A 144,179-nucleotide genomic window follows, 5' to 3' on the forward strand; every position below is an offset into this window, starting at 1 on the left:
ATTTGACATATTAGAGACTAAGGGCATCGTTTCTCCTCCAAAAGTGAAGTTTTGATCATTGGCTTCAAACTTCCCATTGCTTAAACTGCTCATGTAGGGAACTTTTCACATTTTCTAAAAACATCATTCTCAATGTAATGATGACCTTAAAAGGATAGAAAGGCTATACGATTTGCAGTTAAGAACGTAGGTTTTGGGCCGGGTGCGGTGGCTCACACCTGTAATCCCAGCACTTTGAGAGGCTGAGGCGGACGGATTACGAGGTCAGGAGATAGAGACCATCCTGGCTAACACGGTGAAACCCCGTCTCTACTAAAAAAATACAAAAAAAAAAATTAGCCAGGCGTGATGGCGGGCGCCTGCTGTCCCAGCTACTCGGGAGGCTGAGGCAGGAGAATGGCGTGAACCCGGGAGGCAGAGCTGGCAGTGAGCCCAGATCGCACCACTGCACTCCAGCCTGGGCAACAGACTCCGTCTCAAAAAAAAAAAAAAATGTAGGTTTTGGAGGCAGACTGTGTTAATGGAATTCTAACTGATAAGAAACTAAATGACAAGAAAGTTTGTAAAATGAGGAAAATAGTACCTCTTATATTTATTTTGCTGATTAAAAGACTATATAGGTAAGGTTCTTAAACCATGTACATTTGGTAACAGTCTTAATGTATATCAGAGACAGGCCTAGAACTGTTAATCCCTGGCAGAACTTGCAATAGACCCTCTTCTTACACAGCAAGAAAACTAGAAAACATCTTAAGAAATTCCTAAAGTATAATAATAATAAAATAAAATAAAATTGCTGCTGAGGACTTACCTACTTTCTATTGAATATATTCTCCAACTTCCTAGAGTTAAAATAGCTACTTGTTTACATCTCTATTCCAGTTATCATTACAACACTATTAAATCGATACATTTCTAACCTAATAGACTAAGCTTCTTTTCTTAATTTTTAAAACAAATTTTATTATGTATATTAAAGATATACAACATAAGGTTATGTGATACATACAGATAGTAAAATGGTTATTACAGTGAGGCAAATTATCCATTATCTCACATAATTGCCCTTTTTTTCTTTTTTTGTGGCAAGAGTAGCTAAAACTTACTCATTTATCAAATCTCAAATCTCAAATCTGTTATTAACTGTAGTCCTCAAGTGTTATTAACTGTAGTCCTCACGTTGTACATTACATCTCTAGACACATTTCTCCTCCATATCTGTTACATCATATCCTCCGAGCTACATATCTCCATTTCCTTCCCTTGGCCCCTGCCTCTGGTAACCACTGTTTCATTCTCTATATCTGTATATAATTTTTAGATGCCACACATAATTGAGATCATGCAATATTTTCCTTCTTGTGTTTGGCTTATTTCACATAGCATAATTTCCTCCAGATTCACCTAGGATGTGAAAAATGGCAGAATCTCTTTTTTTAAGGCTGAATAATATTCCACTGTTTTTTAGATACCACAGTTTATCTATCTGTACATCAACAGACACTTAGGTTGTTTTCATATCTTGGCTATCAAGAATAATCCTGCAGCGAACATGGGAGTGCAGACAGCTTTATGAAGTGGTAATTTTATTTTTTCTGGGTATATACCCAAAAGAGAGATTGCTAAATCATAGGGTACTTTTATTGCTAATTTTTTTAGAAACCTCCATACCATATTCCATAATGGCTGCACAATTCACATTTGCACGAACAGTATGAGTACTCTTTTCTCCACGCTCTTACTAAAATGTGTTACACTTTTTTTTATTATAGCTATCCTAATTGATATGAGGAGGTATCTAAAAGAGTTTTGGATTTGTATTTCCCTGATGATTAATGCCAATGAAATGTGGAATATCTGTTCATATACCAGTTGATTATTTTTACGTCTTCTGTGGAGAAATGTCTATTCAGGGCCTTTGCCCATTTTTTATCTATTTATCTATTTCTGAGTTGTATAAAATCTTCATAAATTTTGAATATTAACCCCTTATCAGATATATGGTTTGCAAATATTTTTCCCGATATGCAGGTTGCTATTTTATTTTGCTGAGTGTTTCCTTTACTGTGCAGAAGCTTTTTAGTTTGAGGTAATCCCATTATTTATTTCTGCTTTTGTAGCCAGAGCATTTGGTGTGATATTAAAAAACCATTGCCAACTCTAATGTCAAGGAGTTTTTCCCCTAAGTTCTCTTCTAGGAGTTTAATGATTTCAGGTCTTAAATTTAGGACTTTCTTACATTTTGAATTTATTTAAGTGTACGGTGTAAGACAAAGGTCCAATTTCATTCTTTCGCATGAGAACGACCAGATTTTCTGGCACCATTTATTGACGAGACTATTTTTTCCCTACTGTGTCCTCTTGGTGCCTTTGTCAAAACTTATTTGGTCTTTTATGTTTAGATTTATTTCTGAGCTCTCTGTAATAGATTATGTTTCTCGAGGGAAATGATCACACTTTCTTCTTACCAAATCTCTTGGTATAGAAAAGATGCTCATAAGGTTTTTTGTGGGTCGCAGCATGGCTGCTTGCCAATGTATTAGCAATCAGCAATGGCCCTGATTTTTCTCGTCATTCTCATGTATGTTTTGAATGCAGAGGAAAGAGTCTCTCCAACTCTTTGCGCCACCACACTTCTGGAAAATGTCTGTGTTCCTCCACTGTCTTGACTCAAAACCACCTTGGTTTTCACCTCGGGTATGGGTAATCAATAAAATGGGATGCTTCTCTTGCCTTTCCTCTTGCCTTTTTTTATTGTGTTCAATAGCACAGTTATTAAAATACTTTTGGAAAAGCTTATCCACCAACAGACAACCTTTTTTTTTTCTTCTTCTGTATTACTTTTTCAGGGATGCTAGGATAGTTTTAGAATCATTTAAGTAGAATGCAGAAAGAATGGAGGCATTGCCCTGGAAAAGGACAAACTGAAAGGAGACTCTTAAAGGTGGAAAAATATATAGAACTAGGCAGGATCTATAGTTTTATGACCATAGAACTATTTATTGATACACTATCATTTGAAATAACATTTGTAAGCAGTATAAAGTCTTCTACTGCTAGTTGTACTGAAATAGCAACTGCTTACGATAATAAGAATACTATGATGTTAAAAATAATTTAATAAATAAATGTTTATAATACATATATTGTGATAAGAAAATATAAGATCTACCCTCTTTTTTATGGGGTGGTGGCAGACAGGGTCTCTCTCTGTCACCCAGGCTGTAATGCAGTGGTGTGATCTCAGCTCACTGCAACCTGCACCTCCTGAGTAGCTGGGATTACAGGTGTGTGCCACCATGCCCTGATAATTTTTATATTTTTAGTAGAGATGGGGTTTTGTGATGTTGGCCAGGCTGGTCTTGAACTCCTGGCCTCAAGTGATCCACCTGCCTCAGCCTCCCAAAGTGCTGGGATTACAGGCTTGAGCCACTGCATCCAGCCAGATCTACCCCCACAACACATTTTTAAGTGTACAATACATTGTCATTGACTTTAGATACCATGTTATACAGCAGATGTCTAGAGCTTATTCATCTTGTTTGACTGAAAATGTATGCCTGTTGATTAGTAATTTTCCACTTCCTCTCCTCCCAGAACCTGGTTACCACAATTTTACTCTGATTCTACAAATATGACTACATGGATACCTCATATAAGTGGTGTCATGTGTTACTTATTTTTCTACGACTGGCTAGATACATCCTTGCTCTTGTGTTTTGAGCGCTATCCTGCATATATTTCAAATGTTATTCTCCAACAGGGCAAAACTGAAAGTTAGCAGGACGTTTTCATTCATCGCCTCTAGTTTAGAGAATCTGGTTTGTTCTCACCGGCAAGTCATTTCCATCATGCAGAGGTCTCTGTTCTGACTGTCTTCATCATACAATGCTCACTTGAGTAGTGTGCACTTTACGTTCAGAGAGTAAATATGTACATATAAATATCTGCTGAAGGAGTCAGTAATGCACTCACAGCAATTAGTTTCATGTGCTCCCTTTGCGCACTCAGTTGGAAAATCGCGTATCTTCCTGCATGAAATACAACCTGCATCCTCACCAGGCACAAATCTGGCTTCAAAATCGAGATTAAGAGAGTAAAACAGGCTCTCTCCCTTTAACAAATAAACAGAATGTAAAATTATTTCATCAACAGTAGCTTTTAAATATTCTGAAGGAGAAGAAGCTTGATTAAAGGCCAAATCAAAGTAGCACTTGCGATTTTCATCACGCGGACTGTGAGCAGAAAACTACAGCTCTAAGATTGCTTTGAAGTGGTGCAGCCATTTGTATGCCTATTAAAGATTTCAAAACTTCAAGTCCTGTACAGGGTCTGGGTAGTCTGGGTAAACCTTTGGCCATTCTGCTCCATACATACAACAATTTACTGTCAATGGAGCATGGCACGTTTTTAAATATTCCTTTCAGTTTCTCTCCATAAACTTCTGCCCATTACTAATACTGAACTCCACAAATAAGATCCTATAATTGTCTACTGGACATATTTGCAAAAACAATAAGAAACGCCTTTTTTTCCTTTGTGTACATCCATTGATCTTTCAGGAATCATTCATGTAATTTGTCCTAATTAGATATATTATCTATCCAACTGATCTGGTGTTCAGATGGATGCACATATCCATGAATCCTGAGTGAATTTAAGAAAAGAATTCTCCGTAAGCAAGATCAAGTGTCTCAAAAACTTTTGCTAAGGTTAACTTTAGTAATGATTTAAAACCTTTAACCACACTTTTGCCTCGGTAAGAGCTCACGAAAGGCTGCCCCAAAGTACTTTGAACTGAAGGAGATTGGGAGGCACCCCAGGAACAAGGTCACTCTGATCTTCCCTGACCTTTCTTTGTGAGCGCTGGTCATAAAGAAATTATCTGGCTTATCTTGCCTGAAATTAGGTCACAAGATCCTCATTATAGAGGGGTCCTTTCCTGTTCCCAGGGGTGAAGAAATTCTACACAAAGGAGTCAAGGAGACTCTGAACACAGAGGCTTTGCTAAGTTTCCCTGCTCAGTCTGTTACCATTGGATCATACCCTTTTGTCCGATCACATTTCAAAATGGCTGTTTGTTCTTCACCAAAACTAAGCAGAAAAATACACAGTTTTCTAAGTAGGAAAAGGGGCTGAAAAACAAATAAAAACGAAAAAATAAAATAAAGCACATGCTTTTCTCTGGGTCTTTGCATCTTCATTTCTGAAGGCTCCTGTGTCAAGTAAAACTTTGATAAACAAATTTGTTATGCTTTTCTCTCATTAAACTGTCTTTCATTCTCGAAGTGTCAGCTGTGACCCTTATGATGGGTGAGGAAAGGTTTTTGTCTCACCTTTCTGCCCCTATACCTCCAAATACTACATTACAAGAGAATGCTCTTCAATGTCAACTTTAATGCTTTTCAGCTATTATGATTCTGGTGATGTGGTATTTAATTAGGAGAAAGAAAATCTTTAATTAAACAACAAAAATAAGGTAATCCTGTTTAACCCTTAAAAACTCGTGAATCTTTTTTTTTTTTTTTTTTTTGAGAGGAATCTTTCTCTGTCACCCAGGCTTGAGTGCAGTGGCGCGATCTCGGCTCACTGCAAGCTCCGCCTCCTGGGTTCACGCCATTCTCCTGCCTCAGCCTCCCGAGTAGCTGGGACTACAGGTGCCTGCCACCATGCCCTGGCTAATTTTTTTGTATTTTTAGTAGAGACAGGGTTTCACCATGTTGGCCAGGCAGGTCTTCAACTCCTGACCTCAAGTGATCCGCCCGGCTCAGCCTCCCAAAGTGCTAGGATTGCAGGTGTGAGCCACCGCGCCTGGCCAAACTCATGAATCTTTAAATGAATCATTAAATCTGCTGCTCTGCACTCCTCGGTGTCTATCAGAATCATACACACATGTGCACAGACAAGCATGCACACACGCATGCACATGCACACACACATGCACACATGCACGCACACACACGGACACACAGGCATGCACACACACATATGCAGACACACAGGCAGACACGCTCACACATGCACACACACACACACACTTGCATGAACACATGCGCAGAGCTTAGAATGGTCTATTATGCATGCAGGATACACATTCTGAACAAAGTAAATACACGTTAACCCAATATAAGTTAGCACCCAGAAATATACACTCTCTCGAATGAAAAATATCTTTAATAAAGGATCTTTAATTAAAAGTTCTTTAATCGTCTCAATCCAGAATCATGTGACCCAAATTTTTCTTGATTAGTCCATTCAGCTCCTGTAAGAATACAACTGTTGCACTCACTAAATATGTTGTTTAAGTAAATATAACTTAGGAATATACAGTATGTCTGATTTTCATATGCAAATCTTTTCCATAGATACAGATTAAGAAAAATAAAGTGTGACACTTTTCAGAAAACATTTTTAATATTGTCAGATTCATTGAGATCTGAGGGTAGGAGTGGTCAGAGAGAAACATCAATTAGTACTAGAAAGAGAAAGTAACTGAAGGTATAGTGTAAATTCTTTCAATGTGTACATGATCCCAGAATCTAAATAATGATTAGGTTTTAAAATACATAGTTGACTATATGAGATCCATTTTTATGGCAACATTTCTGGCCTGTAATTGATATTCTCTCCAAAAAATTTAGTCAAAGAATTAGACAAACTCCATCTGTGATTTGAAAATATTAAATTTTGAATAGAAACACAGAATTTTAAGGTCCAGTTTTAAATTTTGGTTGGCCTTACATCATTTTCCCAAACACAAGCTTTTTGCTTTTTTTGAACTCCTGGGTGATCCTGAAATATGAATATTATTACATGCTCATTTGAAGTTCTGAATAAAATTAATGGAGAAGTGAATATTTATAAAAGTGTATTTAAAATATGCAAAATAATTATAATTTTTTCATAATATTTATAATTAAAATATTTGGATGCAATAATTTCAGCTGCAAGCATAGAATATTTTCCATATTACTGGAAGAGAGGCCTAAGGACTAGACCAGTTGTTTACCTTTTAAAATATATATATATATATATTTTAGGTTTCAAGAACAGGTGATATAATCCACACCCTGTATTAGGTATTCGTGACTCTAATACATTTTATATTTTGATACTGAGAAGAGCTTAATTCAATGTTTAAAACAGCAACAACGACAAGGAAAAACTTACACTTGCTTTGTGTACTGGTCCTTGGTAGTGATTTATAGGAAATTTCACATTTCTGGGACACACTGATGTCATCTAGAGCAACGGTAGCATTTGATGACAAAACAGTAGCTTCCAAAATTAACTATAATTACAGAAAGATAAAACTGTTAAAAACACATCACAAAAGTAATGTCTTACAATCATATTTCTTTGTGTAGAGGAACCCTATTTACATCTGTCCCATTCTCCAATCTAATTTTAGAAAACTGTTCTGACCAGAACATCCTAATTTAAATTGATAAAACCATAACTGCTTTGACAGCGTCTTATGTACCTTAATGCCAAAGGTAACCTTGTTTCAATTAAAGTGGTAACATTCATCACGAGTGAAGGGCTCTCTTCTCATTGGAGCCATTAAGTCATATGCATTTATAATGAGCTCTTTGGGGTAATCAACTGTGTGACTTACAACTCAATTTAATTGAGATATGAATTGATTTGTAATCAGTGTGCTGAAGGCAATGATTTATTTCCATATTAAAATATTTAAATATTATATACATTCATACAAACATAATATATATTATATACATACACAGAAACATACTCACTGTAGTAAAGCACACATCAATAACCACATACAGTGGTTGATAATATTCATATGCTGAAGCACTCAGAGACACCTATTTAATTTTAGTTTATTCTAACGCTGAATAATGACTGATATAATTTGTTTTCTTTCTTGTTAATTACTCATATTATGTTGTTATTCCAAGAAGAAAAAAAGAGAGAGAGAGAGAGAAAGGAGGGAAAGGAAGAAGTAATTTATGCCAGGAATCTTATGAACCTGCATAGTGGACCACCACACCAGGACACAGACAGAAGGTACATTTCTATCCTATCAAGAAGGGTCTCCAATCTCAAGGATCATTAAATTTACTTGTGCCAGGGCTCAGAACATGCTATCTCAAAATACAACACCTTGGAGTCAGAACATGCTGTCCCAAAATATAGCACCTTGGAGTCCCTCTCTGCCTTCCCCTCTCTTTCCTTTGTGAGAGCCAGCCATAAAGGAATTATCCGGCTTACTTCTCCTCAAAATAGGCCATAAGAACCTCATTTAACTGGTGTCCTACCCTATCTATACCTGGATGAAAGAAACACTACACAGAGAGGCCCATAAAGATCTTTGCTGAGTTCTTTCCAAGTTTTTACAATGAGATCATATTCTTTCTGTCCATTTGTATTTCTTCATGATTGTCCATTCATTGTTGAACTTAAGCATAAACATAGAGAGTTTTCCCTGGTCTTCAGGCCTTTGTTTTTGAAGGCCCCTATGTCACATAAAATGTTAATAAATTTGTTATTTTTTTTCTTTTTAACCTCTCTTTTGTTATAGGGGTTCCAGCCATGTCCCTTGTGATGAGTGAGGAAATGGTATTACTTTTCCTCTCCTACACTTCGTATGATACATTCACTACCCTACATCATAAATGCTGTATAAGAAATAAGTATAAGATACTAGGAGACTCAAAGAAGACACTTCATTATTTCTGCCAATAATGACAGTTTGGGAAAAGATTTGGTGGAGAAGTAATAGTAAGCCTCCATGATACCAAATTTTGTTGGGCAAAACATTTGACCTCGAGAAACTGAGGCAGCAATCGCAGCAAAAACACAGAGAAGAGAAAGTGTATGGTGTGTTTAGAAAATGTTGATGGGTGTTAACGGAGTATAAGATTTTAAGAGAACAACAAATTAATCAGATAATAGATGGAGAGGAAAATTCCATGAGTTGGTACAGCTCAATTGGAGAGAAACTAGATAGCATTTGTTAAAAAGAAAAATTGCATAGACTATAAAAATTGAGTTAATTTCTTGGCATTTATCCTAGTGAGACACTCAAAGGTATACACATGAAGGCTTGTGCAGGAATGTTTATTTCAGTGCTGGTTTTGATGACAAATGACAGGAAAGAACTTACATGTGAATGAATCAATCAATAGTGAGAAATACTATACCAGTTAAAAATAATATCTATCGCCATGTGTCATTATGGAAAGAAATTCAACATGTGTTTTGGAGTAAAAAAATTAAGTTACAGAAAAATATTATAGTATAATATTACTTAGGCTGAAAACATACAATGGTTTAGATTTCCAAGTATATGTGGTACATTTATACATATTAAGTAAATAGAAAATGGACTGGAAGTAAAAATAAACTGGTATCTAAAGATACTCAAGATAAAATCTATGGTGGGTGATGAGGGTGGTCAGCAGGGACTGTTGCTTTATTTGCAATTTTTGATATTTAAATGTGATGTGCATAATATTTTTTTAAGATTCTGATTAGAGATGATTTCTGTAGAATCTTAAACTAAGAAATTTAGCCTTCATTCCAGAGGCAGAAAATAACATAGGTTTTGAAGAAGGATCTTGGTAAAATATACACAAGTATTGTACTTTAGAAATATATTGTGTTTAATACCATTAAGTGACTGTGATTTTTTTGGACAGCTTAACTTTTGAAAGAGTTTTTCTATATTCATTATTATAATACATCTTGCATTGATGTCAATTAAAATAGATGTTTAATTCTTCAGACTCATTAGACAAGCATTTGTTGACCATCATATTTGAAGGTCTGTGCTACTCAGAGAAAACTGGAGAAAAAAAAAACAACAGTTTGAGGCACTTCTCTATGCTCCTAAAGAGGTACACGCTCACATTATTTGAATGGAATGGGTGGGCCCTGGGATGAGGTGAAGTAAAATCCTGAGGTAGTCTTTAAAATGTGGTTACATTATTTTACCTGAAGGGACCCACCAGGTTCCTTTAGATATTCATATTAAAATGGAAGGATAAATCCAACTTCAAAAGCCAAATAAAAATAATATTAGGTCATTTATATTTTGCTTGCTGACTTCTACATAGTTAAATTCATAATTATACAATTAGAAATTGTAATTCTACCATTAATTAAAATCATACGAATTTTAAAATACAAGCAATTACTTCCTTCAAAAAATGTCTGTTACACCTGTAAATAATGACCATCTCATGGTTTCAAAATCACCTTGGCTGTTCCTATTTTTTATTGCTGGTTTTAACCAAACTGATATACACATATACATATACATATATATATGTATATATATGTATATATGTGTATATATGTATATATATGTATGTGTATATATGTGTATATATGTATATACATAACCAAACTGATATATATACACATATATGGATATATGATATATATATCCATATATGTGTAAATATACATATATTATATGATATATATATCACATATATGTATATATCATATATTATGATATATATCATATATATACGTATATACGTGTATATATGTATATATGTGTATATATGTGTATATATGTATATATAACCAAACTGATATATATACACATATATGTATATATGATATATATACGTATATACACGTATATATACGTATATACGTGTATATACGTATATATACACACACATACACACATATATATGTGTGTATATATACACACATAGACATATATGTGTGTGTATTTATATACACACATAGACACATATATATGTGTGTGTGTATATATATGTGTGTGTGTGTGTATACATATACATATATATATATGTATATATATAAATATAAAATGTTGTGACCAATTCCCTTTCGGAACTACAGTCAGCATCAATTGGTAATCAATAAGTGAGAAAGAGGTCACTCAGAAGAGCTGTTTCAACCACAGATGGAGGAAGAGTGAAAACCTCATTTGATAAGATTCTCAAGGTAATTGAATAATTTACATTTTAAATTGAATTAGATGACTCACTCTTCTAAAACTATTTTTTGGGATCTTGTTGATTTTTGTTTTATTCAATTACATTATTCCTTCTATGAACAAAATAATTTCTTGCTTTTAGGAACCACAAAAATTCATAAATGTTCATAATCAAGTGATTACATTTTACAAGTGCAAAACTCAGGTGCTTTTCCAGACAAATACGCAATTAACATAGAAATCTTGTTTTCAAAAAAAATAACAGGAGCGAAAAATGAATATGAATCCAAGAGAAAATAGAGATATAGTAAGAAGGAGTAGAGAGTAGTAGGAATATATTAATTTTTGAAGAATTATGATGGTATCAATAATAAGAGCAGCAGCCACCTTTTATTTAGCACTTACTATATGCCAGTCACATTCACTTGTTTTAATCCTGTGAAGATGATGCTATTTTCATCTTATTTTAAGGTGAAAGAAACAGAAGATTAGAGAATAGAAGTAATTGGTTGAATGTCACATGTCAAGTAAGAAAAATATGTAAGCTGAGCCATTAATGATTATACTATCCTGCATCTCTCTAATGAAATAAAGAGATAACTGGGCTTTAGTGGATGCTGCAGAATAGGGCTGTCTGGAGAAACAAGATTTCATGCAGCTCTAGATTAAGCAGGCCAAGGACACAGCAACTTTACGGAGACTCGATCACCTTTTACTTTTGTGTTATGAATCTTACCCTTCACTGAATCGTCAAATAATGTCAGGAAATTGTTATTGATTTATATCATTGACTCCGATAAAGAGAGAACATGGTATCCATCATTGTGTGAAATTTCACAAAAGGTTCATTTCAAAATGAAATCTAAAATATGATACAATTACATTTTAATGGGAAGCTCGAAGAAAGTAGAGCAACTTGAAATCAATGGACTACTCAGAAAAAGTGCCACCTTGATATACTAAAACAGCACAACAGTTGGGGGGAAAAGAAATATTAAAAGAATCTATTTGTGTGAAAAGCTGAACATAGCAAGTGAGCAGGCCAAGTTAAAACAGATTTGAAAAATACTATTAACTCTTTGACCTAAATTTTTCCAATAAACTCTCACAAGAAATAGAGGGAATATTGAAATGTCATTAATTTGCTGTTCTTACAGAGAAAACAGTAAACCTAATTCTTTGCCAGCAGGAAGAGCAAATGCCCTACCTAACTAGGGGTGCTTATTTGCTATGAAACCCAAAGCAATCTGTATTCTGTTATACTGTCTACAATTGACATCAAAAGAACCACACTGAATCAGAATTTCATGGCTAAAAGGGAACACAGAGGTCACGTGATTTGATGTCTTTCTTCTTTCCAATATTTGGACTGGATTACACTGTACTGTATAAATATGTTCAGAGCTTAGTCACGTGGAACTGAAAGCTAGACAATGACTAAGGTCACCCTTAAATGATTCAGGCTACTAATCTTAAATCCTAGCTTATATCCAAGAAGACAAACTTTAAATATTTGAATATTTAAAAAGCTAGATTAACTATTTGTAGGTAAAATATCTTTTTCATTTGTTGTCGATAAAAGAACAAAGTAGAACTGTACCTAGCTAGAATCCTCATGTATATTTTCATATCTTTAAAAATACACTCAGAGAAATCAGGTTAAAGCCAGCATAATATTAGCATCTTTTTTTTTCTGCAGAGGATAAGAAATGGGATGGAGAGAGATACAAGGAAGACAAAAGTTGCATCTTCATAAGCAAACAAACTTTAACATTATAAGCAAACAAAATGTTAACATTAGTTAATCCTGAGCTGTATTTAGGTATTTGTTTCTCTCTGTTTTAACTACTAGTTAGAAATATTTAATAGTAAATATATGCAATACTCATGGATTAAATATTACCATGTATGTATCTGTGCAAGTGTATCTATTTTTATATATTGTGTATGTATAAAATCCAGACTGATTCACAGCAGAACATCAATGCAAGTCCACAGTTCCTTATCTAAAGTCTTTGGGGCCAGATGAGTTTTGAAATGTGAATAGCTCAGAGCTGAGAATGGTAACATAACACCGAGAGTGTTTATTACATGACACCCTCTGGGAGATTGGGGGCAGCACTGTTTAATCAAACCTATCATGAAATCAGCTGCCTAAAGGCCTCACAGTGGTTCAGGGCAGCTTGGGTTTTGCCTCTAAACTCATTTTTTAAAAGCTTATTGCTTTCCAAACTTAATTTTCTAAATTGCTGATTGGATATTATAGGGCTGTCATGGGCTTCTTGAGAGTGAAATGTGAGGGGATTTTTTTTCTTATTTTTCTTTTACTCATCTGTAGTTTCCAAAATAAATGTGTGCTGTAGCCAACTCATAGGCAGATTAAGTGGGGAGGCACAGAGGAAAAGTCTTAGCTTCTCTGGGGTGAATTCAATATGGCCGAGGCCTCGAAAGAACTCAGCATTGAGGCTGATTGGAGAGAAAAAGCAACACAAGGTGCTGAGCCACCAGCAGGGGGATGAAGGGAGAGGGAGGAGCAGGGCTGGGTTAGAAACCCTCACACATCCATTGCAGCCAAATCACAGAATCTAACCAAACAACTGCCCATCTACAAACTAGTTAATATGCCCCCAGATAATAAGGGATAGTCTCCATTTGCACTGCAAAGCAAAACCATTACTATATCCAAAAAGTAGAACATTAAAGAGAAAACAAAAATTGCATTCACTGAAACTCTTCAGTAATGCTGATGGGTCCATGAGAGCTTCCAGCTGTAGACAGAAATGGCATGTGTTTCAACTCATATTTCTAAATTACTTACTGCTAGAAAGGACATTCTATTTTCTTCTCAATATGTCAATTAATGACAAACTCTGAACGATCTTCTTGGTGAGTTTCATTCTAACTAAAAGCAAACCGAATGAAAACAATTTTCTATAGAATATAAATGCAGGAGGCAAAAGATCAAATTGTTCTGATTTCATTGCCCTGCTCCTTGCAATGGAGATTGACACCAAAATGATTCCATGACCAGCCTTTGTGTCAAATGCTTCCCAATTAAGAGCTGCTAGTATTCATGATGTCTTTGTCCATTAAATATGAGAATAGAATAAATTGATCTTTGAGAAGGGACGTTGGGGACCTTCACTGAGTAAAGAAGCCTTTAATGATCAAGCCTAGAGTTCTGATCAAGCGGGAATTCCCTTTATAAAACAGAGAACACTAAGATTTATTGAGTGTCTACTATTTCCAGACAATATCCAAGGAATAACTACAGCAATAAAAACAGCTGAATTCTGTGTTTGTGCCAGATTTGCTTCCATGTGCTTTACAAGTATACACCATATAATCCTCACAATAACTGTATAAAGTAGAGAACAGTAATTGATTACAGTTGATGCTTATGCCCTAGTCTTCCTGCTTTCATGGGGAGGTGGTTCACTGTAGTAACATTGCTGTTACTTACCCCTCACTCCGTGGGAGGAGGAAGATTTACCTGACTGTGAAGTTAGAAGAGTAACCTGGGGGAGCTCGATTCATCCTCTTCTCCCATTCAACACCCACTATTGGGAGCCAGCCTGTCCTCAGGAGGCATGCACACTGATATTATCTCTGGCTAAAGGTAAGAGACTTCGCCTAGAGTATGAGCTCTATATTTCTCCAGCACAGTCAATTGTCCTCTGGGTAATTCTATTTATTCTAAGATCAAGCATTATTTTAAATAAGTGACTCTACATTCTAAAGCCATCTGCTCCAAAATATGTATTCTCTACCTGTTTAACCTCTATATTTATCTCAATTTGTTCAGAAATGAGGATGAGATGACCTTAAATCCCCAACTATTATCCTCACACCCCACTAATGAAAGAGGCATAGAGGGCTTCGGTAACTTCCCTATAATCATACACTTTTTTGTTTTTGTTTTTTTAAGATAGAGTCTCACTCTGTTGCCCAGGCTGCAGTGCAGTGGCACCATGTCGGCTCACTGCAACTTCCACCTCCCAGGTTCAAGTGCTTCTCCTGCCTCAGCCTCCAGAGTAGCTGGGACTACAAGCACGTGCCACCATGCCCGGCTAATTTTTTGTATTTTTTGTAGAGTTGGGGTTTCACCGTGTTACTCAGGATGGTCTCGATCTCCTGATCTTGTGATCCACCCGCCTCAGCCTCCCAAAGCGCTGGGATTACAGGCATGAACCACCAACCCCAACCCTTTAACTTGAACCCAAGTTTCCAGAGCCCACGTTCATGGCTGCCATTTTAGCTATATTATCTTTAATATTCAGACTCCCCTAGAGTATTGCTTTTATCATCACTGGTTTTCACACATTAGGAAATTTGATGCACAAAGACAATATTTACACAGTCACTTAGCAACCAATGAGCAGAGCAGAGACTAAAACTCAGACCACTGACTCCAAAACAGTGTGCTTTCCACCATATTCCACTCCATCCAATCTAGTTTCCAAAATAGCTCTTTTCAAATGTCATCCAGAAGACTTATATACAGGAAGGTAGAAATTAGAACACCCATTTGACAAGATGCAATTGCCTTCTTTTATTATTATATTTTATTAATACATAGTAGTTGTACATATTTATGGGGTAAATGTGATATTTTGATACATGCATATAATGTGTCACTATCAAATAAAGGTAATTAGGATACCATCTCCTCACACACTTCTCATTTCTTTGTGTTGGGAACGCTCCAAATCTTATCCCCTAAATATTTTGAAATACACAATAACTTGTTATAATTGCCCTACTGTGCTATCAAATACTACAGCTTATTTCTTCTATCTAACTAACTACATTTTTTAACCATTAACAAACCTCCCTTCCTAACCTCCTCCTCCCCACCTTTCTCAGCCTCTAGTAACCACCATTCTCCTCTCTACCTCCATGAGATCAACTTTTTAGTTCCCACACATGAGTGAGAACCTGCCATATTTGTCCTTCTGTGCCTGGCTTATTTCACTTTGCATAATGTCCTCCAGTTCCCAAAGGTGGATAACATTCTCAATGTTACCAGGCAGCAGAAAGTGAGGCAATAGGATTAAAATATTACAGCCCACGTCAGACTTTTTTTCACTACATCATATAATCCAATGTCTTCACTTAGAAATGATTTTAAGTTACTCTTCTCTCTGCCATCTTTTTCATTTCTTATCTCCATTTTTGCTACTATTCTACACATGTCTTAAGTGCATAGTCAAAACAACCTCTCTACTCATCACAGATCATGTGTTTGATCTCTGAATGTGTTTGCTTCATTAATGTTGAATAAATTCATGAGCTGCGTGTGTTATTTTGTTATCTGAAAGGATTAGCATTAAATAAGTGTCTTCTGTTGCATTGTATTAATTTCATATGTGCTCACCTGAAAAGGTATGAGCTATGTGTGTTACATTGTTATCTGAAAGGATTAGCATTAAATAAGTGTCTTCTGTTGAGTTGTATTAATTTCGTATGTGCTTACCTGAAAAGGTAGAGTAGATTCTCCCGCTTCTGCAATGAGATCAATTTTTGCGTGGCTCCACTGAGATTCGGAGAATCTGATTATTTTGCCTTGCTTTTGCAAGTTTCCATCTAGAGACGTTCTTGTAAAAACTGAGAGATTTGAATGTTGAGACAAATGATACCAAAACTGCACCTGTTGAAAACATGTTTTCAATGATATAAATATTCCATTGACCTGTCTCTGGTAGTTTTCCCTATAATTTGAAATATTCCTGACCTCAGGTGATCTGCCTGCCTCGGCCTCCCAAAGTGCTGGGATTACAGGCATGAAACACCATCTCTACTAATAATACAAAAAAATTAGCCGGGTGTGGTAGTGCATGCGTGTAATCCCAGCTATTCGGAAGGCTGAGGTAGAAGAATCGCTTGAACCCAGAAGGCGGGGAGGTTGCAGTGAGCTGAGATCACGCCATTGCACTCCAGCCTGGGCAACAGGAGCGAGACTCCATCTCAAAAAACAAAACAAAACAAAACAACAACAACAAACAACAACAACAACAACTATATATATATATTCCAAACAACTTCTGTGTTAAATATAATCTTCTCAATTCTCCTTACCCCCAGATGTGTAACCCAGTCATGGGCAGTACCACTGTTTCCATGGAAGTTTCCAGAATCCTTCTCTCTGGCTTCTTACAAATATGAGAGGTACACGTTGAGACTCAACGTTACAAAATCAAGTATTACTATACAAACTTGATGTTTCAAACAAGAAAAACTTTCCTTAAAAATTATTTTCTTAGGTTAATTTTAAAAACTGTAATTAATACTTTATATCAATTTAGTCTCTGTGGTAGCATTAACAAATAACGGGGAAGCTCACAGGATACTGTTCATCAATAATTGAGCCAAGTAAGACAACATTCTTTGAGGGTAGGGAGGCTTAATCATTTCACTTCCTATTCACCATCAATAATGACACAATCTAAAGGTTTGATGGCTTAACTACATAGTGAAGAGAATAGAGAGGATTATGCCAGGTGCTGATAGCAGTAGCCCTAACATGAAATTGCATACTGTTATTGATTCAACCAATATTTACTGACCACTTTCTAAGTACCTGGAGCTGTGTGAGGCAAAAATTAATTCCCTCAATGTTGTCTGGATGATTCATTCTGTAAAATATGCCCACAAAACCTCCATTAAAACAAATTCAGGTACGCTGCAGTCAAATTTTTTTGCTTCTTCTCATTATCATATAACAGGTCCTAAGGCTGTATGTTTTAAAGAAAAACCCAACATTTAAAGATGAGGTCCCACAAAAGTGGAATACTTCTCTTTAGATTCAGTGACATTTTTTCAGGTTCATTATATTTTAAATTCTTTTTTAAAAATGTTTTCCCATTCATCATTGTGCTTTTATACTGATACATGGACAGATACTAGTGTATATATAGGCAAGCCATGTATTTCACTGTTGGGACCCAATTCCAGTGATGAATGTTGACCAAAAAAAATGTTTTAAATGCTTTTTTAAAAAAAATTGTTCATTTTAAAACACCAAGCATCTATTTGGTACACATTTTTATCAATGTCTACTTAATTGTGACCACCTGATTTTAAAATTCTGATTGTTTATTTCATTTCAGATTTTATTACTGTGCTTACCTTAATTCACACCTTGACAGGTGAGTTAGAAACAAAAATAATGGAAATGTTTAATTAAATTCCATGGAAAGAGAGGATTCATGTTTCTCAACTGCGATTACATTTTAGATCCCTGCTGTAAGTTTCACTGTGTCCCAAGCTTGTAAATATGCAAAACAGAGCTTTAAACCTAGTTGTACAAGAGATGTGCATGTCCCATCAGAATTTTGAGCTGTCAAACTGTCACTCAGTACATCACCAGTGTGAAGTTATTTTAATAGTGTATTAAGTATAAATGCCAACGGGATCCATAGTCAATGGGATAAGAGCTCAGAACTTATATTTAATTTACTTTTTTTATAGAATTTGCATTATGCAGACTTAAATTCTTAAGTTATTAAATACCAAGGAATGTTCCATTATCTTTTGAATTTTTGAGGGTGAAATCACTGAACAAAAGTTATTGATACAGCCCACAAATTTTTTTAATTCATTGTTTTTCCTTTTTACTTTTATTTTAGGTTTGGGGTACATGTGAAGATTTGTTACATAGGCAAACACGTGTCACGGGGACTTGTACAGATTATTTCGTCACCCAGGTACTAAGCATTGTACCCAATAGTTATCTTTTCTGCTCCTCTCCCTCCTCCACCCTCCCCACTAAAGTAGACCCCCGTGTCTGTTGTTTCCTTCTTTGTGTTCATTGTTTTTATTATTTAGCTCCCAACTTGTAAGTGAGAACATGCGGTATTTGGTTTCCTTTTCCTGTGTTAGTTTGCTAAGGATAATGGCCTCCAGCTCCATCCATGTTCCCACAAAAGACATGATCTTGTTCTTTTTTTATGGCTGCATATTCCGCAGTACATATGTACCACTCTTTCTTTATCCAATCTGTCATTGATGTGCATCTAGGTTGATTCCATATCCTTGCTATCGTAAATAGCGCTGCAATGACCATTCACTTACATGTGAATGTATCTTTATGATAGAATGATGTCTTTTTTTTTTCTTCTTTTTTTTAGACAGGGTTTCACTCCAGTTGTTCAGGCTGGAGTGCAGTGGCATGATCACGGCTCACTGCAGCCTCAAACTCCTGAGCTCAGGTAATTCTTCCACCTCAGCCTTCTCAGTAATTGGGACTACAGGCTTGCACCACAACCAGCTAATTTTTTTTTTAATTTTTAGTAGAGATGAGGGTTTCACCATGTTACCCAGACTGGTCTTAAACTCCTGGACTCAAGCACTCCACCCACCTCAGCTGCCCAAAGTACTGGGATTACAGGCATGAGCCACTGCACCTGACCTAGAGTAGAAAAATTTCTAGTACTGTAGGTATATGTACCCAGTAATGGGATTGCTGGGTGGAATAGTAGCTCTGCTTTTAGCTCTTTGCGGAGTTGCCATACTGCTTTCTGCAATGGTTGAACTAATCTACACTCCTATCAACAGTGTATAAGCATACTTTTTCTCCACAACCTTGCCGGCATGTTATTTTTTGACATTTTAATAATGGCCATTCTGACTGGTGTGAGATGATATCTCATTGTGGTTTTGATTTGAATTTCTCTAATGATCAATTTTAAGTTATTGATACAAGCTGTGACTTCACATAAGTAGTACTCAAGTATGGAAACTCTGTGCCTCTCAACCTCGTACATGCCAGTAGCAGAACACTAAACCTTAAACTCCAAATCATGAAACGTGTCATAAATTCCTCACAGAACTTATTATAGTAATTTGTGTTTTCTAAGTATTCAGTTAATTGCATTAAAAAAAGAAGAAAGAAATGAGAAGACTGTCAGTAAATGCTTATAAACATTCAGAAATATATATAGAGAAAGTAACAGAGAGAGAGAGAGAGGAAAGAGAGGAAGAAAGATAATCTATTCTATGTCAAAAAAATGTATAAGGCATTACAGGTCCTTAGGGACCTTTGAGTCTTTTGGAGGAAGAGTGGCAAAAGAAAATGAACATTTAATTATAATGAGCATAACTACAAAATTGTGAAAATGGTGTGGCTGTTAAATTTAAATTAATTAAAATTAAACAAAGTGAAAAATTCATTTTCTCAGTTATGGTTTTGTTCTTGTTGTTGTTGTTGTTGTTCTTGAGACAGAGTTTCACTCTGTTGCCCAGGCTGGAGTGCAGTGGCGTGATCACGGCTCACTGCAGCCTCCACTTCCTGGGTTCAAGTGATTCTCCTGCCTCAGCCTCCAGAGTAGCTGGGACTACAGGCACGTGCCACCACACCCAGCTAATTTTTGTATTTTTAGTAGCGATGGGGTTTTACCATGTTGGCCAGGATGATCTCGATCTCCTGACCTTGTGATCCGCCTGCCTCAGCCTCCCAAAGTGCTGGGATTACAGGCCAGAGCCACTGCGCCCGGCCTCTCAGTTGTTTTAAATGCTCAATAGCTCTATGTAGCTAGTAGCTACTATACTTAACATAGGGAACATTGTCCATCATCCCAGAATGTTGCATGAAACAGGTCTGCAAAGCATGTAAGTGAAAATTACACCAAACATTCAAATTTTATTTACTACTTGATCATTTTTAAAGGAAATGTTCTTGATGCATGCCTGCTTCATTCAAAACAAGTTAAGTAAAATGTTAATAAAAAGGGCTTGCTTTTATTTTTATTGGGTCTCCACTAAGGCAGATTTTATATATAGTATGACTATTCAAGACTTTGAATCACTGCATTCAAGAGAATTTCATGTGGTTAAAAAAGTTTCCAACAAACAGTTCTTTCTGAATATTGAAGATAAAAATGGAAGCTCCAATTATTTCATTTTTAATTGTATCCTTATGATTTTAAATTATTTCTATTTTTAAAAAATATATATGTATACATTAAATCATATATTTTACTACCAAAGGAAAGAACATCTGGTGATTTACACCAGTTACTGCATATGGATGAGTACCTAAGCTGGAGAGGGGGTGATAGTCTTAGTTCCATTGGCTCTCGTGTCTGTACAGTGCCTCTGGGACCTTGGGCTCTCTGATACTTCAGTCTGGGACACCCAAGATCATGATTCAGAGGTTCAAAATGAATTCTTCCTTATTTTTCTGTTTTCTTTCTTTCTTTTTTTTTAATTTTGATCATCTCCTGTTGAAACCCTCCTCTTCAAATTTTCTGCCAATTTTCTCAACTTCCCTATGGACTTTGTTCTAATTCCTTCTCAATCTCAGAGCTCCTTGGTCAGATCTTCATGGCCATTCTCGATTTTACTCCAAACCCTCAGCCACCTCTGCCTTCTCTGCTTCACATCAGACCCTTTATGCCTTCCTCAGTCTGCTTATTGCCACACTTGCTGCACCTTTATAAGATCTAGAATACGAAGATACAGAAAGACAAGAATAGCCAAAAAAGCAAAATAAATAAATGGGAGAAAAGAAAAAAAAAACAAGCTAAGATATCTATAGCTCCTCAAAATTCAGCTGGGAATAAGTATATATTGAAAGAGGGGATCATTCATCACATACATAAACACACAGACACACACACACATCCCTCACCATTACCATAGTGATTTTTATGGCTCCTCCTAGTCAGTTATGCTTTTTCCTGGGCATTCTTTTCCTGAACAAGCTTATGTTGAGGTTTAGAATCTTCAATAAAACAGAATCTGTTTTTCCCGTTTAAATGATTAATCTTTATGTGCTTTGATATACAGATTGGAGAGAGCACCTGCTCGCCCTTTCCTCTGTAGACTGTTGCTTCCTCTAGAATCCATCAGCTATTCTAACATTGATCTTTGGATTAAACACAATGACCAGGGAATAGAGCACAACTGCACCATTGCAGGACATGATCCAAAATTACTTTTTTTCTAAATTGTTCTTTGACTCCAGTTCATTGTCCTACTTTGGGTACATTGTAAGACATGGCCTTTTAAAACTCTTTGAGAGAGATTTGTAGAGTGTTATTATTATACTGGACTCACCCTCTTGTAGTTTGCAGCATTTTACACTGAATTGCTGTCAGTATCCCCCACTAAACAACATTTTGTTAGAGCAAGTGTGTGTTTAGGTTGTTGTCATTATATTCCCTGCATCGAGGACTGTGATCAACACACAGTAGATAAGCAATATATATGTGTTGAATCGTAGGTATAATGTTTACTTTGGTAATATAGCAAGCACTCGGGAGAAGTCTCAGAAGAACTATTTTCAGTTTTGTTTATTTCTCTTTACTTCCTTGAATCTGAACCACATGTGGCCCTCTCTGCATTGGCAGACTCAAATGTGTAGGCTGGCCCTCATAAACTTTACTTTGGGATCCAACCTATCTCTGGTTTCAACTACCTTTGTCCTGACTTTCTCATTCATATTTGTAAAACAATCTATGAATTATCTTTTACTGAAGGAATATTAATGTACTTGCAAAACAAGTTGGAGAATTAAAAACAAAAGAAAGATCAATAGATGAACATACAAACTAACTTTGAAAGCAAAAGCTTCATATTATCCATCTTCCTGTATTTAATTGTGAGGTCCTAAAAGTAAGAGATTATGTTACTTACACAGTAACTCAAATATGAAAACTCAGAAAATATTAGTACCCACATTAATCCCCTTCATACTTTACATTTCCTAGTTAATTGTAAAAAGTAACAGCATTTCAACAGCAGTAAGATACAATAGCTTTGGGCTCCCTCGTGTTCTGTTTGTCCTATCTTGTATTTCAAAGAAAAATGCCAATTTTCCACTAGTGGCTGAAAGGACTTTTGAAGCATAAATTAAAGTCCGCATCTTGAACAATGATTAGCTGCAAGAACAATTGTCCATGCTGATGGCATGTGTTGGCCACATATAAAGTACAAGGTAATCCATGCAAAATGGCCCTAAAATCGTGCTTAGAAATGGCAACTCACGAGAAAGCTCAAGTTGCTTTAAATTCCTTTCAAAAAAAGAAAAAATTCTTAACTGTATTAGTCTGCTAGGATTATGTAGGAAAAAAAACCATATAATTTCAGAAAATGAAGGCTTTAATCATATCAAAGTACCCCACACTGGTTATCTCACTGCTTGACTCTACTACCTTATAATGAAGAACATTGGTTCCATGAAAGCACTATTATTAATACGTTCCAATTCAGAGGATTGGCTAGATTTTCCAGTTACCCAAGAAGGTAAGAATTTGTTTTGTTTGCTTATTCTGTAACTTTTATGTAAGAAAATATCGACCGGGTGCGGTGGCTCATGCCTGTAATCCCAGCACTTTGGGAGGCCAAGGCGGGTGAATCACGAGGTCAGGAGATCGAGACCATCCTGGCTAACATGGTGAAACCCCGACTCTACTAAAAATACAAAAAATTAGCCAGGAGTGGTGGTGGGCACCTGTAGTCCCAGCTACTCAGGAGGCTGAGGCAGGAGATTGCAGTGAGCCCAGATTGCGCCACTGCACTCCAGCCTGGGCGACAGAGTGAGACTCTGTCTCAGGAAAAAAAAAAAAAAAAGAAGAAGAAAGAAAGAAAAAGAAAATATCACATATTGCCACAAACTTATTAAAAAATTCATATTATAGTCTTAGGAAAATCCTGAGAACCTTAGCTATGTGTATCTCAGACCATCAATAACATTCTCCTTTTTTTTTTTTTTTTTTTCCTGAGACGGAGTCTCGCTCTGTCACCCAGGCTGGAGTGCAGTGGCTCAATCTCAGCTCACTGCAAGCTCCGCCTCCCGGGTTCACGCCATTCTCCTGCCTCAGCCTCCCGAGTAGCTGGGACTACAGGTGCCCGCCACCACGCCCAGCTAATTTTTTGTATTTTAGTAGAGACAGGGTTTCACCGTTTTAGCCAGGATGGTCTCGATCTCCTGACCTCGTGATCCGCCCACCTCGGCCTCCCAAAGTGCTGGGATTACAGGCTCCTACTTCCTAAACTGGAAAGCATTACAAAGTAACTCAAATATCCTTCCTGCTAACTCAAAGACTCCTAAAATTCAAGCACATAGAGAAAAGCGTGAAAAACAAATATCTATTCTGGCAGTCTGCAGTGGCGCCTTGAAACAGTCTCAGTTTTTCAAAAACCAAGGCAAACCATTAAGTCAGTATCCATAGCCTTCAGAGATCGAAGCCTTGGTTTTGAGATAAACTACCAAGCACCCAAAATGTCCATGACAGCATTTTCACTGAGACCCCACCTAAATAACACCCCAACCCCAACTAAGTTACCAATTTAAGCAAAAATTAAGTGTCCTCAAGTGGAAACAATGATAAACTGAAACTCAATCCCAGTGACCACAAATCAATGGCTATCGGGAAGCATACAATGATGGGAAAGGTAGATTACATTTTAAAATCATATACATGCATATGATTTCTCAGTGACTCTAGGTGAGTCATAGGAATTTCTAATACACTCTTAATATCTTCACATTTCTGTAAAGCAGGCAGAATTAACACATCATATTCCTTTACATTCAATTTTTTCTATATATCTAACATTTGTGATCTCATCACTTTAATGTATGACCTTGAATTAAATCTAAGTTAGCTTGTACTTTCAAAGAAGAAGTGCTTCTGGAGTTTCCCCTCAAAAAAAAAAAAAACACTCTATATCTATCTTTCTCTTTTTCTGTCTATCTTATAGGATTTAATTAAAATAAAGAGGTGGGAATGAGTAAAAGGCATTTGGATAAAATGGAAATGGAGACCAGGCATTTGCTTTAATTCTTATTCTCACAAAGAAATGGGAAGAAAAAAAAAACAAAAGAAAGGAAAAGAAAGTATCTTTAGGACTTTAAAAGAAAGTATCTATGGACACCACTATTAAGAACTCAGGGCACTCCCACTTAGACTTATACCAAACTGAAAGTATAATTAGGTTTATACCTCAGAATAATATGTCATTTATCACCAGGAATGCCCAAGTAAACTGCTCTAACACTACACTTACAGGCAATGAATTTACTGTGTGGCACTATTGATCTCTTCATTATTTTCTGATAAGTAAAGATGAAAAAATTAGCTGAAATCCTAAGGGCCGAGAGGCATGTTGGAGCTCTCAAAAGGACTGAAAATAAGACAAGCTGAATACAGACCTCTGATTTAGGTGTTACTTTTATGGAAAGCAAAGGAATTATGTTTACTGAATTAACATTATATTTGGTACATATATACCAATGTTTGGTACAAACATTGTTTACCTACTATGTACCAAATATTTTGCCAGGTGCTTTATTTAATCACATTTTAATCCTTGACATTATTCCATATAATCGTGTATGCTTCCAATGTAAACGCTGACATTTAATCCATACAATCATGTATGTTTCTGGTGTAGACACTGAGTCTCAAAAGGAATATACAATTTGTCTGAGCCACAGTTAGAAAGTGGCAAAAGAGACTTGAACCAAGTCTAACTAGTCCATCCTCTCTAATATGCTGCTGAAATAAAATGGGTATTTCACTCCTTAGTTTGTGTTTGCCTGGCACCAGAGGACTCATTTAAAAAACTCAAATTTCAGTAAATATAATCATTTCCATTTGTCTTTCTTTCAACAAACACTTATTTAACTGACTTTATTTTTCTCAATGTACATTGTTGGCCAAAAATTTTGGCAACGCGTATCCACAGCTTTAGATTATTGAAATGACTGTGTGAAAAGAATATAAAATAACAGAAAGCTTTAATAGCCCTCAAAAGAATGGTGCCAGTTATGTGTTACAAATGGTCTTCTAGAAGGACATAGCATTTTGTGTTGAAATAGCGCATGTAAATCTCTTAATTCATTATTAAAGTGCTAGTAAAACATGGCGGGCATTTACTAGCAGAGTAACCCAAGCTCAGCGATTTACAACCACAGAATGGCCACTGGAAATTCAGAACAGTTGATTACCTGACATGGGGTAGAGGCAGTGAGCAATTTTGTAAGAACAGGACTTCCAAGCTTGGCCACCCCGGGGGAGCGCTGTGCCTCCAAATAAATAAACGATCCTGCAAAAACAAAGGGAAAGTCATACGGATGCAAGTTCTCTTACACACTTAGCTGTTCTTTGCTCCACAATCTTATCCTTGCACATGCTAAACTATCAATTAGATAAAGAAAAGTACATTTTTTACATATTTACTATTATGGTTTGTAGATAACAAATAGCATTTATACCGGTATAACATTAAATACCTAAAATAACATTTAATCAATTAAAACAAGCTCTTGATCCAAATCACCTAAACAAACATTTCTGTTGGCTTCATTTATGTCATAGAGTTTGACATCAAATTAAATGAAGCTTCTAAGCTGACAATTAGATATTCAACACGCCCTTATGAAATACCCACAAGAGCTTTATTTTTTAGTTTCTTCACAAAGTACCGAAGGATATGAGCTTATGGAATGAATTTTAGTTTCTCCCGGGTCTTACGTGTTTGACATTGTTGTCTGTGCTAGAGGGGATTAAAGCTTAATTAAAGATCTAATCTGAACATTAACAAAATCACCACTTTTAGATTTTAACTACGACGGATGTGCTCATGGCAAATGTGCAGGGGATAACATCTCTCAGCAGCTTAAAAGATCACAGGTTCAGAGCTGCTGTCTGGGGTAGTTTCATTGAATATTGAAGACTTACAAGGAAGGCTATACCCAACAATGTCAAGGTCTGATACTGCCCTTTGATAATCACAGTGATAGGCAATTTGGAAAACCAACTATTTTCATTGGAAAATACCGTATTCAGAGAGTGATTTTCCTAGATACAAGTCAATGCCGACTGCACACAAAGGAAAGGATTTAGAATTAGAATGTGTTATTTTATAGACTCCATCACATGTTTAACCAAACAACCAAGGATGTGAGTCAGCAGTGTCATCTTTGAGTGGGAAAAATAGAACCCAGTTTATATTGTTTTTAAATCTCAAAACCTACTTGGAAAGATAAAGTTTACTGTCCCCAAATTCCAAATTACAGGTAATGGAAACAGTGCATGCGAGCAAGTTCATTAAATTCTCTATGCTTCACCTAAAAAGGAAAAGAATGGGAAAAGTTGATTTTGAAAAATTCTTCCACCTAAAAGTGCTCAGGTTTAGGTAAAATTCAAATGAATATTTTTAAAAAGATGATCAAAATTCTAAAAACAAATGAACCGATATTCAAAGACCTTACTCCTCCAGTCATTCAAAAGAATATACACAATTTCAAACAAGCTGGTTAATGAAGGTGAGAACATGTACACATTAAGACGCCAAAATCTAAATGAAGCAAAAGGCCTGAATAAATCGTTTAGCCAAAAATGTAACTGAAAAAGTAATGAAAAGAAAATCTAGAGAGAAATGTATGGTCCCACATCTGAGTTAAATTTAATTTTCTTTTCTTTTTTTTTTTTTTCCTGAGACAGGGTCTGGCTCTGTCACCTAGGCTAGAGTGCAGTAGCATGATTGTGGCTCACTGCTGCCTGGAACTCCTGGGTTCAAACAATCCTCCAGCTTCAGCCTCCCACTGGGTGTACAGGAGCACACTACCACATACATTTTAAATTTTTTTGTAGGGGCAGAGTCTCAAACTCCTGGCCTCAAGCAATCCTCCTGCCTTGGGCCTTCAAAGTGCTGGGATTTCAGGCATGAGCCACTGCATCTGGCTCCCTATTTAATTTTTAAAAAACAAATATTTGCAACATTATTCGAGAAACCTCAGATCTTAGAAAAATATGGAGAGCTCCCTGATTCATATTAGGTTGCCAGAATATCTTTAATTTTTAATAAAATTGATGAAAATAGGACAAAATTTAAAACTCTAGAGAGCAATCTCACTTGTGAGCATAGGAACAAATATTCTAATTAAAATGATGTCGAATAAATTTGAAATTGTTATCCAAAAATAGTGTGTCTTGATTAATCTGAGCCTTCCAAGAATGTAGGTTTGGTTTAATTTAGGAGCTCGGTCTCCATATTCAGTTACAACAACAAATGAAAGTGTCAAGTCATAGAATCCTATCTAAATGTTGAAAAGACTATGAAAAACCAGTGAACAATTTCAAGTCACAAATCTTAATAAAATAAAAGGAAATAATTAAATAAAGACTAGTGAACAACCTCAAAATAAATAGCATTCTAAATGGCAAATGATAAAACAATATTAATTAAAATGGGAAATGACATATTTCTGTCACAACTATCAATTAGAGATAATATTAGGCAATATTTATAATCTTAGACTAATATTATCTTAAAGGTCTGGTGAGTGTAGAAGTCAAGGAAATAAAATATCTAGTAGACATTATAGAAAAAGAGAAGTAAATTTCCCATGTTTTATCAATAATATAATTGTAAAAATAGAAAGCTAAAGTATTCCATTTTTTATAATTATAGTATCATTTAGAAAATTTGGTAAGCTAAATGGAAACAGATATATTACACAATTACTTATCTTATCTTAGCAGTAAGTTTCCAGATACATAAACAGCAAGAAATGTCCAACTCCTGATAGCAAAATTAATTTTTTTAATGTAGGAAGAAATTTAACAGAAAAGGGACACGATTTATATGAAGAACATTATAAACTTTGTGAAAGACTGCAAACTCTCTGGTTAGATGAAAAGAGATAACATGTTTCTAGATGAAAGATAATAGAACTAAAACATGAAGTTACTGACCATTGATTTGGAAGCTAAATGCTATCCTATGATAATTTTAACCAAATATTTAGAAAGTTGACAATATTGCATTAAAATTAACATGTGCAGGTAAGGGGTATAGAGAGTCTAAACTCTGACCACAGGCCCAGGGACTTCTAGGAACACGTCCCTTGATTTATCATTCTATCAGCCTGCTCTAAACAATGAGCCAAGTTAGAGAAATGTGGAATTTACCAGTTTTATTCCTGGTCATGGCAAGGAGTTTACTTCTCGTAATCAGAATTGTTTATTGTAAAACTCTTACACACCCACATACCCCAGAGTGGCTATGTGACCAGCACAATATAAAAATTAAAGGACAGAGTGAATAGTCTCCCTGGGTTAAAGTGTTCACATCTGGCTCGACCTCACCTTCTGCAAAACAGGTACCTTGTTAATGCACTGGCCTAGAAGTAACACCTTACATGTCTTAAGAACGTTAGAGGCCAGTCTCTATAACTTTCACAAATGCAAAAGTTATAAACAAACATTACCATATAGAATAAAGAAATGAATAATAAATAAAATTACTCCAGCTAGGTTTGGTTCGGGAGTGCAAGAGGGGTTTAATATTTAAAAAATCAATTTACCTTATAGACAAAAAAGATAATCTGACAATCATATCATAATAGATGCTGAAAAATACTGAAAACTTTTAACATACATTCAATTTCTTAATTTTTTTAAAAAGCACACTCTTGAATAGAAGGGAACATTTTTATCTGATAAAGAATACAATTTTTCAGTAAGCATGGCACTTAAGGTTCAACTATTGACAGCTTTTCCTCTGAGAGAGAAATAAGACAAGTCTAGCAGCTACCACCAGTTCTATTCAACACATTCTAGAAATTCTGTCCAGTACATAAAACAACAAAAGGAAGATAGAACTGTTAATATTTAGAAAAAAGGAAGTAAAATTGCCATTATTTGCAGACAAAATAATTGTGATCCTAGAAAATAAAATATATATGTATAAGTTCCTAGCTATGATAAATAAAATTAGCAAGGCCACTGGATACAAGGTCAATATTTTCTATAAAAATGCATTTCTATATGTCAGCAATAATCAAAATCAGAAGTTCTTTAAAAGTAACACAAAAACCTAGGAAAATACTAGCAAAAGATTTTCAAAATCTCTACCCCGAAAGCTGTAAAATATTACTTAGTAAAATTAAAGAACCCAAATAAATTGAGACATTGGAAACATTTGAAAAAAATATTTTTCAGTGAAATGCAAATAAATATTACATATGAGAAATCATTGTACACCCATTAATTGGAAATTTTTATAGAGAATTATAATGCCTCTTGCTGGTAGGAAAATAGGGAAAAGTAGTCCCATTTTGTCACTAAAAATTGAAGTACTAAAGTTTTAGGGTTAATGAATCTATAAATGTTTATTGAAAATATAAATACATATCTTGCTTTAAAAATATAGAAGTCTCACTCCTAGTTATTATCTATTGCATAAAATCGAAAGTATCCTACAGGAGGAAATGTGTACAAGAATAAATTTGAAACATCGTCATGATATTGATGTCACTGGATAGGGGAATAGCTAGATACATTATGGTATATCCAAATCAAATAAATTTAGCTAAATTAACAAACATGAATCCAGTATCACATACTGGATTTTATCTTCTGTGTTAAACGAGCAAAAGAAAAATATTAGAATAAAAGCATATTTAGCATGGACTGTCAAATATAGGACAATGGGAATGTAAGATAGTGATAGATCACAGGATAGTGATCTCTGAGAGAGGGGAAACAAATGAGTTAAGTCCTGTAATTCCCACAGCTTACTGCCTAGACAGAGTTTCCAGGTGCCTGTGCAGAGGGGAAACACAGGAGTGTGGTAGTCTCCTCAAGTTGAAACAGACAGAGTCGGTGCTTTGGGGAGACCCACATGGGTAGAATTCATAAGACAGAGTGCCAGCTGCCCCTTTCAGGTACTGGAGCTTTGAAAAGACAGCAAGCTCCCGAGATCTGCAGACAGTCCCCCCTAAATTGCCATGTAAGGACCGATCGTGTGCATGGATTGGAGAAAACTACCTGAGTCTGGGGGTAAAAACACCTGAAATGAATAGCTGGAACATTTCCTGAAGGTCACAGAAAGTCAGGAATGGTAGAGTTCTCTCACCAACCAGAGTGCAAACAAAAACAAAAACAAAAACAAAAACAGACATAGGCATTGGATAGAGAACTCAAACCAAATAAACACTTATGTCCAGACAAAAACACGTATGCAAATTTAATGGTGTTTTTACTCATATTTGACAATATTTGGAAACAATCTAAGTGTCCTTCAGCTGGTTAGTGGATAAATGAAGTGTGGCTCATCCACACAATGGACCCAACTATTCAGCAGTGAAAAAGGAAGGAATTGTGGCTGAAGCCAGCGACATGGATGAGTCTCAAGTCCTTTATGCTAATTGAAAGAAGGCAGAATCAAAATGCTACATATGATATGATTCCATTTTCAAGACATTCTGGAACAGGCATACACTAGGGCTAGAAATCAGATCATTGGTGTCAGTGGTGGGAGGTGGGAGAATTATTGAGTACATAATGGCACAGAACAATGTGTTGGGCAGGAATAGAATTGTTTTATATCTTCATTTTTGTGATGGTTACACAATTGTGTATGTATGTCAGAACTCAGTGAACTGTACACTAAAATGGTTGAATTTTACATTTAACCAATACTTTATCATAAAAAATGAAAAAAATAGATAGTATTTGATGACTTGGAGCAACTGCCATAAGCTATCTTTAGTAAGAAGATAGGGACAATAGTTACAAGATAATATATTTCTTAAAAAACAAACAATCACAGAAACACATATAATTTTGAATATGTATGTATCTACTATATATATATCTGTGTGTGACTATATGAACATAGATAAAAGTGGAACATAATTAACATGAGTTGCCTATTTCGATGGAAATTTAACAGAGTAGGAATAGGAAGGTAGAAACGAAGCAAAAAAGGCAGGAAGGAAATTCGAGGCTTAATTACACACATACACACAAAAACTACATAATATCAACATATCCAGCCTGGTCAACACGGTGAAACCTCTGGCTCTACTAAAAATACAAAAACAAAAAACCAGCTGGGCGTGGTGGTGTGCACCTGTAGTCCCAGCTACTTGGGAGGAAAAGGCAGGAGAATTGCTTGAACCTGGGAGGTGGAGTTTGCAGTGAGCATGGATCACACCACTGCACTCCAGCCTGAGCAACCAAGTGAGACTCTGTCTCAGCTAGTTAGATAGATAGATTGATAGATAGATAGATAGATGATAGATAGATAGATAGATAGATAGATAGATAGATAGATAGATAGATAGACAGATAGACAGATTTAAAAGCTGCAATATATATGTTTAAGGCTGTAAGAACAAAATGAACTAGAACTCCACTTTCTTAGATATCGGAACTATTAGGCTGCCTCTGACTCTACCAGAAATTTCCATTTCACTTTCCTTTCCCTTCCTGGTCCTTTTTCATTTTTTTTTAATTCTCCTCCTCACTTGCAATTTAAAACCACTACTGATTCTCTTTAAGGTTTGATCATGGCAATCATGGGTAAAGAGATGTTGACTCCGTGATCCAGATATATATATATATATTTTTTTTTAATTGGCCCTTTCTAAAATGAGAAAGACTGCGTTTTTGTCCCTCACACTCTGGGTGAGACCAGCTGCCCCTAGTTTTATCAGTCATATTGTTATCTTTCACTATTCTTCAACTCACTGGAAAAGAATGGGTCTTTCAACATCTAACACAGGGGCTCTATTAGAATCTTTTTAATGCAAATCATAGTTATGTAGTAATTATAAGATGGCAAAAGACTAAAGGTGAATTACAAACATATTTTCTAATTGTCTTATCTGGTGTTTTTCCTAGTATTCTTATTAGAATGGACAACAAATATCTATTAATGTTTATGGAGCTCTTACTACATGGAAAAACCTTCACAGGTGTTATTTCATTTAATCCTCATGACAACTCCACAGGGAAGCTACTTTTCTTTTCTCTATTTTCTATCTAATAAAACTGAAGCACCCTAATATTTAGACATGGGTGCAGTGTCAACATCGTGTCGGAACCCTGGGCAGCCCGTGCTCTTCCCTAACTGGTTATGGTATGCTCACATCAGACCACCATGACACACTGCCCGCACAGCATCCCTTTGAGAATCACTGCCTTGGCTTAGGCCTTCATCATCTCTCACTGATATTTCTTCAGCACATCCATGTTTTTTTGACTCCAGCCTTTCACCCTCTCCATTCTCCTCATCTCAGACAGAACAGCCTTTTAGAGCAAATTTGATTGGTCACATGCTTTAACATGACTACCTGGGTCACCATCATCCTGCAGACACATTTCCAATTCCTCAGCACTCTCTAGAGTCCCCTTCCTTCCTCTCCTGTTTCATCAGTTCTCTTCTCCCTGTCCAATCACACACGTCTTTCATCCCTAACTACTCCCATCTTTCTGCCCTCTTTGGGGATTCTTCCCTCCAATTAGGACATGATCCCTCCCACCTCTCTTTGGTTCCGTCTTCTCTCAGTAATTCCTTACTTCTGGCTTCCTGACTACTTTTCATTTCCCTTCAGTGCTCAGTTCAGGAGTCATCTCCTTCAACAAGGCATCTCGAATCCATCTGAATCACCTTCCATCCCTCTTAAAGCATCCTTCATAACCGATTGCAATTCCTTGCTTATCTACTTAAGCTACCAGACTGGGACCACCTCAAAGGCAGGGATCGTGGCATCCATCTTTGTGCATCCAGGTATCGTCTATGCTATGTATTTAATAATTGGCTTGAACAGAGAAAAAGAAGTAAAATATTATATGAGTTTAGAGAAAATGTGTTGTTAATACATAGTTCCAACCATTTATAGTCCCCTTTCTAGTTTAAACTTTAAACTTAACTTTGTCTGCTACAAAATGTTAAAGAAATGAGTCATGGCACAAAAGCAAAAATTAAGAACTTACCACACTGTTAAACAATTAACTAGGTTTATGGCTGTAGCCAACAGATGGATGGTTGAATTTTCCCACCCCATCCCCTAGCACCCTCACCCACTACCACCAACCCCAATTTCCAATGGCTGTAATTAAAAATATGATCAATACTTATTTTTGGTATAATTCTTTGGAAGTCTGAAAGAAGAAACAAATAGGATAAAGTTCAATGAGGTTGAAAGATGATCTATAGTACAAGTACAGTTGTGCTATTGTAAGGTTTGCCAGGTGTGGTGGCTCCCTCTTGTAATCCCAGCACTTTTGGGAGGCTGAGGTGAGAGGATTGCTTGAGGCCAGGAGTTTGAGATCAACCTGGGCAACATGGCGAGACACTCTTTACTTAAAACATATACATTTAAAAAGTAAAGTTAACACGATGCTAACGTATATGGGGAATGACATCCGATGATAAATGTGAACAAAACAAAAGAGAAAAGAGAACAAACCCTTTCTGTTTTATCGGAGTTTCACAGACACTTATTGGAATACCACAGGTAGTTATGGTTCCTCAATTTTAAGATATGTAAACACTGGAACGATGGTTAAAAATATATATGTGGAAGAATAAGACTGTTTATTATAAAGAAGACCGAAGACTGATTAAATTGTATTCAAGTATTTGTAAATTTATTTCACAGATAGTGCTAAATCTCTGTTCTCATTTCCCAGAAACAAGATTCGACTATTTTTCTTCCTGTTTTGAAAAAATTGGATTGCTCTAAAAAGAAGGCAAGCCTACTGTACTTGATTCTGGGCAACTTGAGAAAATGATCAGAAAACTTTTCCACCTCTTTATGCCTTTAATCCAACTTATAAAAATTGCAACAACAAACATGTTGGTGATTAAAACAATGCTCCTTTCAGGGAACTCAATTACCCGCCAATTATTAACTTGGTCAGGAGGTTTTAAAGCAAGACAAACCAAAGTTCCATGTATACAGTCTACAGAATAGAAATGAAAATACACAGTATCATCATTCCACAACATGCAAGAAAGAAAACTATTTTTTTAAAGAGGAAAATGTCCTACCATGATTTATGTTTGCTGTGTGATCAGCTGCAGGAAAGTGGTGCTCTCCATTATTCAATCCTTTCATCAGCTTCCAGTGTGAATCTTCTGTGAGAAATGGCTCCCAACCGCAGAAACCCGACTCAAAGTCACAGGCGAGATGCTTTGCTGTTACACGTAGAAGAGAAAACAGGTGAGGAGAAATGAAGAGCATGCAGGCAAACACTGCTCTACGCTAGCTAATCATCTTAGGAGGCCTGCAAAATTATTCTGCTTGGTAGTGAATATTCTCTAATGATCGGAATAGCTTTCCTTTATCTAGTCACACACAATATCTCAGGTGCTGTGTGAGGCATGACCCTTCCACATGCTTCCATCTGTAAGTCTGGTACATTTCATTCTGGTTGGCCATCTCCATTTTATTTAATGATGCAAGGTGGAACTCCAAAGCTTTTCAGGGAGTAACTAATTTGCTTGCCCAGTATAAACCTGCTGAGATGGTAGTTTAAATGAAAAAAATCCACTGGGAAGGGGGAAGTTTAAATTAATTCTGGACACACAAATAACTTGAGGTCAGCATCTCAGTATGCATTTTATTATTCTATCCTAACACTTTCTCAAAAAAAAAAAAATACCTAGCCATTTTGGAATTGCAGGTAAATTAGATATTCGGAACTGAGCTGGTGTTATCTTTTGTCTTTTTTTTTTTTTTAAGGCAGAGTCTCGCTCTGAGGCCCAGGCTGGAGTGCAGTGGTGCAATCTTGGCTCACTGCAAGCTCCACCTCCCGGGTTCACGCCATTCTCCTGCCTCAGCCTCCCGAGTAGCTGGGACTACAGGCGCCCACCACAACGCCCGGCTAATTTTTTATATTTTTAGTAGAGATGGGGTTTCACTGTGTTAGCAAGGATGGTCTCGATCTCCTGACCTCGTGATCCACCCGCCTCAGCCTCCCAAAATGCTGGGATTACAGGCGTGAGCCACCGCACCCGGCCCAACATTTTTTTTTACATGAAAGACATCTGGAGACAATATCACAGTAAAAATTAATGCATCATACAAGATCCTTGGTTTAAATTTCTTTCATTTGACTATTATACCAACGTCCCCTGTGAAGGTACACAATTCATATTAGCATTTAAAATTGTTTTTAAAGTCCTATAATTTAAAAAACCCCTTTTTCATGGAATTTCCTGAGCTATTTTGATTTGAAGATATATCTATCATGCCAACTTTTTTGGAACACAGTGAAGTAGATTCTATATATATATTTTTTTTCCTATATGAGTTATTGAAATTTTATATATAAATACAAATGTGTATTTTATTGTGGTAAAATATACATGACATAAATGTAACATTTTAACAATTTTTAATGTAAGCTTCTATGGTATTAGGTACATTCCCATTGTTGTACAACCATTACCACCATCCATCTCCAGAACTTTTTCATTCCCAAACTGAATCTCCACCCCCATTAAGCAATAATTTCCATATCCCCTCCCCTCAAACCCTGGCAACCACCATTTTACTATCTGTCTCTATGAGTTTGCCTACATTAGGTACTTCATATAACTGGGACCAAACAATACGTGTCCTTTTGTCTCTGGCTTATTTCAAGGTTCATCCATGTTGTAGCGTGTGTCTGAAAATTAGATCTATTTCATGTATAAACTGTTCAGGGATCCAATGTGTATCTTTGGACATGTTTGGCATGTTGTATTTTAATTATTTTGATAGAGATTTTTAAAACATATTGCATATATATGTATTAATTTTTTAAGCTTTATTGATGTATAAGTGACAAACAAAATTGTAACTAAGGTACGCAATGTAATGTTTTGATATACATATACATAGAGAAAGGATTACCACAGTAAAGCTAATTAGCATCATTTCATCATATAGTTACCTTTTGTGTGTGTGATCAGAACATTTCAGATCTACTGTCAGCAAATTTCAAGTATACAATACAGTGTTATTAACTATAGTCACCAGGCTGTACACTAGACTCCCAGAACTTATTTATCTTGTAAGTGAAAATTTGTATCTTTTGACCAACACCTCCCCATTTCGGCCAGGCCTCAGCCCTGGACAACTGCCATTCTACTCTCTGTTTCTACAAATTCAACTTTTTTAGGTTCCATGTATAAGTGAGATCGTGCTGTATTTGTCTTTCTCTGTCTGGGTTATTTCATTTTGCATAATCCCCTCCAGGCTCATCATTGTCACAAATAGCAAGTTTTTTCTTCATTATTGCTGAATAATATTTCATTGTGAACACATATACATTTTATACACACACACACACACACACACATACACACACACACACACACCCCACTTGTTTGATCCGTTCTCAGAGACTTCAGTTGTTTTGGCTGGATATTTTGAATAATGCTGCAATGAACATGAGGGTGCAGATATATTTTAATCTTAACTGCCCTCATTTAATACAGGATTATGTTAATAAACATCAAAAATCTATTGTTTGGATTTAGAGAAATTTTACTCAGAGTTCATCAGTTAAAGTAATATTTTAAGACCATGACAAAGCTTTCTCTTGCATATTTAACCACTACAGCATATGAGCAGACAAGAAAGAATTTCATTGTGCAGCTGGGAAAGTTCTGGATCATGAAAAGTAAAATATTTTATGAATCCTCCAGAAGTTAATCAGCTCTCTGTGAAATAAGAAAGAAAGCTATGTATGGGAAATGAATGGGGAATATTTCATTTAATGAGAATATATTAGATTCTAACAGGATTATATTATAAATATTGTGTTAATATACATTACAAATACACATTATAAATATTTTATTAATATTGATGCTCTTAAGGACTAGCAAAGTAAAGAGAGTTTTTGCTTCTACACTGAGAGAACTCTGACTTGTTTGCCTTTAGTTTTTCTCAATTTTTTTAGATGCCATCTGTTTCTTCCCCTAGCTGTCTTCCTTCCTGAAGCCTCTTTGGTACAGTGGTTCTCAAAGTTTCATATGCAGACAAATCACCTGGGACCTTGTTCCATGTAGCTTTTGGTTCCGTAAGGCTGGGCCAGGGCCTGAGGTTCTGCATTTCCGCTAAGTTCCCAGGTAATGCTGATGCTCTGGTCCATGGAGTCTGCTGTTGCAGCAAAATGCACAGGCCATTTTTATTAACTGATTTTGAGAAGCCACCGGTCTGGAGGCTATGTTATGCCATATATTAAAATAATACCTAAAAGTAAGGGCAACTTGATAATGAGAGAAGACCTGAGTGAGTCTGCCTTTGGGGAAAAGCACACTGGCTGTGGAATACCAACTGACAATCCTCACGAGTTCATATTTACTCATTCTCCAGAATTTGGTAAGTATTCCTGGTGCTATTCAAACTGCCTGCACAAGCTATACCCTCATAGAGATTCATTCTAAAGTGCAATAAAAAAAGATATAAAGGTATTTTTCTTGTGCTTCATGAACATGGAAGAATCGTTTATGAAAAAAACTTGATATTACAAATACAAATTTGTAAAATACAAATGTTTTGGTATGTGTAAAATGTTTCAATACGGTTTTAAATTTCAAAGGAAAGCCTCTTTTATTTTGTAAGAATATACATATGCACGTGTCTATATGCACAAATATATTAAATACTTTAGTGCAGCAAATAGTGTAAATTTATATCAATTCTAATAATCCAAATCTATATAATTTCACAGCATAAATAATTGTATATATATTTACATGAAACACTCATTTTGGTATCAAGATACATGAATACACATATATACTGTATGCTATATGGCTACATTTTTATGACATATTCCCTATATCAAGTCAATCTCAATCATGCAAACATGACAGGTTTTCTTTGGACAAATGAGGTTACACTATTTAAAAACTTAAAAGACTAATAAGTAACACTGTTTTTGTTGAGAAACACAATTACCCATTCCTGCATTCACCCAAAGAAAATAGCAGAATATGGCATCAAGAGCTACTGAACTGGAAAAATGTCATATACATAATCAATGAAACTTCAATAAATGAGAAAATATGTCAAAAATCAAATGCTAAACAATTTTTTAAAGGTGAACATAAAGTATGATTTACTACGGGGAAAATAATGGAGGGGAAAAAGCTAAGCTTCGAAATATACAAGTGCCCAGGTGCAGTGGCTCATGCCTGTAATCCCAGCACTTTGGGAGGCTGAGGCCGGTGGATCACCTGAGATCAGGAGTTCAAGACCAGCCTGGCCAACATGATGAAACCTGTCACTACTAAAAATACAAAAATTATCTGGGTGTGGTGGCACATGTTTGTAATCCCAGCTACTCTGGAGGCCGAGACAGGAGAATCACTTGAACCTGGGAATTGGAGGTTGTAGTGAGCCGAGATCATGCCATTGCACTCCAGCCTGGGTGACAGAGCAAGACTCTGTCTCAAAAAAAAAAAAAATTATATACGTGGAAAGAAAGGAAATATATTTTCCTTCAGTTATTGACATTAAGAATTATAGAAACTGTTAGAAAGAAATATTTCCCCAACAGAAATGAAGCAAATTGTCTGTAAAAAATTTAAATAAAACATAGAAAGAAACTTCACATACATTGGAGTAAATAAATTGCTCTTACATCGCTTGTTTTGAACAAAAGAAGAGAGCAGCCCAAAAGCTCCGTTGAGCTCACACTGGTTAGCCGATTACTTGGTTTAAAGCTGGGAGTCTGAAGTATTAACTGGATAGCTGTTGATGAACATGGCAGAAGGGGATTTTAGCCTTGCTTTCTCATCTCCTCTCTCCTGTGTCCCTCCGCATTGCTCTTAATAAAATCCAAGCTTCCCAAGATAAACCAATTATACAGAGCTTTTCTCTTAAAAGGTGGCATTTATCTTATTACAATATTTTCACCTCTGCTCAACAAAACATCTCACTAAAATAAGACACTGCAGTAAAATAAACGTCAAATTTTTAATATCTTTTAAAAACCACCTGTTTGTGATACAGAAATTGGATTCATATCCTTGGAATTCATGTTTTCTAAAGAGACACAGGGATCTCAGTTGCTAAGTTACCTCATATGAGAATCATCCTGTGGATTGTAAATTAAATTATATTTTTGTTGAACTATGACTATGCTTGAATAGCAATGGGATCTCTTGTCATCACTTCTATCAAAGACTCTTCAGAAAAGGCCTGAAAGAAAGGTGTTGGGGCACTTTGGCCCTCCCAAATGCCAGTCATGGCTGAAGTGATTTCTTTTTTTTTTTTTTTTTTTTTTCAGATGGAGTCTCACACTGTCGCCTGGGCTGGAGTGCAATGGCGTGATCTCAGCTCACGGCAACCTCCACCTCCCATGTTCAGGCAGTTCTCCTACCTCAGCCTCCCAAGTAGCTGTGATTACAGGTGCCCACCACCACGCCTGGCTAATTTTTTGTATTTTTAGTAGAGACGGGGGTTTCACTATGTTGGCCAGGCTGGTCTTGAACTCCTGACCTCGTGATCTGCCTGCCTCGGCCTCCCAGAGTGCTGCGATTACAGGTGTGAGCCATTGCACCCGGTTGGCTGAAGTGTTTTCTAGGCAAGTAAGAGGAGAGCGGCCCTTCCTCCAGGGCAGCCATGATGGCTGAAGTGATTTCTACAATCATGGTAGCTGCCCTGGAGGAAGGGCCACCCTCCTCCTACTCATCCCTCCCAGCTACAGCTTCCAAGATGATTGACTAGAGAGGAAAAAAGCATACACAATAAAAGTTAGCAACCCATACTATATGCCTCCAAGGCAAAGGTACAAAAAGTTTCCTTCTACCACCCATCTTCTCTTTAATCAAAGCACACACATTCACACACCCAGCCAACAATAATCACAACTATTCATTTGTAGAATAAATTGAGAGATGTTGCAGACTTTGCAACAAGCACCAAAACATTAAGTTAAAATAGAGATCCCTGAAGGCATAGTACTAATAGTTTCAGAGCAATAATGCATATTTATCACATTTCATACATACGACTTACCTTTGCCTTGATAGAAACAAAGACTGTTTTAAATCCAACTAACAGTCTTGAATTAGAGCATGTAAACTAGTAAGCCATTCACTCACTTACAGCAAGTTGCTGGGTCTTCATCACTCTCATCGGAGCAGTCCTGCCGAGAGTCACAGACAGATTCTTTGGCGATGCACTGGCCACTAGTGCAAGGGAATTCGTCTGCAGAGCAAAGCTTTCTGGATTGGGTCTGTCCACAGGCATAGACCCAGAGGTGATCAAGGGCAATAAAACTTCTCTGGCTCTAAAGAGTCCCTTCAAAAATAATCTTTAGGAAGAAAAAGATTAATTTATGAGTTTGCAATCTCCTTAATAAGACAAAAAACTAAAGAAGGTTGATAAAGACAAAGTAGTTATTGAGAAAAAGTGTTTAAAGCAACCAAGGCAATATATAACAAAGTTCCTGTTTGATAAGCTCAACCCATGCTCATACGACTGATGTAACAAACCTGCAAGTTGTGCACATGTGCCCTAAAACTTAAAGTATTAAAAAAAAAACTGATGGAAACATTTGCTCCACTAAAGGCTCAGAGAAACCTCCCAGTATCAGGCAAAACACAAGCATCCCACTTAACTATCAAAAATGTCCCTGACTGCAAACTTGTTACTTGGTCATCATCTTTACAGCTCTCTTTCTTTCATTTTCAAGGAAAATAAGAAGTATTGTCATTACTTATAGAACAAGAGCTGTAACTGCATCTGACTTATTTTTTAACTAGTGAAATTAGTATTTGAATACATGAAGAAAAATATCAGGCAAACGGAAACAGACACAATATAGGAATAAAAAATGTAAGGGAATAAACATAAAACTCTATTCAACTTACATAAAAGAGTAACTTCTTTAATGAGAAAAGAAGTGTCAATTAAAGTAAATAAATTTTGTTGTCACCAATTGAATTGCTAGCTTTTCTGGAGATAAGCAATATTAGCAAATGAAACAACCACACATTGCTGGTCAAGTGTAAGATAATGTCAAAGTATTAGCATTCCTTGAGTTTCTACCAAGAGCAATTATTACTTAACACCAAAAGTGCAGAAGTATAAATAGCTGACTGTATCACAGATAACTAATTATTTGCTGTCCAGAACATTAGCCATGAGCTACAGAGGACTATTTCAATTCAAATTAATGAAAATAAAATAAAATTTAGTTCCCTCAGTCATGGTAGCCAAATTTCAATTGTTCAATAGCCTCATGTGTTGAGTGGCTACCATACTGGACATCAGATATAAAGCATTTCCATTAGGCAGAAAGTTCTATTAAACAGCACTAAATGTGGTTAAAATTCCAGCCAGATACTAAGAATTAAAATTGACTTCCTTCAGTTTCATCCAGCTTAAAGTTTCTGAATAGATTTTCTTTTCAAAACACGAGGGATAGGTCAGGTGCAGTGACTCACACCTGTAATCCCAGCACTTTCTGAGGCCAAGGAGGTGGATCACTTGAGGTCAGGAATTTGAGACCAGCCTGGCCAATATGATAAAACCCATCTCTACTAAAAATACAAAAAATTAGCTGGGCATGGTGGCACATGCCTGTAGTCCCAGCTGCTTGGGAGGCTAACGTGAGAGAATTGCTTGAGACCAGGAGGTGGAAGCTGCAGTGAGACAAAATCCCAGCACTGCACTCCAGCCTGGGTGACAGAGCAAGACTCCATTTCAAACAAACAAAATACGAGGGATATATACTTGTTTGTTCATTAATAATTACTTAAGGTCAGATTTTCAGTTTGCAAATATGTCTAATAATTTGGTTTAGAAAATAATATTAAATTTAAATCATATCCAACAATAAGAAAACTTTGTATGCTGCTACATACTTTTCCCATAATGAATATCATACATGTAAAAATTATTAATGTATAGCTGTATATTTTCATAGCAGCAAGAGATCAGAAATGCAGAAATGATATCAATTTGAGGTTCAAAAATTGACGGTTTTAAACTTAGATCTCAAAGGCCTATAATTATTGAACAGCTAATTACATTACATATCCACTTGAGAACCTGGAATAACTCTCAAATTCATTTTCTTTACATTTTACTTTGTTTTATCTTTGAGTTAAAACAAAATTTAATCTTCAGTTTATAAAAAAAAGAAACTTGTTTAGTACCTGAGAAGTTATAAAAACAGATATCAGCCTATGAAAATTAAATAGTGTCAAAATGTTAACTCAATAGGCTGTGATAGGATGTATAAATGGAATATCACTATAAAGAAATGAAATTGGCTTCATAACCCACACATATAATCAGTATCATCATTTTATACTCACACTCCAGCATAAATAAACTTACGCATTCCGTATATCATGTTGGTGCAAAAATAATTGAGGTTTTGGCCATTAAAAGCAATGGCAAAAGCCACAATGGCAAAAGCTGCAATTACATTTGCACCAACCTAATACAACACAAAATATCAATTTAATTTTTTAAGAGACAGCATTCCTATTGAGCCTATGTATGTTTCATATGTTTCTTGGTGTACATAGAGCTTTCCATGTGTTATAAAGATATGAATTATTGCATTCAAAACATTTGCCTATACTCTACTAAGTTTCAATACCAGTTTATTATTTACCTACTTCATAATGCAATTTGTTTCCCTGGGGCAAAGCATGGTGCTGGGGAGCAAGAAAGGAAGGCTGTGGAGAATGAGGAAGTTGTGAACAAGAGTGGATACACTCTATTTCCCCCGCCATGGGAAATTTGGTCTCAGAAGGAAAAGGTACAATTTAAAAAGTAAGCAATCACTCTCCCCAAATATACAAGCACGCATCCCTAACTTAAATGCTAATTTAACTTTAGCAGTGCATGATCAATTTATTGCTGCAAAGCTAAAACTTAAACCATGATAAAAAAATACTTTTTTTTTCTTTCATACCTTAAATGTCTTCAGATCTTCTGGTATTAACACATCTGCTTTCACCCATTGGCTGTGAGTTGATATGTTGTATGTCCAAAATATTTCTTCTTCCTTTGATTTGAAGAGAAAGACATCACTCATTACCCATATTCTAATCTTCACATTTACATACATGCTCTTTTAATTACATTGTAGTAGGTATTACCTTACCTGTGTGATATAAAGTACTAGGAAATCTAAAGTCTTGGTAGTCAAATTGAAAAAGCTGAATATCATTAAAAAATAAGAAAATGAAGCATGTTTATGTAGTAAAGCTGCTTTTTGTAGATAAACAGTATTAGGATGGAACAAAAATTTGGATGAAATCTTTTAAAAAAACAGTACCGTGTTTCAAAAATAAAATTCTAAATAACAGTTAATAAGATCAGCAATTTAAATGTTGATCTCAATAACATTATTACATTTTGTAATATTGCCATGATACTAGAAAAGAAAAAGATTACAGGCAAACAATATAAAGGTTAAAAATGTTGTCAGATGCATTTTCTGCACAATTTCAATTTATACTAAATATTTTTTCCTGTGGAAACATTTGGTCCAAGTTCCAAACAATACAGTTACATTCTGAAAATTATATTCTAAATTTGGTCATTCTATCAAAGGCCTATTTACATCTTTTAGAGAAATCTATGTTATGTACCTGTACAATGATCATTTTTCAGATTGCAAAATCTATGTAAAATTGTTACTACATGCTATGAGTGTAGTAACAAGCCTTTACTGCATTCAAAACATGTATTGAATGTAAGAAGCTCAATAAAAGTCTATGGTGAAACTCCATCTCTACTAAAAATACAAAAATTAGCCAGGCGTGGTGGTGGGTGCCTGTAATCCCAGCTACTCAGGAGGCTGAGGCAGGAGAATAACTTGAACCTGGGAGGCGCAGGTTGCAGTGAGCCAAGATGCCACCACTACATTCCAGCCTGGGCGACAGAGCATGAATCCATCTCAAAAAAACTAAATAAAATAAAAAAGTCTATAAGGTACTCAAAATTTTGTCTACGGCATGTATGGCATTGGTCTTTATGATTTATGTTGATGCTTTTATGCTCTGAAATCTTATTTTTATTTACATTTTATTAGACATTCAAATTCACATTTCTTCCCAAAAATAGACCAAATTGTTCATAATGTTTACATATAGAATGCATGAATTTTTAGGTAACAATATGGTAAAAATGTGAAGATTGACATAATTATGTCTCAGGTTGAGCTCTGAGCCTGGCTCTGTCCCACTTTCTAGCATGAGATAGAAAACGGCCCTGAAAGGCAACATCTTGTTTTAATCCAAATGATAAGTGATATCAATATTTGTGTCCTCACTCAGCCTCACATATTTTATGCATGCCCAAGATTTTCTAAAAATGAATCTACTTTCAACTTAGTCCTGCACCCTCAGATGCCTACTCCAAATTTCCAAGACCTAAATATTTCAGAAGATAGTCTAAATCCATTACAATTTACTTCATTACTTATTCATATCAACTGTGAAGATTTCCACAAGACAATGAAGCACATGGGGTGGACATATTTTCAGCTGATAGCTTTCATGGCGGATCAGGATGAACTGGAGTTTAAAAAAGTTGAGACAAGCAACTAATTTTTCTTCTGCTTATTTCTTACACAACTTCAGTTATTTAGCATCAAAACACTTACACCCTACACAGATGCTTTTAGTGACACCTCTTGGCAAATTGCATTCACCACTTTCCCCCGTTTTCATTTTATGAAAATAATTTAGAGCTATTGTGCTCTTCTTTCACAGTGACTAATTGATTCCCCTCTGCTCCCCCTGAAGATGGGTGCACTTACATTTTTGAAAAGTGAGCAGTGTTCTTTCCAAACTTAAATAGTTTTTCATAAGCCAAGTTCATAGTACACAGTGAATGAGATCTATATTTTTCTATACATTTTCCAGTCTGATGGCACTAGCAATGTTTTGTAAAAAGAATTTATTCTTAGTGAAATCAGGTTTCATTTTATTTCTGTTCTTACTCTTCCACTTTCTAGTTACTTTTCACAGGTGTTAATGTAAAAAAGAAATCTCCAACTCAGCAAAGCTTTGCAAGTGATGTTCTACTTTTATCTTAAAATCAGTAAATAATTTTTTTTAAAATATATCTTTGCTCCGCCGGTCCAGGATCAATAATGCCGATTTACCTTTCAAGAAAAATATTTAACATATTTATTAACACTCTATCTCTTAGAGATGCCAGTCTATGCTTTTCTCTTCCAGTGAAGAAATCAAGGGTACCAAAGTCAATGTTGTTGAGTTTCACTACTTTTGATCGCATCTAGGAATAAGACCATGTAATTTGGTAAAGAATTACAAGTAAATTTGTTTGTAAAGAAAAATTACATGTAAATTTCTTGGTAAATAATTACATGGAAACCCTACACAGAACAAAAGTGGTCTGTTGCTATGAGTATTATTTTATAGATCATGGACGCAGATCTAACCCAAGAATGGTTAGATGGTACAAACTAGAATTGCTACACACTTGAGCTGATTCTAAAGAGTGAACTCTTTATTTAACAACTTGCCTTCACCTGAGTTTTTCACTTCTCAAGTTCTAATGTCCTCTGGAAATAAAGAAAACAACCTTCAGCATTCTTGCTAGATATTTCTTGGCTTACCTCCTCACATTTATAGAGTAATAGATGTTCGCAACATACAACAGCATTCTGTTCATGGAAAGATGTAAATCATCATTTTCATCAAGAGCTAATTTTAAATGATAGGTTTGTTTGGAGTCATTTTAAGTGTGTGATAAAACATTGTCTTGGGACTTAAATGTACTTTGATGCAGATTTTGCATCAGTGAGTAACATATGTATAGAGGATAGCAAATAGTGTCAGAAAAGACAGGACACCTCACAGGATACTAACAAATCAAACATCAGTCAACAATCTCTAAGATGTACATTCATTTGGTTCTGGTTAATACACTAGATCATTTCTCTATGATTAACTTCTTTTCTTATAATATGAGAGACAGAATCTTGATAACTGTGTTACTGATTAATAGAGTTAATGATGTGTGGTATCTAACGTCATTTTTATATGATGTAACACTTGAAGCCAATTTGTTTTCATTCTTTTCTTGTATGGTTCTAAAGCCACCAGAAGAATGGCATGGCTCATTTTCAGTAATTCCAATCTATATACATTCATAATTACATACATACTAAATACACACATTCATAATTACATAATACATATACACATTCATAATTACATACACAGTACATACTCACATTCATAATTAAATACACAATTCCATTCTACATGCATTGAAACTTTTAAAATACATCACTCATTTTCAGAGCAGATTAAAATAATCCTCAGGATTAGACCATATTATAATACAAATTTCCACTTAAATTTAGGCTAAAAATTCATTCAATTTTAATGAAATAATTAATTATCTGTCATCTGAAAAGCATTACCATAGGCCCACATATATAATTTAACCATTTTAACTATAATTTAAACTCATCGAAATTATTCTAGAATTTCTCTACTATGCCTTTATTGAAGAAGGAGTTGGAAATTATAGAATGTTGTAGATTGCATGGAGGCTTGCTGGGATTGGTTCAAACAGCACAGGTGACAGCAACTGAAATATTGAGGCATGAATGGTGGAACATACATGGATACAGTTAAATTTTTTCTCTCTTCCTTTTTGGTAAAATTGATCCCACGTATCTGGACAGTTTGTAATGCTGCAGGAAGGATAGGGAGATGTTGTCCCCTTTTCTTCCTCCCCCTACACCTTACCAAATGGAGTGAAATATATTAAATAGATTGCAGGGCAGTGACTACAAAGTACTATTGCAAAAAACACAAAAACATAACAAGTTCCAGAACGCCAGGAAAATTATATCTCATTCAATTAAAAAAGAATTTATATACATATGTATATTACTTTATATATCTATATGTGTGTATATGGATGTGTGGGGAGATATATATATATATATATATAAAATCACATCCACATATCTACAGATATGTGATATATATATGACATCCATATTTATCTATCTATATATTTATATCTATATTGATGTGTAGAGATATATATCTATAGATATCACACATACATATAGATATAATTATGTGAATCATATAAATCTGGATACATAAAATAATAAATATATTATTTGTTATATATTATATTACATATAATTATACATTATATATTATTTATTATGAATATATTTATTCATCTCCAGTTTCTGGCAGATAGTTCCCAAAAACCTGTTAATTTCCTAATCAGTAGGGATGTTAATAGAATCTTATGGGACTCATCACCAGAAAGATCAAGCTATGATTAGAAGCTTGGAACTTTCAGCCCCACCTCTTTGGGGAAGAAGAGAGGGGCTGGAGATTGAGCTAATAAATGATCATACCTATGTGACAAATCCTCTATACAAATTCCTGAAGTACAGGTTTCAGAGAGCTTCTAGATTGCTGAACGCATTTTGGTTCCTAGAGGGTGCACACCCGGGAATGCATGGAAGAGAAGCACCACTCCTCTTCCCACATACTTTGCCCTATTCATCTCTTCCATATGGTTGTTCATCTACATTTTTAATAATAAATGGGTAACATGAGTAAAGTCTTTTCCTGAATTCTGTGAGCCATCCTAGCAAATTATCAAACCTAAGAAGGGGGGTTATAGCTGGTAGGTAAGAGGCACAATAGGAAGCTTGTGATTGACATCTGAAGTAGGGGTAGTCTTGTGGGCCTGAGACCTCAACCTGTGGAATCTGTACTATCTTCACGTAGCAGTGTCAGAATTGAGGCAAATCAAACGACACTCAGTTGGTGTCCACTAGAGAACTGAATTGCTGTGTTGGAAAAAAAAACATGCATCTGGTGTCAGAAGTGAGATATTGGGAGTGCTGAGTGCGTAAGAGTAGAAAAAGCAGGGTGTTTTCCTATACTATGGAATCAGCTGTCAGTTTGTTTTTATCTGTTATGCTAATTGGAGTACTCACCCAGCTTTACACTTTAGAACTCATTGAGCATATTGGACAAGGAGAGAGAAGAAGAATGGACTCACTCTACCCAGTGTGCCATTGTTCAATATTTAATCAATAATTACCAGTCTTAAAAATTATGTCTACTGCTACCCAAACAAGTAAGTTTTAACCATTATATTTATAGTTCTAATGATATATAGATGTAATGTCCAAAACAGATCACATCAGAGCTTCAATACAGAGCTCACAATACAGAATCTCAGCTATCCCATTTTTATTAGATCTATAGTTTCTTTAATATACTTCCATGAATTTTGAAAACTTTATGAAATAATATTGGGCAAGTTATCACATTAACTTTTGTACATGAGAGTGTCCCCTATCCTAGTTTCTTAATCATTCTTTTTAAAAGTATACCAAATAAAGTCAAGTTAAAGAATAAAAGCCTATGCGCAACTGAGAAATCGAAACACAAGTTGCCAAGAGTTAGAAACTTCATTGATTCAATGAATTTGAAATAAAGGCAACTTTCTTCTTACCTTATTATTATACAGTCTTACTCTCAGGACACTGCTTTCCATTGCATAATAGAATTGAAGATGACAGCTCTTGCCCAGGCAATGACACACAGAGCTATTTAGGTAAGCCCTGCTGTCTAAATGGTTAAGAGTGAAAGCATGCTTAGCGCCTACCCATACATAATAACCTGAAAGATAAAAGAAAAAAGAAGCAATTTAGGAAAACATTAGCTTCTTTCTGTCTGACTAAAACTATCACATTTCTGAAGTTTTCAAAACCAGACTTATAACACAAATATTTTACTTAAAAGGATAGAGTGTTTTCAAATGATTACATCAACTACAAATAACAGGTTTTCATTTTTATATATCATTTCCAATATGTAGAGAAATCTCCTAATTTCTATAATCAAAATTTGATAACACCCTTTTGTAAAAATTCAAGATTCCTGTAAAAGAAACCTACATATACAAATTGCTATACCACCAAATTATTGTCATTTTCTTTTAAACATCACAATTCAATCCTTTTTTAATCAAGAATTTCTCTTCATCCTTCCCAGAATTCTTGCCCCTCTGGATGATTTTTTGATTTACTTTTTGTAGAAAATCCTTTAAAGTTTTAGGAAATACAACTTAAAATGTCTTCTTTCTTACCAAGCCACATAGATGTATGAGATATCTACAGTCCTTTTAAACGTCACCTATGGATTTTGTTTTACATAAAGATATTGTATATAAATTTTTCCCCATCTGATATTTAAAACCAGTTGGAGCTGTTCTTGAACTTAATAACAATGACAACACAGATTTATAAAGAGATTTCTATAATTTTACAACTTCATTTTCAAAAATAAAGTCTGAAATGCTTCTTCATGCTACTGAAACTGCTGCACGTCTCTGACATTTATTTAAAAAGAAGTCTCTAAGGAAACCCAAATACAACAAGAAAGACAAAAACAAGAACATGAGACCAAATTTTAGCCTCACATATTTACAGCTACAGCAAATACTAAGCATAATATGATCCTTAACTGGATAAACGTAATGTAAAAGCTTACACTATTTACATTAATGTCTTTTGCACAGTAAATCATGTCTGACTTTCAACAAAAAATTACAAGGCACCTGCAAGGCAAAAAGCAGTTTGAAAAGAGTAATTCTAAAAAGTAAAGTCTATTAATCTTTTTAAAAATAGTCTGTACACTATTCACAATAGCAAAGACATGGAATCAACCCAAATGCCCATCAATGATAGACTGGATAAAGGAAATGTGGTACATATACACCATGGAATACTATGCATCCATAAAAAGGAATGAGATCATGTCCTTCGCAGGAGCATGGATGGGGCTGGAAGCCATTATCCTGAGCAAACTAATGCTGGAACAGAAAGCCAAGCACCACATGTTCTCACTTATATGTGGGAGCTGAACAACTTGAACACAGACACAGGGAAGGGGAACAACACACACTGGGGCCTGTTGAGGGGTGAGGGGAGGGAGATCATTGGGATAAATAGCTAATGCACGCTGGTCTTAATACCTAGGTAATGGGTTGACAGGTGCAGCCAACCACCACAGCACATGTTTACTTATGTAACAAACCTGCACATCCTGCACTCGTAGCCTGGAACTTAAATAAAATAAATAACCATAATAATAATATTACTGCTACCCCAAAAAAATAAAAAAATAAAAAATAATAATCTGCACAGTAAAATATATAAATATAATGCTAAAGACAGCAAAAACGAATTACATTTATAAATTGTACAAAAAAGACATTAAATTTCATGCAATTCTAATACATTCTATTAAAAACATATTAAGATACACTAGGAAATAAATAAGAAAATATTAGCAAGTAGACACTTAAAACAAAAATAAATTAAGACTTTAAATTAAATGCCCAATAGGCAGAATATAACCTAGACTGGCCATAGTGTCAAAGAGAAAATTCATGTACCAGAAGCCCTGAAATGTAACTCAAAATAGAGTAAATTATATAGAAAATAAAAAGGAGGAGTCAGGTTATGGAGTGTGAACATTAGTTGTGTTTAATAGAAACTCAAGATGAAAAGATTAGAGGGAGTAAGAGAGAATTACTTGAATAAAATAACATAATTTCTGCAAGTGATGATATATGTGCATTCTGAGCATTAAAAATTAAACATATACTCATTCCTGCACTCATCATACTGAAATTTTCAAATAACAAAGATAAAGAAACATTTTTAAAATCTGCATTAAACTAAAAACCATTACATGCACTCAGACTTCTCCGTCACTACAGCATATATCAGGAGCTAAAGAGGGAAAATCACCCTGTACTTAGAAATTAAAAAAAAAAAATTCTAAAATTGTATGACCAGATAAATTATTATTTCAAAGTGAGAACAATTTTAAAACATTTTAAGTTTACAGGTACTATGGGAGCTCATCACCACAGATCTTTTCTAAATAAAAGAAAAATTGATTAAAGAGTCAACCTTTGCAAGGGGATAAGGGAACCAAGAAGGAAAGCATAAAATCTAAAAAACAATGGTGAGTAAGAAAAATAATGAAACATATAAACTTACTAATTACAAGTATCATAACAAGATATTGACTTTAAAACTCTTTAAAATGTTCAACTGTAACTCAGGACCAAAAAATAATTAAATGATAGTTTGGTCTTTCTCATGTTCAAGAAGGCAGAAATACTAGAGCACTTTAGGTTTTGTTAAAGAAATTTCATATAAAGAATATACCCTAAAAATTAAGAATAGTCATAACAATAAGGTATACAAATTAAAGCTTCCAGATCAGTGAAAAAAATAAAAATAAAAATGTAACAATACTCACCCCTCCAAGAAAAGGAAGAAAGAAAAAAAAGCAAAAAGAATAAAAGTAAACAGAAAATACAAATTAATATGTTAGCAAGAGGAAGAAACACATTGACAACAGAGCAGTGTTGAAAGAGAGAAAGAAAGAAAGAAGGAAGGAAGGAAGCATGGATGGAAGGAAGGAAGGAAGGAAGGAAGGAAGGAAGGAAAGAAAGAAAGAAAGAAAGAAAGAAAGAAAGAAAGAAAGAAAGAAAGAAAGAAAGAAAGAAAAAGAAAGAGCTGGCTGACTTGGCCGGGCATGATGGCTCACACCTGTAATCTCAGCACTTCAGGAGGCTAAGGTGGGTGGATCACTTGAGGTCAGGAGTTTGATACCAGCCTGGCCAACATGGTGAATTCCTGTCTCTACTAAAAATTCAAAAATTAGCCAGGCATGGTAGCACGTGCCTGTAGTCCCAGCTACTTGGGAGGCTGAGACAGGAGAATCACTTGAACCCAGGAGGCGGGGGTTGCAGTGAGCCGAGATCTCACCACTGCATTCCAGCCTGGGTGACAGAGTGAGACTCTGTCTCAAAAAAAAAAAAAAAAAGCCTTTTAATACTTTTTGTTCACACGATAATAAATCCTGAAGGAAATAATAAAACTTAAAAAATATTGTTAACCTAGTATAATTCTTGTTTTACACTGTTGGAAACATAATTGTTATTTTCACCTTCATCTCCTATGGCAGAATGTATTTTCAATACAATATACTCAGTATATTCACCAAGGCCTCCTATGTAATGTCTTATAACTAGTCACCATAAAGCAGAATTCTGAAAGTAATACATAAAAGATATTAGTTTTTTTTCTACCTTCATCATCACCTCCTTGATCCTGCTGAGGTGTGGATTCGAATGCAGGGATCTCTCTCGCTTTTGTGCGCATCCAGGAAATTTGGCCAGCAGATGCTTCTGACGTCCACTCACACATGTCAAATTCAAACCCACAGGCCTGACACACTAAACGGGAGAAAAAGATCTTGGTGGACTATTAGACTGCTAGAGTGGCTGCTTAACCAAGTTATGTGTTGTAATCAACCAAAAGGCTTATATACACACATACACATCAGCACACACTCATTTATATCTGGAAGCTGGGATTCAATAAGCCTTAGAGTGTACCAGCAACTCCATTTTGCAAAAATTTCTCAGTTGATCCACATGTACAATATCCTCTCAAATGTGACCCATTGCCATAAAAAAAGGAGATTCCTAGTTTTTGTTGTATGTGTCACCACTTCAGTCACAATATGTTTTAATTTTTTTAAGAGACAGGGTCTTGTTCTGCCACCCAGGCCAAATGCAGTGTTGCAATCATAGCCCACTGTAGCCTCAAACTCCTGGGCTCAAGCAATCTTCCAGCCTCAGCCTCCCAAGTAGCTAGGACCACAGGTGCATGCCACCATGCTCAGGTAATTCTTTTTTTTTTTTTTTTTTTTTTTTTTTTTTTTGGTAGAGATGACATCTTGCTATATTGCCCAGGCTAATTTTGAGCTCTTGGCCTCAAGCAATCCTCTCATCCCGGCCTCCCAAAGTGCTGGGATTACAGGCATGAGCCACCATACCCAGTCAACAATTTTTAAAATGGCTTTATATTTTACCTTACCTACTTTATGGGATTAGATTAGTTAGTTTAAATTATTTACTATTCATAATCACACTGAAATTTTATAGAAGAAACATTGCATATCATTCCACAATGGCTTTAGTTTGTTTCACAAAATGACATCGCCTTAAATTGATGTATTTAGTATAAACCACCACAGCCTCCCAATAACACTCTAGCTAAAACTAGGACATTAATGTCAACAAAGGTTGGCGTGTGCACTTTCCTGTGAGTGGTCTCTGAGTCTCACATATTGCATATATACCAGAAAAGTGAATATCTCAATTTAACACTTACATCTCAACTCTACATCTGTAGCATCAAATCTGCAGAGATCTGTATCTGGATGACATAGCTCCCGCTCAGCATTCAATGCTTCTTGACACAGTAAAATTCCATCTGTTAAATTTAAAGATTGGCAAGAAGTGAAATGCAGGTGCAACTGGAAAGACTCAAGTATTTTGCTTTAATGTTAATATTCATTCTACAAAGCACTCTGTAACCAATTTCTCTTTATGGTATCATCACCCTTTAGGTAACCCTATCTCTCTCTCTCTCTCTCTCTCTCTCTCACACACACACACACACACACACACACCACTCAAATAGAGACAGAGAAAAACAGAACAAAACAACTATGCCAATGTTTCAGAATTTTAATCATATCTCCATAATGACAGGCAAGCCCCAAAGCCAATCCTTCATAGGAGTAAAAAAATTGCCCTAATGTTGGGACTCAGAGTCTACTATTTGAAGGACAGTTGTACATGTGTCCAATACAAGATATGGTGCCCCTTAAACGTGGAAGGTGGATCTTCCCTGGAACTGCTTTCTCTGGAGCCTTCCCAAATTGTGCTTGTTGGTCGGCCATGGTGGCTCACACCTGTAATCCCAGGCATGGGCTGGCCTTTGGGAGGCCAAGGAGGGTGGATCACCTGAGGTCAGGAGTTCAAGATGAGCCTGGCCAACATGGTGAAACCCCGTCTCTATTAAATATACAAAAATTATCTGGGCGTGGTGGCATGCATCCATAATCCCAGCTACTAGGGAGGCTGAGGCAGGAGAATTGCTTGAACCCAGGAGGTGGAGGTTGCAGTGAGCAAAGGTCACGCCACTTCACTCCACGCTGGGTTACAGAGCGAGACTCCATCTCAAAAAAAAAAATTGTGCCTGTGTTTTTGTTTTCTTTTCCCCAAGCCCCCCATTATAAGACTTGAAGGTAGACTAGGAGTCCTTTCTGCCCATACCACTTGCAGACAATTCTCCCTCTGACCTTCCTAAATACCCAAGCTTTGACTCTCATGTCAAATGGCACCCCTCACTGTTCCAGCTTGTTACAATCACCTACAGACACTGTAGGTGAGCCCTGAGGATGCCCTGCCCCTCAACCCCTGAAGATTCTGGCTCTGAGCTCACTGTCATTCTCTGTCATGTAAATATTCACTTTTATTTGCTTCTCAGTTTCTTGATCTCTTCTTATTGATGACTTTGAAGGAGAACTTTGATGAAAAACAACCTTTGCCACCACTCTTCAAAAGAAGTATTACCATTACTAATGATGATAACGTTTCCTTGTCTTCATTTCAAGTGGTCCACTCACCAACCATCATCCCTATCTGTCCAGCTCACTTCTTTTCATATTTCTACTCTAACAATATTTCAGCTGCGCCAGCTTCTACAAGCCCAGGATCCTAAATTATTTTCAGTTATTTCCCTCACCTATCTTGTCTTCATTTCCTTTATTAGAGATGTCAGACAAGCAATCACTCCCTGGCCATGCTCATACTTCTCCATACTCTCATGGCAAAAACTCTAGAAAATAAATCCCTTCACTTACTCTAGCCTGTATCTGTGCAGCTGAATGAGTGAAGAAATCATGCAGATTTCACTTTGTCCACAATCATGCAGACTGAAATGACTTCGTATTCATGACTACTCACTCCATTGGCATCAGGGTGACCCTCATTCTTTCCTTTTCCGCATTCCTAGACAACTATTCAAAGCTTTCTATTCCCTCTTTTAACTTCCAGCTCTTCCTTCCCTATTGTCATTCTCAGCTCACCACCTTGCTTCACATTTCATTGGGAAAATGAGAGAAATCAGAAGAAAACTTACAAGTCGCATCATCAATCTCACTGGCCAGCTGTCCACACGCTTTGCCCCCTGTAGGAGCGGGTCAACTCTCCATGCCCTTCTCTGGATGACGTCTTCCATTTAGACAGAAATTTCATCTCTGCTCGGCTATTTAAGGAATCATGCTGCCAATTTCCTCTCCTCTCATTTACAACGATGTGTTCTCTTTCTCTACAAGATCATTTCCTTCAGGATGGCCAAAACTTCATCCATCTTAGAAAAACATTCTCCTGATCCGACAACCTTCTCCAACTAACTTCTCAAAGTTCTGCCTATTCTCACACTGACTCAAACACCAGTTCTTTCCCCTCCTATTCTCTCTTGAATCTATGTCAATAACAGTTTTTTTAATTCCATTTTATCTATTTTAAAGTGTACAAGTAGGCTGGGCAGAGCGGCTCACAACTGTAATCCCAGCACTTGGGAGGCCGAGGCAGGTGGATCACTTGAGTTCAGGAGTTCGAGACCAGCCTGGCCAACATGGTGAAACCCCATCTCTACTAAAAATACAAAAATTAGCAAGGCATGGTGGCACATGCGTGTAATCCCAGCTAGGAAATCTGAGGCAGGAGAATTGCTTGAACCCAGGAGGCGGAGGTTGCAGTGAGCCGAGATCGCACCACTGCACTTTAGCCTGGGCAACAGAGTGAGAGTCCAACTCAAAAAAAAAAAAAAAAAAAGGCCGGGCACAGTGGCTCATGCCTGTAATCCCAGCATTTTGGGAGGCTGAGGCAGATGGATCACCTGAGGTCAGGAGTTCAAGATCAGCCTGGCCAACATGGCGAAACTCCGTCTCTACTAAAAATACAAAAATTAGCCAGGTGTGGTGTTGCATGCCTGTAGTCCCAGCTACTCAGGAGGCTGAGACAGGAGAATCAATTGAACCCGGGAGGCAGGGTTGCAGTGAACTGAGATCGTGCCACTGCACTCCAGCTTGGGCAACAAGAGCGAAACTCTGCTTCAACAACTACAACAAAAAACTGTAGAAGTCAGTGGCTTTTATTAAATTTGAAATGTTGTGCAATCATCAAACTACCTAATTCCAAGACATTTTCATCACTTGTACCCATCAGTCACTTCACCATTCTCTCTTCTGCCCCCTACCCTGGCAGCCACTACATCTGCTTTCTATCTCTATGGATTTGCCAACTCTGCTATTTCACATAAATGGAATCATGCAGGCTGTAGCCTTTGTGCTTGGTTCGTTTCACTCAGCAAAATGTTTTTGAGGTTCATCCATGTTGTAGCATGGATCAGTATTTTATCCCTTATTTGTTTGTTTGTTTTTTCATCACCTTTACCACTCCCCTGAAACTGCATATATCAAGATTGACCTCTATATTGCTAAATCTCATATTTAATTTTTTTCATCAACATATTTGACATATCAGTAATATTAGACAGAGCTGATCCCTCCCTTTTTCTTGAAATATTTTCTTCACCAGGCTTTTGCATAAAACTCTTTTCTGGTTTTCTGATTGTGTTACCACCTATTTTTTTCTCAGTCTCTCTTGTGGTTTTCCCTCATCTGCTCAACATGAGACTGCCTGGAAGCTCAGTCCCTCCATCTCTTCTCCTCTCTACACACCCACAACCTTGTTAATATCACCTAGTAACATGCTATTAAACCCTTTCCTAAATGCTGGGGACTTATAAAATTATACCTCAGGCCCAAAATTTTTGTGGACTCCAACTCTACACTCCAGCAGTATCCTGATACTGACTTAAGCCTCTTCCCTCGGGTCACAGAAATAGGTCTAAATCTTGAAACCACCTTTGCAAAAGTATGACTGAGACAGCGAAAGAGATCTAATATAATCGACTCCACCTTGCTTCTAACTTCCAAGCTGTCCTTGCTCATTCCTGGGTGGAGACTGGACTAACTTTGGGAGGAACTTAGTTTATAGTTTAAACAAGGATGGTAACAGCCCTTTCCCAAAGCAGACCTCTTTCTTCTCTGGGGACTAGATTGCCTTTGTAGGACTAACATTAGCCACAAGAATAGAAATTATAGTTTAGGAGTCATGCAGCTGGAGGCTACAAGATTCTGACCCTCCCTAAACTGCTTCTAAGATCAGTGCTTGACATATTTCACAGAACCTGCACTTGATGGATCAACTGGCACCATCCAGGTCAATAAATTGGCTCATCTGATCTTGTGGCCTCAACCCAGGAACCGACTGAGCACAAGAAGACAGCTCCGACTTCCTATGATTTCATCTCTGACCAGTCAGCACTCCTGGCTCACTGGCTTCCCCCCACCCACCAAGTTATCCTTAAAAACTCTGATCCCTGAATGCTCAGCGAGACTGATTTGCGTGATAATATAACTCCAGTCTCCCACATAGCCGGCTCTGCATGAATTACTCTTTCTTTATTGCAATTCCCATCTTGATGAATTGGCTCTGCCCAGGCAGCTGGCAAGGTGAACCCCTTGGGTGGTTACCATCTCAATAAACTTCTGATTTTTCTCAACGTAAACTTTCCCTTCCCACAGCCTTTCTTATCCCAGTTAATGAAACTCCATCCTTCTAGTTAAGGCGAGAAATTTGGGGTCTTCCAAGACTCATCTCTTTCTCTCTCTCTCACCAAACATGCAATCCATCAGCAAATTTCTGCATTATCAATAAAACACATCCAGAATCCAACTACATCTTACGACCTCCACTACTACTACCAACTCTGGCTCAGGAAACATCATCTCTTTCCTGATCATCTTAGTAACTTCTTAATTTGTCTTTCTGTCCTTGTCCCTGCTCCACTATAATCTCGAGGGTCAGATCATGTCTCCTCTCCTTAAAGCCCTTCCATGGGTTTTCATCCTACATGAAGTAAACATCAATGCCTTACTATGACCTTCCTCATATAAACCAAAGCCTCTTTCCTCAAGGCCTCTGCATTTATAGCTGGATATATAAATAAAAAAATTAAATCCTAAGCCCCCAACCATCTGAATGGACTCCTCCTCTCATCTACAGACATTCCGAAGTTAACCTGTAAAACTAGTTCAGGCCATGATGGGAAAGTGAAGCCAGACATGCCTCATTATACCCTCCTCCCTTTTGCAATTACTGGTAGAACAAACTAAGTATGATAAGAAACATCTACAGTCTATTATCTCTGAAGCTTGCTATCTGGAGGCTTCATCTACGTGGTAAAACCTTGGTCTCTACGAGCTCTTATTGTAACCTAGACATCACTTTCTATTGATTCCAGGTCTTCAGATAATAACTCAACCAATGGTCAACCAGAAAATCTATGAATCTACCTATGACCTGGAAGCCCCCTCTTCCAGTTGTTCTGCCTTTCTAAACTCAACCAATGTACATCTTGCATTCATTGATTGATATTTTATGTCTCCCCAAATTGTGTAAAACCAACTTGTAGCCCAACTACCTTGGGCACCTGTTCTCAGGATCTCCTGAGGACTGTGTCATGAGCCATTGATCACTCATGTTTGGCTCAGAATAAATCTCTTTTAATATTTTACAGAGCTTGACTCTTTTTGTCAACATATGTAATATTCACATGGCTTATTTCCTCTATTGTTTGGCTATTTTTCTCAGATTATATGTTTTAATGTGACCATACTGACTATTTAAACATCACCATCTCATCCTCATTTCTAGAACTTCTTATCACAGTTTTTTGTTTTACTGTTCTCCATAGCAAATATCACCACTTGACATAAACTATATTTTTTATTTATTTGCTTAGTATCATTTTTCTCCCTGACTAAATTGTAAGCTTGGTGAACGCAATGATTACTATTTGCTTTTTCACTGCTATCACACGACTATCTAAAAAACTTATTGGCATAATAGGTGCTCAATGTATACTTGTTTGATAAATGAATAAATGGCCTAAGAACAACCTGATGAAAAATTTTAAAACATTGTAGACTCAATATACATCATGTTCACTTTTATTTGTGATAAAACTGAAGCAATTGGTTATGGAAATGATTTATGAATGCATCCACAATCTGGTTTCTCATAATGGGAGTTTACAAATGATGAATATGCAAATCCTCTTGAATGTAAGATGCACTGAAAACAAAGCTGCATATGCAATTAAGGGAATGTTGGCAATAAATGAAGCTAAGATTGCACAATAACGATTACCATGAAACAATTAAAACTGTAATTTTTGTAGATTCATATAATAGCTACAAATCTTCTGTCCCTAGAGCTACATAACTAAATATTGGCCATAGTTCAGTTAAATGTTGCATATTATCTCTAATTCATCACTATTTACACAAGACAAAAAAAAAACCCAGAAGCACTGTAAACAAAAATAGCAAAACAGTTGAGTACAAATTGCATGGAATTAAAAATGTAGCTTTTGTCAAATGTATTACATTTCTTTCACCAGTGTCTACCACTTTAACTACCTTTGGCCTGAAAACTGGAATTTACAACCATAAAACCAGTGGTATATGAGTAAGTATTTTGGCCTGGTATGCATAAATTGTCAATTAATAAATCTGGACAGCTATTTTTATTTTAGTGCATTCAATCCCAGAGCTCAAAGCTATTTAAAAATGTCAGTTATTTATACTCATATTAATTCTCCCTTCTTCCCTCTCTCCTCTCACTCTTTCTTTCTTTCATTCTTTCTTTTTTTTTTTGAGACAGAGTCTCACTCTGTTGCCCAGGCTGGAGTGCAGTGGCACAATCTCAGCTCACTGCAACCTCTGCCTCTCAGGTTCAAGCGATTCTCCTGCCTCAGCCTCCCCAGTAGCTGGGACTACAGGGGCCCACGACCACGCCTGGCTAATTTTTGTATTTTTAGTAGAGATAGGGTTTTGTCATGTTGGCCAGGTTGAGGCTGGTCTCGAACTCCTGACCTCAGGTGATCTGCCCACCTCAGCCTCCCAAAGTGCTGAGATTACAGGTGTGAGCCACTGTGCCCAACTCTCTTTCTCTTATTCTTACATTGTACCACAATCTGGCAGTACAATATTATTTTAGGGGTTTTCAAATCCTCCATCAATGATACATGATTAGTGGAATACGGCTTTGCCAACCATTTCAAGGTGTCTGTACCACTGAAGTCACATGTCTAGGGCCTGCCATCCTTCCAATCTTATCTTGCACAAACAGATTAAATGAAATTGTCCAGACTCTCTCAGAGGGTAGAAAATGAAGTCCAAGTCTCAAGGCCATTGTGGTAAAAGTTATAATTGACATCCAGTTTTTACTCCAGAGGTTTTAGACAATGTGTCAGTTATCCTTATTTGTAGTGGATTTCAAGGAAGGAACAGTTACTGTCTCTTAAAAGAGAACTAGAAGCTACTAAAATAAAAAAGGTCCTTAGTTATTTAACTGGGTAATATATATGCATCATTCAGATTCTAATAAAGGGATGATTGGTATATTTGAGGGCTTTACAAATGATACTTAGGCAAAGTCCTGAAAAGCCAATCTAAAAATATTCACAGAATATTCAAAATATTCTGATTGTGAGCCACAGCATGAAATCGTTATACAAAATTATAATCAGCTGTTTCTTTAAGAATCAGTGTTATTCAAGAATCAGTGATTAAACATGTTCTTATTTAATCACAATAGCAAGGCTTGATTTTTTTTTTCATACTAGCTACTTTGGTAAAATCTAAAGTGATCCTCTTTTCAATAAATGTACAATAAAATTTCATATCTTGGAAGGGGCAGAGGTTAGAACGGTATTGTTTGAAAATCTGGAAATAGGCTAAACAATTTCTTTCATATTAAAAATTAGTTTTATTGTCCAATTTGCAAAGTGTTCAGAAACTGTGAACATACCTAATACTAAGCAGTTTTATAAATAAAATAGCTTATATGTATTTTTTTCGTTTTTCTTTTGTTTGAGATGGGATCTCACCCTGTCACCCAGGCTGGAGTGCAGTGCCGTGATCTCAGCTCACTGCAACCTCTGCCTCCTGGGTTCAAGCAATTCTCCCATCTCAGCCTCCCCAGTAGCTGGGATTACAGGTATGTGCCACCACATCTGGCTAATTTTTATATTTTTAGTAGATACAGGGTTTCACCATGTTGCCCGGGTTGGTCTCGAACTCCTGACTTCATGATATATTTTTAGAGTAAAGAGAAATATATATGGTAAATAATAGTTTCATTTTCATAAATAACGGTATAATAAATAAGCCATATATTATAAACTTCCTCATCTCAGAATTTTTCAACTGTAAAGTTGGTCATTTCATTTTCAAATTTATTTATAAATTTACATATGGTAAAGTTCCTATTTTCCAGTATTCAGCTCTATGAGTTGTTTTTTACTTTTTAAAAAAAAGCTTTTATTTTAACTTCGGGGTGCATATGTGGGTTTGTTATATAGGTAAATTCGTGTCATGGGGGTCTGTTATACAGATTATTTGGTCACCCAGAGTATAGACCTCCTCTTGGGTGTCTCTAGACACCTCCTCTCCAAGAAGAGGGAGCACGTGGGAAAGTCCCAGCGTCAGTCAGGAGGCAGAGGAAGAGGAGTGAAATGTGGGTAAGAAACTTTCTTCTGGTTTCTAGGAGAAGAAGCAGGGGAGGCAGGGTAAGCAAGCCTAGGACTGGCTAGTTTTAATGATGTCAGCAGGCCCTAGAACATAGAAGCTGTTTCTAGTTGTCTGGAACTTGGTTATTATGGGCTAAATCATGCCTCCCAAAATTCTTATGTTGAAGTGTTAACGCAAAGTACTACTGAAAGTGACTGTATTGGAAATACAGCCTTTATAGAGCTAACTAAGGTAAAATGAGGTAACCAGGGTGGCCCTAATCCAATATGGCTGGGGTACTTAAACTAGAGTTTAGGTCATTGTCAGGTATAGAATGACCATGTGAAGACACAGGGAGAAAACAGCCATCTATAAGCCAAGAAGAAAGGACACAAAACTCAATCAATCCTGCTGACATTTTGAACTTGGATGTCCGGCCTCAATAATCAAGAAAAAATAAATTTCTATTGTTTGAGTAACACAGTCTGAGGTACTTTGTTATGGCAGCCATAATAGACTAATATACTAGCCCTGGTGTGTGTAGGGCAGGTGCATTATGGCCCACGTATGTGAAAAGAAGTCTTTTTAGGAAATCTAAATATCATTTTTTTTCCAGGACAGAGTCTTTTTTTGTCACCCAGGCTGGAGTGCAGTGGTGCCATCTCAGCTCACTGCAACCTCCACCTCCCAGGTTCAACCCTCTGGAGTAGCTGGGATTACAGCGGCACGCCATCATGCCCAGCTAATTTTTGTATTTTTAGTAGAGATGGGGTTTCACCATGTTGGCCAGGCTGGTCTTGAACTCCTGACCTCAAGTGATCTGTCCACCTCAGCCTCCTAAACAATCATTTCTATAAACCAAAAAGACTTACCACAAGACGGCTATGTTACAATTTAAGTCCACTCATTTTCTTTAAGTCCACTCATTTCTAAATACAATATTTCTGCTATAATATGGCAAAAGTACCTGTATGTCTATTAAAATATGGGAAATGCTTGGCCCAGATTAATTCATCTTCAATAAAGCCTCATTATATAGTTTGAGGACTTAGCTTCATTTTTCATACTAAAACAAAAACCTAGAAATAATATAATATTCTTAGCACAAATGTAAGTACTGTTAAAAACATCTTCCCTTGATATTTTATTTAAATCTGCTTTTTTATGGAATAGAGCATATGTATCTCACAAGGAAGAAGAAATAATCCAAAATCTCAAATATTTGGCATTTGAATAACTGCACATGTTCTTTGTTCAATCATTTGGTCAATCTATATTTATTAAGTGCTTGTTCTGTTCTAGGGTCCACAAATGAATTAGACAGGGTAGGAACTATGCCTCAAGGCACTTAGAATTTAGTCATGGAGATAAATCAATACACGTGTGTCTGTGTGTGTGTGTCTGTGTGTGTGTGTGTGTGTAGGGGGTGGTAGTGGCAATGTGGAGGGATAGTCTATACGGGAAAATTCCCTGCACAAGAAACCTCAACTCACAAGAAACTTTTGCTCAGAAACCTGAGCATAAATGGTGGAAGGACATATCAAAAACAAAGAAAAGAAAGAAAGAAAAGGAAGGAACAAAGAAGGCAGAAGGGAGAAGAAGGAAGAAAAAGGAAAGGAGAGGAAGAAGGCAAGGGAGGTGGAGGAAGGAGGAAGGAGAAATGTAGGAGGAGGACAGAGGGGAGAGGAATGGGGAGAAAAGAGGGAAGAGAGGGTGGGGAGGATAGGGAGAGGATGAAGGAGAGGAAAAATGAGAAGAAGAAGAAAAAGAAAAGTCATGGAATGAGGCTTTCGGGCAGAGGAAAAGAGGTTTGCATAATACCCAAGAATTAGAGGACACTGTGTTGCTGAACTCACAAGTAATTTGTTTTGACCAGAGTATGGGATTCTTGGGGGAATTGTGAAGGAAGACATTGGACTACTGAAAAAGAGCAGTATCATGAGGAGCTAATATCATGATAAAATATTTGAATTCTGTCCTGGAGGCAGTAACACTTATTGATGGATCTATGAGAAGTGGAGACCTGGCCATAGGTGTCTGTTATAAAGTATAATCTGTTGGAAGTAGATTGTTGAGTAGAATACATTAAAATTGGAAGAAAAAAAATATCCCATAGGGGGAAAAAAATGTGGGCTGGAACAAAGTCAGGGTTGGATAAATAGTAGTAATAAATAAGAGGAGAAAATTTAAGAAATAAGGTAGGACATTCCCTCCATAATATTTTTTAGCCAAATTGATATAAAGGTGAAAAAAAGAGAAGAATATGTAAAAATTACTCTTAACTTTTTGAGTGAGAAAAAACAACTGCCAATGACTAACAGAGGGAATGAACGAGAGGGAACAGATTTTGAAAGAAAGTTGGAGTTTACTTCTAAACATTGTTGATTTCCAGTTTCTGTAGCAAATATATTTGCTTATTCCACTCATCAATCTGTTCTCCTTACTTACCTCTATTCCAAAGGCTAAAAGCTAAATATTCAGTTTTGTTAGCCTGCCTAGCAAATAAAGTTACCCAGATAAAATAGTCAAGCCAATGATATGGCCAAAAACATTCCCCCTTCTTATTTCGACCGTCTTCCTGCCCAAAATGAACGTGGAAATATCTACACCGTTATCTAAATCAACGTGGAAATATGTACACCGCTATCTGTATAAACGTGGAAATATCTACACCGCTGACTGTATAAACGTGGAAATATCTACACCGCTATCTGTATAAACATGGAAATATCTACACCACTGTCTCTATAAACGAGGAAATATCCACACCGCTATCTCTATAAACGTGGAAATATCTACGACGCTGTCTCTATAAACTTGGAAATATCTACACCGCTATCAGTATAAACGTGGAAATATCTACACCACTGTCTCTATAAATGTGGAAATATCTACACCGCTATCTGTATAAACTTGGAAATATCTACACCGCCGTCTCTATAAACGTGGAAATATCTACACCGCTATCTGTATAAACATGGAAATATCCACACCGCTGTCTCTATAAATGTGGAAATATCTACAACGCTATCTGTATAAACGGGGAAATATCTACACCGCTATCTGCATAAACGTGGAAACACCTACACCGCTATCTGTATAAACGTGGAAATAGCTACACAGCTATCTCTATAAACCTGGAAATAGCTACACCGCTATCTCTATAAACGTGGAAATATCTACATCGCTTGCTCTATAAACTTGGAAATATCTACATGGCTATCTCTATAAACGTGGAAATATCTACAAGACTATTAGTACAAACGTGGAAATATCTACACTGATCTCTCTATAAACGTCGAAACATCTACATCACTATCTGTGTAAACGTGGAAATATCTACACCGCTATCTCTATAAATGTGGAAATATCTACACGGCTATCTCGATAAACGTGGAAATATCTACACCGCTATCTATAAACGTGGAAATATCTACACGGCTATCTCTATAAACGTGGAAATATCTACACCACTAAGTCCATAAACGTGGAAATATCTACACGGCTATCTCTATAAATGTGGAAATATCTACACCGCTATCTCTATAAACGTGGAAATATCTACACGGCTATCTCAATAAACGTGGAAATACCTACACCGCTATCTCTATAAACGTGGAAATATCTACACGGCTATCTGTATAAACGTGGAAATATCTACACCAATATCTGAATAATTGTGGAAATATCTACACCACTACCTCCATAAACGTGGAAATAACTACACTGCTATCCGTATAAACGCGGAAATATCTCCAACGCTATCTGTATAAACGTGGAAATATCTACACCGCTATCTGTATGAATGTGGAAATATCTACATCGCTATCTCTATAAACGTGGAAATATCTACAACGCTGTCCCCATAAAAGTGGAAATATCCACACCGCTATCTGTATAAACGTGGAAATATCTACACGATAGTCTCTGTAAACATGGAAATATCTACCCCGCTATCTGTATAAACTGGGAAATATCTACACCGCTCTCTCTATAAACGTGGAAATATCTACACCGCTATATCTATAAAAGTGGAAATTTCTACACCGCTGTCTCTATAAACGTGCAAATACCTACACCGCTATCTCTATGAACTTGGAAATATCTACACCGCTGTCTCTGTAAATGTGGAAATATCTACACTGCTATCTGTATAAACGGGGAAATATCTACACCGCTGTCTGTATAAACATGGAAATAGCTACACCGCTATCTGTATAAACGTGGAAATATCTACACCACTATCTGTATACACGTGGAAATATCTACACCGCCATCTCTATAAACGTGGAAATATCTACACCACTATCTCTATAATCGTGGAAATATCTACACCGCTATCTGTATAAACGTGGAAATATCTACACCGCTATCTGTATAAACGTGGAAATATCTCCACCGCTGTCTGTATAAACGTGGAAATATCTACACCGCTATCTGTGTAAACATGGAAATATCTACACTGTTGACGGTATAAACGTGGAAATATCTGCACTGCTATCTGTATAAACGTGGACATCTCTACACTGCTATCTCTATTAACGTGGAAATATCTACACCGCTATCTCTATAAACGTGGAAATATCTACAACACTGTCTCTATAAACTTGGAAATATCCACACCACTATCAGTATAAACGTGGAAATCTCTACACCGCTGTCTCTATAAACGTGGAAATATCTACACAGCTATCTGTATAAACTTGGAAATATTTACACCGCTGTCTCTATAAACGTGGAAATATCTACACCGCTATCTGTGTAAACATGGAAATATCCACACCGCTGTCTCTATAAATGTGGAAATATCTACACTGCTATCTGTATAAACGGGGAAATACCTACACCGCTATCTCTATAAACGTGGAAATATCTACACCGCTATCACTATAAACATGGAAATATCTACACCGCTACCTCTATAAATGTGGAAATAACTACACCGATATCTGTATAAACGGGGAAATATCTACACCGCTATCTGTATGAACGTGGAAATATCTACACCGCTTTCTCTACAAACGTGAAAATATCTACCCCGCTATCTGTATAAACGTGGAAATATCTACACCGCTATCTCTATAAACGTGGAAATATCTACACGGCTATCTCTATAAACGTGGAAATATCTACACGGCTATCTCTATAAACGTGGAAATATCTACACCGCTATCTCTATAAACGTGGAAATATCTACACGGCTATCTCTATAAACGTGGAAATATCTACACCGCTGTCTACAAACATGGAAATATCTACACCGCTATCTGTATAAACATGGAAATATCTACACCGCTGTCAGTATAAACGTGTAAATATCTACACCGCTATCTGTATAAACGTGGAAATATCTCCACCGCTGTCTGTATAAACGTGGAAATATCTACACCGCTATCTCTATAAACGTGGAAATATCTCCACCGCTGTCTGTATAAACGTGGAAATATCTACACCGCTATCTGTATAAACGTGGAAATATCTACACCGCTGACTGTATAAACGTGGAAATCTCTACCCGCTATCTTTATAAACGTGGAAATATCTACACTGCTGTCTCTATAAATGTGTAAATATCTACCCCGCTATCTCTATAAACGTGGAAATATCTACAACGCTGTCTCTATAAACATGGAAATATCTACACCGCTATCATTATAAACGTGGAATTATCTACACCACTGTCTCTATAAACGTGGAACTATCTACACCGCTATCTGTATCAACTTGGAAATATCCACACCGCTGTCTCTATAAATGTAGAAATATCTACACCGCTATCTGTATAAACAGGGAAATATCTACACCGCTATCTGTATAAACGTGGAAACAGCTACACCGCTTTCTGTATAAACGTGGAAATAGCTACAGAGCTATCTGTATAAACGTGGAAATAGCTAAACCGCTACCTCTATAAACGTGGCTATATCTACACCGCTATGTCTATAAACATGGAAATATCTACACCGCAGTCTGTATAAACATGGAAATATCTACACCACTATTGGTATAAACCTGGAAATATCTACACCGCTGACAGTATAAACATGGAAGTATCTACACCGCTATCTGTATAAACATGGAAATATCTACATCGCTGTCTCTATAAACATGGAAATATCTACACCGCTATCTGTATAAACGTGGAAATATCTACACTGCTGTCTCTATAAACGTGGAAATATCTACACCGCTATCTCTATAAACGTGGAAATATCTACATCGCTGGCTCTATAAACTTGGAAATATCTACACCGCTATCAGTATAAACGTGGAAATATCTACACCACTATCTCTATAAACGTGGCAATATCTACACCGCTACCTCTATAAACATGGAAATATCTACACTGCTATCTGTATAAATGTGGAAATATCTACACCGCTACCTCTATAAACGTGGAAATAACTACACCACTATCTGTATAAACGTGGAAATATCTACATGACAATCTGTATAAACGTGGAAATATCTACAACGCTATCTCTTTAAACGTGGAAATAGCTACACCAGTATCTGTGTAAATGTGGAAATATCTACACCGCTATCTCTATAAACGTGGAAATATCTACAGCGCTCTCTGTATAAACGTGGAAATATCAACTCCGCTATCTCTATAAACGTGTTAACATTTACACCGCCATCTGTATAAACATGGAAATATCTAAACCGCTATCTCTATAAACGTGGAAATATATACACCGCTATCTGTATAAACATGGAAATATCTACACCGCTATCTCTATAAACATTGAAATACCTACACCGCTATCTGTATAAACATGGAAATATCTACACCGCTATCTGTATAAACATGCAAATATCTACACCGCTGTCTCTATAAACATGGAAATATCTACACCGCTTTCTCTATAAACATGGAGATATCTACACCGCTATCTGTATACACATGGAAATATCTACGCCGCTGCCTCTATAAACATGAAAATATCTACACCGCTATCTGTATACACATGGAAATATCTACACCGCTGTCTCCATAAACATGAAAATATCTACACCGCTATCTCTATAAACGTGGAAACATCTACACCGCTGTCTCTATAAACATGGAAATATCTACACCGCTATCTCTATAAACGTGGAAACATCTACACCGCTGTCTCTATAAACATGGAAATGTCTACACCGCTATCTCTATAAACGTGGAAATATCTACACAGCTGTCTCTGTAGACATGGAAATATCTACACCGCTGTGTCTATAAACCTGGAAATATCTACATCGCTGTCTCTATAAACGTGGAAATATCTACACCGCTATCTCTATAAACGTGGAAGTATCTACACCGCTATCTCTATAAACGTGGAAATGTCTACACAGCTGTAAGTATAAACGTGGAAATATCTACACCGCTATCTGTATAAACATGGAAATATCTACACCGCTATCTCTATAATCGTGGAAATATCTACAGCACTATCTGTATAAACGTGGAAATATCCATACCGCTATCTAAACGTGGAAATATCTACACCGCTATCTGTATAAACGTGGAAATATCTACACTGCTATCTCTATAAACATGGAAATATCTGCACCGCTATCTGTATAAACGTGGAAATATCTACACCGCTATCTCTGTAAGCGTGGAAATATCTACACCGCTATCTGTATAAACATGGAAATATCTACACCGCTATCTCTGTAAACGTGTAAACATTTACACCGCTATCTGTATAAGCCTGGAAATATTTACACCGCTATCTCCATAAACATAGAAATATCTACACCGCTATCTCAATAAACATGGAAATATCTGCACCGCCATCTGTATAAACATGGAAATATTTACACAGCCATCTCTGTAAACATGGAAATATCTACACCGCCATCTCTATAAACATGGAAATATCTACACCGCTATCTCTATAAACATGGAAGTATCTACACCGCTATCTCTATAAACATGGGAATATCTACACCGCAATCTCTATAAACATGGAAATATCTTCACCGCTATCTCTATAAGCATGGAAATATTTACACCGCTATCTGTATAAACTTGGAAATATTTACACCGCTATCTCTATAAACATGGAAATATCTACACCGCTATCTGTATAAACTTGGAAATATCTACAGCGCTGTCTCTATAAACATAGAAATATCTACCCTGCTATCTGTATAAACATGGAAATATCTACACCGCTGTCTGTATAAACATGGAAATATCTACACCGCTGTCTGTATTAACATGGAAATATCTACACCGCTATCTGCATTAACATGGAAATACCTACACCGCTGTCTCTATAAACATGGAAATATCTACACAGCTGTCTCTCTAAACGTGGAAATATCTACACCGCTGTCTCTATAAACGTGGAAATATCTACACCGCTATCTCTCTAAACGTGGAAATATCTACACCGCTGTCTCTATAAACGTGGAAATATCTACACCGCTGTCTCTATAAACGTGGAAATATCTGCACCGCTGTCTCTATAAACGTGGAAATATCTACACCACTGTCTCTACAAACGTGGAAATATCTACACCGCTATCTGTATAAACGTGGAAATATCTACACCGCTATCTGTATAAACTTGGAAATATCTACACCGCTATGTCTACAAACGTGGAAATATCTACACCGCTATCTCTATAAACGTGGAAATATCCACACCGCTATCTGTATAAACGTGGAAATATCTACACTGCTCTCTCTATAAACATCGAAATGTCTACACCGCTATCTGTATAAACGTGGAAATATCTACACCGCTATCTCTATAAACGTGTAAACATTTTCACGGCTGTCTGTATAAACATGGAAATATTTACACCGCTATCTCTGTAAACATGGAAATATCTACACCGCTATCTCTATAAACATGAAAATATTTACACCGCTATCTGTATAAACATGGAAATATTTACACCGCTATCTCTATAAACATGGAAATATTTACACCTCTATCTCTATAAACATGGAAATATCTACACCCTAACCCTACCCCTAACCCTAACCCCTAACCCTGACCCTGACCCCGACCCCGACCCTACCCTACCCTGACCCTGACCCAACCCCTAACCCTGACCCTGACCCTGACCCTAACCCTAACCCTAACCTCTCACCCTCTGCACCCAGAGTGCTCGTGATGGGCAGCAGAGCCGGCCCCCATCTTCTCCGACCTCCTCCCCACCTCTCACCCTCTGCACCCAGAGTGCTCGTGATGGCCAGCAGAGCTCGCCCCCATCTCCTCTGACCTCCCACTTCTCTCTCTCTGCTAGTCCTCGAACATTTCTGATGTGGTCCCACCTTGGGACCCACATTGCTTCTCCTCTGCCTGGAGGGTTACCCACAGTTATCCACACAGTTCACTCCTGTCTTTCAGGTCTTTGTGCAAATATCACCTTCTCAGTGGAGACTACACCTTCAGGACTTAGGCTGTGCCTGGCACATAGTAGGTGCTCAGTAGACACTGGCTGTAGGAAGGAACTACAGGTTGAAATAAGGAGATCATTTCCCTGAGCTTCCGAAGCTCATATTAACTCACCATTTGTTGTTTACTGCTAATATTGAGCACTATCAGTAAAATACATAAAACCCTCTGCCAATCCAGGATGTGAAAATGACACTTTACTGTTTTAGTTTGTATTTCTCTGCTTACAAATGGAATACACACATTTTCATGTGCTGTTGGCTACTTATTCATTCAGAAAACTTATAACTGCTGGCTCTTTTTCATGTCCTTTATCAAGTTTGGATCATGTCATTTGCTGTTTTCTGTCTGATGTAAACTCTCAAAGTTTAAAGGGTATTGTCTTTTCCTGACACGTACATTGCGAATAATTTTCTGGCTTACATTTTGACTTTTAATTTCATTCACGATGTTTTTAATGAATAATTTTAATTTTTATGAATGCAAGTTAAAATAATTCTTTCATTGTGGTTCCTGACATGTCATGCAAATAAGGGTCTTCTCCTCCAAGAGCACAGAAATATTTGCCAATACTGTCCTTAAAATCGGTCACAGTTTCATTTTTTATATATGCCTTTTACTTCAATTGGGGCTTCATTTTACTGAATGCCCTATTTGAAGCAAGTTTCTCAGTTAATTCTTTTCTCAAAGTGCTAAGTATGGTAGATTGCAAACATAAATGGCCACATAATGCTCCCACCTCCTTTGCCTCCTCTCCCAGGAGGAGATAGTCTCCATCTTTCCACTCCTTAATCTGGGCTTGGCCATGTGACTTACACTGGCCAATGGGATATTAACAAGTCTGATGTGCACAGAGGCTGTAGAACGTGCACTGGGGCTTGGTCTCTCTTGCTGCCCTGGAGACCAGCTACCCCACGAAGGAAACAGAGCCAACCTGCTGCTTCCTGGAGGAGGACAGTCCCTCTGTCCCTCTGTCTCTGCCAACCAGTTAACCTGCTGCTTCCTGGAGGAGGACAGTCACTCTGTCTCTGCCAACCCAGTTGACCGCAGACATGCAGGTCTGCTCAGGTAAGACCAGCACAGTCCCTGCCCTGTGAGCCAAACCAAATGGTCCAGCCACAGAATTGTGAGCAAATAAGTGATGCTTAAGTCACTAAGATTTGGGCAAAAGCTGAGCATTTATCCCAATCCCAATACTGTTTGTCCTTCTGTTTATCTGTCTGTCCTTCTCTGCTCATTTAAAATGACCCCACTGCATCTAGTACATTTTTATAGGATCAGGGATGTGCTCTTGGATTTATGTCGTGTTCCCACCTCGAGGCAGCTTTGTAAGCTTCTGAGCACTTCCCAATTCCGGGTGACTTCAGGCGCTGGGAGGCCTGTGCATCAGCTGCTGCTGTCTGTAGCTGAGTTCCTTCACCCCTCTGCTGTCCTCAGCTCCTTCACCCCTGGGCCTCAGGAAATCAATGTCATGCTGACATCACTCTAGATCTAAAACTTGGGTTCTTGGACCAGGTGCGGTGGCTCACACCTGTAATCCCAGCACTTTGGGAGGCCGAGGCGGGTGGATCACAAGGTCAGGAGATCAAGAAGATCCTGGCTAACACGGTGAAACCCCGTCTCTACTAAAAATACAAAAAAATTAGCCGGGTGTGGTGGCAGGTGCCTGTAGCCCCAGCTACTCGGGAGGCTGAGGCAGGAGAATGGCGTGAACCTGGGAGGTGGAGCTTGCAGGGAGCCAAGATCACGCCACTGCACTCCAGACTGGGAGAGAGAGCGAGACTTTCTCAAAAAAAAAAAAAAAAAAAAACTTAGGTTCTTGGATGTTCGGGAAAGGGGGTTCTTTATCTAGGATCCTTGAAGCGCCCCCAAGGGCATCTTCTCAAAGTTGGATGTGTGCATTTTCCTGAGAGGAAAGCTTTCCCACATTATACAGCTTCTGAAAGTGTTACTTGACCCACAGATGTGAAGCTGAGGCTGAAGGAGACTGATGTGGTTTCTCCTCAGTTTCTCTGTGTGGCACCTGGTGGCAGCAGAGGTCAGCAAGGCAAACCCGAGCCCAGGGATGCGGGGTGGGGGCAGGTACGTCCTCTCTTGAGCTACAGCAGATTAACTCTGTTCTGTTTCATTGTTGTTGTTTAGTTTGCGTTTTGTTTCTCCAACTTTGTGCTTCATCCGGGAAAGCTTTGGATCACAATTCCCAGTGCTGAAGAAAAGGCCAAACTCTGGAAAAAATTTGAATATTTTGAGCCAAATGTGAGGACCACAACCTGTGAGAATGGAAAATACATCCTGGGACCCCAGACTCACTAAGCCAAAGGGAAAAGCCAAGCTGGGAACTGGCTTATGCAAACCTGCTTCCCATCTGGTTCCTAAATAAGATAGCTATTACACAAAGACAAAAAAGCTACATCCCTGCCTCTACCTCCATCGCATGTAAAATGTGTATTCAGTGAACGCTGACCAAAGACTGAAGAATGCAACCATTTGCCTCTGATTTACCCACACCCATTTTTTCCACTTCTTCCCCTTTCCCCAATACCCACACTTTTCCCCTTTACTTACTGAGGTCCCCAGACAATCTTTGGGAAAATCACGGACCACAGTTTTTCCTGTGGTTCTCTGTTCTTTTCTCAGGTGTGTCCTTAACCTTGCAAATAGATTTCTTGAAATGATTGAGACTCACCTTGGTTGTGTTCTTTGATTAGTGCCTGTGACGCAGCTTCAGGAGGTCCTGAGAACGTGTGCACAGTTTAGTCGGCAGAAACTTAGGGAAACGTAAGACCACCATCAGCACATAGGAGTTCTGCATTGGTTTGGTCTGCATTGGTTTGGTCTGGAAGGAGGAAAATTCAAAGTAATGGGGCTTACAGGTCATAGATAGATTCAAAGATTTTCTGATTGTCAATTGGTTGAAAGAATTATTATCTACAGACCTGCTATCAATAGAAAGGAGAGTCTGGGTTAAGATAAGAGACTGTGGAGACCGTGCATAGTTGCTTCCTGATCAGCTCTTTATTTGATTGAGAGTGAGGCAGGGAAGATTAGAGGGAAGCTTACAGTGGAATTCAGGGCTGAGGCTGCTATTCTTTTGCTCCTTGTAACTTCCTACAGTGTTGTCAGCATCCACATAATTCTCTGTGGGGTTGGTCTCAGAGCCAGGTTACCTTGTCTTAGGTCCAGTGGCACCCTGACTGGCTTGGTGTCCTTGAACAAGTTACCTAACCTCTCCATACATCAGTCCCTCAGCTGTAAAATTTAAAAAAAAAAAAGAAGAAGAGTACCTACTGTATAGCATTGATTTGAAGATTGAATGAGCTGGTATTATACGTTTAGAAGCAGTGCCTGACACGCAAAAGACTCTGAACAAATACTATCCTTTACTAATATCCTGTGTGTCTGTATCAGAGCTGGTGGGGTGGAGGGACAGAAAGAAGTGGGCTTGCTCTTGGGCTTGCTCTTGGGCTCACCCCTTATCCTCCAGTATGTTAGAGCTTCTTACAGTGGTTTCAGGCAGCATCTGAAGACAGTAAAAGCAAAAGCTCCAAGGCTTCTTACATTCTAGCCTGGAAAATCACATCACGTTGCTTCCTTCATATTTTTTTGGCAAATCAGGTTGCAAGGCTTGCCCAGATTAGGGTAAAGAGGCAAAGAGGCTCCTTTTCTTTTCTTTTTTTTTTTTTTTTTTAGTCAGAATCTCGCTCTGTTGCCCAGGCTGGAGTGCAGTGGCGCGATCTAGGCTCACTGCAAGCTCTGCCTCCTGGGTTCACGCCATTCTCCTACCTCAGGCTCCCAAGTAGCTGAGACTACAGGCACCTACCACCACGCCCGGCTAATTTTTTTTTTTTTTGTATTTTTTAGTAGAGACTTTGTTTCACTGTGTTAGCCAGGATGGTCTCCATCTCCTGACCTCGTGATCCACCTGCCTTGGCCTCCCAAAGTGCTGGGATTACAGGCGTGAGCCACCGTGCCCGACCAAGAGACTCCTTTTCTTGATGAAAGGAGTGGTGAAGTCACATTGCATGTCCTTGCAAAGGGACGTGCAGACCACATTAGTGAGAGTATGTGCCTGTATTTTGCAATCTGTAACATGGGCATAAACTAAATGTTTTCCAAAGGGAATAGGGCAAAACAAAAAGGACCTTGACCACTCCTTTGGTCCTGAATAAATCCAGGAAGCCTAAGAGTATGACTATCCTGAGGTAGAAAGAGGGTCACATGCTGGATAAGAGGTACCTGGGCTCTCCACTTACAAGAAGAGAGCATGGTTACATTTATAATCACCATTCCCAACATGCTGTGAGTGCAGGCAGCTACCAGGAGGAGAACAAAGGAAATAACCAGGACACCCATCTCTAAACCTGTTAATTTAATCACATGGAACACTTCTATTTAAAATTCCAGAGAGTTAAGATGTAAGAATGCTTATCAAGGTAAATGCTGTTCACACTGCTTGGAGTGTCAGGCCTAGATCTCTATCCATCAGAAACAACAATATCAATAACAACAACAGCAACATGATGATGGGGCAATTTCTGAAAAGCACCATGTATTTTATCGATACATGTCCGTTGCAGAAAATCCAGGCGAATCCAAAGAAGAAATAAATGCCTTCCACAATCCCATAGCCCAGAGCTAACTAACCACTATAAAGAACCCAGCGTGGTTTTAACTAATGGATCAAAAGATGCTAATCAAAGGCTCTGAGCTTTCCTGAGTGCTAACAGGAAACATCCAGCATCACTGGTCCCTCCAAGGCTGCAGGTGTCTTTGCCCATAGTGCCTGTTTTGTGTCAGGGAAAGAATCAACCTGGGAGCCAAGTCCAGGAATCAGGATGACCAAGACATACTGGACAAGGAGGGAACAAAGCCATCCAAGGACACTCAAGGACAAATCAAGCAAATGAATTTAAGGGAGACCTGCTCATGGTCTGCTTTGCTGCTCAGCATGGCTGGGAGGCACAGTGGAAGATCATGCATCCTGCCCCTGGGACTCCTCTGCCAGAGCCTGAGAGCTTTCTCCTGCCCACAGGCTAGGGGTAGGACAGTTGGAATTGATCCATGCCTTCTAGCTAGACTGTGGGTCCCCTCAGTCTTGGGCATGGTGACAGCCCAGCATCAGACAGAGGTCAGTATCAAACTAGAAAATTTAATAAATGCTGTCAGATTTGTAGACCCAAGAAAATACAAACTGCCAATCACGAAGGAAAAAAAATCTCTCAATGATCTCATCTTTATATGATTCCCTTGCTGCCTGGAAATTGACATTTCCTTGGGGATAATCTGGTCATAGGATTGGTGAAGGTGGAAGGGAGGCAACCTCCGAAGGTGGGGCCCTCTGCTCACCTGGGACAGGGAGGGCCTGAGATAGGTGTCTGTGTGGGCTGGGGAGGAGGATGGGAGCAGCGCTTCTAGATGTTTCCACTTTCTCCTCATTAGATAATAACGAATGGGTGATTTCCCTAGTCACTGCAGTGTGAGGAAATCTACAAAATTAATTTCACAATACACTTTACAGGATAGGTGGAGAAACACATGAAGCACAACTGCAGTGGATTGTTAAAAATGGCCTTTCGAGTTGAGCAATAAATTCGTTCAAGCAGCCATTCTGAAGGACAAACGTGGCTCTGTATTTAAGAGGGGCATTCCAGCACTTCTCTAGCCACTGGGTTGACAACGACTCACCAAAGCCTCTGGTAGCCACCACAGGACACCCAGAGCATATGTTTTAAAGCTGAACACCAAACTGCGGACTTCGGGAGTAAGTGAACTGACTGGTTTTTATTTTGTTTTACTGCTTTTAACATTACAGTAACTGTTACAGGTTCCAGCAGGCTAACTGGGTGGAAATGAGTTTGGTTTCACTTAGTCTCTCTAAAGAGAAAGCAAGTCGGTAGACTAATACCTAATAAAAGCAAAGCTGCCAACAATTGAAATTGCCTGGGCTGCTCTGTGTGTCCCACATGCGTGGGTGTGGGTGCCAGTGTGTGTGCGTGTGTGCATGCATGTGCATATGTGTTGGGATAGAGTGGTAAGAAAATGGGAAATAATAAGAATGTTCAGTCCATAGCCCTTCATTATAAAAAGGTGAGCTGTAATAAATACTAGTGCCACATTTAGCCAAAACTTTACTCCAGCCAAAGGTGATATTTTCATGATAACATCCTATGATTGCTTTGTTCGTCGTCTTTTATGTTCTTCCTAGATGGTCTCAGAACATACAAGAATTAAGTACACATCTTATTTTCCAGTGATAATGCTACCGGCAAATTCTGTTGTTTGTATAAACATCAGCCATGTTTATATAACTAAACTAGTGTTTTGTTTTGTCAATTCAGCAAGAAATTAGACCAAATGGTGGCTTAATGCTGCATTGATTTGGCTATCCATTTCTTTTCACTTTTCTGCAAAATATTTAATACATTATTAAATTGAATTATGCTGACGCCACAGTTGTTCTTATCTCAATTGTCTTAAAATTCATTTAATTTTTTTTCCTTTGGTTTCATTATTCAAATTTTAACTTCAGTTCTCAAGATTTTATCTGATGGAAGAGATGGAGTCCATTACTAAGGACTCCATTGTGCTCCATCATGCCAGAGTTGTAAAATAGATCTTTTAAAGGAAATTTACTGTGATTTTTTTCTATTTAAGAGCTTCCTCTCCAGTTGAGCATGTAAGAAAATTATACCAGGAGAATACAGTAAACTCTATGAGGCAAGCTATAAACATGCAGCATTGTGATTAGGGCTGGTTCTCCTTCTAGAAACATGGTAGGATTGCAATTTCATACAATCCTTGAAGTTAGAGAGAGCCACGTGACTCATTTAGCCAATGAACTGTGAGCAGAATGACATGTCTCTTCCAGCAGAAGCTTTAAGAATCTGAGAGACATTCATACGTTTTCCATGTGCTGTAGCCTTATACCCAAAGCCTGGGTCCCAAGTGACCATGACAGGCAGAGCTCCCTGTTGAGCCACAGAGATTTACAGAATGTCTGTTAACACAGCATAATCCAGCCCATCCTGACTAATCTGATATTAACATGTATAATAAAGAATTCTATCAATGCTGAGGGAAGATGATTAGTTAAGGTCCTAGGTTGCAAGTCTCAAAACCTCTTCTAAGGATTGTAGACAGGAAATTAAATGACTTCTAGTCCCTAGAGTTCCCAATCTCCTACCATCCCATCCTAATATGACAGAAGTAATTCCTGAGTTGCTTCTGAAACCAGAGCTTCCCTCGGAACCCTTAGCCTGCCAGATGGCTTCTTGGAGAGCTCTCACTCACTTTTCTCCTTCTGCTATTGCTGCTCATTCATTCCAGCTTTTAAAAATTCATCTTTATCCATGAACCTCGCTTCTAGAAAAGTCATACAGGTGCTTCCAGGAGGCTACATGGGCACCCATATTTTTCTAGCCACATTCATTAGACCAATGCAGCAGAGAAGAAAAGCCTCAATAATTATTATGACATGGCATGTTAGGATACCAAGTAAATTGCATTTGTAAAATGTGATTTTCTGTTGGTGTTCACTTCTGCTCTACTGACATTTGGTAAGTATTATTGACTGACTGACTAACTAATGTGGTCATTAGTCTTCATAAAGAAAGGCTCTCTACAAAAACGGAGGGATGCCCTTTTTCTGGCATTTAATACGTAAGAAATTGCCTCCGATAGAAACCAGAGTTGCCTGATTACTATCAGCACAGGAGAAATGTATTAATGTGCCTTTCTAGTAACAGGTTTTTAGAAAGTCAAATATAAACAAATCTGTCTATTTGTGTGTGTGCATGTGGTAGTGGGGAGGGAAGAAAAAAGGAGGGGGAGAGAAAGAGAAATAAGAACCAAGTTTATTGTACTGTATTCAGGGGGAAAAAATTTTCCCAAGGTTCTAACAGAAGAGCAAAGTGCCACTGTCAATAGCCTCAGTAGTGTTAGGGTTGCTTTTATTTATTTATTTATTTATTTATTTATTTTTCCTTTCTGTTTTTTTCTTCTTTTTTTTTCTTTTCTTTTTTTTTTTTTTTTTTTTTTTTTTTTTTTTTTTTTTTTGGACAGAGTCTCACACTGTCGCCTGGGCTGGAGTGCATTGGTGCAATCTTGACTCACTGCAACCTCTGCCTCCCAGGTTCAAGTGATTCTCCTGCCTCAGCCGCCCAAGTAGCTGGGATTACAGGTGTCTGCCACCATGCCTAGCTAATTTTTTTGTATTTTTAGTAGAGATGAGGTTTCACTATGTTGGCAGGCTGGTCTCAAACTCCTGACCTCGTGATCCACCCACCTTGGCCTCCCAAAGTGCTGGGATTACAGGCGTGAGCCACCGCCCCTGGCCAGGATTGCTTTTATAGCCAGTCTTCAGGTGCCCACTGTAGGAACAATGTCATTTAACCCTCGGGATTATTCTGTGCCAAATATGGATAATGACTAATATTCAACACAGATATTCTCAGCTCAGAAGAGCAATTAGCAAGTTCATAAATTAAGTGCTTGCTTCCTTTTTATTCAAATACAAACGTTTGTTAAAAGATATTATTTTGCTTTACACTTTTTCTCTCAGAAATAAACAGATGCTTGAATTCCCACAGTGCTGCTTGAGCCTCACACCATGTCATCCTGCCAGGCACCCAGATCCAGTTCTAGAGTTTCACATGATCATGAATGTTGGTTAATAAGTCAACGTGAACTGGGAGGGGAGATTTTTCAGGAGGGACACAGGGCTCTCCCTTTAATCACATACACTCCCTGCTTTCATTGGAAAGTGTATAATGATGTCAGAGTGCCCCAGAATGGAGCTAGTTGGAAGACTGCCGTCATAGCGATGCCTTAGTGAATTAATAAGGTTTTAATTTCTGGCTCTCAACTTTGTAGATGTAAAAGTTGATTTATCAATATGTGAGAAAGGATGAATCTTTCTGAAGGTTATGTCATCACACTCACTAAGCACACAGAGAATAATGTCTAGAATCTGAGTGCCATGTTATCAAATTATACTGAGACTCTTGCAGTCACACGGGCTGACATGTAAGCATCGCCATGCCTAGTACAGACTCTCCCTGTGGATGAAATTATATGGGATGCTAAATTATAATCAGAACAATGTTTGGTGAGCCAAAACTACAACAAGGGAAGCTAATTGGATGAATTTATAAAAATATGCCTCAGCCAAAATAGCTTAATTCAGTCTCCCTTATCATAAGGATAATCTTGCCTAAAGGGACAGTAATATTAAAGACACTAGGAATAACCTCTGTACTTTGGACAGTAGACCTGCATAGCCCATTAGGCCTCAATGAAGTCTTATGCAAGACCAGAAGCCAATTTGCCATTTTAAGGTGATTCTCCATGTTTCTGCTCTAACTGTGCTTCACAATACTCAAGACACTGAATCAGGATGTTTCCTGGAGTGCAGGGAGCTGTCCGTGTTACTGAGCAGTTCTCAGCAACACAAAGATCCTACTGACTCCTCATCAGACTTCTTTCTCACTGGAATTTTACACCTGGGCTGTTAACACCAGGCCAGGTCAAATTCAAAGGAGAGAAAAAAGCTCATTATGAAGGGTAAAATCCAAAACACTGTGCATAAAGATATGTGTGCACAATTTTTATACATAAAGATTTCATAAAGCCAAAGCATCAGGAAATGAAAAGAGATACAGAAAGAAAAATGATGGTAAATGAGACATTAATTTACCCTTCTAATCTCTATCACAGCAAAAAGATAATTAAAAAATCTATATGAGGACCACAAAATACACAAAAATTGTGTAGAAAAGCCTATAGCCTGAAAAAGTATACATTGAAATTTGTGTGTCCATAAAATGTTTACAAAATTCAGTACATATTACACACCCCACCCTAAAAACATCTAAGCAAAGTAGAGAATGTAGAAATGCTACAGATTATATTCTCTGATTATGACACAACAAAACTAGAAATTACAGCATGGAAATTTAAAAGCTTTCTCTTAAATAATTCTATGTCAAAAAGAAATCCAGGCCGGGTACAGTGGCTCATGCCTGTAATTCCAGTACTTTGGGAGGCCAAGGTGGGCAGGTCACTTGAGGTCACGAGTTCAAGACCAGCCTCGTCAACATGGCGACACCCTGTCTCTACTAAAAATACAAAAATTAGCTGGGCCTAGTGGCGCATGCCTGTAATCCCAGCTACTTAGGAGGCTGAGGCAGGAGAATTCCTTGAACCCAGAAGGTGGAGGTTGCAGTGAGCTGAGATTGCACCACTGCACTCCAGCCTACGTGACACAGCAAGACTCTGTCAAAAAAAAAAAAAAGAAACCCAAATAAAATTTCCAGAATATGTGGAAAATAGTGACAATAAAAATATTACACATGTGTAATCCCAGCATTTTGAGATGCCAAGGTGGCAGGATCACTTGAGACCAGGAGTTCGCAACCAGCCTGGACAACATAGGGAGACTCCATCTCCACACACGCCAAAAAAAAATTTTAAATAGCCAGGTATAGTGGTACTTCTTGTAATCCCATCTACTTGGGAGGCTAAAGTGGGAGAATCGCCCAACCTCAGGAGTTCAGGGCTTCAGCAAGCCATGATCATATCACTGCACTCCAGCCTCAGCAGGAGTTTAATGAAGGGTCTCTTTCCAGGGTTAAGGGAACTGCTAGGGTTTGGATATTTGACCACTCCAAACTCATGTTGAAATGTGATCCCCACTGTTGGAGGTGGGGCCTAATGGGAGGTGTTTTGGTCCTGAGTGTGGACCTCTCACGAATGTCTTGGTGCCATCCAAGTGAGTTCTTGCTCGCTCTTTTTTTTCTTTTTGAGATGTAGTTTCACTCTTGCTGCCCAGGTTGGAATGTAGTGGTGCGATCTTGGCTCACTGCAACATCCACCTCATGGGTTCAACCCATTCTCCTGTGTCAGCCTCCAGAGTAGCTAGGATTACAGGTGCCCACCACTATGCCCAGCTAATTTTTGGTATTTTTAGTAGAGATGGGGTTTCACCATGTTGGCCAGGCTGGTCTCAAACTCCTGACCTCAGGTGATCCACCTGCCTCGGCCTCCCAAAGTGCTGGGATTACAGGCGTGAGCCACCGTGCCTACCTAGTTCTAGCTCTCTTAATTCCCACAAGAGCTGGTTGTTAACAAGAGCCTGGCACAAACCCCTCTCTCTCGCCACGTGATCTCTGCACATGCCAGCTTCCCTTCCCCTTCTGCCATGAGTGGAAACAGCCTAAAGCCCTCACCAGAAGCAAATGGTGGCACCATGCTTCTTGCACACCTTCAGAACTGTGAACCAAATAAACCTCTCTTCTTTAAAATTATTCAGCCTCTGGTATTCCTTTATAACAACACACACACACACACACACACACACACACACACACACACACACACACACACATATGCAAAAGCAGACTAAAACAGGAAATAATTAGAAATGGTGATGCAACGAGGGATTGGCACCGAGGCTCCCCAACAGGAACTGAGGTCATGGATAGAAGGACACATTCATGTTATTTTTTTCTAATGGTTAAGTAATTATTTGCTCTTACTCTCAAAATTTCTGCCAAGGCCTCCCATGGACCAAACTCAACTAGAATCTAGGAAGCAGAGAACCTGAGTGTTGCATTCAGCAGAAGTCAGCTTCCTAGGGAATCTTGCAGGAAGGGTGAAGGTAGAGAATCTGGTGGGGAAGCAAGCAAATGCCCATCACATGCACTTTCCTCCAACAGAGCGACTCAGATGCTATAAAACTTGCTAACGCAGTCTCAGGGTCTGATCACAGTAACATACAATCCAGGTTTTAATCATCAGAAATCACAGTCCTATTGTCTTCTGCACAGACCCAAACACACTTGGAGGTCATGTTCAATATGAATACCTCACAGAGAAGGAAATTTACACACGAGAAGTACATCTGCAGAAAGCCAGCTGGCATGTCAACCATTCAAAAATTCAGGGTGTTCGGGATAAAGAAGACTCAGGAAGACAAGTATGAAGCATAATCTGTGACATTCCATGCGGCAGACGTTAGACACACAAGAGAGTTGTTGGAAAGCGGAATTTATCTTCATATAAACAACACTGAGCTAAATCTCAATATTTCAGATCTCTAGAACTATCCATCAGTGAAATGGATTGCAAATAGAAAGAGTAATACCATGTAACTTAAGAATACAATCATGGACAAGGCTGCCACCTGCTGTTGGGGGCCACTGCAGAAGAAATTCCAGAACACTGGACTGGAGAGCACCTCACTTTCCTTACAGCTCTAAGTTTGTGACTCAGTGACCTGATTCAGTACCATATACACAAAGACCCACTTACACAAATGACTGTTCTTCACACTAGGCCCATGGAGACAGGGATAAAATTCTGAATTTGCTCAGATACCTTCTCCGCTACTGACATCTAGGCATTACACAATTCATCTCTTCATATTTAACCTTTGAAGTTTGCTACTTCTCAGAGAGACTAATGAGTAGTGAGCAAATATCCTGAAGCTGAGAATGCTTCTACCTCCTCTCAAAACAACGGAATATTCATCAAAACACAGCAGTTCTGCACTTAACTTTAGGCCTTTTCTTACACCTTGTTTCTTGGCATTAACTGTGGCCAGAATAGCTCTTTCCACAGATAAATGACCTTTTGAAAGGATAGGGTCTCTAGATAGAACAGCAAATGCCTCATTCCAGAAGGTCTTCAAGAAGAAAATGTTGTGGTGATAACAAACATAACTGATTATAATCTATTCTGTGAAAAAAGCTTATGAAACAGTAGATGTGTGTATCTAGTACATAAGAGCTGAATGTCAATATATATATATAGATATATACACACACTCAAATAAATAATAGTTATCTCTAACTAGAGAAATTCTAGTTGCCTTATATTTTCTTCTTTTTCCTTACTATATTTTCTACAATAAACATGTGTTTTTAACAAGAAAAGTCTTTTCTGGTGTGCTTTTTAATTTTCTTTGTTTAAGTGAGAGTGAGGCTACATAACTACATGGCTAGGTAGACTTTTAGAAAACTTGGCTGCTCTAGAAAATTGACATATCCTGATTTCTTCCATAGCTTGGATCTTGACCTAGAGGGAAATATAAAAATGTTGACTTGAATCTGAGGGGTGCCATTTTCACTGCTGAAGTAGTTACATGGATCGTGAATTGGAGAAATGACTTCAGCAACACGGGTGTTAAAAACAGAAAGCACAAGTGACCCACAACAGATGATGGAGAACAAAGAGCAAGCTGGGAAAAGCAGTGGCTGTTAATACAGAAAAGAAGAAGTATAGCCACAATAAATATTAGGCAGACAGCAGTTCAGCCGTTTATACTATTAAGCTGTTGTTTAGGGGAATGGTAAACTGACATGACCCTTGAGGTAGGTATATATAGGTAAATTCTATGTGTCCCTTGAAATAGGTGTATGACACAACTTCTGGCGTCTACATGGATTTGGTCACTCTAAAGTAGCCATGAGGCTTAAGATAGTTCAGCTGTTTGGGGATAAGTTAAACCATTTGTCGTTGTCTTTCTGCAATTTGCATATCCTACAGTTATCATTGCCATTACTGAATGGCACAGAGAAAAATTCTGGTCTAAAGTGGTTCTCAAACCTGGTTGCTGGAGGGCCACCCTCAGTGATGATGATTTAATCTGTAGAAGAGTAGAACATTGATAGTTTTTATATATCTCCAGGTAATTTTAATATATAACTGGGGTGAGAATCATTGACGTAATTGTAAGAGGATAATATTCAAGAAATGTGGAGATAAATAATTTTCTTCTCGACATTAAAAAAATCTAATAAAAAGTTTTATCTTTTCCCCTAACTCAGGGTCATCAGCCTTCAAGCTTCAGTCTCTGTGTGTTCACAGGTGCTGTAAACACACACATCATTACTAATATCCCACTTCAGTGCTATTGCTGCTCCCAAAACTCCAGGTATTTTTAACCTTATAAACCTCCAGAATAATGAGACCACTGGGTTCAGTAAATTGATTTGTTTTGAAGCAGTATTAGACAAAGTGGGAGACTAGAAGATAAATCTGTCAATGACATGTCCTTTAAGACTACTTAGATTTTGTTGAATTTGTGGATCATTCCTTACTTGAGCAAATGGTAAATTAACTCTCTCTTTTCTCTCTCTCTCTAGCTGGCACACTTTTTCCAGTAGCCATTCTACTTGGTATGCTTACTTATCAGCTGTCCTCCAGGGGCCTCACATTAGATGTTTCTCTTGACTAACCAAACATGACACACAGCTGAAGTCAGAAAAACCAGATTGATAATTTCACTCAAACTATTTTCCTTCATTCTAACAATTTACTGGAGTACACAATTGTGACTATTTTTAGCCATAGGAACTCATAGAAAGACCAACTTCATTAGACCTACAAAATCGAATTGTGTAACAGTATATGCAGTATGTGTAGGAATAAAAAGCATTTCTCAAATATGCAGTACTGGATTTTGCAAAAGCACCTTACACTTAGCTATAAAGGAGTGGAAAACACAAAGATGAGTAACTGCACCTTTCAAAAGACTAGAGCTATACCAATAATACAAAGGTGTAAACAAATAATGATGAGATGACAAAGGCTGAGTGTTTTCTATTTGGAAGTTACGTTGTTGAATTATTTATGTATATAATTTCGTGCAATCTTCATGTTATGGGGGTGTTCTAATCCACTGTGACTCTGTCCTTAAATAAAAGGGAGATTTGGACATAGAGAGAGGCACACGGGGAGGATGCCATATGAGAATTGACACTGTGCTGTCACAAGTCAAGGAACTACTGGAAGGAGAGAAAGAGGACTGGAACAGTTCCTTCCTTAGCACCTTTTCAGGCAGCCTAGCCCTGCCAGCTTCTTGATCTGGACTTCTCACCTCTAGAATTGTGAGGCAATAAATCTCTGTTGCTTAAGTTACCCAGTTTGTGGTACTCTATTACAGGAGCCCTAGGAAAATAATTCATTATATAATCTGCTAAGGTAGATATGATCATTGTCTCCAATTTCCATATGAAGAAACTATGCCTCAGGCATTGTGTCGGTTGTCCAAAATCATACATTCCTGACTCACTTCAATGAATTCTTCATTCAGCAAAATTTTTAAGGTACCTTTAAAAATTATGTTAACTCTTAGGTCCTTGCTTTAAAGCTTCAATGGGCTTTTCCTTTGCAAAGAATAAAATCCTAATACTTAAGCATAGCTCTCTTTCCTGGCTATGTTTCTGACATCCTCTTGTACCATGCTCCTCCTTAATCATTCTGAGGTTACATCTTAAGTCCTTTCCCCTTGCCATTCCCACTTCTTGGGATACTTTCCCATCAACTCTTCAAAGAACTGGCTTCTTTAAGTATTTGGTCTCAGTTCAAATGTCACTTCCCTGTAAAAGCTTCCTGGCCATCAAGCCTTCTTTACACACTCTATTTTATTTTTTCATGGTTCCTATAACAACCTAATATATTCTCAATTGATTAACTGTTTTGCTGACTACTGCCTTCCATAAGAATGGAAAGAAAACATGGCCAGATGCAGTGGCTCACACCTGTAATCCCACCACTTCAGGAGGCTGAGGCAACATGGCAAAACCTTCTCTTCAAAAAATTTTTTAAAAGTTAGCTGGATGTTGTGGAGGCAAGAGGATCACTTGAGGATCACTTGAGTCCATGAGGTCAAGGCTGCAGTGAGTCATGTTTGCACCACTGCACTCTAGCCTAGGTGACAGAGCTAGTCCCTATCAAAAAAAAAAAAAAAAGAATGGAGAGAATGCTACATGAGAGAAAGGATCTTATTTATCATGTTCACCTCCCAAGAGGTGAACATATCCCCCAAAGCCTGATAGAGAGAAGATGCTCATTAATATTTAATGCATGACCATGTGCAGACTTGGGAGGAAAAATATGCCTCAGCCTATCAAAATTGGATCCTTAATAAACAAGGATGCTTCTGTATCATTTCCCCACAACACCGAACAAGTGTGGCTCACTGTGGATGTTTAAGCAAATGCATTGTTTTTCCAGTTATATATCTGGTAGAGATGAGGCCATTGATAGGAATGGGAAGACGATCTCCTTTTATTTTGATGACCCAGCATGGCTGAACACTCAGTGACTACCACTGCACTTTGTTGTACTTTCAGCATTAGAGATGCCAGCCCTGTAGGATATAAAACAGGAACATCTAGTCCTCAATTATATTCAGAATTACTCAAGTCTTAGAAGCACAACCTGTCTTTTTTCAAGGGAGAGAAATGCTCAAGTGATGGGCTGAAGTGAAGGGAGGGAGTCACTCACTTAAACGGTTCCCTTAGGCTGTGTGGATGCATACAGCATTAGACAATGACGCTGACAGTGGGAAATGCACTAGGGACGATGATTGGCAAAGCCCTCCTTTTCTCCCCATCCACTATAGATACTGACAGCAAAGGGTTTGTCACAATGACAACTATACACTCCCAATATCACAGAAGAAGGAGGAATAAAAGGGTATATTATGAGTGACTGAAGTTTAGAATAAATTAATAAATATCATGTCCCTCATCCATAGAAACCACAAAGGTCTAGTAATGCTAAGGATATAACAAGAAAATAATATGAATATTTGCTTCCCCTTCCTAGTGTAATAGAGTAAGTTACAAATGGCTTCAGGAAGGGGAGAGAGGAAGAAGAGTGGATGAGATACGTAAGAGTGCCTGAGGGCTAATTTTATGAAAGCTTTGGGAAGTTTTAAGAAAAAGAAAAGCTATTTTTCAAGGTACATGTGTGTATGCGTGCGTGTGTGTGTGTGTGTGAAAGACAGAAGAAAGAGGGAGACCTAAGAAGACTGTGAGACACTAAGAGAAAAATTAAGGTAAAAAAGACACACACTTAGAAAAACACACATAGGGAGGAGGGAGGAGGTTAAGACACTTTACTATGTGCTGTGAATGGAAACTACAAACCATTTTTGATATATGCAATATATATACATATATACACACATATACATATGTATTTAAAGATTTAAATTACATTTTCTCTTTTTTTAGAGATATGGTTTCAGTATGTCACTCTGCCCAGGCTGCAGTACAGTGGTTGTTCACAGTCATGATCATAGCACATTATAGCCTTGAACTCCTGGGCTCAAGCAACCCTCCTGTATTAGTCCCCCCAGTAGTTGGGATTACTAGCATATGCCACCATGTCCACCTTTATGCTTTTTAAAGTGAAAAACCATACTAAGAATGAGGCAGCTCAACTTAATAATAAAAACATTTCGCATGTAAAAAAATTTACAAAAGAAAAACAATCAACCCCATTAAAATTGGGCAAAGGGAATGAACAGACACTTTTCAAAAGAATACATGCATGCAGCCAACAAACATACAAAAAAAGGTTCAACATCACTTATCATTACAGAAATGCAAATCAAAACCATAATGAGATACCATCTCACACCAGTCAGAATAGCTATCATTAAAAAGTCAAAAAATAACAGATGCTAGTGAGTCTATGGAGAAAAGGGAATGCTTATACACTGTTGGTGGGTGTACAAATCAGTTCAATCATTGTGCAAAGAATAGTGATTCCTCAAAGAGCTAAAAGCAGAGCTACCATTCGACCCAGTAATCCCACTACTGGGTATATACCCAGATGAATATAAACCATTCTACCATAAAGACACATGCATACAAATGTTCATTGCAGCACTGTTCACAATAGCAAAAGTATAGGATCAACCTAAATGCCCATCAATGACAGATTGGATAAAGAAAATGTGGTACATATACACCATGGAATACTATGCCGCCATTAAAAAATGATATCATGTCTTTTGCTGGAATATGGATGGACCTTCTATTATCCTTAGCAAACTAATGCAGGAACAGAAAACCAAATACAGCATACTCTCAGTTATAAGTGGGAGCTAAATGATGAGAACTCATGAACACAAAGAATAAAACAGACACTGGGGTCTACTTGAGGGTGGAGGGTGAGAAAAGGAAGAGAAGAAGAAAAGATAACTATTGGGTACTAGGTTTAATACCTGGGTGATGAAATAATCTGTACAATAACCCCCTGTGACACCAGTTTACCTATGTAACAAATGCCCCTAAACTTAAAATAAAAGTTAAAAAAAAAAGAAAATTAAAATCTCCTTATCATCTACCTGGTAATATGAAAAACACATATCTTTCATTCATTCCTTTCAACTGATGAGGAAACTGAGGCATCGGGAGTTAGTAAAAGTCCACATTGAGAAATGAGACCCACCACTGGCTGGACGCAGTGGCTCACACCTGTAATCCCAGCACTTTGGGAGGCCGATGCTGGTGGATCACCTAAGGTCAGGAGTTCGGGACCAGGCTGGCCAACATGGTGAAACCCCCATCTCTTCTAAAAATACAAAAATTAGCTGGGTGTGGTGGCAGGCACCTGTAATACCAGCTACTAGGGAGGCTGAGGCAGGAGAATCGCTTGAACCCAGGAGGTGGAGTTTACAGTGAGCCAAAATCACGCCATTGCACTCCAGCCTGGGCAACAAGAGCAAGACTCTGTCGGGAAAAGAAAAAAAAAAAAAACACCACCATCATTTTGCAAGTGTTACCACTATTGTGTGTTAATATTGTAGAAGTATTCCTAATTATGATTTCTTTGTATTCCTAATTGTAATAGCTTTGTATTTGAAAAATTATTGATTCATACTCTATATGTTATTATTTTATATGCGATGACAACAGAATATATTATCATGCTCCTTTTGTGAATCTCGTTCATAATATAAAGTATAAATTTGTGATTTTGCTTTAATTTGAAATATTAATTTCAAATATGTTATCACAATTTGATACAAACTATTGACAGTAAATCTGTGGATTAAGTAATGTCTTAGTAGGTATTGGGAAAATTTGAAACTAGTAACATGGAGGACTATTGTCATTGTTTATTTCAAAGCCAGTTAAAATTCTGCAAAGCAGTGTAAATAAAAATAATTTCAAGAAATTTATAAAATACCGAGATTATGGTGTATAAACAACTTTAGATTCTTTAAGAAATTCTGCCAGTTTGTAATATATGCTTCATTCAAAGTAGCTAAGGGCTGTACCTGGCTAATAGTAGGCACCTAATATTTGTTGAAAAGGAATACTGAGTAGCTGGGACCTCCTGAGTAGCTGGGACCACACACATTTAACCTGTATTAATAAAATTACTGTTTAGAGAATAACATTTGATGGAATCATGCTTTTACTTTCTGCTTATGACTCAATTGTTTGTACCGACATTAGCATCCCAAATCCTTAGCATGGCCTACAAGGCCCTGAGCAATGTGGCACCTGCTGAAGCCTGCTGCCTCATTTAATAACTCTTTGTCTCTTTCCCAGATCCAGCCACTCTAACATTTTTTAGTTCCTGGACCAAGACAAGCTCTTCCCAGAACTTGACCTTTGTACCTGTTCTTTATTCCTGGAGTATTTTTCCCCTGACAAATGACTTATCATCTATCATAAATCAGGTTAAATGGCACTAACTCAGGGAAGGCTTCCCTAACTGCCTCCCTTCTCTAACCAAATTAGGAACAATTATATGGCCACATAGTATCGAATCAAGTTTATAATTTTAAAATAATTGGGAGATTTTGTTGTTTAACACTTGTTTTCACTATAAGACTGTAATTACATGCAAGTAAGAACCATGCCTGTTTGTTTACTCCTGCCACAGTCAGAATAGTGCCTGGAATATGCAGTAAGGGCTGAACAAACACTAAATAAATAAACAAGTGAATAAATGGATATTGTCTCATTTTTAGAACAGAGTACTAAATGGATCATGAACACTATCTGGTATGTCACGTAGGTAATTTACAAGGGCTACAATTTCAGCTCAGATTTACCTTTTCCTGGATACAGGTCTTGATAGGTCTCTTGATGTCATTTCACTTCAGATTCTTCTTTAGAAAACTTGGACAATAGCATTTGCTGTCTTGTCCAAATTGTTACTAAGAATCAAAAGAGATATCTGACATGAAATGACATTGGAAAACGTTAAACACGATTGAAATAATGCTAGCCAATATGGTTATTATTAGAAACCAATTACATTTTCAACTTAAAAATAGTAATACTTATTGCAGACTCAAATGTGCTCATTCTAAAACAAGTAAATGTTTGCCTATGGTCTGAGATTCTAATCCATGGAGTACATTCTAATCCACATTCAACACTATCATGTACCAGTGGGCCTCTTAACCCACCTAGCCCTGTGATTTTTCAGGTTCACTTTTCTAAACTTGTGAATTAAATATTTATTTTCTTAGTTCAGAAGAGGAAAAAAACTCTTGTAATTGTTGCCCATTTCAGGAGAAATCTTGCATATGAAAACAAGAGATAAATATACACAACTGAGGGCTGTGGTTTAAACAAAATCTTCAGAATGTTTTTTGACCTTATACATTTGTGCTTTAGTATAACAAAATGATATAGACAAAGGTAGCTTTTAATAGAACCAGTCACTAAATTAAAAAAATGACAAATTCTTCTGCTTAGCTAAGCAACAGAGAAGGTAAAATACTAATTCAATTCATCAATTTAAGCAATACTCATTAAGAGCCAAGTATGTGCTTACTGAATAAGCTGCTAAGGTTTGGTGGTTACAAAGTGTGCGGTGAAATGATGTCTACATCACAGTCCAACATTCACAGAGTTTAAAAGCCTACCAAGAATCAAGACAGACACAAATACCTAACATAGACGTTTGTATGTGATAAGAGAGCCAGAGTACAATTTAGGAGAAGAAATTGTATGGAAGGAAGGTTCATTTCCATTAGACCAGAAAAGACAGCACATTTGAAGGCCTGAATAAGAAATATTCTGGATAAGATATTGTGGCTGCCACCAGAATGGCTCTTGATGATCTCTACCTCTTGGTATTTATACCCTTATATAATCTCTTTCCTATAGTATAAGCTGGTCCCAGGTACTTGTTTCTATTGAATAGAATAGAACAAAAGTAATGAGATGCCACTTCTGAGATTAGATTATAAGATACTGTGAATTTCATCTTGTGCCCTCTCCCTCTCTCTCTTTCTCTTGCCCTCTCATTTGAATGAAGCCAACTGGCATGCTGTCAGTGGCCCAGTGTAAGTCCTGTTACAAGAAATTGATGATTACCTGTAGCCAACCCTAAGTGAAGAACTGAGGTCCTCAGTCCTACAAATGGAGAGAAACTGAATCTAGCTAAGAACCATGTGAGTGAGCTGGGAAGAAGATCCACCCTCAGTTGAAATTTAAGATGGCATATTGAGCAGACATACTGAGACACACTGAAAGTTAGAGAGCAGGAGGAAACAAAACCAGGGTCATACAAAGAACACAACTGATTTTGAGATTCTCACATAAGTATTACACCTTCAGTGAGCACGTGTACTAGAAATTAAAAAAATAAATTAAATAAACCTTCAAAGAGAGCTAGCAAATAAATTTCCCTGTGGTCTCAGATCTGAGTGGAGAGAGAAAATGTTCCCTGTGGAGTTTATAGCCAGAATCCAGCTCTCAAACAGGTTTCAGCCTGAACTCACACAATCTGTGTGGCTTCCAAATTTGAAAGCTGAGAATTTAATTCAAAATGGTCTCAGGTTGATAGCAGTCCAAAATGCTAGGTAGGAAAAAAAATCCTCTCTGGACAAATAAATCATCAAAGTAAGCTCATAAGAGCAGGTTTCAAAGGTCATGAGCTTCTAACACACACACAAGAATCGCACACACAAAATGGGGGTAGCAGCAACATGGGTAGCGTATTCAAACTTGAAAAGACTTTAAATATTTGTATTATTAGATGTAGATTATGAAACACATATTTTAATGTGGTTAATTTTTTTAAGGAATCAAAACTATGAGTAATGACCAAGAAAACTGTGCTGGATGGCCACTTCCACCATGGCTCCCCTCCTATTTAAGTCTGGGTACTGTGTCACCCGAAGTCTTCAGGCACATTGTTCCAGGTTTGGGTTTGCCTATGAAAGAAACTCATGAGAGCTGGAAGTGAGGAGTGAAGAGGAGGTCTTCACATAAAGCAGGCTTAAGGATTAGACATAGCAGGTTTGACAGATGTGATGGCTTGCAGAATTCTTTATGAGCTCCCACTGTCCATCTGGATAAGATTTACAGACCTTTCAGAAATTCCTATAAGCTTGGGTTCTGTGCCCACACTCTAGACTGTCAGGCTAAGATCTCTGATATAAAACAGACCTCTTCTGATTTTGTCTAGCTGCTTTTCTAATATCTATTCACCAAGCTCTTCCAATAATAGCATAAGGCCCTAATTAATATTAAATTTTTATCATTATAATACTTAGGATGTCTTCTGTTTTCCTGATCAAATTCTGACTACTATTAAAATATAAAGAATTGTCCAGAAATATATTTAAAAAATCACACATTGATCTTCTTTAAATGAAAATATAACAATTGTATGGACTAGGATGATTACAGTTGTTCAGTTCTGACTGTTATTTGAAGAAAAAAGCAATAAGAAGCCTCAGCAACTTAACAGAAGGAGCTGCCATTTACTAGGAGAAAAGATTGTGGATGAGAGTGTAGCAAAGGTCAGAATTCTGTGAAGCTTGAGATGTCTATTATAATGAATTATCTTTTATACTCACTACAATTTCCTAACAATTTTGGGGTTTATATTTTTGAAAGAAATATACCTTTAATTTTCTTTCTTTGTACTATTGTTAGGTAACTTTAATGTGCAGATTATACTACAGTGAAAGTTGCCAATGACAAGGCAAAGTCACTTACATCAGACCCAAAGCAAAGTGGAGCCGGGTCATGAAAAAGGGGATCTTGTGTGTGTGTCCACGATAAGCACTATCACAAGGACTTTCTATAAACTCACAAGAAATTTTTGCCCACCCAGCACACTCTGTTTGTCCAGCTCATCCTGTAGCTGTCTCTATAATAGGACCTATCATAAAAAATTCCTCAAGACTGCAGCATTTCAGATAAGCCACCCTCACAAGAACACTTGCCTAGCAATGGCTGTTTCTGCCAGTAAGTTAACACCAGCTCCTGCATCAGGCCCTGTGACCAATGATGTTTGTTTCAAAACAGCTTGCATAGACTTCTTTTTGTCTTTAAATATTTTCCTTACCTCAACCTCTTGGGATGCACCTATGATTGATCATAGCACAAATATCTCAGATTATAATCCTTGTTTATTTCCAAATAAATTTATTTCTTTGGAGATCCACTTTTTCTGTTATTATACATTGACATTGTTATCATGAAATTGGTTGGGTGATGTGTCTTATTTTCTTGTCTCCAGAAGAATTTCTGTAACAGTGCAATTAAACGTTCTTTGCATGTTTGCTAGAACTCACCTGTAAAATTGTCTGAGCAACCAAAGCCTGGTTTTTGTGTTTAGTTTTTCTTTTGTGATTGGGGAGGGGGGTTTATCGTACTGATTCAAGGTGTGAAGGTAACATCATTTTGATTTTATACATCTTCTTCAGTCCATTTAAGCATGTTACATAGCGTTGTTTGTTCTTTTCATGGTATTCTTTACAGTAGTCTCCTAAATGTTCCCTCTGCTTCTGCCATGAGCCCCTACAATCTATTTCAACTCAGAAGCTATAGAGTTTGTTTAAAACATGTAACATATTATGCCAACTTTCTTACTGTAAAACATCCCATGGTTTCTCATAGTATTTATAGTAAAAGTGAAATTTTTATGATGGCTTGAGAAAGTTTTCCCATTAGATGCCCAAGTGCTGGTCTGGTCTGATCTTCTCATCTTCCCTTGGGTGATTCTGTGGCAGTCACACTAGCCTCCTTGCTGCCCCACAAAAACTCCAGCATGATCCTACTTCAGGATATTTGCCATTGTTACTGCATCTGCCTGGAACCTTTTCTCCCATATAAACATAGAGATTGCTCTTGCCTGTCCTTCAAGTCTATTCTTAAATGTCCCATTCTCTGTGAAGCTTTCCTGCCCACCCTATTTAAATTACAGACTTCACTCCCAGTTCCCCATCTACTTTAAGAGTCTTCATTTATCATTCCTTGACAAACTGTAAATATACATGTTCACTTTTTTATCGTCTGTCTCCAAATACTGGAATGTTAAGTTCTGTAATGTCAGATATTTCTGTTTGGTTCACTGGTGTATTCTTAAAGCATGTTACATACTAGGTATACTCAATGAATATTTGTTGAATAAATATCACATTGGGCTTATTCCAGAAATTCAAGCTTGTTTCAATAGTTAGAGCAATCTACAAATGTAATTCATTACATTAACTAATTAAAGGAGCTAAATCACATCACCACCACAATAATGCAGAAAAACACATTTGATACAACTCAATATTCATGTCTGCCTAACAAACATCTCATGATACTAGCAAAAGAGGAAGGGATATATTATTTTCATGTATAAAACACTAACCATTGTAGCATGCCAATATACTCAAAATTCAATGAAATTCCTATCAAAATCTTAGCATTCCTCTTAGTCCTCAACGAAGCATTTCTAAAATGTGTATAGAAGACCAAAGGGCCAAAAGAGTCAACTTCTGAAGAAGTGGAAAAAGAAAGTTGAGGAAATCTTAAAACATGTTATTGAGCTTAAAGTTGCAAAAATAAACTCATGTACCATAATTCATGAGTAGAAAAATAGACTAGTGGAATAACATAAAAATAAAAACAATGCTTACATAAAATGTTGTAACTGATTTGGATGTCATTAGAAATCAGTAAGTAAATAGATGGACAATGTAATGAAAGATGCTAGGCAAATAATGTGGTAGGGAGAATAATGGCCCTCAAAGATGCCCATGCCTAACCCTGGAACCTGTGAATATGTTACACTGAATGCAATAAAGGCTTATCAGATGTGATTAAGGATGCAAACCGAGATGGAGAGATCTTCCTGGGTTATCCAGATGGGCCCAGTCTAATCACATGAGTTCTTAAAAATGGAGAAACTTTCTTAGCTGAGTCCAGAGAGAGATGTGACAATGAAAGAATGGTCAGAGAAATGTGACATTGCCAGCTTTAAAAAGAGAGAGGAGAGGCAATGAGAAAAGGAATGCTGATGTTCTCTAGAAGATAGAAAAGGCCAGGATATGGATTCTACCCTAGCCGCCATAAAGAAACATGCCTGTCGACAACTTGATTTTAGTTCACGAAAATTCATGCCTGATTTCTGACTTGTGTACACTGTAAGATGATAAGTTTGTGTTATTTTAGGTCACTTAGTTTGTAGAAATTTGTTACAGCAGTAATAGAACAAGTGGTTATCCATATGAGGCAAATTAGATTGGATACCTATCTCCAATAGAAATCGATTCAAGGTGAATTCCAGGAAAATACTTAAAACATTTAGATTAAAAATAAATGAGAATTTTTGTTACTTTTGGTAGGTCGTAGAATCAAAAAAAACAAACATTAAGGAGGAAAAATGAATATATGACTACATCAAAATATAAAGCTTCTCTATTTGGATGATATCATAAGGTGATAAATCATAAACTGTAATATTTGCAACATATATGAGTGAATAAATATACATTTAGAATATATATGAACTCCCAAAAATCAACAGGAAAAATAAGACATAGAACAAGCAAAATGCATAAACAAAAGAAGGCAAAACAAAAATAATGACTCATAATTATATGAAAAGAAGCTCATCTTCATAGATGAGCAGATAAATGCAAATTAAAACCACCCTGAGATGCTTTTTACATCCATGAGCCTGATAAAAGTTAGAACCTAAAAGTAATAATTAACAAAGATGGGAAGTAACAGAAAATCTTGTCCATTACTGGTTAAAGTATAAACTGATACAGCTACTTTATAGAATATTGCATTATAGAATAAAGTTGTATGTATATGCAGTGACTCAGCATCTTCATTGCTAGTATGTACTCAAGAGAAACTTACAGGAGTGGACTAGGAAGTAAATACAAAACGATTACAACATTGTTTGTTATATCAAAAAATAAAAAAGACACCCAATTTTCCAGCAAAAAAAAATAAGTAAAAATAAATCCTGGTGTATTCTAACAATGGAATAATATATAGCCATTAAAATAAATCAACTATTACTGTACATATGAATGTAAGTATCAGCAAAACATATTGTTTAGTGAAAAAGTAAGAAGCTGAAGAAGAATATATGCAATATGGTTACATTTATATGAAGTCCAAAAACTTGCAAAATAAAGAAATGTATTTAGAAATAGATTCACATGTGAGAAAACTAGAAGAAAATTAATGAAAGGATAAAAGGGATAGCAGTAATTCTGAGTAGTTGAGGGGATTTCAATTGGAAAAAAATAGTATCATATTCTTGAAGTCAGGTAGTGGGTATTAGCATTTGTTTTACCATCGTTCTTTATTCTTATAGCTACATTACATATTTTCTATGTATTTAATGTATTTTTTGCATAATTAAATATTATGCAATAAAAATGAGAGAACAAAAAAGTAGAAAATGATAAATAACATACAATAAAGAAATGGAGAAAAAATTATAATATAGTTGAGTAATGGTATATTACATAGCTATTTTCTTAAGTAGATGTATGTGCATGATGTATGCACGATTGTACATACATGTTCTTAATTATATATAAATATATATGTACATATTTTTAATATAAAATACTAAACAAAGCACACCAAAATATTAGCTCCTATGTTAGTGAGATAATTTTTTTTTTTTTTGTATTTTAAGTTTTACATAGTAGGTGTATTTGTCTGTTTTCATACTGCTATAAAGAACTGCCCAAGACTGGGTAATTTATAAAGGAAAGAAGTTTAATTGGCTTACAGTTCAGTACAGCTTGGGAGGCCTCAGGAAATCTACAATCATGGCGGAAGACGAAGGGGAAGCAAGGCAGCTTCTTCGCAAGGCAGCTTCTTCGCAAGGCAGCTTCTTCGCAAGGCAGCTTCTTCGCAAGGCAGCATGAAGAAGTGCCGAGCAAAGGGGAAAGAATCCCTTATAAAACCATCAAATCTCGTGAGAACTCACTATCACTAGAACAGCACAGGGGAAACTGCCCCCATGATTCAATTACCTCCACCTGGTCTCTCCCTTGACCTGTGGGGATTATGGGGGCTATGGGGATTACAATTCAAGATGAGATTCAGGTGGGGATACAAAGCCTAACCATATCAGTAGGCATGTGTTGAATTTTAAACTCAGAGAAAAATACTAGTGTTTTTATAGGAATCTTACTAAAGAAAAACCAGAAAGTAATAAACCATCTACACTAAGACATAAAATTCAGTTGTTTAGTTACAAGATAGAATGTGGCCTTGTAAGAAAGCAAATTAACTTCTAACATACAAAGCCTTAGAGAAGATTCAAGTGACTGATGGATCTTAAACAGAGCTATTATTACAACTCAAACCGCAGTAAAATATCCTAAGCAACATAGATGTGTGTGTTTCACTAGTCAGAGCAATACAAATTTAATGAAACTCCATTGGTGGTGTTTTTAATCAGACAATTTCTGAAGATGTCCTGGCTTATTCACAGATGCAAGCCAAATCTCTAGAAGAGTACCATAATAAGAGAAAAAAGAATACAGGCAATTGAGAGCTGTTCCAAAGTTTAGGGAGTTTTTGTAAGGAATTAATAAATAAAAATGTTCTTGAAAGAGAGAAATTAATATGCAGTTCATACTGCCAGAATTGCAGGCAATTTATCAAAGTCCCCTAATCCTCCAAAATCGCTATTTTTTTTTTTTTTGACACACACTTTACAGTACAGAAGAAAATGTCTCCGGCAATAAATCACAAAGTTAAAATTACCTAGTCTACAATTAACTAGACAGTGATGGTAAATCATTTTCTACCAAAAGAAAGAAATGTCTTGTCTATTCAGGTTCTGCTCTACTTAAAAGTTTTCCTTGTTGGCGAGCAAGTGGTTAGAAAATCATATTTTATACGTACATTCAGCTTAACTATCATTCAGCTCAGGAAGATGACTCAGGGCCTTATCCATACCTTCAAGTTTGCTCTTAGCAAGTAATTGTTTCAGTATCTATATCAAAAATGGCTTAAGCCTGCAACATGTTTCTGAATGATTAACAAGGTGATAGTCAGTTCTTCATTGAATCCTGGATGCTTTATTTTTCTTAATAAGAGGAATTCATATGGATCAGCTAGAAAAAAAATTAAGAGGAAAATCACATGCAAAGTTATTATATATTATATATATAATATTATATATTAGATATCATTTCCAAATTCCCCGGCGTTCATATTTGTCAGTACAAGTAAAGAGCCTTAGTTCTGATTAGGTTTGAGGTATGACCATTTGGCCAGAATTTATGAACTCTACATGTCGCTTGATGTGTGCTTCAGGGTACTTTTTTTTTTTTTTTTTTTTGAGACGGAGTCTTGCTCTGTCGCCCAGGCTGGAGTGCAGCGGTGCGATCTCAGCTCACCACAAGCTCCGTCTCCCGGGTTCACGCCATTCTCCTGCCTCAGCCTCCTGAGTAGCTGGGACTACAGGCGCCCGCCACTATGCCCTGCTAATTTTTTGTATTTTTAGTACAGACGGGGTTTCACCGTGTTAGCCAGGATGGTCTCGATCTCCTGACCTCGTGATCTACCCGCCTCGGCCTCCCAAAGTGCTGGAATTACAGGCGTGAGCCACCACGCCCGGCCAGGGTACACTTTTAAGCAGAGACACTACTTTGAAGGTCATAAAAAATATAATAAGAGATAAGGCTAATTTCCTTTAATAATAACAATAATAAACTCCTTTAATAAAAATATAAATAATATAATAATTTTCTTTAATAAAATATAATAAGAGATAAGGCTAATTTCCTTTAATAAAATATAGTAACTACATACCAACACAGAATTCCAGAAAAAGAAATGGAGAGGAAGGGAGCATGGGTCATTAATCTTGTCAAAAATATAAAATTATATATGAGGAATTCCTAGAAACTGTTTTCCTTGTCTGCGGCCATTGTGCTGCTGCTACACAACTACCGCAAGCAGCCCTTCACGCCCTCCTCCCAGTACAAAGCTAATTGACTTGTGAGAAATGTTAAGCTTGGAAGAGACAACATCGCTGCACTTATTTTTTATTCTACTCTGACATTAGAATAATCCTTGAGTGGGGGAAAGGTTAAAAACCCCCCTGGATAAGTGTTACTAATTAATGATGATTGTTTTAAACAATGTTTGGATAATTTTTCCTTGTCCCTTGACATAAACTTGATAAATAACTGAGAAGTGAGAAGGAGATTAGTGGGTTGATTAAATTCCATTCAGGTACTTAAAGTTAGCTCCAAAAATTTAGCTATTTATAAATTGTCATGCATTGTTAATGTATAAGAGATGTAGATTTCATTTATCTTTGGTGGAGCGAGATGAAGCAGTGAATCATTGAAGACTGAAAGAAAGAAAAAGGTCTTTTCCCTTTTCTTTAAGAAGCATCATTAGTTAAAAACATGTTAGTTGGTACCAGAGAACTACATTTAAAGGGACAGCAATAAGCAAATTGATTACTCTGGTGATTATTGGAGTGACATTGCCTTTTAGTTGTACTTTCACAAAAATTCACAATATTTGCCAAAGTCAAGTTATCCATTACACTATTAATTTGTCATTCTTTTGTTTATGTAGTCAATATCTCTATCTCAATTGGATCTATCTCAGCTGCTTCTAAACAAGCCACCATAGTCTCTCCCATTTCAACAATCTCTTCCAAGTACCATTTCATTTCTTCTTTTCATATTTTTGAAAACTTTTGAAAAACTACCTATTTTCCTCCTCCATTTCTTGTTCATTCCATTCTAGTGGACATGGAATCTGTTCCTCCTCCAAAACGGAATTTGGTAACCCTTAAATTACCAAACCCAAAACAATATGTTGCTTTTATCTTTACCTCTCTGTGGCATTTAATGATAAGACCACTACTTTCTTCTCTTTTACCCTTCTTTCTTGAATTCAGTCAAACAACGTACTTACATTTTTTGTCTTATTCTCCATCTTAGAAACCACCTCAGCTTTCTCCATTCAGCCATAAAATTGTGCTTTTCCTCAAAGATTAATCTGCCTCTCCTCTCACTCTATACTATCTCTGTTAGCTAATTTTATTCGTGCACATTGCTTATACTGGGCATTATATACACATATGCATGTGTGTACATGTGCACACACATACTGTATGTGGACATGTATATATATATATGTGTGTGTGTATATATATATAGTATATATATAAATTACAATAACATAAAGGTGGCATTTTAAATTAGTGGAAATTACCCTGATTTGATCACTACACATTCTATACATGTAAAGAAACATCACTCTGTATCCCAAGAATATGTACAATTATGGTTTGCTAAATGAAAAAGTTCATACATTGAAAAATTTTAGATAAATATCAAACTTTCTCTGAAACTGTAACTGTAAAATGTAAAAAACAGTAATTGCTATATTGCTTATTTCTGAGTAGAAGAATATGAGACATTTCCCTCATCATTGTGTGTAATTACAATTACATATATATGTATGTAATATATAAACATATATATGTAATTGTAATTACACATAATGATTAGGGAAATGTCTCATATTCTATATATATAGACAGAAAGAGAGAAAATATATGAGGGAGGGAAAGAATCTTTCCATCTCCTTTGAGTTCCACGGTGTTGAGAGTCAGGACAACTACAATTGCTTCATCATGCCTGCTTGCAATTATAGAGCTTTTGAACCATTTGTTCCCTCCTTAGATATCCTCATTTTTTTCAGATTCTTGCTTAGAAGTCACTCCTCCGTGGACCTCCTCTGACATATTAAACATTGCAGTCCATTATAAGCTGCAAGAGGACAGGAATTTTTGCCTGTCTTATTCCCTACTGTATCACCAGCGGCTACAGCAATATCTGACAAACAGTGGGCATGTAATGAATATGTGTTAAGTGAAGTAATAAATTCAATCAAATCACATCACCTGTTTAAAGCACTTCATTGGCTTCACATTGCACTTAGAATAAAGAGAAATTCTTTTTATACAATATAAGTTCCTGCAGAATGCACTTTCTACTTCTCCAGGCTCTTTTCAACTCCTCTCCTACTAGCTTCTGTATTTAAGCCACATTAGACCTTTCTTCAGTTTTTTATATAGACTTTGTTGCATCACACCTCAGAGATTCTGTACATGTTCTTCCTCCTGCCTAGAAAGGATCATCCCTCCACTTTCGCCAACTAATCCCTGCTCAACTTTTCATCTCAGCAGGAGGCCCATTCTCTTTGGCAATCCTCTGGCCTCCAGCCCATTTATTATATACTCACATGTCAACATGTACTTCGTACAGCATGTAACACAATTGCACTTTTATATTTTAACAAATTATATTTCCCATATTGAACTGTAAGTCTCCTGAAAGGAGGAATTTTGTTCTTGCTCATCATCAACTTTTTCAACATCCAGTGCACCATTTAGAACTTAGATGTAGTCAATACAGGTTTGTGGAATGAAAGAGGAAAAGAAAGAATTAATATTCCTTTAAATTAGGATGGCAAAGTTCGTGTATAGAAAATTGGCTAAGTTGTGGTCCATTCATATTTGCTCCCAATTAAGGAGCACAGCTATGAAAAGGAAGGCTTCAAATTAATAACCAATAGATTTTTTAAAAAAGAAAACTGGCCAGGTACTGTGGCTTATGTCTGTAATATCAGCATGTTGGGAGGCCAAGGCAGGATTACTTGAGCCCAGAAATTCCAGACCAGCCTGAGAATTTGGCAAAACTCTGTCTCTACAAAAAATACAAAAATTAGCCAAGTTTGGTGGCATGTGCCTGTAGTACCAGCTACTTGGGAGGCTGAGGTGGAAGAATAGCTTGAGTCTGGGAGGTCAAGGCTGCAATGAGCTGTGATCGCACCACTGCACTCAAGCCTGGGTGGTAGAGTAAGACCCTGTCTCAAAAAAAAAAAAGAAAAATCACTAAGCAAAATAAGACATGTGAAGGATCATGTCAAAGGTAAGAAAAATTAAGGAAACATTAAAAGCTTTCTTCCCAAGCCACTAAATCAACTTGACTAACAAAATTACCACTTGATTTAGCATTAGAAAATTACATTACATATCAAACATAAACCCATTAATCAAATACTAAAGAAATTTCTGAGTTAAATGGTATAATGTTAGCTTATGCCAGAGCTGACCTTGAAAGATTGTTCAAATATGGCTCAGTGTGATTGAAAGTTCTGTGTGAATAAGTTTTTGGAAAGATCCAACAGCAACACCTTAGTGTATGTTTTTGAAATAAAATGTATCTGAGTAGCAGCAAAGTTATTCTCAAATTTCCATTTTATAGCTGGAGATGTTATACCGTGACATATATGATAGGACCCAATATGGATTAATCCCTTTTAGAAGTCAATCAGGAAGAGGGGAGCAGTTAAAACAGTTGCTTGGTTTACAAACATTAGAACAATTTTCTTATTCACACCATCTGATTATTGTATTTTATTTTTTCCCCAACGTTTAGACTACACAATGAGTTAAGAATGATAAAAATAAGCTCACCAATACACTATGTACATATTTACCAAAATCTGTGCATGCTTATACATATAAACACAGCTGATAATTTATTAGTTAGGCTCATTTGTAATTTTTGTCACTATAGACCAGTTTTTATTTAAATTGAAGATTAGTATACATTTTAAATGATTAGTCAAAATAAAAAATCTAAAATGTGCTCTAAATACCTCTTAGGTCAGAAAAAAAAAAGTCAAAAGCTAGAATATAGAGAAATTAAGAAATGCCCTAAATTTCTAATCTGACAAAAATTCATACGAGATTGAAATATTTTAATGGAAAATAGAACAGAACTAATCATTGAAGAAATTATAGAAAGGAAACAAAATAAACAGATTATATGGAGGATTTTTAGAAGATAAGTAAATAAATTAATATACTAGGAAAAAACAAGGGAAATATAATTGATAAATAAATACAGGTAAGAGTTCTTTTGAAATAATGATAAAATAGAAAATCTCTGTCAAAACTAAAAGGAAAGATGCATAAATATATAAATAAATGATAAAACGATGTTGCATACATATATGACTTTTTCAGAATCAAAAAATTTAAATTTCTGTAATAAAATTTAAATGTTTATAAATTTAAAAAACTAGAAGAATGCTGACTGTTCACAATACAAATAAATGACAAATAATTGAGGTGATGGATATGCTAATTATCCTTATTTGATCATTGGACATTGTATACATGTATCAAAATATCACTCTGTATCCCATGAATATGTACAATTATTTGTCTCAAAAACAAACAAAGAAAAGATAATGGGAGAATGTTGAAAACTCAGAGAGAAGAGCAACTCTCACAGATAGGGATCCAGATAACATTAGCAGCTGATTTCTCGGCAGAAACCTTGAAGGCCAGTAGGCAGTGGATTATATATTTAAAATAATGAAGAAACGTGTCAATTGAGAAATCTATAGCTGGAAAACTTATCCTTCAAAAATGAGGGAGAAATTAAGACATTTCCGGATTTTTTTTTAAAACTGAAAAAAAATCCATTTATCCCTGAATTTGCCATTCAAGAAGTGTTAAGTCCTTCAGGTTGAAATAAATGAACTCTAGGCAATAACTATATAAGTAAATAAGCAAGCTGTATGAATATACAAAGCTCTCTGGTAAAGGTAAATACATAAACAAACATAAAAACAGTCCTATTGTAATTTTGTTTTCTAACTCTGCTTTTTATTTTCTACATAATTTAAAAGTCAAATGCATAAAATGTAATTGTAAATCTGTTAGCTGGTATACAATGAATAAAGATATAATTTGTTACATCAATAACATAAAAAGAGTAGAGCTATATGTATAGCAGTAGAATTTTGGTATGTGATTGAACTTAAGTTGAAATAAATTCAAATTAAAATGTTATAACTCTAGGATGTTATATGTAATTCTCATAGTAACCAAAAACGAAATATACATAGAATATAAACAAAAGGAAATGAGACTAGAAACAAAATGTGTCACTACAAAAAAATCAACTAAAGATAAAAAAGAAATAATTGAGAAAATAGCAAAAATCAGTAACTCTGACGTATTAAAACTTTCCATGCTACATAAATCTGAAAACTCTATTTCACATAAAACTGGAGCTGAAAGAGACAAATATTTACCTATAAAGTTAAAAGTTATATAGGGAACAAACACTAATTTTTTTTAGAAAAAATTATAAAAAGAGTAAAAATATGCCTTATACTACCCCAATTTCATGTTTTACAGCTCTGGGAAAATAGAAAATAAAATGTTCTGTTAGCATGAATCCCTCTGTGCCCCCAAAAAACCCTATGGATTGCATCATTATTACCTAAAAAGTCTATTGTCAAATGCAGCAGAGTGATATTTTTTACAAGGTAGATATTAATTTTAGATATGGAATAATATTGGTGATTTCAATTTTATAACACTGGGTTAAGATGAAAGAATGAGAAGATAAAGGTCCCTCAGCAATATAACTCACAAACATGTTCAGAAGCAGTAAGAAGTTACATTAATTATCTTTTGAAAGTCAATAATCTACATCTTTAATGTATGCATATAGCATAGCTAATGTGCTACCGCTGGGTCCATTTATTCAATGAAAAATTGCCGCTATGTGTCAGACATTTTTCTAGGCCTAGGAATGGATACATAAGTGAACAAAGCAAAGATTCTGGTTCTTGTAGAGTTTCCATTAAAAGACCATTTAGTAAAACTTTTCTTCCCCCAAATTATAAAATCTGTAAGATGATTTAACAACATGTGTAAAAGTCACTGTGGGCCAGGCACGGTGGCTCATACCAGGTGTGGTGACTCATAGCACTCTGTCACCCAGGCTGGAGTGCAGTGGCACAATCTCGGCTTACTGCAACCTCTGCCTCCTGGGTACAAGCGATTCTCCTGCCCCAGCTTTCTGAGTAGCAAGAACTACAGGTTCACACCACCACGCCTGGGTAATTTTTGTACTATTAGTACAGACGGAGTTTCACCATGTTGGCCAGGCTGGTCTCAAACTCCTGACCTCAAATGATCCGTCTACCTCAGCCTCCCAAAGTGCTGGAATTACAGACGTGAGCCACAATGCCCGGCCTTATTTTCTACAACTTTGGTAACTTTAGCATATACCCCAAATCTGTAAGACATAATATCATAATTCAAAAGCAACTCATGGCTTCTCATTGTACTCTTTCTCTAGCTTTTGAATTATTTATTCTAATACCAGTTTTAATTCTGACACAAAAGCATGGGAGTTCTAATCAAAATCCAACCTTTTATCATAAAAACTATGAAGAAATTATGAGTAGAACTTAAAAAGGAAAATAGGCCTATTAATTAGATTTGTCTTTGTAGCATTTAACTCTATAATAAATAACATAATATTTTATGCCTATGAGTACCCAACAAAGCCTCCAGCTTCTATTTAGATATAAAATGTAAAAGTCACTACTGGATCCACAAGCAAGACTATGGTAAAGAAATTTCTCCAGCAAACCAGCTTCTTTCACATGATGTTACATGTTTCTTTTGTTTTTTCATTTTGGCAAATATTGATTGTCATCTTCGTGTTTGTCTATGTCCTAAGTGCTGGGATACAGAATCTGAAAAGATGGACACAGGACCTGCCTTCAAGTTCACCCTTTCTTTTTTTTTTTTTTTTTTTTTTTTTGAGATGGAGTTTTGCTCTTGTCGCCCAGGCTGGAGTGTAATGGTGAGATCTCGGCTCACTGCAACCTCCACCTCCAGGGTTCAAGTGATTCTCCTGCCTCAGCCTCCCAAGTAGCCTGGATTACAGGTCCCAGCCACCACGCCTAGCTAATTTTTGTATTTTTAGTAGAGACAGCGTTTCATCATGTTGGTCAGGCTGGCCTCGAACTCCTAACCTCAGGTAGTCGACCCACCTCGGCCTCCCACAGTGCTGAGATTACAGGCATGAGCCACCACGACCTGCTAGGAGTTCACGCTTTAGTTGGGGAAAATATACAATAAGCAAGTCAGTTTTTAAAATGAGAACTGCAATTAGAGTTAAATGCTACAAAGACAAACTCACAGGAAGATGGGATGTAGAATGATAAGGCTCTCAGAATAGTAAGAGAAACTATTGCTTCTTACGATGTTTGTCTTTCTTTGTATCGGTGCTCAGCTGAGTCTGCAGTGCTTCAGAGGCAGCTTTCATTTTATAAAAATCTATGATTTCTCCTTCCAGTTGTTTTTTCTCTTCCTCGAGCTTCCTTATCTCCTCCTGTTGAATCATTTTAAGATGCTCGAACTTGTCCTGCAGCTGTGAAACCAATGTGCAGTTGTGACACCAAAGCAGTGTGGCTGAACACCTAAAAGAATATGCTTTTTTCTGATTATCAAACAAACCCAAATCATCACAGTAGAGCACGATCTTAATAACAATCTCAAAAACTCAGGAGTAAACACTCACATATGGAATTTTTCTTTTCTTTCTCTTTTCCTTTTATAAGATGGAGTCTCACTCTGTTGCCCAGGCTGGAGGGCACTGGTGCGATCTCAGCTCACTGCAACCTCCATCTCCCAGTTCAAGTGATTCTCCTGCCTCAGCCTCTTGTGTAGCTGGGACTACAGGCATGCACCACCACTACAGGCGTGTGCCACCACACCTGGCTAATTTTTGTATTTTTAGTAGAGATGGGGTTTTGCCATGTTGGCCAGGCTGGTCTCGAACTCCTGACCTCAGGTGATCCTCCCGCTTTGGCCTCCCAAAGACTTTTTTTTTTTTTAATATAGAGACAAGTTCTCAGTACGTTGCCCAGGCTGGTCTCAAACTCCTGAGCTCAAGTGATCCTCCCACCTCAGCTTCCCAAAGTGCTGGGACTGACTGGATGCAGTGGCTCATGCTTGTAAACTCAGCACTTTGGGAGGCCAAGGTGGGAGGATCTCTTGAGCCCAGGAGTTCAAGACCAGACTGGGTGATATAACACAATAGTAAACTTCAACAGGAGAGAGAATCTGTAAACTTGAATATAGATCTTCTGAAATTATCCAGTCAGAGGACAAAGAAAAAAAGAATAAAAAAGAGAAAAGAAGGCTGGGCATGGTGGCTCAAGCCTGTAATCCCAACACTTTGGGAGGCCGAGGCAGGCAGATTAAGAGGTCAGGAGTTCAAGATCAGCCTGTCCAACATGACAAAACCCCATCTCTACTAAAAATACAAAAATTAGCTGGGCGTGGTGGCACACACCTGTAGTCCCAGCTACTTGGGAGGCTGAGGCAGGAGAATCGCTTGAACCCAGGAGGTGGAGGTTGGAGTGCAATGTGAGCCGAGACCACACATTGCACTCCAGCCTGGGTGACAGAGCATGACTCTGTCTCAAAAAAAAAAAAAAGAAAAAAAAAGAGACAGAGAAAAGAAAGCCAACAAGACACCATTAGGCAAACCATTGTCAGGTTATGGGAGTTTGAGAAGGAAAGTAGAGAAAGGAGAAGAAAGCTTATTTAAAGAATGGCTGAAAACTGCCTAAATCATGGGAAAGATTTAGACATCTAAATCCATGAAGCTTAAAGATTCCTAAAGAGGTTCAAACCAAATAGATACTCACCAAGTCACAATATAATCAAATAGTCAAAAGTTAAAGAAACTTTGCAGGTCAGGACAGAATCGAATAATACATTCAAAGTGCTGAAAGAAAAAAACTGCCAGCAACTAATATTATGTCTGACAAAGCTGTCCTTCAGAAAGAAAAAAGAAATAACGTGTTTCCTCGACAAACAAAGCTGAGGGCATTCAGGACTACTAGGTCTACCTTAAAAAAATGCTTAACGGAGTTTTTCAAGTAAAAATGAATGAAGTTGGGAGCGGTGGCTCATGCCTGTAATCCCATTTTGGGAGGCTGAGGTGGGTGGATCACCTGAGGTCGGGAGGTCAAGACCAGCGTGGCCAACATGGCAAAACCCCACCTCCAGTAAAAATACAAAAAATTAGCCAGGTATGAAGGCCACTGAGATCATGCCACTGCACTCCAGCCTGGGTGACAAGAGTCAAACTACATTTCAAAAACAAAAAACAAAACAAACAAAAAAACAAAACGAGGCCTGGCCTTCTGCTCCTCTCCAACCCCCCCTTCTCTGGGCCCAAGCCACCTTGGCTGAGGAGGGGGCGAGGAGGTGTGAGCCCCTGCCAGGAACCCCCTGCCCGGACCAAGTACTCGGCCCCCAGGCCTGCGTTCAGTGAGGCCTCCCGTGGCGTCAGCATGTTCGTGTGGAGGAATGTGGAAGGTCACTCTGCAGCTGTGTTCCCCTGGTACTCCATCCCCTTCCTGACCCCACCCTGCAGCCACATGAGGCCAGCAACCTGCCAGTCACTCAGTGGCCTCCAACCAGAGAAAACAACCTGCCAAGTTGGCAGCTGTTGCTCATGAGCATCCACCAGGTGGGACAGGGAGTGTTGACCCTGGGCGGCTCCCTGGAGCCACCTGCCCTGAAAGCCCAGGGCCCGCAACCCCACACACTTTGGGGGTGGTGGAACCTGGTAAAAGCTCACCTCCCACCATGGAGGAGGAGCCCTGGGCCCCTCAGGGGAGTCCCTGCTGGACAGTGAGACAGAGAATGACCATGATGATGCTTTCCTCTCCATCATGTCTCCTGACACCCAGTTGCCTCTACCACTCAGATGATGTCAGGCCCAGTCCCTCAGTGCCCTGCACAAGGAACAGGACTCATCTTCTGAGAAGGATGGACGCAGCCCCAACACATGGGACAAGGACCACATCCGGTGGCCCATGAGTGGCGGTCATGATCTTCAGCAAGTGGCACCAGGCCCTGGCGGGGCGCACCAGGGTCACCCCAACCAGGATAACCGGACCATCAGCCAGATGCTGAGCGAGCGGTGGTACACCCTGGGGCCCAATGAGATGCAGAAATACCACGACCTGGCCTTCCAGGTGAAGGTGGCCCACTTGCAACAAGGACCGAAAGAAGTCCAGCTCAGAGGCCAAGCCCACAAGCCAGGGGCTAGCAGGAGTGTAACAAGGGCTCGTGGGAGCGGAGCATATCAGAGACGGGCACTGCCACTGCCACTGCCACTGCCCCTGGGGTGTCCTCTGAACTCCTGTCAGTTGCAGCCCAAACACTCCAGAGCTCGGATACCAAGGAGCAGCTTCTGTGGGGCAGAACGGCTGCACACAGTCAGGGAACCTGGCTCAGCCTGGCCCAAGCCTTCTCACACAGCAGGGTACACAGCCTGGACGGCAGGGAAATAGACCATCAGGCACTACGGGAACTGACACAGGTGGTGTCTGGCACTGCATCATACTCTGGCCCAAAGACTTCTACTCAGTATGGCGCTCCAGGCCACTTAGCAGCCCCTGGTGAGGGAGGTGACCAGTGGGCAGCCCTGCTGCTGCCCACCTGAGCTGCTCATTCCCAGCACATGGCCAGTGAGGACATAGTGAGTGACGAGGAGCACACGGTCATCCATGAGGAGGAGGGGGTGATGATGTCATTGCTGATGATGGCTTTAGCACCACTGACACCGATCTCAAGTTCAAGGAGTGGGTGACCGACTGAGAGTGGGGACAACTCTGGGGAGGAGCCAGAGGGCAACAAGGGCTTTGGTGGGAAGGTATTTGCACCTATCATTCCTTCCTCCTTTACTCCAGCCGCCCCTTGCTGGATCCTGAGCCCCCAGGGTCCCCCGATCCACCTGCAGCTTTTGGCAAAGTCTATGGTCCCACCCTGTCCTCCTCCTACACATACTCGGATGCTTCCTCCTCAACCTTGGCACCCACCTCCTTCTTACTGGGCCCAGGAGCCTTCAAAGCCCAGGAGTCTGGTCAAGGCAGCAGAGCGGGCCCCCTACGGCCCCTACCCCTGGGGATGGGGGCCCAGGGATGCCTTCCAAGGTGACCTGTTTCCTCCCAATGGATCCTGCCACCTTCTGGTGCAAGAGACCTGAAAGTGTGGGCGACCTGGAGCTACCAGGCTCCTCAGTCATCAGGGTCCCTCCCAACACTAAGGCTTTCCTAGGCAGGAGCTGGGCTGAGCCACCCGGGGGGCAGAGCCTGAAGAGAAACTGACTGGGCTTTCGGGGTCGGGGCAGAGGGAACCCCACGGACATGGATCCCACACTGGAGGACCCCACCACGCCCAAATGTAAGATGAGAAGATGCTCCAGCTGCAGTCCAAAGCCCAACACCCCCAAGTGTGCCATGTGTGATGGGGACAGCTACCCCTTTGCCTGTACAGGTACAGAAGCCGAGGACAGGCGCAGGGAACCGGAGACCAAGAAGGCGCTGTCCTCTTCACTGCAGGTGCCCTGGACCAGTGCCGGCCCTGATCATGCAGCTCTTCCAGGCCCACTGCTTCTTCCTGTCCACTAGGCCACAGCCGCCCTCCAGGCCCACTATGCACACATCTTCCCCTCCAAGGTTTGTTCTGCCCCTGCCCTGACTCCCAGCCCTGTGGGGGTCCTGACCGCACCTCACCTGGCTCAGACTCTTGACGCTGCCCTGGCTGCCCCACCACTGCCTCTGCCCGAGAGTCACGTGAGGCTGAGAGTAGGGGCAGGGGCAGCAGTGGTGCCAGTTGGGGGGCGGTCCAGTGGGAGGAGCCTCAGCCTCGCGGGCTGCTCCGTGGGACTGATGACTGCATGATCTTCTGGGCACCTCACGGATCTTCAGCTGCAGGTGAAACGGATGCTGGTGGTGGGTGCAGGGCCGCTGGGAGCTGCTGCATGGTTCCCAGAGGCTGGACTGGGACGGGTGCCAACTGAAGCTGCTGGGGCAGCATGGGCAGGATGTTCTGCACACAAACCTTGGAGAAGAAGATGTGTGCATAGCGGGTCCACTGCTGCTGCCCCTGCCCTGACTCCCAGCCCTGCCTGACCCCACCTCAACCTGCTCAGGCTCTGGCGCAACCCTGGCTGCCCTGCCACTGCCTCTGCCCCAGAGTTGGGGCCTTGACAGCCTGGTTGGAAGGGGACACCCCAGCCCTGCCTCAACACCTGGGGGTCTCCATAACTACCACAGGCAGGTGGGCAACCCCAAAGATCCCAGGACTCACAGTACCCCCTGAGAACATGGACAGTATGTGGGGGTAGCAATGGAGGGCAGGATGGTTATCTTCTCCCAGGTAAAGCCATTTAATCCTTTCAGTTTGGGACGGAGTAAGGCCTGCCTCTTTTTTTTTTTTTTTTTTTTTTTTGAGACCGAGTCTTGCTCTGTCACCCAGGCTGGAGTGCAGTGGTGCGATCTTGGCTCACTGCAACCTCTTCCCGCCGGGTTCACGCCATTCTCCTGCCTCAGCCTTCCGGGTAGCTAGGATTACAGGTGCACGCTACCACGTCCGGCTAATTTTTGTATTTTTAGTACAGACGGGGCTTCATCATCTTGGCCAGGCTGATTTCGATCTCCTGACATCGTGATCTGCCTGCCTCCCCCTCCTAAAATGCTGGGATTACAGGCGTGAGCCACCACGCCTGGCCAAGGCCTGCTCCTCTTATCTATACCCCCTACCCCTGCAGCTGTGCCGGGGGAAAGCTGGGCAGTTTCCCTCCTCCGAGCCCCTGTACATACCATGAATTGTGGGACCTTCAGAGCTTTTCACTTTTCGGAAAATAGCTCCTGCTGGGCTACAAGGTGGAGTGTGAAGAGGGCCTTGGGCCACAGGGAGGCGCCTGTGGACTAGGGGGAGTTCATGCACCCCTTCTTTCCCCAGAGGGGCTGGACTCAGGTGAGTATGGGGGTGGGGGCTCCTGCACTTCGACACAGGCAGCGGGAGGGTTTTCTCCCCATTCCCTCTGCACTCCCAACTTGAGCTATACTTTTTAAGAAAGTGATTCACCCTGCCTTTGCCCCCTTCCCCAGAACAGAACACGTTGATCATGGGCGATATTTTTCATCATGCCAAAAAGTTGCCATGACCGTCATTAAACCTGTTTAACACCAAATAATAAGGAAAATAAAATTAAAAATTCGGGCATGGTGCAGAAACTCACTCCAAATAAATTACCTACCAAAATATATAATGGTGGAAATATTCCAAAATTCAATATTTTGGGATTTATACACAAAAGATAAACAAATTAGAGGCCAAGAGGCTGCCGGAAGAGAAAAACGGGGCCTGGAAAGGCCGTTGTGAGGAATGAGCTGGGCCTAAAGAGGCCACTGGCAGGCAGTAGCTGGACCTGCCGAAGTGGCCAAAAGGCAGGAGCTTTGGACTGGGGAGGCCGCAGTGAGGCGAGAGCTAGCTGGGCGTGGAGAGTCCGCTGTGAGGCCGAGGCCGAGGCCAAGGCTGGGCCCGTGCAGGCCTTCGAGAGGCAGGAGGCCGGGCCTGCAAAGGCCGACTGGAGATCAAGTTCTGCTCCTGCAGAGGCCGCCAAAATTCAAAAGCGGGGCCTGGGAAGGCCGCCGAGAGCCATGAGCTGGGCTGGGCCGAAAGAGGCCACTGGGAGGCAGGAGCTGGGCCTGGAGAGGCTGACTCGAGGAAGTTTTGCACCTGGAGAGGCCGCCGAGAGGACGGAGCTGGGCCCGGGGAGGCTGACTTGCTGCTCTTCCAGGCCCACTTCCAGGCCGACTTGAGGATGACTTGGGCCTGCAGAGGCCGCCGGGAGGCCCAAGCTGGGCCTAGAAGAGCCCACCGACCGGAGGCCATTTGGGGCCTGCAGATGCCATCGGAGGGCAGGAGCTGAGCCTGGAGAGGCCACCGTGAGGCCTGAGACGTTGTTGGGACCTGGAGTCGGCCCAGAGTCCGGCCTGGAGATGCAGCCGGGAGGAAGAGCTGGGCCCGGAGAGGACGCCGGGAGGCTGCAAGTGGGTCTGAGAGGCCAACTTGAGGAGGCCTGGCCTCCGCCTCCCGCATGGCCCAGCTGTTCCTCCTGGCTGCATCTCCCGCCTCCCAGCAAACAAGCTCTTTTGGCTCAGCTCCCGCCTGCATTTGTAGACCCCGAAGTTTCTGCAACCAAGCTCTTCAGACCCACATCCCTTCTCCCAGTGACTGTACAGTCCCAGCTCCGGCGGGAGACCAGCGTCTGCAGACCCCGCTGTTGCCTCCCAGGGGAGTCTCCAGGCCCAGCTCTCGCCCCGCCGCGACCTCCCGGGCCCAAGTCCCTGCCTACCTCCCAGCAGCCCGCGTGCGACCCTGCTCCTCCCTCACGGTGGCCTGTTGAGGCAGGGGCTCACGTTGACCTCTGTCAGCGTGGGAGGGGCCGGTGTGAGGCAAGGGGCTCACGCTGACCTCTCTCAGCGTGGGAGGGGCCGGTGTGAGGCAAGGGGCTCACGCTGACCTCTCTCAGCATGGGAGGGGCCGGTGTGAGGCAAGGGGCTCACGCTGACCTCTGTCCGCGTGGGAGGGGCCGGTGTGGGCAGGGTGCCAGAGGCATGAGTTGGGCATCAACAGGCCACCATGAGGGAGGAGCTGGGCCGCACGCGGGCTGCTGGGAGGCAGGCAGGGACTTGGCCCCAGGAGGCCGCCGTGGGGGCAAGAGCTGGGCCTGGAGAAGCCCCTGGGAGGCAAGGGCGGGGCCTGCAGAGGCTGTTCTCCAACCAGTGCTGGGCCTGTACAGGCCACCAGGAGGCAGGAAGTGGGCCCTCAGAGCTTGGCTGGAGAAAGTTCGGGGCCTACAAAGGCGGTTGGGAGCTGGGCAGGAGTTGAGCCAAAAGAGCTTGCTTACTTGCTGGGAGGCAGGGCCGGGAGAGGCTGACTTCAGGACATCTTGGGCCTGCAGCGGTCGCCGGGAGGCCCAAGCCTGGCGTGGAGGAGCCCACCGACCGGAGACCATTTGGGGCCTGGAGATGCCATCGGAGGGCAGGAGCTCATCCTGGAGAGGCCACCGTGAGGCCTGACCTGGGCCTGGGGAGCTTGGCTTGAGGAAGCTGTGGGCCGACCAAGGCCGCCAGGAGATGGGTAGGCACTGAGTCCAAAGAGGTTGTTGAGAGGCAGGAGTCGGGCCTGGAGACGCAACCAGGAAGAAGGGCTGGGCCCAGAGAGGACGCCCGGAGGGTGCAAGTGGGTCTGGAGAGGCCGACTTGAGGAGGTTCTGGGCCCGGAGAGGCCGCTGGAAGGGAAAAACTGGGCCTGGAAAGGCCGTTGTGAGGAATGAGCCCCATGGGCCTGAAGAGGCCACCGGCAGGCGGGAGCTGGGCCTGCCGAAGCAGCCGAGAGGCAGGAGCTTTGGACTCGGGAGGCCGCAGTGAGGCGACAGCTAGCTGGGCGTGGAGAGTCCACTGTGAGGCAGAGGCTGGGCCTGTGCAGGCCTTCGGGAGGCAGGAGGCTGGGCCTTGTCAAGGCCTGCAGAGGCCACCGAAAGTCAAAAGTGGGGCTTGGGAAGGCCGCTGGGAGACATGAGCTGGGCTGGGCCGAAAGAGGCCACTGGGAGGCAGGAGGAGCCGGGCCTGGAGAGGCTGCCGAAAGGCAGGAGCTTCGCCTGAGGATGCCACAGTGAGACACCATCTGGGTCTGGAGGCTCCACTGTGAGGCAGAGGCTGGCCTGTAGAGTCCGACAGTAGACAGAAGTTGGGCAAAAGGCTGATTTGAGGAAGTTTTGGGCTTCAAGAGTCAGCCACGAGGCAGGCACTAGGCCTGGAAATGGCCCGACAGTCATGAGTTGGGCCTAAATGGGCCACTGTGAGGGAGGAGCTGTGCCTGTTGAGGCTGCTGGCAGGCAGGCAGAAATTTGGCCTGGGGCAGCTGCCATGAAGCAAGAGCTGGGCCTGGAAAAAGCCCCTGGGAGGCAAGAGCAGGGCCTGCAGGGGCTGTTCTCAAGTCAAAGCTGGGCCTGTTCATGCCACCGGGAAGCAGAAGGTGGGCCTGGAGAGTTTGACTTGAGGAAGTTTTGGGCCTACATTGGCCGCCATGAGCTGGACAGGAACTGGGCCAAAAAAGGCTGTTTTGAGGCAGCAGTTGTGCCTGTAGACCCAGCCAAGAGGAAGAGGTGGGCCTGGAGAAGCCCCCATGAGGCAGAGGTTGAGCCTGTAGACGCTAACAGGAGGCAGGAGCTGGGCCTGGAGAGGTCAACTTGAGGAGATTTTGGGCCTTCATAGGCCACCAGGAGGCAGCAGTTGGGACTAGAGAGTCTGACTTGAGTAAGTTTTGGGCCCGGAGATGACATCCTGGGACAGGAGTTGGGCCTGGAGAGGTCACCGTGAGGCATAAGCTGGATGTAGAGAGGCCAGTGTGAGGCAAGACCTGGGCCTGTCGAGGCTGCTGGGAGACAGGCAGGAATCTGGCCAGGGAAGGTTGCCATGAGACAAAAGTTGGGCCTGGAAAGGCCCTTGTGAAGCATGAGCTTGGCCTAAAGAGGCCACTGGGTGGCAGGAGCTGGGTGTGTAGAAGCTGCTGAAAGGTTGGGAGCTTGGCTTGGGGGGTCCACAGTAAGGCAGATGCTGGGCGTGAAGAATCTGCTGTGAGGCAGATGTTGGGACTGTAGAGGCCGACGGGAGGCAGAGGCTGGGCCTGGAGGGGCCACCAAGATGCAGGAGCTGGGCCTGGAGAGGCTGCAAAGAAGCATGAGCTGGACCTGGTGAGGTCGACTTGACAAAGTTCAGGGCCTGGAGAGAAGGCTGGGAGGCAGGAGCTGGGTCTAAAGAGGCCGTTGTAACGATGGAGCTGTGCCTGTGGAGGCTGTTGTGAGGCAGTAGCCTCATCTGCGGGGACTGCCGTGACGTAGGGTATGGGCCTAAATAGGCCATTGTGAGTCATGAGCTTGGTCTGTAGAGGCTGACTGCAGAAAGTTCTGGGCCTGGAGAGGCTGCCGGGAGGTAGGAGCTGGGCCAAAACATGTAAGCACATTTGCATTTATTAGGCACTTTATTTCCATTATTACACTGTAATATATAATAAAATAATTATAGAACTCACCATAATGTAGAATCAGTGGGCGTGTTAAGCTTGTTTTCCTGCAACTGGATGGTCCCACCTGAGTGTGATGGGAGAAAGTGACAGATCAATAGGTATTAGATTCTCATAAGGACAGTGCAACCTAGATCCCTCACATGCACGGTTCACAACAGGGTGCGTTCTCCTATGAGAATCTAATGCTGCTGCTCATCTGAGAAGGTGGAGCTCAGGCGGGAATGTGAGCAAAGGGGAGTGGCTGTAAATACAGACGAAGCTTCCCTCACTCCCTCACTCAACACCGCTCACCTCCTGCTGTGTGGCTCCTTGCGGCTCCATGGCTCAGGGGTTGGGGACCCCTGCTCACGTGCATCCAAAACGACCCTTCCCAAACCAGTCTTCACAGTGGTCAAGGGCAGCAACCACTTAGCTCCCAAGGCATGTGCCTCAGCTGGCATTTCGTCACAATCAACAGTAAGTGGTAGCTTGAGTCACTGTGAGGTCACCTACTGGAAATCACCAGCATCCCATTTCCCACTGGCAAAGAGCTCAGCACTGCCCCCTGGGAAACCAAACCTATGCCCAAATCCCATCTCTGTGTGTTTATCTCCTGGGACCCTTCCTAACATATTAGTCAGAGTCCAATCAGGAAGCATAAACCACTCAAAATTTTAAAGTGGTAAAATTTAATACAGAGAATTATTCATTATAACAGGTGAACAGCATAATGAGAGACTGGCTAGCACAAAGTAAAGAGAACTCTAGAGAATATGGGACTAGCCCAGGCCAGGCATGGTGGCTCATGCCTGAAATTCCAGCAATTTGAGAAGCTAATGCAGGAGGATTGCTTAAGGCCAGGAGCTAGAGACTGGTCTGGACAACACAGTGAGACCCTATCTCTATCCAAAAGAAGAAAAAAGTTAGCTGGGGCTGGTGGTGCACACTTGTAGTCCCAGCTACTCGGAATGCTGAAGTTTGAGCCTGGGAGGTCAAGGCTGCAGTGAGGCATGATTATGCCACTACAGTCCAGCCTGGTGACAGAGCAAGACCCTGTCTCAAAGAACAAAACAACAACAACCATTTACAGACAGAAAAGAAATAGAGCCAATAAGCTGAGGAAAGATGTTGAAATGTGACAAGTAAAGTAACATGAGGTCTTTTGTCTATTTAAAATAATCAAACAAAAAATGGCTTACTAAATTATAATACCCTGTGCTGGCAAAGGTGCAGTGAAATGGGCACTTTCTTATACTATGAGGGGTGTTTAAATTGTGTATAAGCCTTCCCGGGTAAAGCCTGTCAATTTTTTAAAATAATGGAGACAGGGTCTCACCATACTGCCATACTGCCTCCTCCAACTCTTGGCCTCAAGCAATCCTCCTCTCTCAGCCTCCCAAAGTGCTAAGATTATAGCTGGGAGGCACCCAAAACCCTGTCAATTTACATCAAGGGTAATGAGAATGTTCATTCACCATGACTCACAGTAATCTTACTTCTGGGGAGACAATTCAATCTAAACAAAAGGTCATCTGTACACACACAATAAAAATCTGGGAGTAACTGAAGACAGAGTTGGTAAGTGAAATAAGAAACAGTTATAAGAAATTAAACTATGCTATCAATAGGCACCTGGTATAAAAGGTCAGTGGATGTTAGCTGCTACTTTTTTGTTGTTTTGAGACAGGGTCTCACTCTGTCACCCAGGCTGGAGTGCAGAGGCCTGATTATGACTCACTGCAGTCTCAGCCTCCCTGGGCTCAAGTGATCCTCCCACCTCAGCCTCCCAAGTAGCTGGGACTACAGGAACATGCCACCACACTAGGCTAATTCATGTATTTTTCTGTAGGGATGGTGACTCCCCCTTTGTTTCCAAGGCCTATCGCAAACTCTTGGCCTCAAGCCATCCTCCTGCCTCAGCCTCCCAAAGTGTTGCGATTACCAGTGTGAGCCACCACACCTGGCCAGCTGCTACTTTTATCAATATTATTATTATTCCACTCAATTAAAAATGATTATTTTCAAGGCTATGCAACAGTATGTATCCTACAGCATAATTGTAAAAACATATACAGTCGTCGTCCCTCAGTATACAGAATCAGTTCCAGCACCCCATCTCTGCATATACCAAAATCCATGCTTACTCACGTTTCGCTGTCACCCCTCTGGAATCCACGTATACGAAAATTCCAAATATTAGTTGGGCATACTGGCAAGCACCTGTAGTCTCAGCCACGTGGGAGGCTGAGGTGGGAGGATCACTTCAGCCTGGAAGGTTGAGGCTGCAGTCAGCTGTGATAGCGCTACTACACTCCAGCCTTGGACAAGAGAGGGGACCCTGTCTCAGAAAAAAAAAAACAGAACAAAACAGGTTAGAAATTGTAATCTAACCCTAACCCTAACCCTAACCCTACACTAACCCTTACCCCAACCATAACCCCTAACTCCTAACCTCTACCCTAACCCCAACCCCTAAACCCTAGCCCAAACCCCAAACTCTAACCCTAAACCTAACCCCAAACCCCAATATCAAACCGAACCCGAACCCTACCCCTAACCACTAACGCTAACCCTAACCCTAACCCTAGCCCTAACCCTAATCCCTAACCCTAACCCCTAACTCTAACCCCTAAACCCTAACCCCTAACCCCTAACTCCGAACCCAAACCCCTAACCCCTAACCCTAAACCCTAATCCTAACCCTTACCCTTACCCTAACCCTACCCTAAACGTAACCCTTACCCCTAACCCTAAACCCTAATCCTAACCCTTACCCTAAACCTACCCTAACCCTAACCCCAAACCCAACCCCAAACCCCCAACCTCAAACCCTAACACCAACACCAACCCCAACCCTAACCGCAAACCCCAACCCCAACCCGAACCCCGAAACCACACACTAACCCTAACCATAACCCCTAACCCTAACCCAACCCTAACCCAACCCTAACCCTAACCCTAACCTTAACCCTAACCCAACCCTAACCCTAACCCTAAAACCCAAACCCTAACCCTGACCCTGACCCCGACCCCAACCCTAACCCTGACCCTAACCCTAGACCCCGACCCTAGACCCTGACCCTGACCCTAACCCTAACCCAACCCTAACCCAACCCTAACCCTAACCCCTAACCCCTCACCCTGACCCTGACCCTGATCCTGACCCTACCCCTAACCCTGACCCTACCCCTAACCCTAACCCTACCCTAACCCTAACCCTGACCCTAACCCTAGACCCCGACCCTAGACCCTGACCCTAGACCCTGAACCTAGACCCTGACCCTGACCCTAACCCTAACCCAACCCTAACCCTAACCCCTAACCCCTAACCCTGACCCTGACCCTACCAACCATGACCCTACACCTAACCCTAACCCTACCCTAACCCTAACCCTACCCTAACCCTAACCCAACCCTAACCCCTAACCCGAACCCGAACCCGAACCCTGACCCTACCCTGACCCTGACCCTGACCCGAACCCTCACCCTCACCCTAACCCTCACCCTAACCCTAACCCGAGCCCGAACCCGAACCCTGACCCTACCCTGATCCTTACCCTGACCCTCACCCTGACCCTGACCCTAAACCTGACCCTGACCCTAACCCTCACCGTAACCTAACCCTGACCCTGACCCTAACCCTAACCTAACCCTGACCCTGACCCTAACCCTCACCCTCACCCTAACCTAACCCTAACCCTGACCCTGACCCTAACTCTGACCCTGACCCTGACCCTAACCATGACCCTAACCCTGACCCTGACCCTAACCCTAACCCTATTGCCTTGGTTTTCTTCTAGGGTTTTTATGGTTTTGGGTTTTACATTTAAGTCTTTAACCCATCTTGACATAATTTTTGCATAAGGTGTGAGAAAGAGGTCTAGTTTCTGTTTTCTGCATACGGCTAGCCAGTTTTCCCAGCACCATTTATTAAATAGGGAATCCTTTCCCCATTGCTTGTTTTTGTCAGGTTTGTCAAATATCAGATGGTTGTAGATGTGTGGTGTTATTCCTGAGGCCTCTGTTCTGTTCCATTGTTCCATATTTCTGTTTTGGTACCAGTACCATGCTGTTTTGGTTACTGTAGCCTTGTAGTATAGTCTGAAGTCAGGTAGCGTGATGCCTCCAGCTTTGTTCTTTTGGCCTAGGGTAGTCTTGGCTATACGGGCTCTTTTTTTGGTTCTATATGAAATTTAAAGTAGTTTTTTCTAATTCTTTGAAGACAGTCACTGGAAGTTTGATGTGAATAGCACTTAATCTATAAATTAGTTTGGGCAGTATGGCCATTTTCACTATATTGATTCTTCCTATCCATGAGTATGAAATGGTTTTCCATTGTTTTGTGTCCTCTCTTATTTCCTTGAGCAGTGGTTTGTAGTTCTCCTTGAAGAGGTCCTTCACATCCCTTGTAAGTTGTATTCCTAGGTACTTCATTTTCTTTGTAGCAATTGTGAATGGGAGTTCACTCATGACTTGGCTCTCGTCTATTGTTGCTGTATATGAATGCTTGTCATTTTTGCACATCGATTTTGTATCCTGAGACTTTGCTGAAGTTGCTTATCAGCTTAAGGAGTTTTTGGGCTGAGACGATGGGGTTTTCTAAATATAAAATCATGTCATCTGCAAACAGAGATAATTTGACTTCCTCTCTTCCTATTTGAATATGCTTTATTTCTTTCTCTGATTGCCCTTGCCAGAACTTCCAGTACTATGTTAAATAGGAGTGGTGAGAGAAGGCATCCTCGTCTTGTGCCAGTTTTCAAAGGGAATGCTTCCAGCTTTTGTCCATTCAGTATGATATTGGCTGTGGATTTGTCATAAATAGTTCTTATTATTTTGAGATACGTTCCATCAATATCTAGTTTATGGAGAGTTTTTAGCATGAAGGGATGTTGAATAATGTTGAGTAACTGAACACCAACATGGCTTCATCTCCAACAGTGAAATTGCTCATATGAAGGTCACCAGTAAGCTCAAAAGGTCCCATCTGCCTTCATTATTTGACCTCTCGGCAACTTTTAAAGTATCAGATCATGCTCTATGATCAAGACATTTTCCTTTCTCACTTCTTGATGACACCACATAAAACTAGTTTTCCTCCTTCTTCACAAACAAACTTTTTGGGTTTCTTTTTTTGTTTGAGACGGTCTCACCCTGTCACCCAGAAAATACATCCAAAATGATAGACTTGAATAGGAATAGTAATTAAAAGTCCAAGACTTCAGATCTGTCGGTAGACTCAAGCCTGGCATAGGTCACTTGCTAGCTGGGAGTCTAGGCAAGATATTTTATCTTTCTAATTCTGTTTCCTCATGAGCAAAATGTGGGCACTATAGTTATCAGTTGGTAAGGATTAAATGAGCTGGTACGGTCATAGCTTAGTCACATCACACAGTTCTCAGAATATTTTATTTTAGTTTAATGAATACGGGTCCTTAGTGTACAAAGATAAATTTCTAGAATAAATAAATTTTCTAACTACAACTTCTCACCATCATATAGAGTTTTTAACCTCCATGAGGAATATGAGTTCAACATCTCTAACTCTTAATTATAAAATATTGAACTGATGATATGGTTTGACTCTGTTTCCCAACCCAAATCTCATATAGAATTTTAATCCCCACCCTAACCCTAACAGTCATAACCCTATGCTATCTCTAACCTAACTGAAAATGATTAGAGCCTAACAGTTGACTGAATAAATGATGATTGATCCTAAAGGAATTAAGTAAATAATTCATTAGAGAATTATTAAAGAATTAAGAATTAATATTCCACAAATACTCGCTGTGTCTCAATGGTGCTCCTTGATGCTCCTAGGCTTTGGTTAACCACCCCCGCTTAACCTTTGCAACCACCCCATGGAAGGTCCTAGCACCATCTCCATTTTACAGGTGAGAGGTTTGAGAACCTGCCTAGGGTCACACACCTGGGCAGTATCAGGCCTAAATATGAGCAGGCACAGGTGGTCTCAGAAGAGACGCTGATGTCATAACAGTACAAGGAAAAGAAGGAGCAGCAGTGAGCACGGTGTGATGGCCAAACATGCCATGGGCTGACCCCACGTGGATCCAGCCCCACAGCTGGCCAGGATACACTTTTCCTGTCCTTACATGAAATTTTCACTTCATCATAGGAAGAGCACAGAGCGCAGGGAGAGTGTTCAAACAGCACTGGTACGTACTAGGAACTAAAGACATTGGCTATCACTGACTCACTGAAAAGCAATCAGACAAAATACTAGAAATAAACCACAGGGACAGCGGGCTTTCTCTTTAGGTGTCAGGCCTGCATGTGTTTCCTTCGAAGTCTGTCCCATTCTGCAAAACAGACATGAACTCAGGTGATGAGTCAGGGTGCAGGAGCAGTGTGGGGTCAGAGGAAGCCCTCGACCCCAGTCCCTGACGTGGGCTCCTTGCTGGTGGCTTCCCCGTCCCTGGGGTCTGACCTTGTCCCCATGTCGGGGCCCTGGCACCGGCACACCCACTCCACGCTCCAGTCTCCATCTGAGGAGGGAGAGGAACTGATCACGAGCTGGTCCCATGGCCATGGGATGATAGTACCTGGCAGCCAGTGGCTCTGAAACTGTCTCTGCTCCAGGAAAGTCCGAGGCTAAGGCCAGCGGCTCCCACGGTCCTTGGATTGTCTCTGGGGATTGTGGAGGCCCCTTTTCCTCACGTCCCTCTGCAAGCGATGAGATGGGAGGGGAGGCTTAGTGAGACTCCGTCCGGGTGCCAGTCTCCTTCCCAGCAAGCAAGAGCAGCCCTGCTGGCTGCAAAAGGCTGTTGCCACGGGGCCATCCAAATATTCTTGCTTTCTTGGCAGGTCTTTGGTCTGAACCAACAATCCATTACTACTAATCCAAGACACCCCAAATCCTGGTGCTTGGTTCACCTCTCAAATATACTCACTGAACCCTCCTCTTGCCACACGACGCCCTCGTCTCCAGCTCAGCTTCTGGCCCTGCCACACAGTGACCTCGGATTGCAAATGAGCAGCCACAGCTCCGCCTTCCAGCCAGGCTGGAGGTTTTGTTGTTTGGGGGTCGGGGGACTTGTCCTTCAGATAAGCTTGACAGCTGAGCAGGTGTGCAACCGGTTTGCCAGTCGCTGGTGGCGCCAAACACCCTTTTCCCGGGGCATGGAGCCCAGCTTCCATTCCTTGAGCACGGGAGTGCGCAGAGGCGGCTCTGACAGCTCATTCCACCGAGAGAGGGAGCGGGAGCCCAGCCGAGCCCCTGTGCGCACAGCAGGGATGGCACTCGGTGCACGGTGCCCTGGAGTCCGCAGCGAGTGCTCGGGGAGGCAGAGAGCGCTCGGCGTGGGCGGCACCCGCAGGCGCTGCCTCCCCAGGCTGCCCCCATCCCCAGGCCCGCGCGGTGCCGGCGGGGCCATTTGCGCAGCCGCCCGCACACGACCCCTTGCTCCACCCGGACAAAGCGCCCAGGGCCATCCTGAGTCCCTGCAGGGTCAGGGCCTGCGGAATCGCGCGGCCTTTGCCCCACAAAACCACTGTGTGGCGGAAGAGCGCTTCGGCCGCGTCGCCTCGAAACTGGACCCGCACATCTGAGCCTGCGTTTCCGTTTCCCCGAGAGACCCCGGACTCCCTCCCCCAAGGACAGGAACGCAACGCACTGGCAGAGCTCGCTGATTGGATGGGGGAGAGAAGTGGGCGGAGTGAGCACTAGGAGATCCTGTCATTGAATAAGAAAGAGAAGTGGGCAGGGTGGGCACTGGTAGAGTCTCTACTGGTTGGATAGGAGCGAGAAGCGGGCGGGGCTAGCACTGAGATCCTGCAATTGGACGGGCATGAAGTAGGTGGGGCGAGCACTGAGCAGACCCTGACAATTGGACAAGAGAGAGAAGTGGGCGGAGTAAGCATTGGTAAAGCCTGCTGATTGGGCAAGAGACAGGAGTGGTAGGCGCAAGGACTGCGGAGAAGGCTGCTATTGGATGTTAGGGAGAAGAGGGCGGAACAAGAAGGTGGCGAGCTCTGCAGATTGGACAGGAGAGATAAGCAGGAGGAGCGAGCAATGAATGGAGCCAGCGGTGAAAAGAGCCCTGATAATTAGACAGGGGAGAGCAGTGGAACCAGAATTCAGGTTACGGTCACGGTGACAGCCAGAAAGGAAATTCCAGCACGGATGCCAACCGCACCAACCCAAAACTATGACCCGAGTCCTAACCCACCCTAACCCGGCCAAAACCGAACACCAAACCCTGACTAAATGCGAAACGCTGACCCGGACCTGGACCCTGACCCTGAAGGGGGACATAAAGAGATTGAGAGGTTTGCACATTCAGTGACATACATTTTCTTCGTTAGTCGATGTTAGAAAGCAAAGGCTTTTATCTCGAGAAATTTCTGACCTAAAGAATGATGTACAATAAACTGTATTCAACCATTGATCAACATTTTCTAACAAGGTGGAATGAAAATATAAAGTGTGGGGATTGCTACTAGTCCTAATACACTAATCTGTGGTTAGGAAGGTTTATTTTTTTCCCTCCAAACCTAAGCAGTACATGTCTTAAATTACCTTCTAAAATGTACGACTCTTGGAGCCTCAGACGGGCTGGCGTTAGTCAATACTCCACGGCTGTTTGTTGGATGAGTGGACAACAGCATGGCCGACAGGTCCTGGTGCAAAATGTCTTGGGCTGCCTCAGTTTGAATCCTGCTTCTGCCATCGACCAGCCGTGTGATTTTGTAAAAGTATTTTAACCTCTCTGGGCCTTAGTTTCCCCATCTGTAACTTGAGGGCCTACCTCAAATGGGTTCCCGGTGAAGAGTAACAAGACTATATCCGGAGTAGGTTTCAGTTGCCTTTTCCTCCGTCTTTCCACCCTACCCTCCTACCCTTCCAAATCTTTTTTTTTTTTTTTTTTGACAGGGTCTCCCTCTGTTGCCCAGGCTGGAGTGCAGTGGCGTGACCTCGGCTCACTGCAATCCCCACTTTCCAGGCTCAAGCGATCCTCCTCCTCCTACCTCAGCCTCCTGAATACCTGGGGCTACAGGTGTGTGCCACCACGCTAGGCTAATTGTGATTGTGTGTGTTTAGAGGCATGGTTTATCCATGTTGACCAGGCTGGTCTCGAACTCCAGGCCTCAAGCAATTCTCCCACCTCGACCTCCAAAAGTGCTAGGACTTACAGGCGTGAGCCACCACCCCCACCCCCTTCAAATCTATTAAAAGGTGAGAGTCTCGCCAAGGCAATGAGATCGCAATATGACGTTTCCATTTACTTTGGATTATATGTCATTATAAATATTAACAAATAAGACTTAAAAAGGACACCTTCGGGTAGGTCAGACCAAAATACAAAACTTGTCTGTGGGACTGCAGTTTGAGGACAGTGTCTGCAACATTGTCTGCAGCCGTCACATGGCAGCAAAACGGGGTTAAGCAGTGCACGAGAGTCTGCGTCGACGACAGCCAGAGTCCATGCATCGGGAGGTTCACTCGGTTTGCGAAGGAACAACGGGCACGGCATGCACGGCCCGGGCTCGGCGGGCGGACGGGCCGGGGCGCAGTTCCCCGCGCTCGCCACTAGAGGTCAGGAGGTGACCGCTTCGGGGCTGGAAGACGGGCCCGTCGGGGATTGGCGCAGGCGGCGGGCGGGGCGGCGGGCGGGGCGGGGCTGGAGGCAGCGCCTGGTTACTGACACCTGGAATGACTTTATTTTTTTTTTTTTTTTTTTGGCATCAGATTTCCTGTCTTTGTGGGGATGATGGACCCGAGTAAAGATGCCCATTCGGGGTCAAAGGCAGAGCCGCTTCTGCAGCTTCTCAAAGTGTTTTTTGTTTTTTTTTTTCTGAGACGGAGTCTTGCTCTGTCGCCCAGGCTGGAGTGCAGTGGCGCGATCTTGGCTCACTGCAGCCTTCACCTCCCGGGTTCAAGCGATTCTCGTGCCTCAGCCTCCCCGAGTAGCTGGGACTACAGGCGTGCGCCACCACGCCCGGCTAATTTTTGTATTTTTAGTAGAGATGGGGTTTCGCCCTGTTGGCCAGGTGGGTTTCGAATTCCTGACCTCAGGTGATCCGCCAGCCTCGGCCTCCCAAAATGCTGCAATTACAGGCGTGAGCCATCGTGCCTCAAAACGCTTTAACAGAAAGACAATCTGCACGGGATCTAAAAGGGTGCTGAGATCCTAGGAAAGGAAGGTTTCCAAACTTCCTGGGGAGTTCCTGCCCGAGTGCCCGTGCTGCCCCTGGGCTGGCTGGCCAGTAAGCCTGCCTCCCAGCCTGACTGTCCCCATCTTTCGGTCCCAGCCCCATTTGCACAGCCTGGGCAGTAGAGAGCCCTGGACTGGGGGGCTGGAGTTCTGGGTTCTTGTCCCAGCTGTGCCCCTTCAGGCCCCTTATTCCCCATGTGCCTAATAAGGAAGTCATAGTAGGTGGGGGGTACAGCCTCTTCTCGCTTTGCCATTCACTTCTGTGTCTTCAGAGAGGCTGTCAAATCTCCTCTCTGAATGAGACCCCCAAAAAAGCAAAGCTAAGAAGATACCCAGAGCTTAACTAGACACCAGGCCTTTTAGAAATACACCACCTCTTACCTTAGGCCCCCAGAGGGTGCCCATTCTGTGTGGAGAAAAGAGGAGCCCTTGCCTCAGCCCCCAGAGGCTAGGGTGGGGTGGCTGAGTTTTGGGGCCAGGTTAGACACCTCTGGGGAAGCCTGAAGTAGCACGGATGGTTTCAAAGCCAGCGGATGAGGTGGCAGGACAGTGACAAGACCCCAGGTCTCCATCATGCACCTGAGCTTACTGAGCCTTCACCTGGTGTCTCTGCTGAGTCTCCGACAGACCAAGAGGGAAGGGACTGGGGGTACCGACCCCCAGAGAGAGAAAGTGGCAGTCAGAGGACCTGGGTTTGAGTCCTGGTTCACCCCTTCCTGGCTGTGTGGCCTTGGCAAACTACTCAGACTCTGGGAACCTGTTTCACCTGCAAGATGGGGATGAGAATCAAACCCACCTTGCAGGGCTGTGAACATGTGTTCAGACCAGTGCATGCAAAAACCTTCACATAAAAACCTTTCCTAAAGGTGGGGAGACAAGTCTCCAGGAGCAGCAGGTGGCCAGGGACTGTGTGGGGGCTGGGGTCCTGTTTTCCCCGCAACCTGGGAAAGGCCTGATGGGCACTTGGTAGGATTCAAATCATAACCCTGGACCTCAGGTGGTGGTGTGCTTTGTGTCTGCAGTGGAAGGTCCCACCGTCGTGCCTGTGAGTCCCTCTATCGGTGTTGAAGGGGTGGGCAGCAGGCGGGGGAGCCCCAGGCTGGCAGCTAGCAGGACCTCTCTGGTGTGAGCTCAGCACGCCAATTCCCCTGAAGCGTGGTGTCCAGCACTCTGGGCTGGGGGCTGTGGATCCTGGTTCCAGCTGTGTGGGGGCTGGAAGGCCCTGGGCAGGTCACCTGACCTCTCTGGGCCTGTTTCCATCACACACTGATGGGCTGAGCACACTGGGACTCTGGCTGTGCAACTCCTTGGCTCTGCATTTGTTCACCCAGCGTTCCTGAGGGGCCCTTGGTAGGCAGAGAAAGTTTGTGGGCTTCAGGCATGGGCCCCAAGATTCAGATACTCTCAAGCCTCCTGGGGAGTCTGACTCAGGGGAGCAGACAGGCCCACCAGCCAGGGTGATTCTTGCTCAGCTCCTGGAGGGTGGAGCTGGCCCCACAGGCCTCCCCAGAGACAAGGCCCTGGACGGCCACTGATTACTCCCAAAAGGGACATCTGTGGCGGTAGTGGGACCAAGATGCCATGAGCAAGCACCGGGAGGCCCCCAGTGTGAGCCATGGAGTGGAGGGGAGGGGAAAGGGCAGAGTCAGGACGTGTAGGAATGCTTGCTTTTTTTCCAAGCACAAGGGACCCTTTTCTCCACCGCAGCTGACCTGATGCTTATGCCGGGAAGGAGGAGGGGCGGGCTCCATCCTTGAGGTCCCTCAGGAGTAGAAAGAGATCAGAGTGGGAGACTTGGGTCTGAGGTCTGAACTTGAGCCTACACCAGTTTCTCCATGGTGTTTCCATCACGTCCCCCACCTCCTGCCTCGAGCCTCACACCTTCCTAACAAACCCTCCCCTGGAGAGGAGACCCCGGGTCCACAGCACCCCGGCCCCATTGGCTTTCTCTCTCCAGGCCGTTTTAGACCACTCCCACTGCCTGGACTGCTTTTAGAAGCCCCCACTCACCCTCCAAGGCCTTACGGAAGCACCACCTCCTCCAGGAAGCCTTCCCTGACCTCCCGGCAGAGTCAGCAGAGCCCACGGTACTTGCAGACTGGCCAAGCTGGTCTTGGTATTTCTCACCCCAGTTGGAATGGTTTGTTCCCAGCTTCCTGACTAGATGGGAACTCCCTGAGGGCAGGCCCTGTGTCTCATTCACCCCCAGGGCTTGTGGAATCATTGAGTGAAGCATGTGCCAATTTACCCATCATCAGGAGCCTCCGGGAACTCTGGCAGACTTTCGGCCGGCAGGCCCGCTTCTTCCATCTGTCCAGCAGCGAAGGAGATGAGGGATGCAGTCAGGCTTTCTTGGGCTGGAGCAGCCAGTCTTCAAGGTCCCATCCTCCACCTGTCTGTCTGCTCACCACCTCCCTCCTCTGTTCCCACTGTCCGCCAAGGTGCCCCCACACTCCTGTCCTCTCAGCCGGGGCTGGCCTCTAGAAGGGTCTTTGCTCCCAGATGGGCATGTCCCCTTCCCCTGGGCAGGTGCTGAGGTCTCTTTCCACCACCAGCCTCTTGGGCCCCAGAGGGCTGAGAGCCCCCCACCCCAGCTCCTTGCCCTCCCCATCCCAGAGTGGCTGAGCCCTCCACATCCTCCGAGCGGGGACTGCAGTGGCTCTGTGTCCAAGCAGGGGTTCTGGATCTCCCCCAGTGTGGGGGCCACAGGCCTTGGTGGCTGCTGGGGAAGCCCGGGGCCGGCCGTGCTGGGCGCAGGTGGCGGCAGGGGTAGCAGTGGCGGGTGGGCGTCAGTCGCTGAGCACGGCCCCTGGGAGCTCGCTGGTGAGCGTGTGCCAGCGCTCGATGCGCTTGTCCTTGTTCTTCAGGCAGTCAAACCAGTGCTTCAGGCGCTCCCCCTTGGCATGGATGCCCAGAACCACACCACCTGCAGGAGGACAGGAGGGGCAGCTGGGGCACAGGGACCCCCAACTCCCAGGCGTGGGGCCCATGCCCCCTCCCAGGTTCTGTGCTCGAAGGCCAGCCTCTCCCACTGCCCGCTGGGTTCTGAGCATGAACAGGACCTGACCTCCATGCCACACTCTGGCCCCGTCAGGGCCCAGCCATCCTGTCTCTCTTCCACCAGGGCAGGGATAGGGGCAGGGTGCAGAGGCAGCATCAGGGGTCAAGGAATGGGGGCCTGAAGAGGGGAGAAAGGGCCGGGCAGCCCCACTATGCGCAGCCACCAGACCCACTGGGAATTTGGGGCCTCTAGGGCTCAGAGTCCAGCCCGAGGCACTGCCCATCATTGTCTCTTGTCTGTGCTCCACCACAGAGTGCTGTGTGACCCTCCCAGAACTCCTTCCATCTCTGGGCCTGTCTCTTCCTGGGGCACAAGGGTCAGGATGGAGAAGGTCTGACCTAGGGGCAGGTGGTCCGTGGCTCCAGCTTTCCCCATGGACCAGGAAAGACGGGCTGTGGCCTGATCCAGACGGTGTTCCCACTATGCCCCCTTACCAATGAAATCGTTGGATTTTCCAATGTCGTAATCCCAAACGGTGACCTCCAGGGACTTCTTGGCCAGGTCCCCATGCTTGATCTCGTAACAGAACTCCTGCTGGCAAGAAGGGAGTGTTAGGGCTGATGCCACGAGGCCTGGGCCTCGGCCGGGGGCCAGGAGGGGTATGAGGTGTAGGGAAAGAGGAGGGACAGGGGTGATCAGTGCTCAGAGTGGATGATGGGTGGATGCTCACATGTCTCGCCCACTTCCCCCTGAGCTCCACTGGGGTCTTCAGGGACCCTGTCCCCTCGCCCGCTTGCTCCTTGTCCCTGAGCCTGCTCTCCCCACACCCCGGGAGCCTCCTGACTGCAGAGGCACTGCACGCCCCACAGTCCTTGTCATCCTGGGCCTCTCTGGGGCCTGGCTTTGCTGACCCCTCCCTTCTCTGTGGGACCCTCCCTTCCATCTGGGGTTCCCCTCACTCTCTGGAAGCATCTTCTCGACCTCCCCTGCCTGCCTCTGGATCACTGGTGTGGCGTGGGCTCTACCCAAGGCCCCTCTGCTCTTCTTTCCTTCTTGTTCCTTGGGGGGAATCCGCATTTCCAGCCGTACTCGCCACCTTGGGCGGAAGACTTCCTGGGGCCCCAGGGTGTCTTGAGTCCCCCTGCCCCACACAGTTTCTCCCCATCTTCCTCACCCCCTCTTTGCCCTGTTGCCTCCATGAGGAACCCAGGACTCCCCTCAACACTTCCCTCCCCCCAGCCCTACATCCGACAAGTCCTGCCAAGAGCTTTCCAGGGGTCCCCCAGCTCCCCTGTGTCTGTGGCTTGGTGCGGCCCCTCCCCACCGTCTCTGACCACCCTCCCCATCCCACCATGACCTTTTGAAAACCCAGCCACACCCCCACTGCTGTGGGGCAGAGGAATGGCTTTCATGAAGCTTCACCAGCCCCTCATACCTCATTAAACTCCGGGTTCAGGGTTTTTTTCTTCACCGCTGTCTTATGTTTGGATTTCTTGTCCACATCTGGCCTCAGGTATCTGGAATTACATCCAACGGACAGGCAGAGGATGGGGACATGCTATGGCGTATAGATCAAGCCAGCAGGTATTCAAAGAGCTTTCTGTCCCTGGAGAGAGATTCCTGGGCCCTTCTTTTGTCCTAATCATTGGATTTTCCCAACGCTATTTTGTGGCAAAGGCGAGACGTTGTTTTCGAGAAGCAAGTGGTCCCTTCATCCACCGCACTTCTGTTCACACACACATTCCTGAAGTTAACCCTGGGGGGCGCCCTCCATCCCCCTAGGAAAGGGGTTTTTCCTCATTTCTGGAAGTCTAATTTTCATAAAGCTCACATTTCCCACCAGAACAGAGTTTTTAGCAGAGTTGGTCTCTTGTTCAAACTTCTTTTTTTTTTTTTTTCAGATGGCTGACTGCAACCTCCGCCTCCCGGGTTCAAGTGATTCTCCTGCCTCAGCCTCCAGAGTAGCTGGGACTACAGGCATGTGCCGCCATGCGCAGGTAATTTTTGTATTTTCAGTAGAGACGGGGTTTCACCATGTTGGCCAGGCTGGTCTCTAGCTCCTGACCTCAGGTGATCCACCTGCCTCAGCCTCCCGAAGTGCTGGGATTACAGGTGTGAGCCACCACCCCCGGCCTCAAGCTTCTTTTATAAAATAGCAGATTTATTGAGATATAATTCACACACCATAAAATCCATCCTTCTGAAGCGTAAAACGCAGTAGCCTTTAGTAGACTCCCAGAGTTGTACAACCGTCACCACTACCTCCATTGGAGCTTTGAGGAAGGACAAGACCTTTTGTGCAGTCACAGGGAGGCCACCTAGATGTTCTTCCCTCCACAGCCACTAAGGCCTTAGACTCTGATGCAGAACAGCTGTCTTCCTCTGAGGCTCAGAGAGGGGGAGTGACTTGCCCAAGGTCAAACAGCCCGCAAGCACAAGCGTGGTGCTTGAAAGCCAGGCTCAGACTCCTTTCTCTATGACAGGGAGGTCATGTGCAGGCTGGAGGAGGGGACAAGAGGTCCCCAACTTCTTTGCAAAGCTTCTCACCCTGTTCCTGCATAGATAATTGCATGACAATTGCCTTGTCCCTGCTGAATGTGCTCTGGGGTCTCTGGGGTCTCACCCACGACCAACTCCCTGGGCCTGGCACCAGGGAGCTTAACAAACATCTGTCCAGCGAATACCTGCATCCCTAGAAGTGAAGGCACCGCCCAAAGACACGCCCATGTCCAGCTTAACCTGCATCCCTAGAAGTGAAGGCACCACCCAAAGACACGCCCATGTCCAGCTTATTCTGCCCAGTTCCTCTCCAGAAAGGCTGCATGGTCGACACACAGTGCCTGCGACAAAGCTGAATGCTATCATTTAAAAACTCCTTGCTGGTTTGAGAGGCAGAAAATGATATCTCATAATTGCTTTACTTTGCATATTTTAAAATTGTGACTTTCATGGCATAGATAATACTGGTTTATTACAGAAGCACTAGAAAATGCATGTGGACAAAAGTTGGGATTAGGAGAGAGAAATGAAGACATATGTCCACACAAAAACCTGTTCATTGCAGCTTTCTACCATCACCAAAAATTGCAAACAACCACACGCCCTTCGACTGGGGAACTCATCAACAACAAACTTGTGGTTTACCCACACAATGCAAGACCACTTAGCAACAAAAAGGACCAAACTCCTGGTACATGCAACTGACAGATGAATCTCAAACACATTCCTCCCTGTGAAAGAAGCCGGACTCACAGGGCAACACACTATCTGACTGTTTCATGGGAAAGTCTGGAAACGGCAACACTATTGAGACAGAAAACAGGTGAGTGGTTGCCTGGGGCCAGGGAACTTTCTGGGGTCATATTCTCTATGATGATTCTGGTGGTGGAAACAAGACTGTACCAGCCTGGGTGATACAGCGAGACCCCATCTCTACCAAAAAATTAAAAATTAGCTGGGCATGGTGGTGCATGCCTGTAGTCCCAGCTATTCACAGTGCTGAGGTGGGAAGATGCTTGAGCCCAGGAGTTCAAGGCTGCAATGAGCTATGATTGCGCCACTGCACTTTGGCCTGGACAACAGAGCAAGACCCTGTCTCTAAAAAAAGAAAAGAAAAGAAAAACTCACTGGATATGAATGATACAGGTTGAGGATCCATTATCTGAAATGCTTGGACCAGATGTTTTGAATTTTGGATTTTTTCATATTTTGTAATCTTTGCAGTATATTTACCAGTTCAGCATCCCTAACTCAAAAATTCAAAAATCTGAAATCCCAAACGCGCCAATGAGCATTCCCTTTGAGCGTCATGTCGGTGCTTGGAATGTTTGGGGTTTTGGATTTACAGCTTTGGGACGCTCAACCTGTACCTCAATAAACCTGATTTAAAAAAAGTTTGGGGGGATTCCCCTAAGCCCGCCACCCGGAGACAGCAGATTTCCTTAGTTACTTACTATGCTCCTTGGCCATTTCTCTACGTATTGGTATTGTGTCTGCTGTGAACTGTCCTTGGCCTGTTTGGTGACGGGTGAGGAGCAGGGACAGAAGGGTCCTGCGTGCCCTGCCTTCACAAGCCCCTGGAAGGAAAGTTGTTTTGGGATCTCTGCACCCTCAGCCTGGACAACTTGTGCCCATCTGGTGACCCCTCACTCAGCCACCAGACTTCCACGACAGGCTCCAGCCTCGGCACCTTCAGCCATGGACAGTTCCGCCAGTGTTGCCCTCTGTTCTGCTGTTTTCTCTACCAGAAGTGCCCTTCCCTCCTCACCTGACCACTCTGGGGAGATCCCTCAGCACCCTCCCTGAGCACACCCTACTCTGGCACAAGCCCACCCTGCAAAGCCCCTGAGGCCCACCCTGTGGCGTCTCTCCCTCCCTTGCTGTCAGGACAGTGGTCCTGGCCACTGGGGCTCACGGAGCCGCCCTGTGCCGTGTACCTCTGAGCCCTCTGCACAGTGCCTTCTGCTTGCCTGTGGCTTTGAGAAGAAACCCCTTCTGGTTATACATAAGACAGCCAGAGAAGGGAGTTGCCCAGGGTGGCACAGCACGTTGCTGCCAGTTACTGCCATTTTCGCTGGCATGAAATGGAGATAACAACAGGAGCGACCGCACAGGCTGCTGAGCGCGTCACACGCAGCCATCGCGCAGCTCTGGGATATTACGTGTAACTCGACATGTCAGCGATTGTCACAGGCACTGCTACTCCTGGGGTTTTCCATCAAACCCTCAAGAGCTGGGCCTGGGGTCAACTTCCAGCCTGGGGAAACTGGGGCAAGTATCACCAGAGATGAGCTTTATAAAAATAATGGTGCTAGCTGGGCATGCTGGCTTGCACCTGTAATCCCAGCACTTTGGGAGGCCGAGCTAGGAGGATCGTTTGAGTCCAGCAGTTTGAGACCAGCCTGGCCAATAGGGCAAAACCCAGTCTCTACAAAAAATACAAAAAACAACTAGCCAGGCGTGGTGGTGCACACCTGTAGTCCCAGCTACTCAGGAGGCTGAGGGGGAAGGACTGCTTGAGCCCAGGAGTTTGAGGCTGCTGTGAGCTGTGATCGCATCACTGCATTCCAGCCCGGTGACAGAGTGAGTCACTGTCTCAAAAAAGAAAGGAAGAAATAAAGAAAACAAATAAAAATAATAGTGCAGACAAAAGGCCTTGACCCATCTAGCTTTGGCCCTCAGCATCAACCGCTAGATACGTCCCTCCCTTTCTTCTGGGGCACAGGTCACACTCTCTTCCAGGTCTAGGATGCAGCTGAGGGGTGCCCCTCTTACCATCTAATCTGTGCCCTTATTTCCTCTGCTTTAGTGAGGAAGAGGCCCCTGGTCCATGAAGGGGCCTTTCAGAGATGGGGACCCCTGAGGAGCCCTGAGCAGCAGCCCTCGTGTCTCACCCAGGGTGTCTGAAACAGATGTGGAGGTCTCAGGTGAGGCGTGGCTCAGATATAGGGAGTGGCCCACAGCTCGGCCTGTCTTTGAAAGGCCACATGACCTGGCCCACGGCTGGCAGGTGGGACCCAGCTGCAGGGGTCCAGCAGCACCCACAACAGCCACCTGTGGCAGGGAGGAGCTTGTGGTACAGTGGACAGGCCCTGCCCAGATGGCCCCCCGCCTGCCTGTGGAAGTTGACCAGACCATCTGTCACAGCAGGTAAGACTCTGCTTTCTGGGCAACCCAGCAGGTGACCCTGGAATTCCTGTCCATCTGTCAGGTGGGCATTGAAACTGGTTTTAAAATGTCACACCATAGGCCGGGCACAGTGGCTCACACCTGTCATCCCAGCCCTTTGGGAGGCCAGGGTGGGTGGATCACTTGAGGTCAGGAGTGTCAAGACCAGCCTGGCCAACATGGTGAAACCCCGTCTACTAAAAATACAAAAATTAGCCTGGCGTGGTGGCGCATGCCTGTAATCCCAGCTACTTGGGAAGCTGAGGCAGGAGAACTGCTTGAACCTGGGAGGCAGAGGTTGCAGTGAGCTGAGATCACGCCACTGCACTCCAGCCTGGGCGACAGAGTAAGACTCTGTCTCAAAAAAAAAAAAAAAAATCACACCATTTTGGCTTCAGATTGCATATCCTCCTGCAAGGATATATACACGTGAGATTCAAGTCAATGACAAATCAGAAGAAAAAACATATATATACGCAAACCAGTATCCTACTGTGTGTGTCGTTTGTTGTGTTTTCGACAGCTGTCCACGTTATAATAATTCCTCTAGTTCAAATTTATTCATTTTTAACTTCATAGTACCACATTCTACACACTGCCCATGTCCCCTCAAGCTTCCCCTGGCTCCTGCAACCACAAATCTACTCTCTGCCTCTGTGGGTTGACCTATTCTGGACACTTCATAGAAATAGAGTCCTGCAACATGTGGCCATCTGTGTCTGGCTTTTCTCGCTTAGCATCTTGTTTTCAAGGTCCTCCCACAGTGTAGCATGCACCTGCTACACTCCTTCTTAGGGCTGATATTCCACGGACCTGCTACACTCCTTCTTAGGGCTGATATTCCACGGACCTGCTACACTCCTTCTTAGGGCTGATATTCCACACACCTGCTACCCTCCTTCTTAGGGCTGATATTCCACGCACCTGCTACCCTCCTTCTTAGGGCTGATATTCCACGCACGTGCTACGCTCCTTCTTAGGGCTGATATTCCACGCACGTGCTACGCTCCTTCTTAGGGCTGATAGTCCACGCACCTACTACACTCCTTCTTAGGGCTGATATTCCATGCACATGCTACACTCCTTCTTATGGCTGATATTCCACACACCTGCTACACTCCTTCTTATGACTGATATTCCACGCACCTGCTACACTCCTTCTTAGGGCTGATATTCCACTGCAGGGACAGACTTCATTTGTGTATCCATTCATCAGTGGATGGACGCTTGGGGTGTTTCCACTTTTGGCTGTTGTGGATAGTGCTGCTATGAACATTCCTGCACAAGTTTTAGGATGGACATGTTTTTCTTATCTCTTGGGTATATAACTAGGAGTGGAATTGCCAGATCAAATGGTGATTCTGTGTTTAACTTTCTGAGGAACTATCAGCTGCTTCCCAAAGTGGCCATCCCATTATTGTCATATTATTTTTATTCGTTTATTATTATTTTGAGACAGTGTCTCGCTCTGTCACCCTGGCTGGAGTGCAGTGGTGTGATCTCGGCTCACTGCAATCTCCGCCTCCCAGGTTGAAGTGATTTTCCTGCCTCAGCCTCCCAAGTAGCTGCGATTACAGGCGCCCGCCACCACACCCAGCTAATTTTTTTATTTTTAGTAGAGATGGGTTTCCCCATATTGGCCAAGCTGGTCTCAAACTCCTGACCTCAGGTGATCCGTGCGCCTCGGCCTCCCAAAGTACTGGGATTACAAGCACGAGCCACTGCACTCGGCCTAATTTATTACTATTTTTAACTGTAGAGACAAGGTCTCAGTATGTTGCCAAGGCTGGTCTCAAATTCCTGGGTTCAAGCAATCCTCTCAAGTAGTTAGGACTACAGGGACATGCCACTACACCAGGCTAATTTTTAATTTTTTTCTAGAGATGGAGGTCTCACTATGTTGCCCAGGATGGTCTCAAACTCCTAGCCTCAAGCAATCCTCCTGCCTTGGCCTCCCAAAGTGTTGGGAATGTAAGTGTAACTCACTGCACCTGCCACATACAATTTTTAAAGTGACAGAAATATGATCATGGCCATGGGAATGGTGCCCCTAGAGCTGTGCCACGAGGAGTACTGGCCTCTTCATGGTGCCAAGATGTCCCTGAGGCCTTAGTCACCTGGGTCCTTGGTGTCCCCTAGGTCAGGGCCATCCCTCTGTCATTCCCCCTCCCTGAAGCACCTGTCCCTCCTTTCTGCTGAACTAAATTCCTCCCCAAGTCTCACTTTTCCAGAGTCTCCCTGTGAGCTCACACTCATACCTACCTAGTTTCTGAAGAGCCCCGAGCACTGACGGTAGTCACTGTGGCACCTGTAGCACCCTCTCCAAAGGGTCGCCAGCTCCTGCCTGGCTCTCAGAGCTACACAGCCTCTCCTGACGAGGCTCACAGCTCCACAGCTCTGCGGCCCAGGCCACCTGGCATGGCCCCCTGAGTTAGTGTCTCTCCCCAGGCCCACCATCAGCCCTGTTGGTAGAGCTGGGTGGACTCTTATCCGCATCTGTGGCCCCAGTATAGGGCTGGGCAAATGTGGGCAGTTGCAAAGGCCTGGCAGAGTTCCTCTGCATCCTCCCCCAGCCTCCTGGCTACCCCCAGCACTGGCCCCGCCTTCTGTCCCCTCCTCCGACTCAAGGCCCCTCCTGGGCCCCTCAGTCACAGAGAGGCCTGGACATAGCATCAGGTGATAACTAATATCTGCATGACCCTGGGAAGCCACTCAGCTTCTCTGTCCCTCAGTTTCCCCATCTGTGAAATGGGCTGGCCATGCTTAACCCCTGGAGTTGCCAAGGTAGCCCATCAGGGAACACGGCGCCCCTGTACCTCAGGTACTCCCTGGGTGCCTGCCACCTGGGACCACGGAGCCGGCACACGGACCCCCGTCCTTGGAGGTGAAGACGTGGCAGGCGCCCCTGTACCTCAAGTACTCCCTGGGTGCCTGCCACCTGAGACCACAGAGCCGGCACACGGACCCCCGTCCTTGGAGGTGAAGACGTGGCAGGCACCCCTGTACCTCAAGCACTCCCTGGGTGCCTGCCACCTGAGACCACGGAGCCGGCACACGGACACCCGTCCTTGGAGGTGAAGATGTGGCAGGTGCCCCTGTACCTCAGGTACTCCCTGGGTGCCTGCCACCTGGGACCACGGAGCCGGCACACGGACCCCCGTCCTTGGAGGTGAAGACGTGGCAGGCGCCCCTGTACCTCAGGTACTCCCTGGGTGCCTGCCACCTGGGACCACGGAGCCGGCACACGGACCCCCGTCCTTGGAGGTGAAGACGTGGCAGGCGCCCCTGTACCTCAGGCACTCCCTGGGTGCCTGCCACCTGAGACCACGGAGCCGGCACACGGACCCCCGTCCTTGGAGGTGAAGACGTGGCAGGCGCCCCTGTACCTCAGGCACTCCCTGGGTGCCTGCCACCTGAGACCACGGAGCCGGCACACGGACCCCCGTCCTTGGAGGTGAAGACGTGGCAGGCGCCCCTGTACCTCAGGTACTCCCTGGGTGCCTGCCACCTGGGACCACGGAGCCGGCACACGGACCCCCGTCCTTGGAGGTGAAGACGTGGCAGGTGGTCACACGCACGGCACACTCACGTTTTCACGTAGGGGTCCGAGTAGCCATTGGCGTCCATGGCGGCCAGGTGGGCGCACCGCACGATGCCTACCAGCAGGCCCTGCTTCTGCGAGCTGTACTTGAGGGAGATGAGGATGCGGCCCCGCTCCTCCAGGGACTTGTCTTCGGTCTTGTCCACCTGTTGGACGGGACGGTCACTCAGTCCTCACCTGCTCCCACCCCTCTCTTGGCCGTCCTTGGCCTCCTCTTCCTGAGCCCGCCCATCCGGCTGCTGCAGCCGGGCCTGGTCACGGTCCCTGGTGAGTGGCCTCACTGTGAACTCACAGCCCTTCTGTCATCTCTTCCCTCCCAAGGGCTCTTCCGGGGCTGGATCTGACCCACACCCTCCCTGTTGTTGGCTGCATGTGGCCTACGGTGGCCTTCACAGCCCAGCAAGGGCCAGCCCAGGGGTTGGCAACTGCAGCCCGGGGGCCAGATCAGGCCCGACGCCTGGCTCTGTGTGGGATGTGAGCTAAGCATGGCTCTTACCCTTATTTTAAACAATTTCTTTTTCAAAAAAATAGAGACAGGGGTCTCACTATTTTGCCCAGGCTGATCTCAAACTCCTGGGCTCAAGGGATCTTCCCACCTTGGCCTCCCAAAGTGCTGGGATTACAGACATGAGCCACCGTGCCCAGCTGGTTCTTACTTTTTGGAATAGCAGAAAGAAAAATGAAATGAAAAATATTTTGTGACACATGAAAATGACATGAAATTCACACTTCAGCTTCCATTAACACCATGTTGTTGGAACGCAGCCTTGCCGGCTCCGTGATGCTTCTCTATGGCTGCTTTTGCCCTAAGGACAGAGCTGCATGGTGGCCACAGATTGCGAGGCACACAGAGCCTAACATTAGTGCTAAGCGGCCCTTCACGGGTCTGCAGCCCCCGGCCTGGCGCGCTCGGCTTCCGCGGACAGTCTTCCACCAGGTCCTCCTCACAGCCCGCCCTGACTTTCCCTTGGCTTTGAAGCCGGGTCCCACCTCCACACCTTTGCGCACCCTTAATCCACAGCTCCAGCACCCTCCTCTGACCTCCTCAGTGTTCACCGTTGATAAATTCCTGGTCCTTCTGGGCCTGGGGGGCTTTTCTGACCCTCAGGGTGGGTTGGCCGCCCCTCTGCGTGCCCACTGCCTCGGGTTTATCCTCTCATGGCCCGGTGTGGCCGCCTGCTTCCTCAGGGGTCTGCCCCAGCCTCTAAGTTCCTTGAAGTTGGAACTCTACCTGTAAATTTTGATTTTGACAGAGTCTGACTCTTGTCACCCAGGCTGGAGTGCAGTGGCACGATCTTGGCTCACTACAACCTCTGCCTCCCAGGTTTAAGCGATTCTCCTGCCTCAGCCTTCTGAGTAGCTGGGACTACAGTCTAATTTTTGTATTTTTTGGTAGAGACAGGGTTTTGCCATGTCTGCCAGGCTGGTCTCGAATTCCTGACCTCAAGTGATCCACCCACCTCAGCCTCCTAAAGTGCTGGGATTACAGGTATGAGCCACCGCATCCAGATAATACCTGCGTCATCTTTAATACCTCAGGGCTGGGCAAGGGCCTGGCACTAAGGGCCCACTGGAGGCTTGTACTAGTGAAGGCAGGAATGGAGGGACAGATGGTCCCCTGTGCGTTCAACCTCATACAAGCAACTCCAGCCTGGGGGTTCAAAGAAAGGCAGAAAGGTCTGCCCGTGACAATGGAGCCTGGTGGATGGAAAAGGGTCACCGTGGCCCCAGTTCCCTGAAGGTGCTACCTGGAGCCTCTCAGGGTGCTGGATGTGGCTCCCTCAGGAGAACCCCGAAGACAGAGTTCTGGTACATTCCTCACCCTGGAGAAGCTGGGAGCCAAGTAGGGAGCCCATCCAGTGCCTTCCCTGCCTCAGCAGCTGCCAGTGCCTGCCTCTCAAGGCAGATCTCAGCTCCAGGCCTCCCCATCCCCAGCCAGCCTGATGCTTCTCCATTCCTTGCCCTCCCGAGACTACCCGGCTTCTTCCTTCTGGCTGCTGCACACCCCAAACCCTCTCTCCTAGGCCCTCAGCCCACCCAGACATACCCAGCTTGAGCCCACCCAGACATACCCAGCTTGAGCCCACCCAGACATACCCAGCATGAGCCCACCCAGACATACCCAGCTTGAGCCCACCCAGACATACCCAGCATGAGCCCACCCAGACATACCCAGCTTGAGCCCACCCAGACATACCCAGCTTGAGCCCACCCAGACATACACAGCTTGAGCCCACCCAGACATACCCAGCTTGAGCCCACCCAGACATACCCAGCATGAGCCCACGCAGACACGCCCAGCTTGAGCCCACCCAGACACACCCAGCTTGAGCCCACCCAGACACGCCCAGCTTGAGCCATGCAGACACGCCCAGCTTGAGCCCTGTGTCCCCCTGGATCCCCTTAGGACTCTACCAGGCTCCTCTCCTAAGCAGCCCCAGCCACCTCCTTTTGCTCACAACCGTGCCCCCCAAGCAGCCCCAGCCACCTCCTTTTGCTCACAACCGTGCCCCCTAAGCAGCCCCAGCCACCTCCTTTTGCTCACAACCGTGCCCCCTAAGCAGCCCCAGCCACCTCCTTTTGCCCACAACCGTGCCTTGCCTAACACCAAAGTGAGTCCCTCTGGCTACATCTAACCCTTTCTGGAGAAGAGACTCCTGTGAGGTGAGCAGGGATGTTGAGCAGGGAAGACATACATGCCCCACCAGCCACCTTCGCCACCTCCCACGCCCAGAGCAGACATGGCTAATCGATCCTAGCATTTGCCCTGGGCTCCAATGCCACCTCAGAATCCTTTTCAACACAGTGCTCAGGCAGCCATTCCTGGTGGATCAGGCCAGGCCTGCGAGATCTCGCTATCTGCCGCTCAGGCAGAGCTTTGTGTGTGAGGGCCTCGATGCCCTGTGCTGCTTGTGTCAGTGTGTGTGGTGTGAAAATTAAACAATATAAACCAGCAGGGGCCAGGCACAGTGGCTCACGCCTGTAACCCCAGCACTTTGGGAGGCCAAGGCGGGCAGATCACCTGAGGTCAGCAGCTCAGGACCAGCCTGGCCAACATGGTGAAACCCCGTCTCTACTAAAAATACAAAAATTAGCCGGGTGTGGTGGTGGGCCCCTGTAATCCCAGCTATTGGGAGGCTGAGGCAGAAGAATCACTTGAACCCGGGAGGCGGAGGTTGAAGTAAGCCGACATTGCGCCACTGCACTCCAGCCTGGGCGACATAGACTCCATCTCATAAAAAAAAAAAAAAAACCAACCAACCAGCAGGCATATTTTTAGCTCTTTTTTCAGGGGTGGGACATTGTACTTCGGGTTGTTTCATATGAAGCCACTGGGTCTTGCTCAGTATTGACTTAAAACGGATAATGTTCGCAGACTGTAAATTCTAAAACCTACCGCCAGAGGCCTGGCACAGGGGCTCATACCTGTAATCCCAGCACTTTGGGAGGCCGAGGCAGGAGGATCACTGGAGGTCAGGAGTTTGAGACTTGCCTGGCCAACATGGCGAACCCCCGTCTCTACTAAAAATACCAAAATTAGCCAGGCATGGTGGCGCACACCTGTATTCCCAGCACTTTGGGAGGCTGAGGCAGGTGGATCATTCAAGGTCAGGAGTTTGAGACACCTGGACAATATGGTGAAACCCCATCTCTACCAAATATACAAAAATTAACCAGGCGTGGCGGCACACGCCTGTAGTCCCAGCTACTCGGGAGGCTGAGGCATGAGAATTGCTTGAACTCAGGAGGTAGAGGTTGCAGTGAGCAGAGATTTTGCCACTGAACTCCAGCCTGGATGACAGAGCAAGACTCAGTCTCAAAAAAAAATAATAATAAAAGTACCACCAGAATGTGGCTGTACTGCCAGGGGTGCATCTCCAGCTGCACTCCTGCGGTCACTGTGAGTCCCTGAATGGCACCAATGAGCCGGTAGCGCATCCAGCAACGCCCTGATCGTGGCCACGCACAGGGACGCACATGCTTTCACGAACGCACACCACACATGTGGACACACACACTGTCGCACACAGACACGTACTGACATATGCTTACACACAATTCACACACGAGCACGCACACACACACGCTGACACCCCACGTACATACCCACGTGGTTGTTTGTTTATACCAGTGATGAAAACTCAGGAACACTAAGGCAGGGCTGGTGTTGCTTTTTTTTTTTTTTTTTTTGAGACAGAGTCT

General features: G+C 41.3%; 4 protein-coding genes, 1 long non-coding RNA gene and 2 pseudogenes across 7 annotated transcripts in view; 1 reads left to right on the forward strand and 6 right to left on the reverse strand.

Moving 5' to 3' along the window:
* Positions 1–6,186: 6,186 nt before the first annotated feature.
* LOC134808932 (MAM and LDL-receptor class A domain-containing protein 1-like) lies at positions 6,187–53,009 on the reverse strand. Of its 2 annotated transcripts, XR_010153182.1 has the most exons (6): positions 52,869–53,009; positions 49,209–49,375; positions 43,636–43,728; positions 40,809–41,016; positions 34,748–34,894; positions 25,914–26,002 (listed from the first exon to the last, which is right to left on the reverse strand). XR_010153182.1 is itself a non-coding variant. In XM_063799485.1 (5 exons), the coding sequence occupies exons 1-5, from the start codon at positions 37,800–37,802 to the stop codon at positions 7,076–7,078; spliced, it is 699 nt and encodes a 232-aa protein (XP_063655555.1). In that variant the 5' UTR covers positions 37,803–37,817; the 3' UTR covers positions 6,187–7,075. The 2 variants fall into 2 exon arrangements, 1 of the variants encoding a protein (XP_063655555.1); XM_063799485.1 differs by lacking the exons at positions 40,809–41,016; positions 43,636–43,728; positions 49,209–49,375; positions 52,869–53,009 and adding exons at positions 6,187–7,291; positions 16,425–16,598; positions 37,739–37,817 and having other exon boundaries at positions 25,905–26,002.
* A 964-nt stretch (positions 53,010–53,973) lies between these two features.
* Positions 53,974–74,466, reverse strand: LOC134808934 (uncharacterized). The gene is made up of 3 exons (XR_010153185.1): positions 74,379–74,466; positions 73,007–73,917; positions 53,974–54,060 (listed from the first exon to the last, which is right to left on the reverse strand). It is a non-coding gene; the product is annotated as an uncharacterized LOC134808934 (long non-coding RNA).
* Positions 74,467–90,730: 16,264 nt separating this feature from the next.
* On the reverse strand, positions 90,731–126,411 carry LOC129137660 (putative RNA-binding regulatory peptide). Of its 2 annotated transcripts, XM_063799496.1 has the most exons (5): positions 123,462–126,411; positions 119,678–119,871; positions 117,557–117,614; positions 107,849–108,017; positions 90,731–91,664 (listed from the first exon to the last, which is right to left on the reverse strand). In XM_063799496.1, the coding sequence occupies exons 3-5, from the start codon at positions 117,557–117,559 to the stop codon at positions 91,597–91,599; spliced, it is 240 nt and encodes a 79-aa protein (XP_063655566.1). In that variant the 5' UTR covers positions 117,560–117,614; positions 119,678–119,871; positions 123,462–126,411; the 3' UTR covers positions 90,731–91,596. The 2 variants fall into 2 exon arrangements, with proteins under 2 accessions (XP_063655566.1, XP_054526917.2); XM_054670942.2 differs by lacking the exons at positions 90,731–91,664; positions 107,849–108,017; positions 123,462–126,411 and adding an exon at positions 116,706–117,463 and having other exon boundaries at positions 119,678–120,103.
* On the forward strand, positions 109,930–111,777 carry LOC129137647 (protein capicua homolog; annotated as a pseudogene).
* Positions 113,684–114,849, reverse strand: LOC129137659 (putative uncharacterized protein FLJ44672; annotated as a pseudogene).
* LOC129137661 (putative uncharacterized protein FLJ46235) lies at positions 114,861–115,606 on the reverse strand. The gene is made up of 2 exons (XM_054670943.2): positions 115,084–115,606; positions 114,861–115,051 (listed from the first exon to the last, which is right to left on the reverse strand). Exons 1-2 carry the CDS (start codon positions 115,476–115,478, stop codon positions 114,940–114,942), a joined length of 507 nt encoding a protein of 168 aa, XP_054526918.1. The 5' UTR covers positions 115,479–115,606; the 3' UTR covers positions 114,861–114,939.
* Positions 126,412–126,749: 338 nt separating the features above from the next.
* DOC2B (double C2 domain beta) overlaps positions 126,750–144,179 on the reverse strand; it is a 42,624-nt gene continuing 25,194 nt past the window's right edge. Inside the window, exons 6-9 of the mRNA XM_016931100.4 lie at positions 139,965–140,122; positions 132,144–132,225; positions 131,203–131,299; positions 126,750–130,633 (exon numbers count right to left, since the gene is read on the reverse strand). Coding sequence (XP_016786589.2) covers positions 130,497–130,633; positions 131,203–131,299; positions 132,144–132,225; positions 139,965–140,122 — 474 coding nt within the window. The 3' untranslated portion in view covers positions 126,750–130,496. The remainder of the gene's footprint in view (positions 130,634–131,202; positions 131,300–132,143; positions 132,226–139,964; positions 140,123–144,179) is intronic.

This window comes from Pan troglodytes, chromosome 19, assembly GCF_028858775.2.
Source record: "Pan troglodytes isolate AG18354 chromosome 19, NHGRI_mPanTro3-v2.0_pri, whole genome shotgun sequence".
NCBI lineage: Eukaryota > Metazoa > Chordata > Mammalia > Primates > Hominidae > Pan > Pan troglodytes.

Bases quoted from the DNA above. Each gene is read 5' to 3' on its own strand.
- LOC134808932 (XM_063799485.1), bottom strand. From the start codon at position 37,802: ATGCAGAACCTCAGGCCCTGGCCCAGCCTTACGGAACCAAAAGCTACA. The intron at 26,003-34,747 runs GTAGGACATTTT...TTGTTTTTGCAG, and splicing joins CACAGCAAACATAAATCATG to GATCGTTTATTTATTTGGAG. The intron at 16,599-25,904 runs GTAATCAACTGT...TGTTTTCAACAG, and splicing joins CTGCCTCTACCCCATGTCAG to GTGCAGTTTTGGTATCATTT.
- LOC129137661 (XM_054670943.2), bottom strand. From the start codon at position 115,478: ATGGTCTCCGGTCGGTGGGCTCCTCCACGCCAGGCTTGGGCCTCCCGG. The intron at 115,052-115,083 runs ACTCATGCCTCT...GCCCACACCGGC, and splicing joins TGGTGGCCTGTTGATGCCCA to CCCTCCCACGCGGACAGAGG.
- LOC129137660 (XM_054670942.2), bottom strand. From the start codon at position 117,387: ATGGCCTATTTAGGCCCATACCCTACGTCACGGCAGTCCCCGCAGATG.